This window comes from Apodemus sylvaticus, chromosome 5 (assembly GCF_947179515.1).
Source record: "Apodemus sylvaticus chromosome 5, mApoSyl1.1, whole genome shotgun sequence".
Classification (NCBI taxonomy): domain Eukaryota; kingdom Metazoa; phylum Chordata; class Mammalia; order Rodentia; family Muridae; genus Apodemus; species Apodemus sylvaticus.
The window spans coordinates 83,539,220-83,641,890 of record NC_067476.1 but is presented as its reverse complement, the minus strand read 5'-3'; the positions used below and the strand labels follow the sequence as shown (position 1 = coordinate 83,641,890).

The window sequence follows — 102,671 nt, the reverse complement described above, 5'->3', positions numbered from 1 at the left end:
GCGCGCCCCAAAGCAGCAACAAAAACTCTCTCAGCCTCTGAAATGTGCCGCAGAACTCCGGTCCTTTTGTATCTGGTCGCACGAACACCTCTGGACTCCTGGAGAAGTTTCTTATCATGAGTTTAGCAGTGGGAGACCAAACTCATCTTGGCTAAGCGAAAGGTAGTGCAGAGTTCCCCTGAGTTGCAGCATCCTCCCCTGCTTTTTAGGACCTCGAGCCTGGATTTCCTGAAATTGTTGAAATGGATTTTAGCGCAGGGTCTTCCGCCTCCTCTTGTTGTTCGAGAGGAGGCGTGGGATGGGGCGAAGCGGAGCGGGGGCGTTGGAGAGAAACCACGGCGATGTGCACCGGACAGGAAAAGTGGGAGGAGGAGGGGGAGGAGGAGAGGAGGCGGCCGTAAGTTGAGAGAGGAGGGAAATAGTCACCAGCCTGCCTCTGAGGGCTACGCGGGAGAGAAACCTGGGCAGGACGCGACCCGGCGGAGGGCAGAGCTAGGAGAGGACCTGGGGAGGGCGAGCGAGGTGAGAACCATCCGAATCGCTGGTTTCTCTCCAGCGAGAAAACTTTCCCTGGAACGCCGGAAACTTTTTCCCGAGCGCGCATTCTGAGACGGAGGCGAGCGGCGGGTGTGTGCGGCTCGGCTCGGGTGACTCACGCCGGGGACCCCAAGGGGGTGAGTGGGGAAATCCCTGGAGGGCCTGGAGTCATCATTCTGCAACTTCGCAGGCTCGGAAAATAACTTGCCTGGCGTGATCTGGGGGTGGGAGTGGGGGCACGGGGACAGCGAGAGTGAGGGGAGACTCCGCGTGGTTAAGGAACCTCCGTATCGGATGCTGTAGGCGGGGAGGTAGACTACCAAGAGGTGGGGAAGGGAAGAGGCAGGCCGCCCTGAGTGTGGTGAGTCACGGTGGGCGAAGAAGCGCTCTGAACCTTTTTTGGGGGTTGTGTGTGGGGGAATCCTGCCGAGTGTGGGACTCATAGTGAGCTAGGAGGCAGAAAAGAATGTTTGTCCCAACCTCCCAGGGCCGGAGGGGCAGATCCACAGAGTCTTGGGTGTTAGGGAGGCTACTCAACTGAGAAACCGACCCTCTCAGCCATCCCCTTCTTTCTTAAAGGGAGGCGTGGGAGCCGAGGCAGTAGAGGGAGACCAGTTGGCCGGGTGTGCTGGGCAGGCTCCTATAGCCAGGGGACAGCCGGCGGGAGACCTAGCCCCTGGCGGCGTGAAGCTCCGGGCAGCTCACTGCAACACTGCGCCAAGCGCCCACGGTGTCCCCTTTCCGCTTCGACTTTCGCGCCCGCGGGGCGTTGGGCCAGGATTTCCTCTGCGCGCCTCGTGTTCGCACTGCGCGTTTCTGCGCGCAGGGGGCGCTGTGGGACCCGCTCCTCGCGACCAGACTTAAGGTTCTCAGAGTTCGTGCCCTGGACTGCGACAATGAGCAGGTTTGCTTACGAAGGGTCCTTCAAGAATACATTTTTTGGGGTGCTGGCCTCATTGGCCGTAGGGGTTTCCCCGATTCCTACCCGCGCCTTGCTGGGGATCACATGCCACCGCCGCCTCTTCCTCCGCGGTGCCAGAAGCCCGCGTTTTGCTTGTCAGCAGTAAAGTGGAGAGTATTTATAGACGCCGCTGCAATCCTGCGGTGTGCAAGGTTTCAATTACTGCGCTGCGTCGCGCCCCACAAGACGAGATGCTTACGCGCGGCGGCTCAGCCACACGTCTGCTGCGGAGACCCACACGGAAAAAAAGTCTCCAGGCATCCCTACTTGGGTGGAGTTTTGGAATTCTTGCCCAAGCAACTTCAGATAAGGACCACAGCAGTCCTGGACAATTGCCTTCCATCCCATCAGCTTCCCCCAACCCCCACGCCTCTGCCAGCTTCCAGCATGGCATTGATCAACCTTCAAGACTGCTCTTTTGACCATTCATTAGAACGAATACTTCCCCCCACATACTTCAAAATGTCATCGCTAATTCTGCTAAGATGCTTTGGTGGTAGAAGGTGCTGTGACTGCTAACACGAAACTGCAAGTGAGTTAGGAGGGAAATGATTTTAGCCACATTTTAAAATTAGTCCCTAATGAGATAGATTCCTTATACACCTAAGGAGGCCAAGTGCGTCTGCCAGGTGGAACTGGAGCAGACGAGGCCTCATTCTAGGACTGAGCTCCAGAATGCACCTGTGGAGAGTGGTTTCTGTAGCTCATTGCCTTCTGGAGATGAGAAGCCAGGGTTGACCATGCTACAGACTTGTCTGTTGGCTCCTCCACTCCTTGTTCTAGTGCTTTAACCTCACTTCTAATGTCCGGACCTATAAATGGGTGAAAGAAAGCTGGTCGTACAAATAGGCCAGCTTACAGAAGGTCTCAGGCTAGACTTACAGAAGGTCTAGCCTGAGACTAGCTGTTTGCGTTGAAGCTCATTTCTCTCAGATCTGGAGGGGCATGAGTATGCATTTATTTCAGTGGGTATGCTTTTAGCAGTATCTTTAAAGCAGAAAAACATGCTTCTAAAACAGGGGAAATAGCAAATATCTCTTCTCACTTTATGATGACATTTTGCATTGAGACTGGTACTATTTCCTGACCCTCACCAAAACGTTGGTGGAGCGCTACTTACTGTGTGCCCACTGAATAAGTGAGCACATTGAAGCTCAGACAATGTAAGTAGTCCATTCTAAGTTACATGCACAGGGGATGGAGGTCAGAATAGATTGCAGTAGATTACTACTCTAGGTTTGGAGGTTGGAGATATCCTCTCTTTCTGTTGGATTTCTCAGACGTTCACTAGATAATCATATAGTTGGTTACATTTGTGTGTGTCTGTGTTTACAAATGTCTAGTGTGTGTTATGCCTATGCATATGTGTATTTTGGTGCAGTGTGTGTGTGTGTGTGTGTGTGTGTGTGTGAGTTGAGTCCAGAGGTTGATGTTATTGTCTTCCTCAGTAGATTTTTGTTTTGGAGTCAGGGCCGTTCACTGATTCTGCTAATTGGCTGGCCATCAAGTCCCTGGGATCTGCCTGTGCACACCTGTACCAGTGCTGGGATTCCAGCAAATCTTCATGTCTGGCTTTTGACATGAGACCTGGAAATCCAAACTCAGGTCCTTAAGCTTGTGCGGCAAACACTTTACCAAAGGAGCCATCTCCACAGCCCACATGTTGCGTTGTCATCGTTGTCATCATTGTGGTCATCATCATTGTCGTCATCCTCGTCATTGTTTTTCAAACGTCATAGAGCAGCACAGTTACGGAAAAAGCTCTTTTTGAGGAATACCGTTGCAGTGATTACCTGAAAAGCTCACACTGATGGGCCTTACCTGAGTGTCCCCACTTCAGCTTACTCATTAACTCAGTGTACGTTCAACACTTCATCCACTCATCCAGAGAAGGTGTAACGCAGTCCAACCCCTGTGATCCTTCCACTCTGTACTTATTTCTCTGTCCTGGTGATATGAACGTGTGTTCCTGTGGCCGTGCTTTGATACAGTCTTTTACCAGGAAAAACAAATGCACAATCTTTTCTCACTTGCAGACATTCTCTCCTTAGTCCTTTTTTGCAGAACCAAACCAGCATAGGATTGATCTAGCATGTGAGTTTTTGTGAATGCACACTTAGCATGCCTGTCATGAAGGGCTTGGTCTGTAGAGATACCTGCCTCTTTGCAGACTGTAAACATGTTAGAGGCAATGCTTATAGTTGATGCTCATTTACTAACACTGCAGAGTAAATCAATACCTCTGTGGCTGAAATTTGAAGGGAAGCTATTTTGTGTGTCTTATCTTGGATGCAGGGTGCAAAATCTGGACACGGAGGTTACCTAGTAAGTAGACAGCATTACTTTTATGAGGGAAGATTCAGCATTGGAGTCAGGAGGGGACCCGGGACCCGGTACCCGGGACCTAGAAGACTCAAGACAATGACAAGCCATCGGAGATCCACTTGAGATAATTCACATTTTGGCAGAGTCCCAAGTTCTCAAGATGGTTCTAGTGGTTTACAAGGATGTTCCTGAGTCAGGAGTCAGTGTTCCAGCAGCATGGGGGCCCTACGAAGGGGAAAGGGAAGGTCACAGGACTCACAGGCCTGAAAGGATAGTTCCGTGGGAGGAAAGGAATGTAGAGTGGATATAGAGAATGACTCTATATTGCTTTGGGAAGGCGTGGCCCTCAGTCACACAGCCGGATAAGACTTGGCGAATGTAATGGCTGTTCCTGGTTGTCAACCTGACTATATCTAGAATGAACTACAGTCCAGAATTGGAGGGCTCACCTGTAATCCAGATCATGAGGCTGGAAGACACAAGTTTCTGTCCTGGATCTTGTCATGGAGATCTTGAGGCAAAGTGGCCATGAAAAATTTAGGCCGAGGCAAGGTAGTACAGGCCTTTAGTATCAGGAGACTGAGGCAATGATATCTTTAAATTCAGGGTCAGCCTGGGACAAAGCAAATCCCTGATCCAGGCGTGGTACTACACACCTTTAATCTGGGCCACACCTGCTGGAGGCCCACATAAGGACTTTGGAAGAGGGAAGATTCACTCTTCTTTGCCTGCTTGCACTTACTTGCCAGCACATCTGTTGGAACCTACTTCTACAGAAGATCAGCTGAAACAACTAGGCTCGTGGGACTGAGCAAATACTAGATTCTTAGACTTCCCATTCACAGCAGCCCATGGTTGGGTTAGTTGGACTGTAGACTGTTATGTCATCACAATAAATTCTCTCAATATAGAGAGACATTGCATAATTTCTGTGACGAGAGAGAGAGAGAGAGAGAGAGAGAGAGAGAGAGAGAGAGAGAGAGAGACCCTGACTAATTCGGTGAACATGCTGATGGGGTCTCCGGTGGGGGACAGTGGGGAAGTAAGCCCCCACCTCCTGAGAGTGCCTTCAGTTACTCTGTGCCAGCTTATAGAGCCGAGGGAGTCCTGGAGACCTGTTCCATTTTAATTGGACTTGGCCCTTTGAGGTAACAGTCACTCGTCTCTCTTTAAAATATTCTTTTCTTATGCTTTGCCAGTTTATAGCCTTTGTAGATCAATGCCTGGGTTTCATTTCAGAGAAAGAGAGGGAAAAAGCCCAGAGGTTAGTGATTACCAAATTGGATTAATGTCTGTCTAGCAGTTTAAGGAAATACTGCTTGGTCTCTAATTACCATCAACTAAGAATTTAAACACTCTATTAAATTAAAGCAGGCTTACAAAAAAAAATACAGTATTTTCAGCTGTAACATATTTTACAATTTTAGACACTTTTAAATAGTATATTAAGGGCATAGAGACATTCTCTATATATGTATATTACTCCGCCCAGGTCTTACATTTCCACAGTGGATAATGCATGACATCATTATAAATTGGCTTCATTTACAAGATCAGAAGTTCATGGCCAAGTTCAGCTACATTCTGAAGCTTCTGGAGAGCCCAGCTCACCGAGATAACCTAGAAGGTGTTGGAGAGTGCTGACCTATCCTGATATCTTCCTCTTTTGACCGTGGTCTATGGGAGGACTTGGGAATCACTAGCCTGACTGCTGCCCGGCATAATTATGTATGCAATATTCTCTCTGCGTAATTATGTGTTACATGGAACTGCATATTTACTTACGCTTTTGTCTGTGTTCTCAGACTCCTTCCTTGGCTCTGAGTTGCAGAATCTCACACACATACCAGTCTCAGGTTCAGCAGCACCTCCTATTTCGCCCTTCTCTCCTTACTTTACAGAACTTTTTCCAACCTTGCTGGGACTTTTTGACACTGGCTGAGTTCTTGGCTTTGTGGAGGGAGTTGGGTTGCTTACAAATTAAAGGATTAAGGAAAGAGACTGTGTTGGACGCCTTTATTCAGAGCACTGGGGTATGTGTTAGTTTAAGCAGAGCCTGGAACAATAGCTAAAGGTTTATTTCTGTCTCCTTGCTCTGAACTGGGATGCAATCCTACCTCTGGTTCTAAAATATGTCTGTATTAGCCAGCTCTAAGCTGCCTCAGACCCTGTCACAACCTGCTTATGACCTCAGCCTCGTAACTCCTCAGGGTAAACCCTTTCATATTTGCTGTTGAGTGCTACATAAATCCTTTGGAACTGACTCATCACCCTTTCTCGGATGTCTCAGGGAGACCAGGTAGACTTCTGCAGCCATTTAGAGAACTCTGAAGCATCCGGCCCCGGCCCCTGTCTCCCTGCTCCCCCCATGGAGTCCTGTGACTCTTTTCTTTGTGGTATCTGCAGGCAAAATTGTGGGTGGACTTGGTAATCCTGGTGTTTGAGATGATTTAAAAAAAAAAAAAACCTTCACCTACCAGAAAACCTCCCATGGCATGACCTTTTACACACTGCTGAAGGTCAGTCTCAATGCACAGTTGTTACTGGCATTGGGGAGACCACACAGATTGGGGAACTAAGCTTGGGAATTTGATGGTGGCTCTGCCTTGAGAGAACTCTGACCAGGGACAAGTATTTTCTCAATTGTTCTGGATTTCATCTTTCCTGTCTGCAAACCTGATAAACCAACCTATTACAGAGGGTCATCCAAGATTGCCAAGGATGAGATTCAAAGTACACACAGATCTGATATGTGGTACTATTCCTGGGAAGATGTGGACAAAGGCCTATTCACCCCGCAGAGGGAATCAATGACAGAGTAAGGTAATCAGAGTAAAGTAATGATATCTCCAGAGTCCAGTGTGGTGAACCAGTGAGTTTATTAGGGTTACTTACTGCATGGAAGACTTAAAGACCGCTACATTCCCAAAAGCCTGTTCCAACATAGGAAACCTTGACGTTCTCTTCACGACAGTCAGGCAGCATGACAGGGCGGCTGTCTCTTATTCTTAGCAGTCTTTCTTGGCAATCTAAGATTGCATTTCTCTCAGGCCTAGCTCGGCACCCTACACAGGATTTCTATGCACCATCTCTTTTAGCTGCTGTGAACTGGATACACTTTTCTCTACACATTCAAAACACACTGGTCTCAGACTTTTGCTTCAGATTTCTTTCTTTTTTGCTTCTCTTCTCTCTCTCTCTGGCTTGTATAATTTCTTTCTTTTTCAAAAACACTGAGAGAGTTGATACATGAACTTCCCAGCTTTTCTGGAAAAGGTGTGTGCAGTGGTATACATTGTACCACACAGAATTCCAGAGGCAGGGACAAGGGGAACATGAGTCCAGGGGTCAGCCTAGACCACACATTGAGACCCTGTCTCAAACAAGCATTGAGAAGGGGGATGGGGGTGTTCTTCATTTTGTCACAGTCCTGTATGCCTCTTTAATCTTACCTGCATTCCTGACCTTGACCACTGTGTTTGCCTTTGTGTGTGTGTGTGTTCCTATCTTTTTCATTAAACATGACCAAATATTCTCTTCTTTTATTTTTTTTTCTTATTACTATGCGCACTCCCTACATGAATTGTCTTTATAGCAGCAGAATAGGTGTTGGATGGGATAGTGTTGTTCAGTTCTCATCTACAGAGAAGGCATTATTTTTGCTTTTTGAGCAGGGGTGGCAGCTTTTAATCCCAGCAAGTGGTAGGCAGAGGCAGGTAGATCTCTAAGTTCAAAGCCAGACTGATCTACATACATAGTGAGATTCAAAACAGCTAGGGCTATACAAAGAAACCCTGTTTCAAACAAACAAACAAACAAAGCAACAAAGAAAAGAAACCCTGTCTCAACCAAGTAAAGAACAATGAAAGTGCTTACCAACAAGTTTGTTTTCCCTTTTCAAAGCCTTTCCCATTCCTAGTTCCCACTCTCCAGGGTGTGGATGGAGAACCTGTAGCTTCCAGTTGACCTTCGATGGCTCATTTCTGAATGCAATGTAGCGTTCTGCCTCTGGTTGTTTGACTTGACCATCTTTAGCCATAACCTTGGTGGCCTGCTGCAATGATGGTACTATCTTTAGATGTTTCCTAAGAGACCCTGGGCCCACTGCAGGTAATTTCTTTAGTCTTCTTTAGTGCTCAATGGCTTCCCCCACTGAGGTCTTGGCATACAAAATAACTGCATTGAGACCACTCTGCTTCTTTGCCGAGGCTCTCCCTGACCTATTACCCGTGGAGAAATTTACATTTTCTTCATTCTTTAAGGAAAAGCATTTTATCTCTGAGAGAGGACAGAACTTTTCAAGAACAGCACATTTAACTCGGAGTGTATTTCCCAACACTTCAAAGTGCCTTTGGCTGCCAGGCAGTAGTATTTGACTGCTCCTTCGCCTGTCAGTGTTTTATATATATTATGTGTTAGAAATGTAATTTGCTCCATAATAGTGTGTCTCTGCTACCGTCTGTGTCTAGACTTTCTGGCTTACCATGGGATAGACACTGCAGAATTACTGTGGATGACATTCACAGGTGACCCCCAAACCATGTGCATTCCAAGAAACTTGATGTTTAATGGGTGTCAAGGTGAGCATACAGAAGTGTGGTGCTTCCCAGTTTTACCTAACTTGCACCAATTGGGGGCGGGTGTGTGTGTGTGTGTGTTGTTAATTATATAATGGGTTTCTAGTCCAAGTAGTAATGTCGTATAGGTTAGTTTCACTTGTCGGTAAAACTAAATTACCAACATCCTGTGTCCTGTACACAGTGACCTCCCGTAATCTGAGGTCAACCCTTGAGCTTGTATTCTGTTTGCTCTGATGTAGGAGAATATCCAGATTTAGACTTGATTCTCTGTTTGGTTCTCAATACAGTGCTGAGAAAGTTGCTTATCTTTTTCATTGGGCCCTTTCCATGTTGTTTGTAGGAGCCAGCGTCTGTCTAGCCCATGTGGTCCTGATCTGCAGTGTCCCTGGGGCTGTTAATGCTTAGATGGATCCGTGCTGATGAGCAGTGAAGAGAATTTTCTGGCCCCTCTGAAGTGAGAAGGCTGCTCTTCCTGGGGACTTAGAAAACTCCTTTTCACCTCCTCATTTAAACATTCCCAATAGGTCCTTTCTGGATACCAATGCTGTTGCTTGGTGTCAGGTTACGGTGTAAGACACAGGCAGAGCCTTTCCCTTAAAGGGTTGCTCCGACTCAGAGAGAACAGTAGATACAAGGACTATAGCTTGCCCAGTTAAGTGGTCTGGAGAAGCAGCTCTCCTCCTGTGAGAGCTGCCCAGCTGAGAGAGAAAGCCTTGTGATGCTCACAGGAGGAAGCGGAAGGGTGGTGTTGGCTTCTTGGCAGCCTCCGAAGCCAACTCATGCCTGTGTAAAGCAGAGTGTTTAGGAGCCCAGACTTGGGGTTCCATAGGATCTCTCTGCTTTTGGACCAGTGACTCTAAGTGACTCAGTCTCCATCTAAGCCTAGGAATAATTTAATAATCTACAGTCAATAATCTAATAAAGGTAGCCTTTGGATTTTGGTGGAAATTATTGACAATAATAAATGTAAATTGAGACCTGGTTCATCACAACCAGACTTTAGTGATAGTTAATGTTAACTAACCAATAGTAATGATGATAATGAACCTGCAATAATAGGCATTTTATTTGATGAAACAATTCCACTCTTTTTTTTAAATTGTCCTTCTTTCTTTCTTTCTTTCTTTCTTTCTTTCTTTCTTTCTTTCTTTCTTTCTTTCTTTCTTTCTTTCTTTCTTTCTTTCTTTCTTTCTTCCTTCCTTCCTTCCTTCCTTCCTTCCTTCCTTCCTTCCTTCTTTCTTTCTTTCTTTCTTTCTTTCTTTCTTTCTTTCTTTCTTTCTGTTGTTTGTTCATTTAAGACGTGGTTTCTTTGTATAGCTCTGGCTGTCCTAGAACTCACTCTGTACCAGGCTGGCCTCAATCTCAGAGATCTACCTGCCTCTGCCTCCCAAGTGTGGGATTAAAGGTGTGTGCCACTGCCATTGGACAACAATCCCACTTTTAACAGTAGCTTCTTCCTGACCTGATTTTCATCTGATGGGCCTGGGAGCACCCCTGGAGTGTGGATTTGGTTTTTTGCATCAGCTTGGGGGGGGGGGTTTCGCTTTGCTGTATGTCTCTGAGATGGCTGGAGCCCTGCAGGCTCACCCTGTCTCCTTGCATCTTTGTGTAGAACACAGGATGATTTGTTTCAGTGGAGGAGTAAGACTATGGCGTGATGGTGAGCACAGACAGAGGAATAGAATTAACAGGTGAAACTTTGATGTAGTGGTGGGTCGCAGCCAATCATGGGCTGAGGTTGGTTGAGGGCTATGCAGTGTTGGGGAGGTCAAGCTCTTGTGGGGGATTCTCTCAGAGTACCTGCTCTGACACCTCTGAGTAGGGTCAACAACTAGGTGACCACGCAGCTGGCCAAGCAGAGGAAAATGCTGGCTACTGGGAGGATTGTTTTTCAAACACTTAGTGAACTGATAAAGTCAACAAATGGACCAAGAGAAGAAGCTTGTTTTGATCTGAGAATGCTGGGGACCATGGACTATGACAGGATAAAACAGAAACCTTTATGCTTGATCTCTAAAGGGCCCAGCCAGATATTTTTGAATTAGAAGTTAGAATTTATTTTTTTAAATAACATTTAAGAAAATCTGAGGTTGCTGGGTGGTGGTGGCCCACGCCTTTAATCCCAGCACTTGGGAGGCAGAGGCAGGTGGATTTCTGAATTCTGAGGCCAGCCTGGTCTACAGAGTGAGTTCCAGGACATCCAGAGCTACACAGAGAAACCCTGTCTCAAATAAAATAAAATAAAATAAAATAAATAAAATAAAATATAAAATAAAATAAAATAAAATAAAAATATAAAATAAAATAAAAATAAAAATAAAATATAAAATAAAATATAAAATAAAAAAATAAAATAAAATTAATAAAATAAAATAAAATAATTTAAAAAAGTAAAAGAAAAAGAACAAAAACCAAAAACCAAAACCAACAAACTAAACAAACAAAAAGAAAATAAAGAAAAGAAAATCTGAGGTCTGGGGTCTTGGATCATGAAGGCCCAAGTTCAAATCTTCAGCAGTTATATTAAAAAGCAGGACCTTTGCCTACCAATGTCTTTAACTCAGACATTGTACAAAAGAGACAGGCAGGTCCCAGGTGCTTAGTAGCCAGCCATGCTAGCCAGAAGGGCAAGCTTCCAGCTCAGTGTGAGATTCTGGGTTAAAGGAACAAGGTGGGGAGGACTCGAAGCAGTCATCAGCAGTTTATTTCTTCCTCTGTCCTCTGCTTGCATGTGCATGTGTGTGCATCCACATAGCCATGCTAGTGTAACACACACACACACACACACACACACACACACATGAATCCTGCACCTTCTTTTGGGAAAGGCAGGTAAAATTGGACTAATATACCAGTGTCAAGCTGGTTGGGTTGTGCAGTGACTGCCTTCGTTGACCTGGGTATTTACTAAGACAGTTGGTCACCCCTTCCTCGCTGTCCTGGCCAGAGCCTGCTGAGTCCTGTTGAGTCAGTTTGTAATACATGTTGCAAAAACAAAGCAACAACCGTGTGGGGGTGGGGTAGGAGAAATGACTTCATCTTGCATTTCCCCTTCCATCAGGGTTTACTCCTGGCCCCGGGGTTCCTCCCACAGCAGCCCTGTGTGGACTGCCTGTGAGGAAAGTGGAGTGATCAAGCACATGAACAAATAAATCAACTGTAGTTGTTAGTCCTGCGCCATCTTGATCAAAGCCGAGTTCTGGTCCTGGCCACCTTCGGAGCACTGTCTTTGAACAAATCAGAAGAAAGATGTCCTTTCTTCCTGGTTTGTCTTTTTTTTTTTTTTTTTTCTGGGATGTAGGAGCCACTGTTGATGTCTTTGTTTATTTGAATAATTAATCTGGATTCACATTTCAAATTCAGAAAACACAGAAAGGCATGCACAAAACAGACTTCACTCGAGGGGGAACCCGCATGATCGGTGTCTGGCCCAGGGTTCTAGCCCAGGTTCTAGAGCCCATTTATGCTCTACAGCAAAATATAAAACAGACCTCCCGGCTGTTTTATGGCAATGGCAGAATGATATACACACAGCTCTGTGGTCAGCCTTCTTTCTTTCCAGACCTCCCTGGACAGCATCCATCACTACATAGCATAGGCAGTAGGGTGGGGTACCACAGGGTACCTGAGAACATGGGCCTTTTAAAAAAAGTAACAATTTTGCATGTGTTCACAAGGCTGATTGTGATAAGACCACAAAGGTGGTGAGGAGGAGGATCTTCAGTGGTGATGAGAATTAAGGGGTGAGGGGGAGAAGAGGGCTTTCCTGACGGAAGGACAGATGACAGGTTTGAGCCTGGAGAACAGGGTGGGAGATATTTTATGCAGAGGGCCCAGCATGTGGGAATGCCTGAGCAGGCAATGGATGGTGGTGGCAAAATAACACAGGCCAGAGTTATTTGGCACACAGTGGCCGGAGGCAAGAGTATTAGAGTGTGGTCTAGAGTTAAATCTCAGAACTCTGGAGAATCTTTAAGGTGACATGAATGGTGCGTGCTGTGCACCCTTCTTTGTTGGATTCTTGTCTCATCACACTCATACGTGTGAGACCTTAGATAGATTTGTCTCTGTGTAACCCCACAGCCTTCTCTATGTGTTGGGTATGGTAAATGAACCTGATTCTTGGTCACTGGAGGAACCAGGGCAAGGGCTTTCCCAGGCTTTGGGTTGTTACACAGTGTGAAATAGGTGACACGTTCCAATCTGAGCACACGTGAGTAGAGGTGTCCTAGTTGGCCACCTGTTGCTGTGATAAAGGCCATGACCAAAAGCAACGTAGGAAGGAAAGAAAGGGTTTATTTCATCTTAGAGCTTACAGTCCGTCATGAAGGAAGTCAGGGCAGAAATCTGGAGGCAGGAACTGAAGGGGACCGCAGAGGATTGCTGCCCACTTAAGTCTCACGCCACCGCTATTGCTGTTTTTGTTTGTTTATATACCTAGGGCGATCTGGCTGAGGAAGGGGTGGCGCTACCCACAGTGGGATGGCCCCTTGCAATCAATCATCAATCAAGAAAAGGCTCTACAGATTTTCCTACCAGTCAGTCGGATGGGGGTGATTCCACAGAGGACACTAGCTTATATCAAATCGACAGAATCCTGTCTGCAGGGCACTGCTTCTCCGTCTGTCTTTGAGAGGAGGATGTGGGCGTAGGCATGGCAAGCGCCCTTGTCTGGCAGCCCCCAGTCACTAGCTCAGCCATTCCCACCATCCTCACAAAGGCAGCTCTGCTGCTGTAAGAGGATGGGTCAGCTGAGTAACCATGGCTGTGAATGAGGGGCTGAGTCCTGGTGAGTCCCTGCAGTGCAGGGAGACCCCGGCTCTCGTGTTCAGGATGCAAGGCAGGAGCTGCCGAGCTCCGGGGAGCATGTGGAATGGGCTGCTTCGGTCTTCCTGGGAACTGGATTCTCCTCTCGTTCCGGGAGGTTACATCAGACTGGGTGGCTCTGTCTTTGACTTTGTTATTTACACTCTAAGTGGCTTTTTCCTGGAAGCTTCCAGTCATTACCAGCTACACACTTCTTTATTTTGAGCTGTTGTGTCACGATTCAGCTTCCTTTTTCAGAGGCCAGGCTGGAGCCTTAGTGGATTTCATGTGTACACTCATCTTCTTTTGCCCTTGTAGTGGTGGGCACGGTCCGATATCACTCCCTGCCACCTGGCCCTGCCCTCTCCCTGGGCTTCATGCTCCGTCTCTCCATCCCGATGCTTAGGTCCCGTCCTCACCCCACCCCTATCTCCATTCCATCCCTACCCCTGCTTTCATTCTTCAACCCCAGCTCCACCCTCATCCCCACCCTTGTCTTTGAATCCCTCCCCATCCCCATGCCTAGTTTCTGCTTCTGTGTGCCCTCTACGACCTTTTCCTGTCCCCAAACCCCAGCCCTGCCAGCCGTGGAAACAAAGAGGGACAACAAATTGTCTTCCAAGAATCCCATCATGGGCCTTGGGTGAAGAGCTTGCCAGGGAAACTATGTGGGGCACCCAGAAAGCCAGGGCAGTGATGCCTCTCAGGGGCTCTGTGACCCTCACAGTGCTTTGTGACCCAGCACCTCAGATGTCCAGAGAACTGAAGTGGACCATTCAGCACTTACACCTACCCATTTAAAGCACTGTTAAGTGACAATATAGGTAACTTGGCCCTTCAGAACAGAAACATAGAGAGACACTAGACCTGTGCTCTCTGTGATGGTGATGGTGGTGGTGGTGGTGGTGGTGGTGGTGGTGGTGGTGGTGGTGGTATAGACTGGTGTGTTCCTTTCTAAGTCCCCATGTTGAAATTATAGCCTATGTACCTCCAAATGTGTATAAAGAGGGTGACTAAGTTAAAACAAGGCTGTTTGAGTGGACCATAACCCAATTTATTAGCATCCAATGAAAGAAGCCATTTAGGCACATGGAGTCTCAGGATATGAGAACTTGGAGGGAAGACTCAGAGAGGGGACATTTATCTGCAAGCCAGAGCAAGAGACCCCAGGAGAGACCAAGACCACTAACTCCTAGGTCTTGGAGTTCCAACCTCTAGAGCTGTAAGAAAGTCCATTGGTGTGGTGTGAGCCTACTGGGCTGGGGTGTTTTGTTATATAAGATTGAGCAGGTTAATAGAGAGGTGGTGGCGGAGGTGACACAAATAAACAATGGGCATCGCCTACCAGACACTTCTTGTATATCTTTCTAATCCTAATCCATACCTAATCCTCATACCTGTCCTGAGTCATTTTGCCAAGGGTCCTACTGGATCCTTTGTGTTTCTTAGCCTGAGCTCCTCCCTACCTGGATCATTCCCTGGACAGTTATAAGAACCACGTCATGCACCTCCTAGTCAATCTCTCTGGTCTTCACAACATCTCACCAAAGAAACTCTCCTTGATATTTCTGGTTCATGTTGACACTGTAATTCAGATAGTCCAAGGCTATGCATGAAGTATTAGATTTCTACTGTCTGCTGTAACAAGTTACCACAACCCTTGTGGCTTAAAACAACAGAAATCTATTTACCTATAGCTCTGGAGAGCTAAGGTCCAGAACCAAGTTTGTATTTGGGGCCATATTCCTTTTGGAAGCTCTGGGAGACTGCTGGTTTCTTTCCTCTTCCTGATTCTGAGAGACTTGTGGCATTCCTTGAGGTGTGGCAGTGTCACTGCAGTCTCTGCCTCTGTCTTCCCATCTTCTGCTGTCTGTCTGTCTTCTCAGCTCTTTCTTTCTCTTCCTCACCCCAGTGTTGAGGCTGCATGGACTGCATGTTGAACCCACCAGTCCTAGATAATCACTTGCTCTTAAGAGCTTAACTTCATCATAGCTTCTGCTGGATGAAGAATACTTATGACTTCTGGAGATTAAGACCTAAAAGTAAACCTGTCACGGTGGCACATGCTTGTAACCCCAGCACTTGGGAGGTGGCTCATAAGTTCAAGGTCATCCTCAGCTCTACAGTGTATGTAAAGCCTTCCTGGGTTGTGTGAGATTTTGTTTAGAGGGTATCCTCACCTCAGTCATTCTTTGCGCCTGTCTCTGAGTGACAGGAGGAGCCACAATGACAGCTCCTGTGATCCATAGCCCGGAGTGACATAGTTTTGTGGTGGTTTATCCTCTGGAGCCAGACACATCTTCCCTTAGCCTTTTCCTGTGTGCTATTTCTGAACTGGTGTGTGGGTGGCTGTTAGAGCCACAGAGTGAAGCTGGCTAATAACCATCAGATCCAGCCATCAGAAATGCATCAAGGCTACAAGACCTACAAATGAATTCATCCTTTGCAGTTCCAGAATCCTGGAGTCTTCCTAAATGTCCTTTCATAGTAGAGTGGCTAAATAATTTCCTAAGTGGTTGGTTCAGCTGTTCTAACAGTAAAGCAGATAATGCAAAATGAAATGAGACTACTGTAGTGTCCTAGGAGGAAGAAAAAATTAGTCATCCTTGTTTTAAAAAGTATGGCTATTAAAAGTGAAGTGAGGGCTAGGGAATTGTCTGTCAATAAAGTGCTTGCCTCACAAGCGTAAAGACTTGAGTTTGTTCCTAAGAACTCAAGTAGAAAAGCCAAGTGCGCTGGTGTGTGCTCATAATTCCAGTGTTGGGAAGGCAAAGACAGATAGATCCTGGGGCTTACTGGCCAACCGGTCTCGCTGGAAGAACCAAGTCTGGCCAGCGAAGGGCTGGTCTCGTGGAATGAAAACCGAGGTGGTATGTAAACTGCTGAGAGGAAGCCATCAGCAGCTACGACCCCTGGGAGGCACAATGATGACTCTCTCAGCAAGGCATGACCATGGGTTACCACACCCAGGACATGAATGTTTAGGAGTCACAAACTACTTTCTGCTTGCATTTAAGGTTTACTCCACAGGATCACACACATGTCTAATACTGTAAATCTGGCCAAAAGCCCGTGGTGGGGAAACTGTTAGACCTTGGGTGAACCTCTACCAGTTTTTGCTGAGTAGACAGGAGGAAGGATTTTTTTTTTCACAGTGGATGGATTCATGCAGAGAATGAATGTCTACAGATTGATCATCCACAGCTGGCGCACATTCCTACAGCTGTACACACGCAGCCATGTTCATACAGACACAAAGTTAAATAAACTGAAAAATCATCCCTCAGTTGCATAAACCACATATTAAGTGTTGAATGGCCATGTGGCTCTGGACAACATCATGGGTAGCATCACTATGCATAGTTCTCTCAGCTTTCAGGAACTTGCCTCCGTACTGCAGGCCTTGCAGGGTTGGAAACTCTGAATGTTTTATTTATCATCGTATGGATGCAAATACCCCGTGATCCAGAAGGTGTGAGCGTGGCCTTCCGAGGCAACGCTGTTCACCGCCGGCTGCTGGCGGTTCCCTGTCATACTGATGTGTGTGCTTGTGTGCATACATGCTTTCCAAGTGTGAATTACATAAGAACACTTTGAAATATGTAAGGAAAAAAACCTAAACCATTCACCTAGGCCGCTACATTATGGAGTCAGGCTTAAAAGCAGAGCCTTTCTTGCGCAGCTCTGGATTATGAAAGGCGTCCAGTCCTGGCTCAGGTCTTGTTAAGGTTGAGTCACTCTGCCTCAGTTTCTTCATTAAAAGTGGACCTCGTGCTCTGTCTGCTTCCTATGGTTGGATATGATATGATTATTTGTACATATATGCATTTACTTGTTTATAGAAAAGAGACTCCTCTAGCCCAGGCTGTCCTTGAATTCCCTGTGCTCTACTGAGCCTCCTGTCTCCAGCTCTGGACCGCATGCATTTCAGACAGGCATGACTGCACTGACTTATACAGTGCTAGTGCAGGCTAAGAGGGTACTCTTCTGGCCAAGCTGCATCCCCATCCCAGGGTTGGGTGAGATTTAGAAGCAGGGGATGTATGAATTTGGTCATGCCTCAGTATCTAAAGCTGTTTGTTACCAAAGGCCTGAAGAGACGAGTCCAATTCTGTGACAGTGTCAGGGTCCTGGCTGTGGGCAATGCATTGCAGCAGCTGAGGAACTCCTCTAGCAACCGAGGGAAGCACTGCCGTCCTCCCACTGATCTGTGGGCTGAACAGTCTAGAAAGGGTGCCAAGCAATGTTCTTTCATTGATTTGGTCAGCACCGTGCCTCACTCACCACTTGTCAGGTACTGTTGTGCGTGGGTAAGGGCTCTGGCAGGCCGAGCATGGCAAACATGGCTTCAGCAGGTTTTGCCTTTTACCTCTGTTCCCATTCCCTTTACCGTGCTAAACCATTAGATTATATACCTAAAGCTAACCACCGAGTCCATGCCCTTATCTGGACACTTCCTCCTCCTGAGGCTGACCACCAAGACCCAGCTACCAAAGTATTGAAGTCCAGAAGTCAAAAGCCCCCTTTTGGCTGCCCTAATTAACATGCAGGATCTAAACAAACCGGCTTGTCTTAACACAGGGTTCCCCCTTCCCTTTATAAAATGCCATTTGTCTAGGAGCCAATCTGTCTCCTCTCTATCCAGAGGCAGTCCTTTGTCACTGAAATAGATCTCCTTTGTGCTGAGACCTTGGTCGTGCTGTGTTCCAGGCCATCCTTTCCAGTGAGTGCTTCACTCATCGAAGGATCCGCTGTCGGCGCACCCTTTCCTGGGGAGAGATATCAAGCCTCAGTGGTCAGAACCTTATCTACGTTCAGACAGTGGGTAAGGTGGGCTGTCGGACTGGCTCAGCCTGCATTTCCTTGTGGTTTCCTTTCTCTTTCTCTGTCCCTCCTGTCCCAGTCATGTATGACCATGGAGTTGATTTTGGTAGTTTACTTATTTCAGGGGCATGCAGATTAGATTTTCATATGAAGGCCGGCGGCTGACATTTCAAACTCAGGAGCTTTGATCCTAGGGCCCTGTCTCACTCCTTTCTGTAGGAAAGCGGCATGGGGGTGAAAGGATGGCTGACTTTGTCACATGCTAGTGACTTGTCTATAGCTGTCTGTGTGCCCTCAGGTTGGTTACCTAACTTCTCTATCTTAGATGGTGTTTTGAGAGGGCAGAATAAGTTATCATGGTGACGGCGCCCGGCATCCTATCGGGCAGCTGCCTGTGTGTCCATGGTTAACTCTACCTTGGTCTTGAACAGTGAGCTAAGGCTGGAGTGTTCAGTGGTGAGTGATTCTCGTGGCCTCCCTGGAGCTGCAGAATGTCTCAGGTCTGACACCGGGAAATGGATGTTCTAGTTTGTGCTTGGTCCTATGCCGGAGACTTTGGATAAGTCTTTTCGCTCATTTGCTCCATATTTGTCAGTTCTAAATGGCGGCACTCTCAGTCTGTCCTGTCATTTCTGACCTGTCATTTCTGACCTGTCATTTCTGGGTCAGGACAAGGGCCAGCGCAGTGGCAGGTGTATGCAGGGTGTGCCAGCCAACTTTTCTTCAGGCCCTTGTCAGCAGGTCCCACAGTGTCCTTCTACGCTCTCCATGCGGTTGCTTGACTCTGTGACAAGCAGTGATGGTATGGACCACATACTCTCTTCATCCCATCATCATTTGGGAAGGGAAGAGTTTGGGGGCTGAAAAAAACGAGTCAGATGGAGCTCCTTGCTGTGTGTGATCCTTGACCTTGGGTGTGGGCACTTTAATCACCTGTCCTTTGGGCTAAAAAGAACCCTTGTTTATAAGAGAGCAGGCTGTGCTGCTTTCCCAAGTGACCAGGGCTGCCTTGGGTGTGTGTGGGATGCTCAGATGGCTTGAGATGGGGGACCTTGGAACTGTAGCTGAGGCATGGAGGGGCAGAAGCCTCTTTTATCCTCTGGAATCTCAGTCCCTAAGAGAAGTCAGGCATGCATGGCACCCTGACAATGTGGCTTCTGAAGTTTTCTGCTTCCCTGAGCTAGAGCCCTTGAGTGGGTGGTAGCTTCATTGCCTCCGGTTACGGTCCTCACAAAGTGAGTTAATATCCGGTAATTACACAGTGAGCTGCACTTCACAGGCCTTTCAAAGCTGGGCCCATGGATGCATCCTGTCTAAACAGAGAGACCTTTCCTGACAAGTGAAACCTCCTCCAGCCAGGGTCGTGATTCTGAGCAAAGCATGGTTTTATTTTGCCTTTCCCTCATCATGGGCATGCACAGATCTCTTTCCAGGTTCGGAAACCTCTTTTAACCTTCTCCGGAACATAACAGGCTTCTGCAACACTTATTGGTCAATTCTGGTAACTGTAGATTTGCTCAGCGCACAGGGTTCCCGGGAAGACTAGTTAAGAAAATGACATAGGAATGACTCTCAAGGCTGGAATCTTCCTTTTCTTTCCTCATTCGTCTCTTGTCTGATTTATCTGAGTTATCTTGGCCAGAATTTCAGAAAAACAAAAACAAATGACCAGTCTCTCAGACAAATCCACCAAATCATTTCCAGGGAAAGCGCCTTCGACTGTTTCCTGTTTCTTGCAGTACTTCTGTCTGCTGAGAGGGTTGCAATGGTTGGTCCAAATGTGTGGCGGGCAAGAAGAGCATGGGATGGAGCTAGCTGTCGCTGAGGCCCAGGAGCTCTGCTAAGCATGCCAGCCGATCTCATTTCATCCTGCCCCGGTCCCGTGAGGTTGGTACACTAGGACCAGAGAACATTATACAGTGTGTGTCTGAACTTGGAAGGAGCTGAGTTAATTCTTGAAACCCAGAACCAAAGTTAATTGCCAAGCCATCGGCATCCACCAGAAGCTATAAAGCACCTCGTGATTTGCCACCAAGGAATGAGATTGTGTGTGTGTGTGTGTGCGCGCATGTGTCTGGAACTGGACATTGGACCTGAAGCACTTAAGGCAGGCATACATGCTTACTATATGCTCTCCTACTGAGTTACATCCCCTGCACTCTTTTCACTTAAAACAAAAGTTTATTTATTTAATGTGTGTGTGTGTGTGTGTGTGCACAGTTGTGCACTTGTGGAAGTCAGAGGACTACTTTGGAAGTTGGTTTTTCTTTATCTATCATACGGATTGAACTCTCAGTTGTCATGCTTGGTGGCAGACACCTTGACCTCCTGAGTTATACTGTGGACACTTTTATAATTTTTTACTTCTTCTTTTGAGTTGGGGGTCTACTTAAGTTTTCCAGATTGAGCCGGGTGGTTGTGGTGCACACCTTTAATCCCAGCACTTGGGAGGCAGAGGCAGGCGGATTTCTGAGTTTGAGGCCAGCCTGGTCTACAGAGTGAGTTCCAGGACAGCCAGGGCTACACAGAGAAACCCTGGGGGCGTCGGTTTCCAGATTGACCTTGAACTCCCAGTGATGTGTGTCTTAGGGATGCCTTTGATTTCAGATTTCTCCTGTGTTAGCCTTCTGAGTAGCTGAGATTATCAGTCTGTGCCTAGTCCTTCTCATCAGCCCAATCATTGGACCCAACCTTGCAGAATCAGATTTAGAAATGTGTAGAGCAAAAAGAAGATAATTTGGTAAAAGAGAGCAAAACTTAGCTCAGAAACCAGGGAAAGGGAATACGTAAGCCCTGAAGCCTGGGGCAGGGTCATGGGACAGATAAATGGGACATGTGACAGTCCTGTGGCCTTCATCTTACCACCTCCCAGCACCTCAGTGCTTGGAGCATATAGGCTCCAGAAGTGCTTATTGAATAGTTCTGGAATGCAGTCATCTTTCTCCGTAGAGTATGAGTCCCTGGAAGGCAGGGTCTGGGCCAGAGAGAATTTGAGTTGTTTGACACGTTACTATGTTAATCTTTGTTGAACAGCAATTGTGTCCTGAATGAACACATAGCAGGTAGTAGGAAAGAGATGGTGAAATGCTTCTGGGGAGAGGGAGCTCCTTGACATGGCTGGTGGGACAAAGGGTGGAAGGTCTTTATTGCCATGGAAAAGGAGTGTTTGCCTTCTTTTTGAGGTATTGGCAAAGGCTAGCTCACTGTTAGGGCTTGGTGTGTGGCTCAGCCATAGAGGGCTGGCCCACCATACACTAAGCCCTGGTTTCCATGCCCAACACACACACACACACACACACACACACACACACACACACACACAGACAGGTGGGAGCCTAAGTTGCAATGGAGGCTCTTGCTGTGTCTCTCTTCATTGATTTTTAGGATCCTTTAGCTAGAGTCTAGCCAGCATCCTTCAGTTACATGTTGTCAGTCAGGTTCTCAATAAAGGTTGTCTCTCATTTCAGGTGTTGCCTCAGAGTAGGGTTTTAAGACAACCCAGCAGCAGCGTTGAGAGAAGCCTTTCCTGAGGGTAGCCAGAAGCTTCTGGTCCTCAAGACACAGCTCAGTCTTCACCTGGCCCTATGACCCGCGGCCTTGCTCCCCTCCTGCCCATTGAGTTCCACAAGATGGGCTCCTTCCGCCGACCTCGACCACGGTTTATGAGCTCCCCTGTGCTCAGCGAGCTGCCCCGCTTTCAGGCTGCCCGGCAGGCTCTGCAGCTAAGTTCCAACTCTGCCTGGAACAGGTAAGGGCTTGTGGGACCAACACCACCAGGGAGGGGTTTGGGGGTGATCTGGGGGTGGGCTGAGCATCTGCCACCTCTGAGAGTGTGGTTCATGACATCTGATCGTGGTACTGATGATGAATGGGACAAGTACCCCTGTTTTCATACCGAGAAAGTAGCTCATTGTGAGTTCTCTCAGAGTCAGTTTTACCAGCCTGGGATCACTGGGTTAGAATTTACAGTTAGACCCCTGAACACCCTGTACTGGGTGAGTACCTAAGGGTGTGGAGTCTTTCAAGTGACCGAAGATCACCAGTTTCCCCTTAGGAAGCTTAGGTGTGTTTCTGTGAAGAACTCAATGAGTGGCATATGCCACAGTCTCATTCACCTGAGCCACTGGTGCATGGGGGAGGAGATGTAGCTTTGGAAGCTGTCCAGCCGAGTTTATGAAACAAGGCAGGAGCAGATCAGCAAATCAGCACTGCTATTGGTTTTCAAATCTGTGCTGGCCTCTGGGTAAATGAAAGCATTTCTGAACTTTCTGGGCGCCTTTTCAGTGACTGGCCATTGGGCACACTCAGCAGATGCTGCTCAGGAAGGCTGAATTCTGGGGATCATTGTCCTTTGTAAAATTCCTCAGCACAGACAAGATTATAACAAGCTCTTCTGCTGATGGTTCTGGCTTCAATCCTTCAGAATGTGGAGTTGAGCCCTGACTGTGGCCCTTTAAAAGATGAAACCCTATGCTGGGGTACACCCCTCTCTGGGGTGAAATAAAGGGGCAAAGTGGGATCATGGAAATTTCTATTAGAAAAGCAGTTATGGGTTCCATCTGAGATGGTGGCTTCCCAGTTGTAAGAAGCCAGGCAGGGTCAGCTCCTGAGGGCAATGAATGCTTTTTGGATGCTTGCAGAGCCTAGGGATGGCAGTTAGAGAGCTGATCCATTGCCTCCCTCCGTGTGAGCACGGGGAAGAAGCAGCCCTGGGTGGCCTCCGAGAGGCCTAGAATTACCTTTGAATTCTTTTGCCTCACCCTCCTCAGTACTTTGTACTTATGGGACATGAAGGAGAGGGAGAGAAGATAGCTGTGTGGATGGCCTAGGCTTCCCAGCCCTTCTGTGACCTTCCCTGTGGGCTGTTTGAAAATTTGCTCCCCGGAGTCCGATCGCCTAACTGGGATGTGTTTCTGTCTCTCTGCAGTGTGCAGACGGCCGTGATCAACGTTTTCAAAGGGGGCGGCTTGCAGAGCAACGAGCTGTATGCGCTGAATGAAAGCGTCAGGTATTGGCTGGCGAAGCCACTGCTGTTTTCCCATTCGGGAGCTTAGGGTCCTCACACCTCCCATCCCCACAGCCCTGCTTGGTCCTTGGTGCTCCTGTTTGCTGTTAAATTGCTCTTGTTGATCGTGTGCTCTGAGGCCTTCACCATCTAGACTTCTCATTTGGATACGTTGCCTATGCCCATGTATATAATGTGCTTGCGCTTGGGGGTACAGGTTGATAGACAGGGCTGGTACAAGTTCTATAAACGTTGATTGAGCTTTGTCTAAACATTAAGCATTATATTAGGCAATATGAGCCAGATTACTTGAGACTTATTGCTAGTAATAAAAAGACTTAGTAACAAATTTTAGAGTATCTCCTTGATAGCCAAGTGCTGGATCAGACACATGCGAACCTTGCATTCCTGGGTTGTTGTTGTTTGTTTGTATATTTATTTTGAGACAAGCCTACGATGACCTTGAACTTACTGAGTGACTGAGAATGGTCTTGAATTCCTGATCCTCCTGTCTCCGTCTCTGGAGTGCTGGGATTACAAATGTCAGATCCCATCCTTGGTTTGTAAGATGCTGGGGATGAAGCACAGGGCCTCTTGCATAGTGGGCAAGCATTCTGTCAACTGAGCCACATCCCCAGCTCACTCTCATGAAATGTAGAGTCACATGGGAAGATGCTTATCAGTCAACCAATCACGACATAGCTGATATGATAAACTGTGGTAATGTGACTTGGTTTTGCCAAGAAGTCAAGGGACAGCAGAGGTGATGCTTGTGCTATGATCTGAGGGTCAACAGGGATTTGTTGGGGGAAGGAGGCTTCAGGTGGCAGAATCAGCCAATGCACAGGTTCTATGCTTGCAGTAAGCAAGGAACTGAAAGAAACCTAAATACAGAGGGTGCGGGAGGAGGGGCAGTAATACAGCTGGATTTGTGTCTTGGTGAAATGACAGCCCCAGGCTCAGCTGGGGTTAGGAGGTTGAATTAGCTAGCCTTTTAATTCCTCACTGGGTTTGTTAAATACAGAATATCTAGGCTAAAGACCAGCCTTGCAGTGGGCAGATCAACAAACAAGGCCATTGTTCAGGTCTTGTTTATGTTGAATTAAGGTCTGTGTTAAGGTCAGCTGGGTGTTTAAGAGCTCTGTTTTCATTAAAACCTGTACAGCAGATAAGCAAACAGCTGTGTTACATTTCTCCTATGCACTTGAATTTCACGTCACAATTACATAAATGTGGAAAGAGACAAAAGAGACCATCTAGCCCAAAGCCTCATTTTACAGGGAAGGAAAGTGAGGTCCCAAGAAGGTATGTGTCAGGGACAAAGCCGGGTCAGCAGCCACAAACTAGCAAGAAAGAGCTCCACTCATTCCAAGCACTGAGTTCCTGGCCTTTTCCTGAGGCTCCTCAGCCCCCAGTAGAAGTATAAATAAATAAGTCCCTGTGAATCAGGAATGCCCTAATTGTTTCTCACCTCAGGAGACAGATCCTGGCATTGTACTTCAAAGATCTTAGTGGGCAGCTGGGAAAGGTAGGAGCCAACCCTGATGTCACCAGCCCTGCAGCCCAGGGAAGCAATAAGCCACTGCAGGCCAAGGGGTCCTCTGAACCGGGAGGCTGGCTCGAGCAGGTAGTGATGCTCCTGTAGTTAAGATTTTTTTAAAAACTTCTTAGATTTGTTTCTTTTAAAAATTATTGTAGACTCTCACTGTATAGCCCTAGCTTTCCTGGAACTCTGTAGACCAAGCTGGCATCTAACCCACAGAGAGAGATCTTCCTGCCTCTGCATCTTGAGTACTGGAATTTAAGGCATGAGCCACAATTCCAGCTCTTTGACATTTAAAAACTTCTTTAAATTATCTGTTTTTTTATTGGTGTATCTGACTTTCAAATGTTGGTTTTAAAAAAATGTAAATTTCTCCAAGTTTTGGTGCAGACCAAACAAAACACTCAGGTTCCAAGTCTGACCAAGAAGCCACACTAAAGAAGGGCCATATGGAATGACATTTCTGTTATGACAACATGTTGTGTCCTAGACAACTTAGGGCACCCACTGTGTACGCATATGTCTGTCTCTTCATTGTGTAATTTACAAATAAGAAAACCATGCATGAGAGAAAACCCATGACCTGCCCAGGGTTGCACAACTTTACAGGTGGATCCGGATTTGAACTCATGTCGGAACATCTGCATCTGAAAATCCATACTAGTCTGCTTGGGTTGCTGTAATAAGCACCACAGACAGAGTGGTGCTAACAACAGAAATGTATTTTTTTATGTTCCAGAGCCAAGACGTTCAAGGTGTTGACCAGCTCGGTTTCTGGTGATGGCTAGCTTGGGGTCATCACCTCACTATGGGCTCACATGACCTCTTTTTGTATGTTCAAAGATAGAAAACCAGCTTTCTGGGATCTCTTAGGAGGACACCAATCTACCTAGAGGACTTAAAAAAGCCATCTAGAGCTCAGCATCTCTTGAAGGCCTTATCATACCATCATGCTGAGGGGCAGGGCTTAGACATAGGAATTAGGGGGTGGTGCATACCTCAGTCTGCACCATGTTGTGGTATCTGGGAGAAGTCTTTTATTGGGAGGATAGTTGGACAAATGTTCTTGGTTTTTTCCTGCTTTTTGTCCCTACAGCCCCATGCTCCTTGGTGAGTCCATCACTTACTGTGTTCTGATTGTACACACCCTCTCACCCCAACCCTGAGAAATAGCACCCCTGCAGGTATTCTGTACAGTTTAGGGTTACCACTGAAGATTCTCTGTCTTTAACCTGTTGGTAACTATAGTGGTTGGGGGTTGACACAGCAGCCTAGGTGTGATTTGAGACTAGAGTAAGCTGTAGCTTTTAAAAAGCAGAACTTGGCCTATGTTTGCCTCTGGTAATTTTGCTTTTTGGCTCCTTTTAACCAAGTGGCTGGAGTGGAGGCAGGATTCTCTAACACAGTGGCACAGAGCACATCTGGGAATGTGAAGCGTGTCCCAGGCAGATGTGTGACCTGGTGCCTTAGTTACTGTTCTGTTGCTGTGAACAGACACCATGATCAAGGCAGTACTTATAAAGATTTAATTCAGGTTAGTCCATGAGCATCATGATGGGAAGCAGACAGGCATGGCACGGGAGCAGTAGCCGAGAGCTTTGCATCCCAGTTCACAAGTAACAGGTGGAGAGACACTGGCTGGAGTGGACTTTTGAAACTTCAAAGCCCACCCCCAGTTATATGCCCCCCAACAAGGCCACACCTCCTAATCCTTCCAAATAGTTCCACTAACTGGGGGACCAAGCATTCAAACATACAAACCTATGGAGTTCATTTTCATTCAAAAGACCACACCTGGGCATCCCAAGTTACATGAAGCAAGCAAGCCATCATGCTTCCACATCGGCAAGTATATGTAGACACGCACAGCTGCCCAGTGACCTCAGCACTGAAGTGGATGTGCCGCTCTCCCCACGCTCTCACCATCGCAGCCTTTGATTTTTCTTTTTCTTCTCCTAAGTTCTGTTTGCAGGATAGATCGGTACTTTCACCAAGGTGGAGTGTAGAAAGTGGACAGCACAGGAAGGTTGCAAAGAGGATGTGTTAGGAGGGAAGGGTGAATTGTTTGTCCCCAGGCTCACTCTTCAGTTAATTCTATCAGCTCTACTAGGCTCAATAGAATGCTTCAATATAAGAGAGCCAGACACCAGGGATCCAGAGCCTGGGGAATCCAGACTAGTTATGCCTTATGAGCTTGAGGAAGTTGCTTAATTTTTTTTGCCTAGTTTTCCTTTCATTAAATGTGATAATAGTACCAACCTCACAGTTGTAATCTTGCTGAAGTGTCCTTAGCTCAAAGTCTGATACAAAAGAAATGTTCATTGGGTGTTAGGCTTTCTCTATGCAGTTCTGATGAGTGCTTAGGAATGATGGGGATTAAATGCTGTGAGCGAGCTCACGGACTAAGTGATGGATTGTCCTGGGGACAGAACCAGCATGACAGTCTCTGAGTGATGGATTGTCCTGGAGACAGAACCAGCATGACGATCTCCCTAGTGTTTTGGATATGAAGTAACCTCACTTTGAACTTGAGAGCTGGATGGGTTGCTCAAAGAGTGTGCTTGGAACGGAACTTTGGGTGAGGCTGAGTTCTTACAAGGACAGCCAACTATTTCTTCTTTCTGTGGAGACCAAGTCTAAGAGGAAATGACTCTCTTGGTTCTCCATTCTATTCAGCCGAGCACTAAAAAACTTTTTGATGATCTCTCAAGTCACCAAGTCCTTAATCCTCTCTCTCCTCTGGGTCTCTGATCCCAGCCAGGCTTGGCTCCCTTCCTTTTCCCCCTCTGCCTTCCTGTCTTCCCCGTCCCCCCCCCCATGTGTGTGTGTGTGTGTGTGTGTCTGTCTGTCTGTCTGTATCTGTGTGTACACTTGAGGCATGGGCACAGGTTGAAATCAAGTGTCTTCCTTGGCTGTTTTCCATCTTATTAATTTTATTTATTCCTGGTCTCCTTGGGTACCTCCATGCATGTGGTCTATTACATATAGACACAGAAACACAGATAAACACACACAGACACAGATACATACATGTTAGGATTTTCACCTTGTTTTTATGGGAAGGGACACTGAACCCAGGACATATCTATTTGACTAAGCTGGGTACCAGTGAGTTCTAGGAAACTGCTGATTGCAATGCTGGTGTTAAAGACCCAAGCCATGCTCAGCTCTTTCTTGGGTCTTGGGATCTGAACTCAAGTCCTCATGTGTGTGCAGTGGCACCTTGCTGACAGGCCTCAGGGCTCTCTTTCTAGCAATGTAGTCAGGGTGCACCTGGGATAAACGAATGCTTGAAAGTAGGAGCCAGTGTGCAGGATGGCCAGAAAACAGGCACGCTTGTGTAACTGGATCTTATAATTCAGGCACTGCAAATGTTGGTCTTTTCTTTTAAGACGTGTCATTGAAAACACTGCCTTTACAGAGAGCCTTTGAAGTTGTACAGGGAAGAACATTGCTCCAAGTGTGGCACAGTTCTAAAACATAATATTGGATTTAGAGACAAGTATTTCCAGACCTTAGCAGTAAGTCGATCCAAAACAGAGTGGCCAGTTTCCCTCCAAATGAAAGCCAAGGCACCTGTTTTGTCAATATGAAAACCATAAATCAGAACGTTTTCTATTTGCAACTACCTTAGGAAGCAGAACATGACTTTATATCCCAAAAGGCAAGGAGGTGACAACCTTTCTGAATTGAATTATTCTTGCCAGATTGCCAGTCCTCACTGTTCCCACTGCTGGCTCAACCTGCACACCTTCCTGTCTGAATTCTCTGGAGCTTGGATATGGTGTTTTAATACTCCAGCTTTACCCCTGGCAGGCGTGGCCAAGCCCTGATGTGGGTCGCATTCTTCCTTAGGAAACTATACTCTTTTGTGGTCAGCAAGAGGTGGAACGGTGAGAAAATAAAGATTACCATTTGCTGGTTCTCGTGAGAACCTGTGTTGGGGTGCACAGACAGAGGGGCTATTGGTGCTGTTTCTGGAAGGCTCTGCTTGGTCCTCGACATGTTCCTGGGCAGCCATTAGGACAGGTGGATCTGAACTTGTATTGGAGAAGAGCTGAGCAGGGAGCCATTGTCTCATGTTTTCTGTGGGTGGTGGCAAATGGGCACATCATTGGACTGGGCACATCAATTGATCCCTAAACTGAAATCTGAAGGGTGAGCAGTTGGCAGTCAAGTACACTGGGCAGTGAGGATGTAACTGTCTGTTTCTTTTTTCTTTTTTTTTTTGTTTTTTTTCTTTGTTTGTTTGTTTGTTTTTTGGATACAGGGTTTCTCTGTGTAGTCCTGGCTGTCCTGGAACTCACTCTGTAGACTAGGCTGGCCTCAAACTCAGAAATCCACCTGCCTCTGCCTCCCAAGTGCTGGGATTAAAGGCATGCGCCACCACCGCCGGCTTGTCTGTCTGTTTCTTACCCTATATCCTCAGCTACTAGGGAGGACTTTTTCTCTCCAATAATTAGCATTCAGAGGTAAGGCTTTTGGAAGCTGGAGACGATTTATCCGCAGCTGGCCCGAAGCAGCAGATGTATATCCTCACTCCCCGCCACACCACCTCTGTTCGTGGGGAGGAAAGTATTGCGTAAAGGGAGCCCCGGAGACGTTTAAGGAGGAGAGGCTCGGGTGACTGTTGATCTGTCTGGCCAGTCTGAACTGAGACTTCTCTCTGAGGACTCCAGTGCGCACCTCCCAGAGAGCAATCCACCTTAGAGGTTCCCATCCGTCTGAGCTTGCTGACTGTAGTGGGAATCACCGCTGGGAAAAGCAGGGGGCTGAAAAGACGGGGAGCCCAAGTCCCACCGAAGGGTGGTTAATGGCACCAACGCCAGTGCGAGGCATGATTCCTCGAGGCAGTGACCGTAGCAAGTACCTGTTGAGCAGAATGCGCCTTCTGAGGCTGTGTGTGGGCTCACCCTTGTAGGTGTGTCATGCCCGGAAGGAAGCTGGATGCTGTCTCCCTGTTGTATGCGGGTGAAAGTACAGGTTCGCAGAGGTAGACTAGCTCACTGGGGCCGTCTCTGCAAAAAGTGTTGGGACTTTAAACCCAGCCTGCTATGTTGTCAGAAGACACTAGAGTCCTGTAGTGCTGGCCTCATGCTCAAGGGTATGGCCACACTAACAGATCTTGAAGTTAAGTGTAGTTGATGGGATGATATCTTTAAAAAGAAAACCCTAGTTTGGATGGAAACAAGATTTTCTTCCCTTTCCTCCCCTCCCCTTCCCTCCCCTCGCCCTCCATTTCCCTTCTGTTTTCTTTCTTTTCTTTCCTCCTCTTTCTTTTTGAGATGTGTCTCATTGTGTAGCCCCAGCTAACTTGTTACTCACACTGTAGACTAGGCTGGCCTTAGACTATCAGAGATCCTCCTGGCTCTGCCTCTCAAGTTCTTTATGACTTGATTAATGATAAGTATACCACCAGGCCAGGCCCCTGAGGACTGTCCTTTGAGCTCATCTGGTTCTGCCTGATCTCATACCTTGAGCTGCAGTTGAGAAACTTGAGGACCGGAAGGTCCTTAACAAGAAGTGACAACTGGAGTTCAGTGTGGCTGGCCTGTGTGTTTGTTGGTCCAGATATTGTTAGAAATATACACTCTTTTTCTAAAATTTAAGGTTTCTAGACTGTCTGGAAAGTTCCAGTCTGCCAATGTAAGATCCACAGCCCAGGCTTAGGCCAGTCGTGGGTCTAGAGTCTTGCCTGCTGGTTTTAAAGGAATCCTCAGCCCCTTTTCCCAACAGACATATTCCCTCCCTCCCATCCTTTGTAGACATAGTATACTACCTCCGCTTGAGTTCTCTGTGCAATAGTCTCCTATGGGCAGGGGAAGGCAATGTGAAGGATTCCGACCTGGGAGGCTGTTGGAGCACTGGAGTGTGTGCAAGCCATTCCATGCAGCACGTACCTCAAAATTAGGAACTTAGCTTGTGCCCATTATTGAGTGTCTACCTTTTCCTCAGTGCTCCCACTGATACTCATTGGAGTGCGGAACTGGTAGTGATGTACCCCATCCAGAAACACTGACTCCAGTGCATCCCAGTGGAATAGGCCAAAGGACTTTGAAAGATAAGCTTTTGTATGCTATGACTTAAAGGCTGTTGCCTCCAAACAGGTCTTGTTGTGGTCGCTAGGTGGGATCTTCAGAGGAAGAACAGTCAGATTGGCTGAGTACAGTTATAACATCTGGCTTGAAGCCTGCCTGGAGGGCTTTGCTGTTCCTGGACTTTGAAGCAGTTGAGGCAGGACCCACAAAAGAGCCTAGGGAGAACTTGGGGTAGCCAACTATTTAGCAACTAGTATTGCTCTCTTGACCCATCCTAGCTGAGTGGTGGCACCTACCCAAAGTGGTCTGCGCCTCTCTAATGTTAACCTGGGAAGGCAGTTAAGACAAGCTGACAAACAGAAGGACCTGGCTGTCCTGCTCCTCCGCCCTCAACTCATCACCCCTATATGCAGGAGTGATAGTGGTTGATGAGACAGGTAGCTTCTGACAGTCCCTTCTGACCTGTGCCTGTGCTGGCTGGACCCCGACTTTGGAGCTGCCTGCTTTACTTTTAGGCCAACAAGAACGGAGACTGTTGGAAGCATGATATGAGGAGGAGATCCAGGGTCTAGGTCAGTCATTCTCAACCTTCCTATTATTGAGACCCTTTAATACAGTTCCTCATGTGGTGGCAACCCTTAACCTTATGACCCTTAACCATAAAGTGGTTTTGTTGCTACTTCATAACTTTAATTTTGCTAGTGTTCTGAACTAGAATGCAAATATCTGCTATGCAGGATTATCTGATATGTGATCCTCAAAGGGGTCTCGACCCATGGGGTTGAGAAACACTGGACTATGGTCATCATAGGAAGTCCAGTGAACTGGGACAGCCGCTCAGCTGGTCAGTGGGCAGGTGTCAGGGTGGGACACAGTATTGACCCAGTACCTTGTTCCCTCTTTTTCCCTGTTGTAGCTCCTGCCTTCTCACTGAACTTGATGCTATTTCTGCTTTCACTGGGCTCACATGCCCCACGTAAACATTTCCTTCCCATTGCGTTGGGCTCCCCGACTTCCTTCTAACCCAGCTGCTGGTGGAGGGGCTGTGGGCAGAATTCTGTTGTCAACGGAGCCAGGGGCCTGGGAATGTGAAACTGATCATGTGGGTGTGGCCTGGATCACATGCCCTTTCACACCAGTCTCCAGCCTCAGCAGCCCTTCCCCCTTGTGCTCTCTACCCTTTAACTCTTTGAGGGCTTAACAATGTTCGGGGGCCTAACATTGCTATGCCTTTCATATGTTCCCCAGGGCCTAAATCTGAGGTTAGGCAAGGCCTGTCTGCTGTCCTGGGCAGGAGTCAAGGAGGAGAAGGATGGAGTCCTAGAGCTGTAGGCTTCAGAATCAGCCAGACCTGGTAGAATCCTCATGACCAACGCTTGCCAAGCCTTACCACAAGTCAGATGGTTACAAAAGAAGACCAACTCGACTGCCTCTTGCAGTCATCCTGTCCTGTGGGTGTCTCACTACCTACAGATTCTCTGAGGACTGGGAGTAGGAAGGTCACATGCGTTTGTTGCCTTCTGCTCACTGTCAGTGTCAGGGAATTGGCCATCAGTATTCAGACCCAGGCAGCTGCTTCCAGACTTAATGAGCTGTGGTCTCTAAGGTCATCTTGGTTAGAAGCGGGGCTGTTTCTGCTCCTCTGCAGATACTGCTCAGGCTAAACCACAGAAATACAAATGCTGCACATATCAGGGCCTGACACACGTGAACAGTAAATAGAAAATGAGACACTGACTTAGGTACGGTTTGTGCTTATTCCTTATTATTTTAATTTGTTCCAGCAAGTAATTGCATTTCTGTTGTCAGGGAAGAAATCTGAGGCAAAACTGGGAAAAAATAGAAGGTAGGTTGGCAGAATTCTAGGCTTCTGAGCTACATAGGAACCTGGGTCTAGGTACTAGCAATCCAGAGGTTTAGCCCTTTTGCAACGTGGGGATTGCTGGCTACCATCTCATGAATCCAGCCAGCTTCTGCCTACTTGTCTCTTCGTTCTATGCTTTACCCACGAACTAGATAAAAATGGTAACCCAGATAGTGAGGATAGGAGGAGAATTACCTTTGCTTTGATTTAGACCAGAATCTCTGATGCCTTGATTGTATGTGTAGGATGCTGTGTGTGTGTGTGTGTGTGTGTGTTGTGTATGTTTCTGTATGTGTGTCTGTGGGTATATATGCTTTTGTGTGTATGTTTCTCTGTATGCGAGTGGTGTGTTTTGGTGTGTCCTTTGTGTATGGTGTGTGTATTTGTGTGTGTTCCTGTGTGTGTATGTGTAGTATGGCTTGTATGTATATCATGTGTTTGAGTATATGTGTATCCTGTGTATGAGTGTATGTGTAAATGTCTGTGTGTCTGTGTGTCTCTGTATATATGTCTGTGTGTATATGTATGTGTGTGTGTGTGTGTTTGTGTTTATATGTATGCAGGCACATGCATGCATGTGGACCAGTGGACAACCTTGGATGTCATTCCTTAGGAGCCATCCATCTTGTTTTTTGAGTCTCAGTGACTTGGCCTTACCAGATCTGGCGAGAAAGTCCCAGATTCCTCCCTGTTCCCATTTCCCTAGCTCTGGGGTTACAAGTACATGCCACTTGTTTTTGTTTGTTTGTTTGTTTTGTTTTTTGTGGTTTTTTTGGTCTACTCCTAGTCTTCAGCTCAGATCCCCAGTTTAATTCCTGAGAAATCTCAGCCTTTGAAAGAGAGAGTGGTCAGGGAGGAGAAGGCCTTTGCCTGGGTTCTGTCTCCTCTCCTTCTTGCACCTAGAATGGTATTTAACACATAACATAACACATAACACATAAATTATTATAAATCAAACAATTAATTAGTGGGCTTTCTATTCTCTTTGCCAGTTTCTCTTTTCCATTTCAGCAGGGAAGGGGCTCAGAGTATGCCCATAAGAGGGGCAGCATCTACTAGATTCCACTGGAGATGGCAGTGTTATCTGAGTCAGGGTCAGAGTGTGACTCTGACTGCTCTAAGAAGCTAGACTCCACTACATATCCTCAATAGGTAATTTAAAAACAAGCAATGGTGAAATACAGGAAATAATATATTAATTCAATATAGTGATACTGAAAGGAGAGCAAAAGGGTCTAGTGGTCCATCTTTGTGACCCTGGCATAAGAATTTAGGCTTAAATAAAGACAAGAAGTATGCGTAACTAAGCAGTCCTGGTCAAGAGGTGGTCCTGATCATCATGGCCCCTGTTGTCTCAGATCCAGACTGTACTATAAGGCACTCTGACAAGTTGGCAAATTACATGAAATCTTTTTCTGGAAGACAAGTGTCCCCTCTGACTGGAACCTGGCCTCTGCATTTTCCTCATTTGAACATGGGATTCCTGGGGAAATTCCAGTTTCTTAAGGACTATTGTCTCGGCAGTATGATAGGTTATGGGAGTGATACAAATGTCTCTTTCAAATGTCTTTACTGTCACGACGGCCACAGACCGAGGTAGAAATATGGGAGACCTCCTAACTCTCAGTTCGGCTGCCATGTGAATAAAACTTTTTTTTTAAAGAGCCGTCCTTCCCTAGATAGACAAGGACAAGCAGAATAGACAGTGTACAGGCTGCTGTGGAACCCGACTCCACTGTGGTCTACCCACAGGCTGACCAGCCAGCTCTGCTCCCATCCCTTGGCCCCGCTCCCTTTCCTCACCTCCTTGGAGTCCCCTTGGATCAGTGGTTCTCAGGTTACCCAGCCCAGGGAGGGGTGGAAATGCAGGTTCTCAGAACTTTAGGATTCTGTCACCCCGAAGCCTGCCTGCTTCCTGATATTACACCCTGGCTTGGAACTTATTCCCACAACCCTTTCTTGGGTTTCACACCATCCTCAGTTGTGAGCAGTGGACCGTGCCACCAGACAAAAGAACTGCTAAGTCCAGAACCCCAATAAAACTCATACTTGAGAATGGCAGGAGTTTAAACTAGCTCCTGAGCAGGCTTCTGTCCTGGAGCATGTGACCACAACACTAAGGATGATGACAACTGGTCACACTGCATAGAACTTAAGAGAGTTCTCTGTGCTAATGAAGTGTCTAGATAGGACCCGAGTGTTTAGCCCATGAGCCTCCCTTCCTAGGTATCCCTTCCTGCAAAGAAAATTTAATCTCTGGTCCACCCCGAGTAAGTCCTATACATCCTCACCCGCCGTGAACAAAGCAGTTAGGACAAGCAAGGATTGTCTCCTTCATTAAGAATCGCTGTGTGTGTCTGTGTGTGTGTGTGTGGGGGGCCTTCATCATACAGAACCATGCCTAAGTCTCTTGTAGAAACCCCTCCATATTCCTGCCACTCACTCAGAACTAAGCTGGATTCCCCACCCCTACCCCGCCCTGGGCCCATTGCAGGCCTACAACCCAGTTCACATCCCTTCAAGGTCACCAGTGGCGTCTAGGTATATAGGAGTTTGAGAACCACAGCCTCCATCCCAATCCCCGCTGGGACATGCGTCTCTCACCTAGAGAAACACAGGCTGGAGTCCGTATCTTAGACTGCATTTCACCTCCCCTGAGGGGCTGAGGGGCATGGTGGCCTCCCACAAGCCCTGCACCCCAAACTCAGCCTAGTGCCTCCCCTAGCTGCATATTGGCAGCATTCCAACACTACCAGGGAGAGGCAGAAATGCAGACCCATACACTCAGTAACCTTGGTGGTGGCTTCTGTTAATTGTATTCATACAGTCAAAAATATTAGAGCTGGGGGGAGGATATGACTCAGGGATAAGGTATTGCCACATAAGGGCATAGACATGAGTCTCAGTGTCCATGAAAATGGCAGGACATGGTGGAGTGTATTTGTAATCACAGTACTGGGAAGGCAGAGCCAGGAGGATCCCTGTGTCTGAATGGTCAGTGAGCCACGGGTCCCAGAGAGAGAGAGAGAGAGAGAGAGAGAGAGAGAGACCTTGTCTTAAAAAACGAGATGGATGCTCCCAAGGAACTCTTGAGGTTGGTTGATCTTTGTTTTCCATGTGCACATGAACATACATGAACATATACTTGCATTTACACATGTGTATATATGTGTGTGTATGTGCATGTTATTAAAAAAATATAAGATGGAGAATCTTTATTGTACCCCAAAAGCCTAGCTCCCTTTTCCTCCTTTTCAAAAGCGGATGTTATAACAGTATCTCATTGAGTGGTCTTCTAGAATATCTTTCTGTATGTGTAGGAATATGCACACAAATGTACCGGGTGCCATTGATCTCCCTATCCAAAGATCACAGACTAGATTAGAGCAGGGTAATTAGGTATGTTTCTATGACCCTGAGTCCCTCTCACTTCAGGGCATCCAGTTTGCCAAAGTATCACCTGGCCCTCTTTAATTTCCAGCCACAGCTTCAGGGTCCTCGAATTTCTTCCCTGGGGAAGGAGAGGAGGACACAGAACCTTTTGTTTTTCTGTGTTATTTTGCAAATGTTCCATGTGTCTAGAACTCAGGGTGCCTCAAGAATTCACAGAAGCTGAGATTGCCAACACAAGGCTCACACATGTTCAATCCAGTTAAAATTCCAACATGGATGGGGGAAAGGCACACAAGACTTGCCACTCACCCTTCCCATATCAGAGGAGCTGTGACAGCTAGTGACATTAGAGGAGAGAATTGTTTTTTTTTTCCTTTGGGGTGTGGCCAGTAGTAACCTGGGTTTTCTCTGCTCTGTTAAGACTTTCTGGAAATGCTTAGAGGTGTGTTCCTATGATGAATTGAAATTCCATAAAGTTGATGATGAAGGTTAACAATCACAGACACTGATTCCACGACATGTCGTTTGGTCTCAGTATTATGTTAGTCCCCCAGTGTTGTGTGACATGGTCTATCTGATGGGACTTAGCTCCTCCTCACAAGATTGGCTTCTTCACCCAGGGTCTGGAAACTTGTTAGTGGACACATAGGCTGTCAGGAGACAGAGACTTTCTCCTGTACCAGGTGACCTGGGCAGGCCTTAGACAAAGAGTCCCCCCCGCCCCCCGCCCCGCAAGCTTCAGCTGCAGCGTCTGTAAGACTGGGTACAGAATAAGATTGTTGTAGCCTCCGTGTGGGTCCTAGGAATAGAGCCTGGGTCCTCTGCAAGAGCAGCAAGTGCTCTTAGTGGCTGAGCCACTTCTTCAGTCCCAGCCCAGTAGCTTTTGATACATTTCTGTCTCTCATCAGACTTGTCCACCACTCAGAGAAGCCCCGGGCTGAATTGGTAGAGTGGTGCTTAGGTTGCCAGCCTTTAAGTTGAATCTCAAAGTACTTCATCTATTCACTAATTTTTTTTTTCTGCTGTGGGAAAAGGGAGGTACTTTTCGTATGTTTTCAGCTTTCCACACTTTTCTGGAAATTTCAAACCTGAGGGTTTCTTTTTCTGACCCCAAATTCTTGTTCCTGTTTCATGCACATACAGGCATATTGCTGTAACCGCCTGTTCATTCATCAGTGACATGTGTGAGCATGTTTTGGGGGAAGTTAATAACCAGCAAGATTGTCAGAAATGTGAGCATTTGCTCCTTAATAATCACAGCAGGTGGGAGAGGCGATGAGAACATTGAAGTCAGGGAGATTTTGTTCCCTAGAGAACGCGTTGGATTCCAGGAGCCTGTTTTTCTTGTTTTGTGTTTTTTCTCACCTTGTCTGGATCAAATCCAAGATGGATCAGTAGGGATGGGCCCATTATTTTTCACAGGGGGAAGAAATCTGTATCCATATCCCTATTTATTTACTTATATTTTAGCACTTAGGATGCTTTCCTATTGCCTTCTGAATGTATTTATTAATATCTACATTCCCCCACCCGAGAGTGGGAGACATGAGACCAGAGACCTTGTCTGTCCTTTTCACCCTGGTCTGTGCTGATGCTAGAACAATTTATGGGAACATACTGGGCAGTTCAGTAGATGTGTTGCCTAGGTAACCGGAAACCCAATTCTCCCCACGGTGGTCCCTTTTGTAGTTTGGCCCAGTACATTCAGGATGAGGCGAGACCATCCCAGCATACCCTCAACGTGAATTTCAAGTCTGGGTGTCTCTGATGGACTTAGAGGACAGGAGATAATTGAGTTATAGGAAAGGTGTTCCGTTTGCAGAGAAGGTCTAGGTTTGAACCTTGGCTCTTGGCTAATGATTTCTATATCTATGCAAGTTGTAACCATTATACTGCCCTGCATATACTTGGAATCTTTGGATGAGAGATGTATAAAAAATTTGTTTTAGATTTAAAAATGCTTATAAATGTTATCACTGCAGTAACACGAAGGGGGGGTGGAGGGCTCTACCAGGACCTAGGAAAGCGCACCCCTCCTCCAGCCTAGGTTCCACCCCTGTGCTACTGGGAAACACATTATTGTCAACGATGAGTCCTTTGTCATTATTCTTTGGAATCCATCTTCAGCAGCTATAATTGCATCAATAGCTGCCTGATTCAGTGTCTCTCTCTCCCCCCAGGCGACTGCTGAAGAGTGAACTTGGATCATTCATTACTGACTACTTCCAGGTAAGGTTGGAAGGTCCCAGCACCCATCATACATTGCAGTTCACATACCAACAGGGAGGGGTATCAATACTCATTGAATACCTTCAGTGCCTGCAGTTACATGTGTTAGAGGCCACAGGGAGCCGCTGCGCCCTCTTGGTCCCTGATGTTAGTGGATATCAGTCAGATCCCTTGCAGTCTCAGGCTTTGAGTCTCAGGACTCATTTATATTGTTAAAGAGTATTGCTCCTTTGGGTTCCATCTGCCTGTCCTTATCATATGAGAAATTGTGCCTCAAAAGCTTTAAAATACATCTTTAATTGACTTACAGAAGAACACATAGCACTTCTATGAGACAAAACAAAAAAATGTTTCCAGAGTAAAACAAAAGAGTGGCACATGGCCTGCTTTCTAGAGGCAGTCTGTTCTCCTCCCTGCTTCTTACTCTGTGGATTGTATATTCTGTGTCACACAGTCTCAGGACAGCTGCACTGTCCAGCCCTGGACACAGGCAGGAAAAGGCCGCATCCACTTAATGTTCCTGAAGACACAGCTTTCCATCAGAGGACTGTGACTTCTACCACTGTCCTAAATCCCTCCTGGCCTGTGTGTGGTGTTTAGTTGGGTTATGTGCCCTTTGAACAGATTATTTTTTGTTACTAGGTCTCCTGGTCTGTTATGTTGACAGCAGGATTGGTGTGACAGGCAGATTTCCCTCCTGCCTACTGATTATTGTAGGGTTAAGAAATTCAAAGTCCTAGGGTGTATGTGTGTGTGTGTGTGTGTGTGTGTCTTTGTAAAGGAAAGTTTCTAAGTCATAGACATAAGCTGCTTCGTTACCTCTGAGCAGAGGTGTTTGGGAGCTGGGTGTTGATGTTGAGTAGCCAGCTGTGTGACCCTCCTGTGACATCAGCCCCTGCTTCTCACTCATGTGCGAGGTGGGTCTGAGCAAGCTGCTTCATTTCTGTCCGGCTCACTTGCCTGGTTTGTAAGACGAGGACAAAAATATAGTTTACCACATTGTGCGATTTACATGAACAACAGCGGTGGAGAACTCAATGCTAACTGTAGCATGTAACATAACATAGCACGTGACATGGCAACATAACATGGTGGCCATGATCATGGACCTTGTGGCAGGCAGGCTACCCAGGTCCAGGCCTAGCACAGCCATTTACTGAATGTGTTGCTGGATCAAGTTACCATTTCTCTCTTTAGTTTTCTCTTCTACAAAACCAGGACCTAACCTTTAGGACTTTTAGGTATAGGGTTACTATAGGGACTAAAAACATGTTTATTTACAAAGCCTTACTGGCTAACACAAAATAAGAGAGTAAGAGTTTGTTAAATTTATCCTGGTTTATTATGCTGAGGCTCAACCCCATGCACGAGAATGGGAAAGGCATGTAAAAATACATAGGATCTTGGTGGTAGTTTGTTTTATGTTATTTTGTGTCCAAGTAGAGCAAAATTTTAAAACTGTTTGGAGAGATTTTTGCAGTTAGAAAGTAGAACATCATTTTGTTTATTGACTCAAGTATCAGGAAATGTCAAACTCTTTTTTTAAATTCAAACTTCCTTTTTTTTAAAAAAAAAAGATTTATTTATTTTATGTATATGAGTACACTGTATCTGTCTTCAGACACACCAGAGGAGGGCATCGGATCCCATTACGGATGGTTGTGAGCCACCATGTGGTTGCTGGGATTGAACTCAGGACCTCTGGAAGAGTGCTCAGTGCTCTTAACCTCTGATCCATCTCTCCAGCCCTGAAATGTCAAACTCTCATGTTCACTATTAAAGGATGACAGATGTCAGTCAGTTAAAGGTAAGCTCATGTAAACATGTGTATGTGCACACAGACACACAGACACACACACACACACACACACACACACACACACACACACACACACACAGGTTGGAGAGGGAGGGAATCTGAATCTGGTCAAATCTGGTCAGATCAAGACCCAGTGGAAGCCTCTGCTGCCTGGATGGTAGGTAGCATCTGTTGGGGGGGAGGTGGAGGAAGGAGGGAGACTGAAGACTCAGAATGCAATAGTGAGTCCCGACTGTGAATCATCTTATTGGCCCATCACTCAAAGGTCAGCCTCTACCTCACTCTGCTCCCCTGTGGTCTCTATTGATTGGTTTGAAGGTAAGCTACTGAAAAGGTTTTTTTTTTTCTTCCTAAATCTTGAAGAAAGGAGTCTGCTGGGCTGGGCTGCCTTCTGCCTTGACATTTGAAAGAGATGAGGTCTGTGTGGTTTCAGTCAAGTTTTAAATGCCAGCTGTCTTTCGGCCTTGGGGGCTACCCCTAGGCGGGTAGGAAGGGTGTGTCTGGTTGAGACTTGTACACATGGGAAGCCCTGAGGTTTTGGGAGGTGGCTAATACTGCTTACAGAGATGCCAGATACTTACTTCAAAACTAATAACCACATGCCATTTCCTACCGGGAACCAAACCAGAGAAGCTGCTTGGTGAACACCAAGTCTTTTTCTTGGGGTGTGATGTGGGGAATGATTTTGAGAACTTTGAATGTGGGGTTTTCCTTATTTAGGGTGCTAAACTGGAAAATAGTGTCTTTTAGACACACTACTTTTTTTTAAAATTGGATATTTTCTTTATTACATTTCAAATGTTATCCCCTTCCCGGTTTTAACCCCCCTCCCAGAAACCCCCTACCCCATCCTCCCTCCCTCTGCTTTTATGAGAGTGTTCTTCTACCCACCTCCCACTCCCACCTTCTCGCCCTCAATTCCCCTGTCTATAGAGTCTTCACAGGACTAAAGAGCTCTCCTCCCATTGATGCCTGACAAAGCCATCCTCTGCTACATATGAAGCTGGAGCCATGTGTACTCCTTGGTTGGTGGTTTAGTTCCTGGGAGCTCTGGGGGATCTGGTTGGTTGATATTGTTGTCTAGACACACTTCTAATGTAGACTTTAATTTTTTTAAGTTGTGGGTGTTTGTTTCCAACCCCCCTTCCAGTGTTTTTAAGCATTTCCTTTCCTTCCATTTACTTCTCTCAATGTTTTAGAGAGAGCAGGAAGGTATGTCTACTATACATACCAGAAGTGACATTTAGGGACCTAAACATAGCAATGAATAACATCAGAGATGGGCTTAGAAAATGCTTGCTTTGTCCCTTACAGTCATGCCAGAGAAAGTCTCTGCTGTCTTCTCCTGGACTCAGCAGCCTCCTCATTGAAGGAAGAGGGAACTAACCTTGAACCTGGCATCTTTAGCTGGGGACAGTTGCCTGGCTAAGGTTCTGTGTCTGTATTTTGTTTGCTGTTAGTTAATTTCTGAGTGATTTTTCCACTTGCGGTAAGTGGTGCTGCTACCGGTTCCTTTTAGCACGCAGTGACAACTCTGACAAGCAGCTTAAAGAAAAAAGAAATTGCTCATAAAGGATAACAATGCAGGTGTGTGCCTGGCTGCGGCCCCCCCTATGGCGAAGGTAGTTCAGGAGATATTCAAGTGGGAAGAATGGGGCTGGGTACCGCTGAGGTTTTCAAATCTGCACAAGAAATCTCTACGCAGCAAGGAGTCACAGAAACAGGGGACGCGGCACCACAGTCCGGGGGCAAAGCCTGGAGAGGCCCACACAAAGGACCTGGAGGAAAGCGTGAGAAGCCTCGAGAAACCGAGCACTGGGACAGTCAGGAAAGTCCCTCAACCTCAGTCATTTCAGGAGAATGTAAACAAGCCCTCTGGCCCGGGGCTCCTCAGAGTGAGGTCTACACGGTCTGATCCCCCCCCCCCAACCCCTCACCTGCATTTGAAAGTCAGGTTTGCCCTTTCTTGGGACCCTTCTCTCCCAGCGAGAGCTGCTACTTGCAGAGTCATAAGCAGGGCGCTTCCTGTCTGGATCTCTGCTTTAGCGCGAGTGAGCATTTTTATTTTACAATTTTAAAGAAAAGAGCATCCGCAGTGAAGAATAATGAAAATGACCTGGGGTGAGGGCAGAGGCAGCAGGTAAAAAAAAAAAAATGGAGCGGCTTATCTCTGGTCTGCACACAGAGAAGACAGTCTGTTTGGGCTTCAGGAACATGAATAGATTTCTGAGAGACTGGCCAGAAACATCTCTGACATTTTCAGGATTGACTCCCCCCCCCCCCCGCCTGTTTTGAATTGTGCCTGAAAGGAAAATTGAGGTTTCGGAGTAGAACTCTATCCCAGTGACTGCCTGGATGGATAATTGGTTCTCTGTTGTGCTTGAAAATGGATATTATAAAATGATCTGCATTTTTGGATTCCTTAGAAAGGTATCTCTGTGGTTCAAAGTATGGGGGGAGGGGCAGGGTGTCGAATACCTCTGTTTCTCAGCTCTGCATCTGTGGGTCGCACTGTTTGCTGCAAGTCTTGCCCCAAGCTCAGAAGGTTCCATTTCTTTTGGTGGAACTAGAGATTGCTTCACATAGAAACTAAAGTCAAAGACTGAGTGAGGAGTGTTAGGGAAGGAGGGAGACGTGGACTGAGTAGTTGCCAAGAGGGCATGGATGCCTGGCTGTGCTTGTGTGTGTGTGTGTGTGTGTGTGTGTGGGTGTGTGCTTGTGTGTGTGGGTGTGTGAGTGCGTGCTTGTGTGTGTGCGTGTGTTTGTCTCTGTGTGCACATGCACATACACACGTGCGCATGTGAATGTTGGCGTTCACATGTCTGTGAACACATAGGTATGTTCACAATTTGTCTATCTGATTGCTGCAAGAGCCCCAGGAGAAACAGATCATCATAGTGCTAGGGAATTGTGCTTTTGGCAGCAGCTGAGAGAGGAGAGGAGAGCGACGTGAGGGGGTCCCAGACAGAATGGAGTTTAAAGCTGTAAAACAGTGCAGGAATTTAAGGGAATCTACATCAGTAGCTCACACGGGAGCATTGACTGACAGTGTATGGCAGGGTCTTCAGATCAGGCCCAGAAAAAATAAATATAAATGAGTAAGATAAATAATTATGAAGATGGGACAGGGCAAGGAGAATAGCTCTTGGGACTTTCAAATCCAAACCAGATTGGGGGAGAAAAGGTACAATTTCCATTTTTGATCCATCTCAGAAGACTTCTGTAGTGAGCAGCATTCCCCAGAAGGAAATGGAGATTGTGAGGTGGGCAGTTGGGCAGCTGGGGAATTCCACGCATACTCTGTAGGGTCAACGTGGGGCCAGTGCACAAAGGAGCCTGACAGGGAGGATGGCCAGGATGTTTTTAGATGAGAAGGTCACTAGGATGGACATTTGAATGGTATTCGGGACAAAGGCAAGGTGACGCCTGCATACGGGGAGTGGCTAGAAGTTCCTGGTGGCCACTCTGACCTCTTCTGAGGTGGAGCCAAGTCGGGGTACAGAGACCATCCATCCAGGGATTTCTGAACCTTTCTTGCCCCCAGTCTCCAGAGCGGTTACATGAATTTTGTTCAATTATTTGAGTATTTTCATAATGCTTTTCTTATACTTTATGAAACAAGTGGGAAAATGAATCTTGCAATTGATAACTTCAAACCTTAATAGGTTTTAGATAAAGATGAAAACCAATAGGTATGCTGAGGTAATGGCTCATTAGCTTCATTGGATTTGTGAGGGAGAATGCTTAGGTATAAAACGCTAAAAGTATATCCTCTGAAGGGGCTTTGTCACCCTTCTTAGCTCCATGGAAGCGGGATTTCTTTGTCATGTAGGCCTGTTGTTCTGTGTGAGAATATATTTTAGGAGCCTGCTACGTATGAAATCGAGGGATGTTGTATAGACCAGATCAGGGACTGGTGTGAGCCAGGGTTAGGGAGAAAGCGAAGAAGCAGAGGTACAGCAAACTGTAGTGGGCACTGCCCATGCGGTGGGCGCTGCCCGTGCGGTGGGCACTGCCCAGGTGGTGGGCACTGCCCATGCGGTGGGCGCTGCCCGTGCGGTGGGCGCTGCCCAGGCGGTGGGCACTGCCCATGCGGTGGGCGCTGCCCGTGCGGTGGGCGCTGCCCGTGCGGTGGGCGCTGCTCGTGCGGTGGGCGCTGCCCATGCGGTGGTCCAGTAAGTAGTTGTGGTCAGCAGTCCAGTGGTCATGGGAAGTAAAGGTTGTTGAGAATTTTTAGATAGCTCTGCCCCCTCAGAGAGCTATAATGAAGGCTAAGTAGGTAGCTCAGTTGGCAGAGTACTGGGCAGGCATCCAAGGGGAGGTGTGTTCAATTCCTAATGCCCTAGAAGCCAGGAATGGCGGTGCCTGTAATCTATTTGACATGGAGTTCTTCCTCCTGGGACGCTGGGACTGGCATTATCCCCACCACCACCACCACCACCCCCCCCACCACCACCATCTTTCTTGATTACTTATTTCCCGGGTCCCTCTGCCTGGGTTGGGAGGTACTCTGCTTGACAGGTGACATAATGGTTGGCAAGCTGTACCCCACACACACACCTATCCTCTTCTCTGCTCACCTCAGCACCTTCATCCTGCCCCAGGCTGCCCAGCGTAAGCTGATCTTTTCTCCCAGTCAACTGCGAGCGCCTTGGGAGACTTTCCTCCAGACACCCCTGTCGAGAGGTTTTCCCAAGCTTTGTTTTCCTTTTTACAGCCTACTTCTCTGTGTCTTGGGGGTGGGGATGTCAGCTTTTTCCACTCCCGGATCATTCTGCCACTTCATTAATGTGCTGTTTTGTCCATGGCCAAGTTCACTGATGGTGTGCCAGAAGGATATGTTAAGTAACAGCCGGCCCGTTGCCAAGTCCCTAGTCATTTCCTAAGGAGCTACTATTTAATAAACTGGTGGGGTGTGATTTGAGGCTGGCTGAGGAGGTGGTAGAGAGAGCCATTGGGCTGGGAGGGGTCATGAAAAAAGCAGAGTCTCCAACTCTGTTGCCACCATCATTTCGAAGTGAATGCCCATCAGAACCTTTTGAATCCATGCACTTGGCAGGGATGAGAATTCTTCGAGGTGAGATTCAGGAAGAACAGATACTTAGAAAAATAGTAGGGAATACCCGAGGCAAAACTTACCCCTCTCATTCCCAACCCCCTTTGCTTTCCTCCTTCCCTCCCTCACTTCCTTACTTCCTTTCTCCCCCTTCCTTGGTTTCTGTCTCTCAGAACCTTTGAGCGAGCTTAAGTCTCTTAGATGGCAAATTGACGTCTTCCTAGGTGAAGTGGATGGCAGTGGTGTGATCTTCACAATCTGCAGGCCCCATGCTAAGTGAAAATGTGGCTGTGTTGGAGTGTGGACTTCCATCTCCTTCCCACGGGTCTTCCACTGCTACATACAGACGTCAGGTAACCACTAAGATGTCTCTACACTGTGACATGGAGGTCATAGGGAAGGGAGGCACAAGACCCACCTAATTATTAGCAACTATGTCACAGCACTGCCAGCTGGGGATGGCTGCCACCATGTTTCTGTTTAAGAATTAGTAGACACGTGTCCGGCCCTGACTTACATACCTAGACCTCCACTAACACCATCCATTGCCACCTAAGTGGAGGGTGGCAGTAAAAGGTCAAGGTGTGGGTGTGGCCTGACACCTGGGCATGAAGCGAGTACATTCCTCCTGGGAGGTAGTAGCTCCAGACTCCCTGTGTTTTATGTTACAGTTCTGACCAAACCTTCCTTACAACACAGAGGGGGGGATGGGTGGGAGAGGGGAGTGGAGAGGGAGAGGGAGAGGAGAGGAGAGGAATGCAGAGCATTGTATTCTAACCTCAGGACCCTTCAAATGCTAGACCCTAAGAGATGCAGGAGAGTGGGCGCCTGTATGGCCGCAGACTCTCTGGAGGGAAGATGCTGTCTGGACCTGTGGTATTCTAGGCGAGGGTTGGGGAGAGGAGCAGTCCTGGTAGTTGAGCAAAGAAGACAGCAGTGGTCAAGTTGTGGGGTGGGGGTGTGAATGAGAGGCAGGTCAGGGTAGGGAAGCTGGCTAGGTGCTGGGCTGCCCTGAGAATCCTGGAGGCTTCTGAGGCGCTGAAGGAAGGATTCCTACTGGAATCTGAGCTGCATGCCTGTGGGTTGGAATCTGGGGTAGGAAACTCTACCCTAACCTCAGTCCCTGGAAGATCAAAGCATTTGTGGCAGACTTTTTCGAGGAGTTTTAGCTTCTTGGAAAATGGAGCCCCTTGAATATCAGCAAATGTATGTGTGTGAGCAGACTCTGGTGACCACAGGCTCCAAGTGGGGAGAAGGACTATGCAACCCAAACGGCTCCTTCAGACCCCACGTTTTTTGTTTATTTTGATCTAAGCTACAGAATTTCTGTGCTGTGTATCATGAGAGCCTTAGAAAGAATGTTTTCTGTGTCATTTCCCTTCCTAAGCCAGAAATAACTCCTTTTCCTTGGAAACACATATTTTTCCTTCTAATATCTCCTTGAAGGGAGAAGACCAGGGCCAGGAAGGAGGCTCTGGGCCATCTGTTGGAATCTATTCCTTCTGATTTGGACAAAGGATATTTTTACCAAATGAAGAAAATGGGAACAGATTTAGGGATCCTATGTCACCTCCTCCATCCCCTTAAAAACATTCTGATTCTTATCTTGACTCCTTAAAAATACAAAATAATTCTTGTCACCAAAATAGGCAGCTGATTTTAAGTTCAACAAAGATTTGCAAAAGCACCAACTTTACCCAGAATCCTGCTGGAGTCTAGTACTAAAGTAAGAAGTGGTCCTTGTCCTCAAGGAGCTAAATGCCTAGTGGACCTATTCAGTATTGTGCGTGCATGTGTGTGTGTGTGTGTGTGTGTGTGTTATGTCCAAGTATTCATGGATGTGTGTGTCCTTGAATCCATGTGCATGTGGATGCCAGAGGCAGGACATTGGATGTTCTGTCTCTTGTTCCCCACCTTAATCCTCTGTGGATAAATGTCTCACTAAACCTGGAGCTGGGCTGGTAGATTGCAAACCTCAGGGAGGGCCTCCTTCCCCAAACCCACTTACAGCACTAGGGTTAAGTGTTACCACACTCCTGCTACATGGATGCTGGAGATTTAAACTTAGGCCCTCATGCTTGCCTGGTGAGTATGTGCCTACTGAGATAGGTCCCTAGCTCCAGAAGCAGTTATTAATTCATATCATAACCTGGACTGATTTTTGGCTTTGTTTTCTCAATTTCTTTTGGCACCCCATTTTGCCTCTGTCTCCCTTAGTGTATGTAATTAGGATGATGGGACAAGGTGATATGAACCTTTCCTGGGATATGCACTTTGGAAATGTGATCAAAGACAGCTTGCAGATTTGTTTTTGAAGAAGGCCAGGGTACCAGTGTTGACAACAGACAGGAGTCTTTAGCAGTCCAGAGGTGACCTTTCTGAGAACCTCATCTGGTCCAAAGGAAGTGCTAGGCAGATACTCTAAAGCTGTGGTTTTCAACCTATAGGTGCAGCACCTTTGGGGGTCATCAGCTATCCTGCATATCAGATATTTACATTATGATTCATAACAGAGCAAAGTTACAGTTATGAGGTAGCAATGAAAAAATTGCATGGTTGGGGGACACCACAACATGAGGAACTGTATGTATTAAAGGGTCACAGCATTAGGAAGGTTGCGAATCACTGCTCTAAGGTCACAGTGGGCTTTGTGCTCAGGTGGCGTGACTATTGTCCTTCCCCTCATCTGAGCAATCTTTCTCATCCGTCTTGGCTTCCAGGAGGTCTAGATCAGCTGACATTGGACTGTGTTCCTGATTTCTGACCCGGAGGCAGGATGCAGTTGCTGGGCCAGAGCTGGAGTATGGTTAGGGGTATGTTGTAATTCCCTGAAGAGTCCATAGACGTTTTTTCCCTTCCAACAAAATTGGCATGCTTCAGTATGGTGTTATTCTGACTCTAATTGAGTTCCATCTGCCATCTTGAAATTAAACAGTAAGCAATTAGACTTTAAAATTGGGTCATATCTGAATCCTGGTGTGATTTTAGAATCTGAATCATGTGTGCCTATCACAGAAATGAGCTAGTGCTTTTATTAGCTTTTGGTTCAGAGGTAGGAGAGATGGCTCAGTAGGTAATATGTTTGTTGTGCAAGCATGTAGGCCTCAGATTGGATTCCCAACACCCATGAAAAGACCAGGTCTAGTTGCATGTTGTAACCCCAGTACTGGGAAGGCAGAGGCAGGAGGATGCTGGGGGCTTGTTGGCTAAACACTCTTGTTGAAATAGCCATCTTCAGGTTCAGTGAGAGACCCGGTGTCCGAAGAATAAGTGGAGAAGAGTCTAGTCTGCCATCATGCATTCACAGAGGCAAGGGCACTGCACGCAGGCAGATGCACACAAACACACATGCCCCCAGAAACCCTCGGTATGTCATTAACGTCCTGTTGTCACTGACTTTCTTTACTTCTCACTCCTGGGAAGATGTTAAGCTCTTGCTGCCACTGCTGCCACTGCTTACTAAGGATGTGTGTGGTGACATGTGTCTATAATCATTAGCTTTTGTAAGAACTTAATGATATGCCAGTGGTATCATGATAATGAGAACTGAAATGTTCTCAGCACAAAGAAATGTTAAACATCTGAGATATGCTACTTACTGTGATCTTGTCGATACACATTGCACACATGCATCGAGATGTCACAAATACATAACAGTAACAGTGTCTGTTAACATCTTTAAATGTGGGGCTACAGAGAAGGCACAGCAGTTAAGAGTGCATACTGCTCCTGCAGAAGCCCCAGGTTCAGTTCCCGCCACCCGCCTGGGTTGACACACAGCTGCTTGTAACTCCAGCTCCAGGGGATCCAATGCCTCTGGCCTTTGTGAGAGCTGCACTGTGTGTTCACATTCCCACTCAGGCAGACACAGACACGTGATTGCAAACAGTAAACATAAATGCTCTTAAATTCAAAGTAGTTGATTGAAAACATAATAAAATAGTACAGCTAGTGAAAAATGAAGAAAGCTAGCAAAAGCAAGGAGTGGATGGGAGGCACACTTCCAGTACTTAGGAGCCAGGGGAAGGAAGGTTACAAGTTTGAGACCAGCCTGGGCTACATAGTGAGACATGGTCTCTGAAGTAGGTGAGCAGGACCCGATCTGCCGTGATATCCACTCTCCTCCCGCTCAACAGCACACACTGTTGTCTTGCTGACTACCTTTTGTGTCAGCTTGACACAGGCTAGAGTCATCTCAGAGCTGGGAACTTCAATTGAGAAAATGTCCCCAGAAGATTGAGCTGTAGGCAAGTGATTGATGTGTGAGGGTCCAGTGCATTGTGGGTGGTGCCATCCCTGGGCTGGTGGTCCTGGGTGCCATAAGACAGCAGAGTGAGCAAGCCACGAGGAGCAAGCTAATAAGCAGCACCCTTCCATGGCCTCTGCACCAGCTCCTGCCTCCACATTCCTGCCCAGTTACTGTGTTGATTTCCCACAATGGACTGTAACTCAGGATACACCAAATACACCTTCTCCCTCCTGAGTTGCTTTGGTCATGGTGTTTCATCACAGCAGTAGAAACCATAACTGAGACAGCTGTATTGGGAGCTTTGGGTTTCATAAAGGGCTATGTGAAGAGAACATTGGCCTTTGTACTCCAGCTCCCCCCACAAGGGAGTGCAGGTCTTTGGTAATCTAATGAGAGAGGCCCAAAGAGAAGTACCAGGCCATCAGTGATCTCAGAGATTCTGTAGCTCACATAGGGGTGGTTTTGTGTGTTAGGGACACACACACACACACACACACACACACACACACACACACACACACGGTGGAGCGATGAAAGATTCAAATTCTCTGATAGATGCAGGATACTCAATTCATTGCTGATTGTAACTGGAGAGAACCTTGCCTGACTCTCTACAACTCTCCTATGCACAGCCTGTTGATGGACACATTTTCAAGGGTGCCTAAAAGTTTGCATTTGATCTTTTTCTGTTATATCAAGTATGAGGAACTAAAATTTTTATTTTTAAACTATGAGCGTGTGTGTGTGTGTCAATGAGAGCAGGAAGGAGTTGGACCCTACTGGGGCTAGAGATACAGTCGATTGCAAGCCACCTGATGGGAGTGCTGGAAGACCAGAGTTACTGAGCCACCTTCCCAGCTGCCTGAATTTGTTTGTTTGCTTGGGGATGGAGGTCTTTCTTTGTAGAAACTCACTATGTAGAACAGGCTAGCTTTAAACTTACGTAGATCCACCTGGCTCTGCCTCCAGAGTTCTGGGCTTACACCACCATGTCTGGCTCCAAATTTATTCTTAAAAAGAAAAAAATACCCACCTACCCCCAAAACCTAGCTCTGTTTAGTTTCCCATTTGTGTAGGTTCTCTATGAGGGTTTAAGTCATCAAGAACCTCAAGGTCTTGGGGTTCAACAGTGAATTGGACTGGGTCCCTTCTGTATCTCTTAGTTTGAGAGGTGAGTGTGGTGGTGATTGCATTTGGCCTTTTGGCTTACTACCCTTGGGTTGTGTGGTGTCTCACAGTCTTCCTCTGAAGTTCTTGTTCTTCCAGGACAAAGGGCTTCTTAAACTTAGAAGGCTGACTAGCACAGGGAGCCTGAAAAGTCTGTGTTGCGAGTGGGAATTGGAAGAGTTGGGAAAATGCCCCATAGAATAGCTTGCCTACAGTCCAGTGTTCTGCATCAGAGTCACCCAGCTCTTGTGCTCTTTGTCCTCTCTTGGCAGAACCAGCTTCTTGCAAAAGGACTGTCCTTTGTGGAGGAGAAGATCAAGCTGTGTGAAGGCAAGTACGAGGCGGCACTGGTGCACGGGGCTCTGACTCAGCCTCTGGTGTTTGCAGGGTTGAGCCACATCTGTCCAAAAGCAGCAGACTCCCAGCGAGTGAGTCACTCCTGCCTCTTGCTGCCTTCAGTGGTTTGAACCAGCCACCCCTGTCAGTGCAACACAGACTGCCTTTGCAAAACTGGGCTGGGCTGGGGTGATTTAGTGGAGACCCAGGTAAGTGGTTTCCACGGATGCATCTTGGTGGTGCCCTTTAAAGGGATAGGGGCAATTGCTGTACCACAGATACTTCTGGTCTCTCTAGTCTGTTCTAGGCTATTCTCCATCCACCATTGCAATCTTTCTTGGGATCATACTAGACAGAGGTGCTCCCAGTTTGGGAACAATAGGACAAACAGGCTCTCCTTTGATGCAATGTGATCTGACAGATGAAGAAAATGACTTGGTCTATCTGTGGTTTTAGAATCCAAGTGACTGGATAGAAAGAAACTGACTAGAGACAGGTCAGGAAAGAGTGGACAACCCCTGCGATTCTACTTAGGGTTTCTAGGGACCCAGCTTAGCTTGTTCTCTAGTTTCCTAGTGAATCTTGGCACGTTTCTCCCTCCCAGTCTATCTCTCTCTGTGTCTGTGTCTCTGTGTCTCTCTCTGTGTCTGTGTCTCTGTGTCTCTCTGTCTCTGTCTCTCTGTCTCTTTCTCTGTGTCTCTGTCTCTGTCTCTCTCTGTGTCTCTGTCTCTGTCTCTGTCTCTCTCTCTCTCTCTCTGTTCTTGTATCCCAGGCTGTCTTCAAAGTTACTACGTAGTGGAAGATGACCAAGAACTTCTAATGCATCCTCCTGCCTCCACCTCCCAAGTTCTGGGATTACAGCATACACCACCATGCTTGGTTTATGCTATTAGAGATTAAACCCCAGGGCTTTGTGAATGCTAAGCAAGTACTTTATCAACTAAGTTACATCCTCAGCTCAGAGTCTCATTTTTAAGGAAATGGGGTGAGGGCTTGCAGTGAGTAAAAGGTACCTGTGTCACCATAACTCCGCACACAGTTTGTCTACCTTTTCTTTGTGACAAATACCCTCAGGATAGGCCAGAAGGATGTCTAGACACAGACCTCATAGGGCTGTATCTAGCCATATCCTGGAGTGTATGACTTCAAAAACACATGGTGTCTTCTGACATGTGACAACATACATGAACTTGGAGGGCTACCCAGTGAAAAACATTTCTTCCTATTTCTTGAGAAAGACAACATGCCTAGTAACGTGGCATCTGGAAAGACAATGCCTTTATTTTTACTTGTGTGTGTGTGTGTGTGTGTGTGTGTGTGTGTGTGTGTGTTTGCATGCACGTGAATGCGTGTGTACCACATGCAGGTGCCCAAGAAAGCTAGTAGAGAGAGTCAGATCCCCCTAGAGTGCTGGCATTACAGGCGATAGTGAACAACCTCCTGATATGGGTACTAGGAACTGAACCCAGGAAAATGAGAGACAGATGCTAGAAAGTTCTTGTGCTTTGCTCAAAGTAAATGTCTCTCCAATTCTTTGGAAATAACCAATGGTAGAAATGGCATGTGCACGTGTGCATGAACACATACACACACATACACACACACATACTTTTTCCTCTGGACCACATATGGATGGTGATTTTTGTTTCTCTAAGTCTGCAAATACCCACTAAATCAAGGCTTTAAATTATTTGAAATTGGGGCTGTAGATATGGTTTGTCAAGTAAGAGGGCTTGCTGTTCTTCAGAGGACCTAGGTTCAGTTCCTAGTACCCATATCAGGAGGTTGTTCACTAGCACCTGTAATGCCAGCACTAGGGGATCTGACTCTCACTACTAGCTTTCTTGGGTACCTGCAGGTGGTACACATGCATTCACGTGCATGCAAACACACACAGACAACCACCAGTCACACCTTGCTTCCTGGGTTTTGACTAATAGGGATCATACAGTAATTATTGTTTAGTAATTTTTGTTAAGTGTCTTCTTTCATTGGACATAATGAGCCCTCAGTCCATGTGTGTTATCACATGTCAAAAGACACATGGGTGTTTTGAGGCCAGTTACTCCACTATATAGCTAGATAATGTTTTCTTCATCCACTTACACATCAATGGTGACTTGTTTTGACTAGGAAGTTAGGGGCTCTTTGTATCTGGGAATCAGGTTAGTCCACAGGTATTGGAAGGTAGCCAGCCCTCAGTCAGGGAGGGCCAAAAAGCATTTGTCCCTGGTTATACTGCTCATGTGACAGTCATATATCCTATATGTCAGTTCTGGGAGTTATTGGAGCTTCTAGAAATGTGTAAAGCCAGTTCTATGAAGAAGATACTGAGTAAGATTGAGGCATCCTTGAATCAGGAAGATGGACATGTGGATACGCGTGACCCTCAAGCAAGATGGAAACCCACAGATGGAGATTCAATGGGATGACTGAAGATCATCCAATAGTTCGTGCCTATAAACCCAAAGCATGACCAGGGACCTGGTGACACAGTGCAGGCATTTCCATGAGGCTTCCTAGTCTTAGGTTTGTGGTGTTGGAGCCCTTTCTGCATGCTGATCAGGCTTAGGAGAACATTTAAGAAGTGTCCTCAGAGTTGATGTGATGGCTCAGTGGTTAAGAGCACTGACTGCTCTTCCAAAGGTCCTGAGTTCAAATCCCCGCAACCACATGGTGACTCATCCTTAATGAGATCCGACACCCTCTTCTGGTGTGTCTGAAGTCAGCAACAGTGTACTTACATATAATAATAAATAACTCTTACCAAAAAAAAAAAAGGAAGTGTCCTCGACTTTAAACAGAGTATTCCTACTCTTTGGTTCCATGAACTAGAACTTCAAGAAAGGTTTTGTTCGGTTGAAGGGGCTCTTGTGTCACAAAAACTAAAGTTTGGGAATAGCCGGGATGCCCTTTGCCTTCACTTACCACAGGTGCCCTGGCGCCATGCCGGCCCCCACTCGGGTTTGTTACTGTCTTCAGATGTACGCGACAGCAGCTTCTGGGCAGGAGACACCATACTGTTTTCAGTGTTTTCTACAGTTGCACTGACCTTCCTTCTCAGGATGTTTTTTATAGCATCCTGTGTGCTGCTGACAACCTCTGTGCTGTACCGAAGAGAAGATTTGATGACAGCCATCTAGAACATTCCATTCAAACCCCTTCACCTTTGCAGGGAGCTGATTCTTACAGGCTGTTTCTGGAGATGAAGCTACCTGTTTCAGTTACCTCTTTCTTCCTTTGTTGGACTGTGTCTTCTGCTCTCACAGAAGACTTTCTGGGGCCTTCATTCCTCCCTGATCTTTGCAGCCATCAGTCAGATACAAACTTCTAGAAGGTACCTCTCAGCTCCGGGATGGGAGGACTCCTTTCTACACTCCTGAGGCCTCTGTCTTAGCATGGGAGCAGGCACAGCGCTGCCACACAGGGTTCTCCCTCCTTTCCTTTACCATAGAAAGCTTCAGAGAAGGGCTATCAACAAAGCAGCCAGAACAACTTTTACCCCTCTTTGGGGTTCATTTCAGATTTAGGAAACCAAATGTCCCTACCTCATCCCGTGATTGAATGAGTATTGCTTATTTTGAAAGATGATTCTGTGTGGCTGATCAGTCAGTAATTGGATGCTAGGTCCTTTGTAGGTTCTGGGGAAGCTAAACTGGAAATAGGAACAGATGAATCAAATCATCATATATTAAAATATGACAGTCGTGTGTGAGTGTGTTAGTGGTTGGGGCTGCGTAGCCAAGGTTAGAATTGCTAATGTACGCAGGGTGGGTTTTCGTTAACTGGAGGAAGGTTCCTGTAAGAATCAAGTCTGAACTAAAACTCAGAGAGTTAACAGGCAAGTTAGCCAAAGAGGTGGGAAAGAGAAGTCTGGGCAGAAGAATTTTCATACGCAGAGGCTCTGTGCTGTGAGGAAGTGTGGTGAGTGTGAGGGGCAGAGACCAAGCCTGGGGAGCCACACTCCAAAGCCCAAGGGAGGTCTAGCTGAGGATGAAGACACAGGAGAAGGAGACAGATCTTCTTTCTGTGTCGCCCATCTTGTAGAAGTGTCCATTCTCTAAGGGAAAGCAGAAAGTGTTCCTATTAACTAGAAAGGCTTGCTCTGTAATGCCACCTCTTCGGGTCAGATTGGGCCTCCTGCCCCCAAGAGACCTGGCATCTGCCAAAGTCTACACATTCGACCCTTGTCATGTTTTTTTTTTCTCCATGAAGGCTTTTCCATAGTGGTTTGTTGATGTGTCTGGCTCGGTGCTCTGCACATGGACAAACCTGTCCCAGACTCTTGAGTTCCGGCGGAGGGCAATTCCAGCTGTGTTTGATTAGTGCTTTGTCAGGGAGAGCAGAGGGTGACCCAAGTCTGCATCCACCCTGACCTTCCAGCAGCTGTTAGCCACTAGCTTTGCCCTTGTTCTGTGCTCTCTCCTCAGCCATTGCTTTTATTGGCCATTAAATTAATAGACAGAAGATGCTAAATGAGTCTATCAAGATTCGTTCCATGGAACTAATGGTGTTTCGCCAAACACGGCTCTTGGTGTCTTGTCTTGGCTGACCCAGTTTCTCTGCTCAAGATGAGCAGACAGTAGTCGCCCATCAGCTCTGACATCTAGGTCATGAAGCAGGCTCTCTCCTCTCACATCCCTTCAGTGACATGAGGTGACCTGTGTACTGTAGCCTGGGTGGGTGTCCTTTGGCTTCCTGGTGCCAGGGTGAGCAGGCAGAGTCAGGAGGTGCCTCCCAGCTCCAGGGTAACAGTGGGTGAAAGTGATACTGTAGACCTCTTACCTGACAGCTCAAGCCCAGAATCAGGCCAGAGTATATAACTGCAAACAGTGCATAACAACAGTGCGAGGGGAGCAGGGAATAACATCTGTGCAGACAGAACCGGGTGTCACGGTGCAAACAGAAAAGTGTATAACTGTGCAAACAGAGCAGTGTGTGATTGTGCAAACAGGCCGCTGTATATCCGTGCAAGCCAAGCAGTATATAACTATGCAGACAGATACAGCTGTGTCTAATTGTGCAAACAGATCGGTGTATTGCTGTGCAAACAGTCTTCAGGAGAATCAGATAAAGAATGTGAGGTCAGGGGCCCCGGCTTTGTCTTTCAGCTGTGTATTGTTGGTCTAGTTACTTGGTGTCTCTGAGCCTGTAAGATGGGGTAAGAGGGCCTCCTTGTGGATAATGTTTATCATGTGATCTCCCTTTTCTGAGTTCGAGGGTAGAGAGACCTGTAACACTGTGGCTGTGTTCCCAGCTACAAGTTCCCTAGTATACTAGACTTTACATTTGAGAAGGGGCTGCCCTGTGGCCTGTTCTGTAATGACACGTTCTCTTCTTTCTCCTGTGTGTAGGTGACAATCGGATTGAGGTTCTGGCTGAAGTCTGGGACCACTTCTTCACCGAGACTCTCCCTACCCTGCAGGCGATATTTTATCCGGTTCAGGTCAGTGTCACTGGGACATAACAGGCTGTCTCCTCCGCTGACCTTGGTGATCAGGCCTCTTGCTAAGAGGGGGACAGTCTGGAGGTGGGACACCTTTGTTAGTAAGGGTTCCAGAGATCTTCTGAGGAGTCTGTGTCTATATTTAATCTCTAACTTCAAGTGAAGAAGAGGATCTTATATATAACCAGCTATATATATATATATATATATATATATATATATATATATATATATATATATATATATATATATATATTTGGTTTTTCAAGACAGTGTTTCTCTGTGTAGCCCTGGCTGGCCTGGAACTCAGAAATCTGCCTGCCCCTGCCTCCCAAGTGCTGGGATTAAAGGCATGGGCCACTGCTTCCCGGCTATAACCAGCAATTTGTAGATTCTTGTTACCTTCATGGTTTTGAAATTACAGATGCACATACACACACACACACACACATACACACACACACACACTGAACAAGGTGGGTTTTCTCTTTCCTTCTCAGCCCACCTGTCCTTTCCACTGGCTTTCTCTTTGAAGTACAGTTTCAAAGGACATTATTAGTGCACATTGATCAGAAAGTGCTGGTTCCTCAGGATCGCTTCGAGCCTGTGTCTAGTGCACTTTCACCGGTTCCACCCTCTTATCCTCTACTGCTGCTCCCTCCTTCCTCCCCCTCCTGCTGGTCCCCTTGAGACACATTTTAAGCAAGTTGCTGTTGTCCTGACATCGTGGGAAATGATAATATTCCTTGCTTTCTGATGGACTCTCACCCAGAGAGCTACATGATGTAATCGTGCTGGGTGGGAGGAGCTGGGGCTGGAGAGCGTGGGTATTGTTGGGTATTTTAGCTTTATGCACATCAGTCCCTGCAAAACATGGGATTAGGATTTAGGACTGGCAAGATAGCACAGCAGTTAAGAGTTAGCACCGTTCTTGTAGAGGCTCCGGCTGTGAGTCCCAACACCCACGCTGGCTGGTTCACAGCTGCCTGTAACTCCAGTTCCGGGGGATCCACTGTCCTGTTCCAAACTCCATGGCACCCTACACTCATATGCACAAACTCACACAAAGAAAAAACATATACATACAAAAACAATAATAAGTGTTTTTCTAGGTTGTGAGATTTAGGGCGGAGACTCTTGCCTCCTGCTTGCTGTGGAAGTGTGAGGCTCTGAATTGAAATCTTTGTCTCCGGTTTAGAAGTCAGTATCGCTGCACACCAGCGGCTGGGGGAGGCAGGCAGATCTCTGAGCCTTGCTGGACAGCCAGTCTGGCTTAACTGGTGAGCTATTCCTCTCCAAATTGCTTGCACATACCTGTAGTTTGCTCACATTCCTCTACTCCCCTTGGGGTTAAGGTTTTTCCTGGTCTGCTTTGCTGAAGTGTGAGTGTAATAGGCAGACTGGAAACAGAGACACCAACAATGGTTGGAATTTCCTTAGTCCACAGCGAAGGCCCCAGGAGATTGTTCGCACTTACAGTGTTTCAGAAGGATGGCTTGCAATCCATATTCAACATTTAAAATGTTGCTCAGTGATGTCACTTCCCACGCAGACTTGCTGCTCGCATCTCCTGTATCACAGAGCATAGAGGAGCCTGGCTGCAGTCCCCCCCCCCTGCTCATCGCGCTCAGTCTGAGCCGTGCTGATGGAGACCCTCAGGGTCTGCACCCACAGATACCTTCTCACTTGCAGTTGTCACCCCTTAGCAAGCAACAGGTCCTCAGAAAGACAGACCTGAGGGTAGGGTTCGCTGATGTAACAAATAAAAATACTAGGTGCTAACTTTGAGCTTTATATAAACAACAAATAGTGCATTCTGCTATACATACATGCATATGAAAAAAGAACTGAGCCAGCATCTGTGATAGCATTACTTCTAGGCTCCGCCCCACAGTTACCTGGCAACAGCCAGGTAATGCCTGGCTTACTGTAAAAGGGGCTGTTTGTCCCTTCCTCACTCTTATTCTCTCGGCCTCTTCTCCCTTTCCCCTTCTCCCATCTCTCTCTATAGGTTTCTGGGTGGCTTCCCTCCCCTCTCCTTCCCTCCCCTCTCCTCCTCTCCCCTCTCCTCCCCTCCCCTCCTCTCCCCTCCCCTCCTCTCTCCTCCCCTCCTCTCTCCTCCCTTCCCTTCCCCTCCTCTCCTCTCCCCTCCCCTCCCTTCTCCTCCCTTCCCTTCCCCTCCTCTCCTCTCCCCTCCCCTCCCTTCTCCTCCCCTCCCTTCCCCTCCTCTCCCCTCCCCTCCCTTCCCCTCCTCTCCTCTCCCCTCCCCTCTTTTCTTCTCTCTGCTCCCTCCCCTCCCCTCCTCTTCCTTCCCTTGCCCTCCCCTCCCCTGTCCTGCCCTCCCCTCTCCCTCTCTTTCTCTCTGCCTTTCTGTATCTCTACTCCCTCCTCAACTCCCCTCCCCATTCCCTAAATAAACTCTATTGCACACTGTATCCGTAGTATAGCTGGTACCTCAGGGGAAGGGATGTCTCAGCGTGGACCTGCAGAGGCACCGCTCCCACCTCGCCACATCACACTTCTACCAAACAGATCCTGGTTCTCTCTCTCTCTCTCTCTCTCTCTCTCTCTCTCTCTCTCTCTCTCTCAAACACATCTTGTGTTTGATCTGTTTAACCCAAAGGAAGAGGATCACAGATCAGGGTCATTTGTGCAGCTGCTGCCAGGACATGACGATGGCTATGGCATGTGGAGTGAGTCAGGATGAGCACTGAGGGACTGCCTCAGCCAGGCAGGAACAGTCCTACAGACCTAAGGATGGCTCTATTTTGAGTCTCTTGGGGAGTGGTTAAGATCTGGCCGTACATGGGATTGATGCTCCTTTCACTCCTCTCACTGCCAGCAGCTAAGTGGCCCACCCGCCTGGCCACACTCTTCCCTGTTGACCTTGAAGGGCCTCTGCCTGTGCTGACTCATTTTATTTGCTACAAGAGATTGAGAGGGAGAGGCCTGGATTCAAAGCGTTAGGTAGAATAGTCAAAGGAGGCGAGATCTGGAACAAATGGGCAGAAGGCACGCTCTGTGGGCAGCCTGCACATTGGGTAATGCGGAGGTGGACATTTTTCTGTTTCCAGGACAAACGTTACGAGGAGATAGACTTGCTTTTACTTTTGGATGAGTAGGTGGCCTGTCTCTGGTCCACTGTGAAGTGAAGCCAGAACAGAGTCTGAGGACATCCCAGAGCCCTGGTTCATGGCCATGAGTGGTAGCCAAGCAGTGATTGGCTCATTTCTGTTGGTGTAAACTGCGTACCTCATCTCTCCTGTTGAGTGCTTTTCCTGGCAGCCTTTGTACATGCAAAGCGCCTTAGTGGCTGCTGGGACAACGATATAAGCTCCACAGTATGTGTACCATACACACACGCAAGTATGGGGTGCTGAGGACAGTTTCGATGTAAGTTGCATCTCATGTGCTGGTCTAGGATTGCTTGGGCTCACTTTTCCACGTGGGAGGTACACGGTACTGACGCTATACTGCCCTCTGGTCATGTACTAAGCAGAGTCTCTCTTTCCTGGGCATGTATCGTTTAACCTTAGCCTGGAAGACTCAAAGGCAAAGTTTTTCATCTTTTCCAGGAGAGTCCTGTGACCCTCCTGCCTAGCCCACTCCCGAGTGACTGCAGGTACTTGTGGGAAGAGGTACTGCTGAGAACTTTCTGGAAAGGAGATGGAGTGGGAAGGGGTGGAATAGCAATAGAAAAGCAGGTTGATTTGAGCAGTTGCCTTAATGTTGTGGATCTGTTCCCCGCCTCCCTGGCCTGTCCATACAGGTGGGTTAGGAATAGGTTGTTCTTGGTTGTCTTCCGTGTTTGCCCACTTAAGCAGTCATCGCTATACCCTCCATGCATGAGGAAGTGTGCTCTCAGATACAGACGATGAATCAGTGCATTCTTTTGAGAGGGCAATGTGACAGGATCCATTAAAGTCAGTGTGTGCCCATGAGCACATATATGTAAAGGCTAGAGGCCAATGCCAGGAGCCCTTCCTGACTGCACATTTATTGAGACAAGGTCTTACTGACTTGGCTAGGTTAACTGACCTGGAAGCCCTAGCTCTGCCTATCCAGTGCTGAGATTGCAGACTTCATCTGGTTTGTAAAATGTAGATTCTGTCACACTCAGGCCTTCATGTTGCTTAGCCCTCGCTTTAATGAGTCATCCCTCCATCCCGTTGTAAGGGCAGATGCTGATAGTGTCAGTTTTCTTTTGAAGAGTGGTATCGATCTGGATATACTAGCGAAAGTGTCCAGAGAATCATGGATGAACTTGTTTATTGGAGCATCGTTGTGGTTGAAAGGGGGAGGAGCATTTTAGTTGATGAAATGGCAGTTAGAGTATATTCATATATTGGAATACTGAGTGACCTTATGGGGCAGGGGAGAAGCATGGTGCACTGATATGCAAAGGTGTCCAAGTCACACTAAGCTAAATAAAGATATGGCCTGTGTGTATTTAAAGGTTCTGTGTGCAGTTTTATAGATGTAGAGACTGTCTAGAAAAGTTCAGAAGATGAATATAAGCCTTTGAAGAGTGCTTTCTTATATGGATACCAAGAACACTACAGAAGGTGGCATCTCTTGTTCTAACCGTGTCTTAACTGTGTGAATAGTGGTTGAGAAATATTAATTACTTAATGATTTAAAATTTAAATTTACTTTTATGTAAATTTACTTATTTAATTACTTAAATGATAAATTTTAAGTATAAAATTACTTAAATGATTTAAAATCCAAAACAATCAAGAGCCACCATCCCTCGCTGACAAGTGGAAAGGCCTCCAGTGCCCTGGGAGCTTCTAGGGGCTCCTCAGAAAAAGACCAGTAATACAGATTGGTTCTGCGGTGGCTGGTAGGGCGATTCTGCAATTGCCTTCCTATTCCTTGTTTTCTCCTCTTCCCTCCGGACTGACATTCAGACTAGTTTCAAAAAGTCTGCCTACCCTTTCCTGCCTCCACTTTTTCTGCCTTGTATTATTTAAATCAAACGCTTCTACTACTGATATCACATCAGGGGCATGGACAAAACTCGGGAATGGTTTCTGTCAGCCCCCAGCATCCTGTATGACTAAGTAGCCTCGCCTAAACAAGTAATGAGTCTGGGTCTTGCCCTACCAGTCGTCTAGCTGTCAGGCGTGGGTGATACCAACTTCCCAACTTTTTAGGTGGTGCGAAAATAAAACTGTGCATGAGGGGTGCAGTAAGGAAACCACTGTGATGGCTGCGGGGGAGGGGAGAGAGAGAGAGAGAGAGAGAGAGAGAGAGAGAGAGAGAGAGAGAGAGAGAGAGAGAGAGCATCCGGAAGAATCCAGAGCCAAGAGGGAACAAGGCAAACGACATGGCCAGCACTAGGGAAGCGAGTAGAAAGAGACAGAATCGTGAAAAAGAGAGGAGGAGAGCCTGGGGTGGGGTGGTATTATAAAGGGATCTGGAACAGGCTGGGGGCCAGCAGAAGGGCCAGGAGGCTGGTGTGGTGGCCTTGAGATGTATAACAAGTACTTGTGAATAGGGACTGAGGGAGTCTGGAGGCCAGCCACAGGTACTCATCAAGAGAGAGTCATATGTCCCCTCTGATGGGTCGGAACCCATGTTCCTAAGGAATTCTGGCTTTTATCTGATAGCCAGAGATCCTTCTCTAGTCCAGCCTGAGCTAAGGCATGATGGTTATTTCTGCATGTAAGTACTCTCTGATACCTAACAAAGATCAAGTAACAATACTTTTTTATATATAATTTGTGATCATTTTAATGGTATAAAAAGAAAAATGTAAAACCTTGAGGGATAAAACCTTGAGGGATAGGTCTCAGGTGTGTGCTTTGAGGAGAGCATTGAGGACTGTAGGGGTAAGGAGATTGTTAATATCATGGACAGAGTACAGCCTGGCCAGGCCTCTGAGGAGACTCCAGGCTCCATCTCTACAGATAGACAGCATCATGGAAGTTCTGAAGAGGTGTTGGCTGATGGAGCAGCTGCCCTTGTTGGAGCGAGCAACAGCCTCTGTTTCCTGCTGCTGCTGTTTCCAATGCTGATCTTACCTTGAACACTGCTCAGGAACAGGGATGAGTTATATTTAATCAGGGCAGTGTGAGGCGAGTCTCATCAGCTTTATCGCCCCCCACCCCCTACCTCCCACCCCTCCCCCCTCCCCCACACATGCACATAAATGCAAATAAATCTTCAGAAGGCATAAAAACACCTCTCCTAGTCCCAGGGTTCCAGTAGTTGAGTATGAGGAGGACACACACGAACCACAGCATAATTTGTGGAAATCGTACTCACTAGTTACAGCTGCATGCTTAGGGTCCTGCCTAGCATACAGAGCCTAGAAATGCAAACTCTTATAACTCTCAGCACTTATATCCCCACTTCCTACGCTAACTACTGGAATAGTCACACTCATTCTGCTTACTCCTTCCCACACTTGCCTTACTACTTTTATCATTAATTATTTGTGGTTATGTAAATTCTAATGCCTTCCGTAGCCATGTAAGGTCTGATATTTCCTGACGTGGTGGTATGAGCACTTAAATATTTGACAGATGAAATTGAGGAAGCAGCCTTGAAGCAGGGAGAGGGTAGTGATTGCTCTCTCTTTTCCCACCTTCCTCTCTTTTACTCCTTCCGACGCCAGCCACTATGTATCTTGTATTGTCTTCAGATTATTTAAGCAAGTTGAGCCACACCTTGCCTTAATGCCGGAGGAAACCAGAACCTGGTGTTCTTCTGAGACAGCCCACAGGCCTTGCCCATGCCTGTCCTAGTCCATCCCGAGTGCACTGTGAACAGTTGCCCCGGACTCCTTGAGGCTGGTGGGGATCCAACAGGCACTCACCCCGCCCCCCTCCACCTGTCTTCTTCCACAGGGACAGGAGCTGACCATCCGCCAGATCTCCCTGCTGGGCTTCCGGGACCTGGTCTTGCTGAAGGTGAAGCTGGGTGACTTGCTGCTGTTGGCACAGTCCAAGTTGCCTTCTTCTGTTATACAAATGCTGCTCATTCTGCAGGTGAGCTCTGAGGGGCCCGTCCCCGCCCCCCTCCTTATGCCAGCCATCAGCCAAAGGACCCAGGATCCTGCCGTGATGGGGGTGGGGAGGAGGCACTGCAGAGCAGGGTAGCTGGGCCGTGCATTCTTCTGCTTGTTTGTCCATGTTTCTTGGTTCACCGGTTCGTGTGCCTTTGCTGTGCACCTGTTGGGGTCCTGCTGCTGTATTCAGGGCTAGTACTGGAGTAAGGGAAGAACAACACACCTGGAGCCTGATTTCCTGGGAGCTGTGGCTTTCTCCGTCCCTCCGGTGGCATTTGGGTACCCATATTTCCTCTGCCCTGAACACCGTTGTCTGGGACAGTCAAGACAGATACTAGACTTTTCTCTCCTGCTTGTGCCTTCAGCACTCTGCCCAGAATCTTGAGCACAAAAGTAGCCATTCATTGTGGTGCCAGCTGCTAAGGGTAGACATCCTTCTCCATTCTTCAACTATGCGAAGGAGCCAAGGATTACAAACAGTGACAAAGTATCTGTCATAGTTGAGTCCAGGCAGACCTGGAACTCCTGGATGGGCTTCATGAGAAAGCATGAAGACCGTGTCAGGTCTCCAAGCTCTGGTCACTTCTTGGTCTCTGGATCATTGTTTCTTATTTTTCTCTGATGCTGTCTCTTGTGGCCTTGCCCGGATGCTTTTGGACTTGGTCTTTCTCTGTTTGTGGAATTATTTGGACCAGATTAGATGTGACATGCCATGGTGTTTGTTTCCAGGGAGACACTACCCAGATGGCTCCGTCCTGTCTTCTCATCCCTGTCTTAAATCAGCGACAGGAAGATGAGCTAACACTCCTCAGGCTCTGGTTGTTTGCCAGGTGCAGGCACAAGCACTATAAATGTTCTGTTTTTCTTAAACAATCCAAATAAGCACTTTATGAGGTCAGCGTTGTTGTTATTCCCATGCTCCAGACAAGGAAACAAAAACAGGACGCATATGCAGTGGAGTGGGATTTCTCAGCTGGTCAGAGGTAGTGAGAGTCTTAAGATGCAGAGCCATGAGCACCTGCTCCCTCCTGTAGGTAACGGATCTGTCTGGTTGGCACACGCTGGACTTGGGGATCCCCTTTACCCCATCAACCGTGACCTTGAATGTGGTCAGGTGGAACCAACATGTCCTGGCAAGCTCCTTCATGGATGGGTGTGCAGGTCTCAGGTTCCCCCATCAGGCTCTTAATGACTGATGGGATATCACCAGCTCCAGCTCCCCAACCTACTGTGCTTTTGACTCTCTTGGGGGTATCCTCTGCATATTCCCCTTTCCTGTAGTAAGAAAGGAGGAAGGGTCATCTTAGAGGTAAGGGTGGGTATCATTCTAGAGCTAGGCTTTCTGTAGAAAGGAATAGAAGGATGGGCGTGGCAAAACCTCCATAGCTTAATTCCATCTGAAATGCTGAATTCAGAGCTTAGCTCCCAAATACGGAGTGTGGAGAAGGAGCCCCTGAGGATTCTAGGAGTGGGGTTAGGAAGCTGCGCTCCACTTTCTGTTTCTGTTTTCATTCATAACACCATCCAGTATTACTTACTTCCCCTTTAGCTGTGTCAAAATTCCTGACAAAAACAACTTAAAAGGGGAACTGTATATTTAAGCTTACTGTCATCGCTGCTGAGAAGGCACAGTAGCGGGAAGGTGCGGCAGTGGGCCACACTGGATCTAGTATCTGTATCAGCAAGCAGAGCGAGATGAATGCTGGTGTTTAGCTGGCTTCCTTTTTCTATACAGCCTGAGACCCCAGCCCAGGCAATGGCTCTGTCCATGAGGTGGGTGGGTCTATCCACCTCTATTAACCTAACCTAATCTAATAAGCCCTCACAGAGATGCTGCCCAAGGGGTATTTCCGTTGTGACAGCCAAGGTTAACTCCTATACATCTTTCACATGTAGTCATGACTGCCTTTTGAGGACCCTCCCCCATCTGCAACTGGAGCAGGAGGACCTGTTTCTATAACAATCCCTTTTGAGGTTCTGGGTTTTGTGTGGAACAACCCAACAGTACATGGTGTCACCCCCTTAAAGCCTCTAAAGATATACCAGAACTTGCATCTACTCTGGCCTGTCCATTTCCCTACCATACTGTGTACATTCAGGTCTTTCCAGCTGATCTTAGGGAATCTGCTCAAGTGTGTCCCTGGACCTATAGCACCTCCATTCCTCTATCGGACATTAGAACCTGACCCTAATGCTGACCTGTGCTGTGGCCTTCCTGGTCCCTGCAGGACTGGAGTCTTGGTGCTCATTTTTTCTTGGCTCTAAACACTGTTGTCTAGAGCAGTCAGAGCAAATCTTAAGCTTCTTCCTCATGCTGTGCCCTCAGCACCCTTGGTCATAAGAGTAGGTGTTCGTTGAGCATGGCTTAGAAAGCGATGGCGCTGGTTAGGAAGAACCCAAGGCCCCTGGCCTGAGTCCCCATGATGGCTTTTTCCTTTGGAAGTATGGAATATGGCCCCGAGAAGCTCTGTGGCTGTGATGAAGTTCTGGAAAACTGAGCAGCGAAACAGTCCCCACTGTGGATCTTCTTGGTTTTGCCATGTCAGGGTATTGCACGGTCAGAGAGGTTAGCTAACTCACTCAGGAGTATAAACTGAGCAGGGTGAGCTGGGCCAGTCAGCCATTCCTTATCGTTGGCTCTCTTCACCTCTCAGCCTCCCTTCCTGCCTCCCCCTAGGTGTTGGAAACACCCTTAGAACTTTTAATATGGTCATACTCCAGGCAGGGTACTTGGCATCTTTCCCTTCTTAGCCACCTGAAAATAGGTCCCCTGGAGCCTTTCTCCCTTTGGAGATGCGGAGCTGAGGCACTGAGGAAGGCAGCCATCAATGTAGGTCTTTCCTCCATCAAAATCTGCTTTCTAAGGCCCGAGGGGTAGCAGCTTTGGAGCCTTACTAGGATGTTTAGGAAATCCACTCTGGGACCACTCCTGCTACAAGGAATGGACTGTAAATTAATTGTCCCAACTCTCTACAGGGACATGAGACCTGGGCATGCTGTTCCTAAGATGACCTGACTCTGATACAAGGGAAGAGAGGTTTTCTAAGACTTTAGCTCTCTCTTTCCCATCAGTCTTCCAAACGTTCTTAAGCCAATCCCCCCTTATTGGAAAATACAAGGGCAGTTCCTGCTATACTAGGTAGAGAGTTCCTCTTCTCAAGGGGTCCCACCCAGAGGATAAGGGAGGTCTTAAGTGAGTATGGGGCCCTGCCCAAGAGACAAGGTGTGTGACATTGTCCTTGGCGGGCCTGTTTAGTTCCATAGTCTCCCATCTCCCACTAAACATTCTTAATTTTTCATTGTAGGGCTCAATTTCATGGTTTCATACTGGCCCATGAAAAGTTGTCATTCACAGGCTATGATGTGCTGAGTGGTTTAGCAGTGGGAAGGCTGAGGATGTCCTCAAGGGCCATGTCCCTGGAGAGCCACTCAGTTGCAAGCTGTGTTATCATCCCCCTTGTCCCTTCCCTTTGCCACCTTTTTCCTGTCAAGACTCGTTTGGAGGAGAAGCTAGAGAAGGAGCTGGTGAGAACTATCAAGGGAAGTAATAGTAGAAGAAAAATGTCTCTGGGCCTCGGTGGTTGTCTGCATTGGACCACTCTGCCCTGGGGTCTGGTTCCGGCCTCTTTGCCTTCCTGCTGCCTTGTGTGTCCCACTCAGGTTTGGGCCAGCCTTCCTGAGCCTTCCTGAGTCAAGTGGCTTGCTTCCTTTCCGAGATCCTTTCCAACACTAAGCATTCTGAGGCTGGAGCTGGGACAGAGGGTGTGGAGAATCACCAAGCCTGTTTCCAGCCACAGTCAAGCTCATCCCAATAGTCACTTCCTCCACATCTGTCTCTTCCCTTCCCTTTTTAGTCCCAGACTGCAAACTCTGCTCATACTCTGTCAAACTCTGCATATAACCTGTAGCCTCTTTTCAGGCGTCTTGTTTCCTTAAACCATCCAACACCCAGGCATCTACGTCTCATTTGGTGTAGCCAAAAGAGACCAAGGAAAAGCCTTTTACTTGGGAACCTCATCTCAACAGATTCCTAATCTGCAGGAGTTGAGCCACTTGCTTCACTCCCGAAGACCAGGGCTGGTGGTGAGCTTTTTTTTTTTTTTTTTTTTTTTTTGGTTTTTTGGTTTTTTTCAAGACAGGGTTTCTCTGTGTAGCCCTGACTGTCCTGGAACTCACTCTGTAGACCAAGCTGGCCTCGAACTCAGAAATTCGCCTGCCTCTGCCTCCCAAATGCTGGGATTGCTGGGATTACAGGCATGTGCCACCATTGCCTAGCTGAGCTTTAGCTTTTTAAGGGAAACCATTCAGGATCTATTTTGAGAATCTGAGGAGATAATCTTTCTGGCGAAGCACAGAGGACCCCACCCACCACCCCGAGTCTCCCTTCTTTCGTACTCAGGCCCCTTCCTTATCCCTTTCTGGTCTCTGGATCATTGCTACCCCTCAACAGGAAGGCAAGACCCTTGCAGTGAGAAACCATTCACAAGGAGCCTGCTGCTGTTCTAGACAGCAGATTCTCACCAGCTCCTTTGCAGTTTTGACTGTCATGTCTCCCTTCCTTCCTGCGCAGGCCCTTGTCCCTTTCTGGTCACTTGCCACCTGGCTTTTACCTCAAGTGCAAGTCTGAGGACTCCTACTGTGCTGTTCTGCAGAAACACACCTAGAACCACTTTCTAGGTCTTCTTTCTCCTGTTCTGGACTTCTCTGTGTTTTTTCCTCTGTTTTCTAACCTGGTAACAAGTCGTGGTCACATGGGCTTATAGCCAGACAGCTTGGGTTCCAGTCCAGTGGGGGATTTGTTTGTCTTGTTTGTTTGTTTCTGTCATCTATTAGCTGTGTTACACCAGGCAAGTTTCTTAAGCCTCCTGGTCTTTATGTGTGGCCATCGGAAGGGGGACCTGCCTGACCCTGGTTGTTGGGAGGCCTGTGTGTTTGTTCATATGCAATGCTTTTGTGAAGTGCCTGCTTGCTGTGGATAAGCTCACCATTCTTCTAGGGGTGGGATGACCACTGGGCTTCACCGCCCCTTACCTTCAGAGTGAGAATTGGAACTATGTTACCTACACTGTCCTGGGTGAACCTAGATTTTGTTCTTAAAAGGCCCAGCTTCTGGATTTACTTCTTAAACTGGATTTACTTAGTATGTATGTATGTATGTATGTATGTATGTATGTATGTATGTATTATGTTTGTATGCATGCATTGTTTTTCAAGACAGGGTTTCTTTGGGTAGCCCTGGCTGTTCTGGAACTTGCTCTTTAGACTAAGCTAGCCTTGAACTCAGAGATCCACCTGTCTCTCAGTGTCTGTTTTAATAGACTCTCATCTCCTGTTCAACATTCTTATTGCGTGTGCATTTTGCACAGGGCCAGGAAAACCTGTCATTTGTGTTTTGCTTGGCAACCTGGAGGAGGGGCTAAGGAATGAGGGCTGCTCCCTCTGGATGACCCAGTGTAAACCATGTCCCCATGTCCCATGCCTCCATGTCCCCGTGAGAGCCACCAGCTCCAAATCTTGCATTGATCTTTTCTCCCACCTCCTGCCTCCTCTCCATTCCCTGTTCTCTCTCATTTTCATCTATTGACTTGAGACTTGCCCAGTGCTTCTGGCCTGTGTCCTTCATTCTAACCACAGGGAGGCTGACTGTGGTCACGCGTCCTTGTACACGGAGGAGGGTCATTGACAGGTGTTAACAAATGTCCACTGCTTTGACACTTTTCACTGACCTTTATCTGTCTTGGGTGCTCATTTGTAGAGTGTTCACGAGCCCACAGGCCCAAGTGAGGGCTATTTGCAGCTGGAGGAGCTGGTGAAGCAAGTGGTGTCTCCCTTCCTCGGCATCAGCGGGGACCGCAGCTGCGCAGGTCCCACATACTCACTGGGTAAGAAACACTAAACTCAGAAGACTAGAGACTTGGGGATAATGATACCTAGTATGAGGTACCAAGCACCAATTATCTGCCCAGAGCTTTGTTCTAGTGAAGGCCAGTGTAAATCTTGGTTTGTTAGTTACAGATGTTCCAAAGCCATGTGGCAGCAAGCCTGCCCTTCTAACAATCTTCCTCAGAGACTGGTCCCAACCTCTGTAGTTAGCACCTGTCTCATCCACTCCTTTGACCAATGACTTTGATCTTTCTCAGTAGTTTTTCTGTATCTAATACCAGAAACTATTTTCTTATTACACCTGTTTTAGTTGGGCTTATTACTGTTGCTATATTGAAACACCATTCCTAAAAGCAACTTGGGGAGGAAAGGGTTTATTTCACAGTTTTATATAATAGTTCATTATCAAAAACAGTGAGGGCAAGAACTCAAACAGGACAGGAACTTAAGAGACAGGAACTGATGCAGAGACCATAGATGGGTACTACTGACTGACTTATTCCCCATGGCTTGCTCAATCTGATTTCTTATAGAATCCAGGACCACCAGCACAGGGATGCAACCACATACAATGATCTGGATCCTACCCTTATCCCCATCCACCGCTAATTAAGAAAATGCCATACAGGCTCGCCTACAGCCAGATCTTATGGAAGCATTTTTTTCAATTGAGGTTCCCTCCTCTCAGATGACTTGTGTCAAGTTGACATAAAACTAGCCAGTCCAACACCTGTCACTCAGTTAAGTGGAAACCCACCCATGACATTCCTTCCCTTGACACTAGCAGCCATGTGAAGCCACCATGCCACTTTTGCAACCAGATCTTTCATCTACTGTCCCCACTCTATTTCTGTAAGTACTACCAGGTCTTTCACTGCAAGGGACAGGTTTCCTAGAGTTGGGAATAAATTCTGCCTGGACCTCCTGTTTTGTTGGCTGTAATAGTACTGCAGTACCAGGCAGTGTCTTAGTCTCTATATAAAATCTAGAGATAATTCAGATCTGCTCCTTCTCCCAGTGAGAGCCCAGTCTAGACAGTCTCAGTAGAAACATCCGATGTCATAGTACAATATACTGTAGAATCGTTCCCAACAAAACCATGGCCTTGGTAGAGACCGCCAAAAGTTGTGAAAGACTTTTGATGAAGATTCTTCAGTTATTGCCTAAGATGTAGTAAGATTGTACAAGGCAGCTGCTTGCTTGTTTGTGTCTTCAGCATTTGCACTGGGGCCCTGATGTCCAGCCATGCAGCAGTACAGCAGGTATTCGATCATGCTTGGCAGACCAGTGCAGGCTGGTGTACTCCAAAGCCAGGTCTGTTTGTACTCCAAGAAAGGTACAGAATCAGAAACATCACCCGGATTACACTGGCCTGGCCCTCCTCCTGCTCTGATGGATTTGCAGTTGAGCTTCAAAGCCAAGGGGACAAGGAGCAGTTCCCAGAGAGCATGCTGCCCTTCCTGGGCCTCTATGTGTAGAAGGCTGAGCCTTCTGATGGCTGCTCTCTTGGCCCTGGTCCTGTTTCTCTGGAGATACTAGCTTTACCACAGCAGCCACAGACTGCGGGAGGCTGGCTCCATTCAGCTGACTCCCAGGTCTCACAGGCTCATTCTCTGATCTTTTCCTCACTCCCTTCACATAAATCTGAAAGCTATTGAAGGAAGGCAGTCTCCCGCCCGCTCGCCCTCTGCCTCTTCCCTAAGCTGGATATTGTATTGCCTCAGTCTCCATGGAGCCTACCTTCCTTATTACTGTCTGGGCTCATGTCATTTCAGGGATGGGGACCCAGGGAGATACCTGGATGCCAGCAGGTTAGTGGTGTTATGCCAAGAACTCCAACATAGTCAGGGCCTAATTCCAACATAGGGGAAGATAAAAAAAAACAAACAAACTTTACTTCAACCCCCTAAGCCCTTAGTTGGAACAGATCCCTGTAACAGATTAACGAGAAAACCAAACAAGTGTGTTGAAATATATGGTCTCACATATAGGAGAGACATCCAGGGAACAAGTGGTTTTCAAATAGTTGGCTTTGAATTCCTGTTTATGTAATATCTTTAACAAAGAACCATAATTTTGAAACAGGGTCTCATGTAGCCCGAGCTGGCCTCAACCTTACTATGTAGCCAAGGATGACCTTGAACCTCTGATCTTCCAGCTTGAGCCTGCTTCTTCATTGCCTTCAGTTCACTAATCTTCATGTTTGAATAATTACTTTATTGTTTTGTGTGTATGGGCGTTGTTTTGCTTGTGTGTATTCGCTTGTGTATCTAGTTCCTGGAGAGGGCAGAAAAGGGCTTTGATTCCCCTGGAATGGGAGTCATGGGTGGTTCTGAGCCGCCATGTGCTGCTGTGAACTTAATCTGGGTTCTGGAAGAGCAGACAGTGCTCTTGACCGCTAACTCATCTTTTTAGCTCCCACTTCATGTCCTTAATCCTAGCAGAGGGAGGTGGATCTCTGAGTTCAAGGCCATCTTGCTCTACAGACTGAGTTCCAGGACAACCAGGACTGCACAGAGAAACCCTGGCAGAGTAGATGTGAGAATTCTAAGAGGAGCTATCTCTGTCTCCAACCCAAATAAAAACAATACACGTTTTTGTCAGATAAGGTGAGGCCCGAGACTTTGTATTGAGGACAGTGTAGTTTTTTAATTAATTAATTAATTAATGTGGTGTGTTGGACCACATTTGTGTGTGGACACCTGCATACAAATGTCCATCCATCCATGCACTCAAGTATGGATATCAGAGAACAGAGTACAGGAAGCCATTTTCTCCCTCTCTCATGTGTGTTCTGGGGTTTGAACTCAGGTTGACAGGGTTGGTGACAGGCACCTTTATCTGCTGAGCCATTCTGCCAGCCCAGTCCTTGTTTTTGAAAGGTTGTCTTGAAAGGAATGGAAGGCTGTACATTATTCCCTTTTAAGCAGTTTTTAGATCATTATCCTCTCATTTCATAGACATCTCAGCAGATGTTTTTAGACTCTCTGCCAGGTACCTTGTGTGCTGCTGCAAATGTACCTGTAGCCAAACGAGGTGTACCCCTGACCACAGTCCAGTGAGGGGCAGAATTATTTAAATCTCTGAGGGAGAAGTACAGGGTCCACCTACCCAGGACACTGGGGAAATTTCTCTGGAGGAAGTGGGGTCTGTTTGGGGAAATGTAGGATGGGCAGAGTTAACTGAGTAAACAAAGTGGGTGGTGGGCTACCCAGTCAGGAAGGACTACTTGGGAGGAATTCCAGGGTTGTAGAGAGCTAGAAGATGGACTTCTCAAGGAACTAAGGGAGTTTCAGAGGTAAAGAGTTACCAGAGGCAAGAAACAGTGCTGGCCAGGGCCAATTGTAGGCACCATGCTGGGTGTGCAGTCACTGGGCCCTTTGAGTTAGGATCCCAAAGCTAAGAGCTTCTGCAGCTGCTGTAGACAGTCCATCCCTCATGCCCGAACTGTCAGCATTGAGGATATGAGGTCATTAAGGGCATAGGTGATCCTTAGTCCAAGAGGTGTCCCAGGCCAGACATTTCGTCCCAGGCCTCTACATGTTAAAAGCTGAGGTGACTCTGTGGGGATATAGATTTCTATAGCATTCATAGGCTGGAGCGATGGCTCAGTGGTTGGTTGAGAGCACTGGCTGCTCTTCCAGAGGTTCCAGGTTTGATTCCCAGCAACCACATGGTGGCTCACAACCACCTGTAATGGCTTCCAATGCCCTCTTCTGGTGTGTGTGAAGACAGATCCCGCATATACATAAAATAAGTATTTTTGTGAAAGTAGCAGTCACTCAGTCTGCAACAGAGGGGTATTAAGACAATAATTGAGGAACTAGAGAAATGTCTCAAAGGTACAAACATTGTTCTTTCGGAAGACCGAAGTCCAGTTTCTAGAACCCAATACAAGCCCCTGTGACTCCAGCTCCAGGGAGATTACAGTGCCTCCAACCCTGCGTGTGAGTAGGTGCACATGGGTGCACACACATACCCGCACAGAGACACACATATATACACATAACTTTTTATGAGTGGACAATGGAAAAACTGTTAAGAGTTGCAATAGGGTCCTGAGAGATCCTTTTAGTTGAGGCAGGGCTGTGCTGTGTCTCCCCTGAGACCAGCATGAGATCGCCTGGCCGTCATCTGAAAAGCCACTCAGCCCAGGGCCGTGCTGCACACTCCTGTCCAGGCTTTTGTCCAGATGTGCGTGACCCAGGGAGGGCGGTGCTACCCTTACTCCTCCTGGGGTGCCTGAGAAGGGTCCCAGCTTTGCAGACAAGAAAAGAAGAGACTTGCTGATATGAAATACAAATTGTGATCTAATGAGTGGGAGTAAGGGAGTACTGGGCAGGCCCCTGTCAAGGTGTTGCTCTGGGAAATCACACCAGACCTAGGATAAAGAAAGCTTATTGGGGGAAGGTACCAAGAAAGGGGATAGAGGTGGGGATAGAGAAGGACAGCGAAAGAGAAAGAAAGGCTACCTGGAAACAAGTGGGAACAGAGAGAGGGAGGGAGGAAGGGAAGGAGGGAAAGAGAGAGAGGGAGGAAGGGGTCTGGGGTAGTGAGCAGTTCTCTTATATGTTGCTGCTCCTGGCTTGTCCCTGGCTGAGGCACAGGTAGTAATGGCTGCCAGAGATGATGAAAGCTGTTGCTAGGCAGCTGTTGAGCAGAGCCTAGAGGAATTGTCTGTAAGCCAATACTTGCCCTGTATCCCTGCTGTGCGCCCTGCGTCCTGGACTCCAGAGCTGCTGAAGCAGTGTCTTGCCCCACCTAGACTGGGACCAGGACTGGGAGACTTGCTTTGAAACAGTAAATAAGTGATCCTATCCAAGATCCAAAATAGAGAGTGTGTGTGTGTGTGTGTGTGTGTCTTCACACGTGTGTGCAAGCCCTCCCCTCCAAAGCCTCACTTTTTCTTTTCTTATTACAAGAAGACAATGGAAGTATCAGGTAAGGAGGGTAGCAGTGAAACTATAAGAAAGGCAACAACAGGATGTTTGCGGCGGCGGCGGCGGCGGCAGCGGCGGCGGCGGCGGTAGCAGTGGCTGCTCCAGCTGAAGGGCCATCAGCAGTGGAACCAAGGCGACACAGGGTCCAGTTAGGCCCTGCGCCCACGACCACTGACCTTCGCTGACCAGCCGGGCGGCAAGCAACTGCGGTTCTGCGGAGCCTTTCGCTGCACGGAAGCCACTTCAGAACTCCGCTGCCCGCCAGTCAGGAGAGACTCACCGCCATCTTGATCCCGGGCTCCAGAGATCGGTCAGACTGAGGTACACAAACATAATCCTAGGCCCAACACCGCAGGGGTCTGAGCCAGACTGGCGTTGGCCTGCACCCAGGCCCTGGGCTGTTCGAGTGGCCATCGGGGCGCCAACCCAGCCAGGAGTTTTTTTTTTTTTGCCCCGGCCGGTGCACGCGCCGCCATTTTGCCTACAGGAGCCAGAGTGCTCGGGAGGGCAGAGACTGCTAACAAGCGTAGCCTGAGGCTAACAAAACGGGGGTCTAGGCCCCAAAAGGCACAGGACTGACCCCAAGAACTGGGCGGCTTGGTGGGCCATCTGTGTGTCAACCAGCCCAGGAGGTTATTAGCACAACAGACTCTCCCGGTGCTTTCGCGGAGCGCGGACGCGCACGCCCGCCATCCGGGTCACCTGGCGGACCCAAATAACAGACATAGCCCTAGGGGAACTTTGCTCGGACCTTGGCCTCCCAGGCGTTTGCCTGGACTCAGGGCCCAGGCGACAAGGCTAACCTAGTGTGCGCCAGCCCGGTTGGGGAAATCGGCTGCCCAGCGGAGTGGGCGGAGCACAGGGGAGGTCACAGCAACATTCACCTTCGGAGCTCCCTGGGGGTGCACACGGGTTCCACCTGGTCCACAGACACAATCTGGGGCAAGGCCTCAGGCAGAAGCCCCCAGCTCAACTCTCTCCGCTTCAGATCAGCCTGGGTGGCCGCCACATCTCCAGGTCCCTCAAGAGGCTAGTGGGGGCTTCCGGGCGGCCAGCTGGGAGAAGTCGGTGTGCTCCAATAAATCCTGCGGGCCCCAGCGGGAGCCTTCAGGTGCCTGCTTTGGGATCTGAACAGCCTGGACAACAGCACCCTGTCTATAGGCAGTGCAGAGTGTAAGCTGTGCACCAGAGGCCAACGGGGAAGGGGCAGCTTGCACTGGTGAGTCCAGCACTGACAAGACCAAGTAACACCAGTGAGAGCCAGATGGCAAAAGGCAAACGCAGAAATGTCACTAACAGAAATCAAGGCAATATGGCAACATCTGAACCAAATTCTCCTCTACCAGCAAGTCCTGGATACCCCATCACACCAGTAAAACAAGATTTGGATTTAAAATCACTGGTCATGATGCTGGTACAGGAACACATGAAGGACATTGAGGAGAAAATGGATCAAAAGTTAGAAGCCCTTGCAAGGGAAACACAAAAATCATTGAAAGAAATCCAGGAGAATACAAAAGCCAACAAGGAGGAAATGCAAAAAACACTTAAAGAAATACAGGAGAACTTTGCTCAACAGGCTGAGGTCATGAAAGACGAAACACAAAAATCTCTTAAAGAAATACAGGAGAACTTTGGTCAACAGGCTGAGCTCATGAAAGAGGAAACACAAAAATCTCTTAAAGAATTACAGGAAAACACAAACATGCAAGGGAAGGAGCTAAGCAAAACCATCCAGGATCTAAAATCAGAAGTAGAAACAACTAAGAAAACTCAAAGGGAGACAACTTTGGAGATAGAAAGCCTTGGGAAGAAATCAGGGGACAGAGATGCAAATATCAACAACAGAATACAAGAGATAGAAGAAAGAATCTCAGATGCTGAAGATTCCATAGAAACCATGGACTCAACAGTTAAAGAAAATGCAAAGTGCAAAAAGCTTGTAACCCAAAATATCCAGGAAATCCAGGACACAATGAGAAGACCAAACCTAAGGATTATAGGCATAGATGAGAGTGAAGATTTACAACTTAAAGGGCCAGCAAATATCTTCAATAAAATTATGGAAGAAAACTTCCCTAACCTAAAGAGAGAGATGCCCATGAATATACAAGAAGCCTACAGAACTCCAAACAGACTGGACCAGAACAGAAATACTTCCCGTCACATAATAATCAAAACACCAAATGTTCTAAACAAAGAAAGAATACTAAAGGCAGTAAGAGAAAAAGGCCAAGTAACATATAAAGGAAGACCTATCAGAATCACAGCAGACTTTTCACCTGAGACTATGAAGGCTAGAAGGTCCTGGGCAGATCTCATGCAGACTCTAAGAGAACACAAATGCCAACCAAAACTACTATATCCAGCAAAACTCTCAATCACCATAGATGGAGAAACTAAGATATTTCACGACAAAACCAAGTTCACCCAATATCTATCCACAAACCCAGCCCTAAAAAGGATAATAGGAGGACAACACCAATACAAGGAGGGAAACTCCACCCTGAAAAAAGCAAGATAGTAACCTTTCATCAAACCCAAATAAGTTAAGCAATCAAATTTAAAAAATAACGTCAAAAATGATAGGAAGTAACAATCACTATTCCTTAATATCTCTTAACATCAATGGACTCAATGCCCCAATAAAAAGACACAGACTAACTGACTGGATACGTAAACAGGACCCTACATTTTGCTGCTTACAGGAAACACACCTCAGGGTCAAAGACAAACACTACCTTAGAGTAAAAGGCTGGAAGACAATTTTACAAGCAAATGGTCTCAGGAAACAAGCTGGAGTAGCCATTTTAATATCAGATAAAATTGACTTTCAACCCAAAGTCATCAAAAGAGACTCTGAGGGACACTTCTTGCTGGTCAAAGGAAAAATACAACAAGAAGAACTCTCAATCCTGAACATCTATGCTCCAAATGCAAGGGCACCCTCTTTCATAAAAGAAACTTTATTAAAACTCAAAGCACACATTGCACCTAACACAATAATTGTGGGTGACTTCAACACTGCACTTTCCTCAATGGACCGATCAGGAAAACAGAAACTAAACAAGGACACAATGAAACTAATTGAAGCTTTGGACCAATTAGATTTAACTGATATATATAGAACATTCTATCCTAAAACAAAAGAATATACCTTTTTTTCAGCACCTCATGGTACCTTCTCCAAAATCGACCATATAATTGGTCACAAGACAGACCTCAACAAATATAAAAAGATAGAACTAATCCCATGCCTCCTATCTGATCACTATGGAATAAAAGTGGTCTTCAATAGCAACAGAAACAACAGAAAACCCACAAACACGTGGAGATTGAACAATACTCTACTCAATGACACCTTGGTCAAGGAAGAAATAAAGAAAGAAATTAAAGACTTTTTAGAACACAATGAAAATGAAAACACAACATACCCAAATCTATGGGACACAATGAAAGCAGTGCTAAGAGGAAAACTCATAGCCCTGAGTGCCTCCAAAAAGAAAATGGAGAGAGCATACATTACCAACTTAATGACACACCTGAAAGCCCTAGAACAAAAAGAAGCTATTTCACCCAGGAGGAGTAGAAGGCAGGAAATCATCAAACTCAGGGCCGAAATCAATCAAGTAGAAACAAAGAGAACCATACAAAAAATCAACAAAACCAGGAGCTGGTTCTTTGAGAAAATCAACAAGATAGATAAACCCTTAGCCAGACTGACCAAAGGGCACAGAGAAAGTATCCAAATTAACAAACTTAGAAATGAAAAGGGAGACATAACAACGGAAACTGAGGAAATCCAAAAAATCATCAGATCCTACTACAAGAGCCTGTACTCAACACAACTGGAGAATCTGGAGGAAATGGACAATTTCCTTGACAGATACCAAATACCAAAATTAAATCAGGACCAACTAGACCATCTAAACAGTCCCATAAAGCCTAAAGAAATAGAAGGAGTCATAGAAAGTCTTCCAACCAAAAAAAGCACAGGACCAGATGGTTTCAGTGCAGAATTCTACCAGACCTTCAAAGAAGAGTTAACACCAATACTCTTCAAACTATTCCACAAAATAGAAACAGAAGGAACACTACCCAATTCCTTCTACGAAGCCACAATTACGCTGATACCAAAGCCACACAAAGATCCAACAAAGAAAGAGAACTTCAGACCAATTTCCCTTATGAACATCGATGCAAAAATACTCAACAAAATTCTTGCCAACCGAATCCAAGAACACATCAAAACGATCATCCACCATGATCAAGTAGGCTTTATCCCGGGAATGCAGGGTTGGTTCAATATACGGAAATCCATCAATACAATCCACTACATAAACAAACTCAAAGAACAAAACCACATGGTCATTTCATTGGATGCTGAAAAAGCATTTGACAAAATTCAGCATCCTTTCATGCTTAAAGTCTTGGAGAGAACAGGAATTCAAGGCCCATACCTAAACATAGTAAAAGCAATATACAGCAAACCGGTAGCCAGCATCAAACTAAACGGAGAGAAACTTGAAGCAATCCCACTGAAATCAGGGACCAGACAAGGCTGCCCCCTTTCTCCTTATCTTTTCAATATTGTACTTGAGGTACTAGCTCGGGCAATTCGACAACATAAGGAGGTCAAAGGGATACAAATTGGAAAGGAGGAAGTCAAACTATCATTATTTGCAGACGACATGATCGTCTACCTAAGTGACCCAAAGAACTCCACTAGAGAGCTCCTACAGCTGATAAACAACTTCAGCAAAGTGGCAGGTTACAAAATCAACTCAAGCAAATCAGTGGCCTTCCTATACTCAAAGGATAAGCAGGCTGAGAAAGAAATTAGGGAAATGACCCCCTTCACAATAGCCACAAACAGTATAAAGTATCTTGGGGTGACTCTTACCAAACATGCGAAAGATCTGTATGGCAAGAACTTCAAGACTCTGAAGAAGGAAATGGAAGAAGACCTCAAAAAATGGGAAAACCTCCCATGCTCATGGATCGGTAGAATCAATATAGTTAAAATGGCCATTTTGCCTAAAGCACTATACAGATTCAATGCAATACCCATCAAAATCCCAACTCAATTCTTCACAGAGTTAGAAAGAGCAATTATCAAATTCATCTGGAACAACAAAAAACCCAGGATAGCTAAAACTATTCTCAGCAACAAAAGAAAATCTGGGGGAATCAGTATCCCTGACCTCAAGCAATACTACAGAGCAATAGTGTTAAAAACTGCATGGTATTGGTACAGTGACAGGCAGGAGGATCAATGGAACAGGATTGAAGATCCAGAAATGAACCCACACACCTATGGCCACTTGATCCTCGACAAAGAGGCTGAAAACATCCAATGGAAAAAAGATAGCCTTTTCAACAAATGGTGCTGGTTCAACTGGAGGTCAGCATGCAGAAGAATGCGAATTGATCCATCCTTGTCTCCTTGTACTAAGCTCAAATCCAAATGGATCAAGGACCTCCACATAAAGCCAGACACTCTGAAGCTAATAGAAAAGAAACTGGGGAAGACCCTTGAGGACATCGGTACAGGGAGAAAGTTTCTGAACAGAACACCAATAGCATATGCTCTAAGAGCAAGAATGGGACCTCATAAGGTTACAGAGTTTCTGTAAGGCAAAGGACACCATCAAGAGGACAGATCGGCAACCAACAAATTGGGAAAAGATCTTCACCAATCCTACATCAGATAGAGGGCTAATATCCAATATATATAAAGAACTCAAGAAGTTAGACTCCAGAAAACCGAACAACCCTATTAAAAAATGGGGTACAGAGTTAAACAAAGAATTCTCACCTGAAGAACTTCGGATGGCGGAGAAGCATCTTAAAAAATGCTCCACTTCATTAGTCATTAGGGAAATGCAAATCAAAACAACCCTAAGATTTCATCTTACACCAGTCAGAATGGCTAAGATTAAAAATTCAGGAGACAGCAGGTGTTGGAGAGGGTGCGGAGAAAGAGGAACACTCCTCCACTGCTGGTGGGGTTGCAAATTGGTACAACCACTCTGGAAAGCAGTCTGGCGGTTCCTCCGAAAACTGGGCACCTCACTTCCAGAAGATCCTGCTATACCACTCCTGGGCATATACCCAGAGGATTCCCCACCATGTAATAAGGATACATGCTCTACTATGTTCATAGCAGCCCTATTTATAATTGCCAGATGCTGGAAAGAACCCAGGTATCCCTCAACAGAAGAGTGGATACAAAAAATGTGGTATATCTACACAATGGAGTACTATTCAGCCATTAGAAACAATGAATTCATGAAATTCTTAGGCAAATGGATGGAGCTAGAGAACATCATACTAAGTGAGGTAACCCAGACTCAAAAGGTGAATCATGGTATGCACTCACTAATAAGTGGTTATTAACCTAGAAAACTGGAATACCCAAAACATAATCCACACATCAAATGAGATACAAGAAGAAAGCAGGAGTGGTCCCTGGTTCTGGAAAGACTCAGTGAAACAGTATTTGGCAAAACCAGAACGGGGAACTGGGAAGGGGTGGGAGGGAGGACAGGGGAAGAGAAGGGGGCTTACGGGACTTTCGGGGAGTGGGGGGGGGGGCTAGAAAAGGGGAAATCATTTGAAATGTAAATAAATTATATCAAATAAAAAAAAAAAAAAAAAAGATCCAGAAGAGCCAAGACTACACAAAAAAAAAGAAAGGCAACAACAGACAGACAGACAGACAGACAGTGCGCGCGCGCGCGCGCACACACACACACACACACACAGTGTGGAGGGGCCAGGCCCGAGTGAGTGAGTGAGTGCTAACTTTCTAGTTACCCAAATTCCTGAGCTACTTGGGATTTTCTGAGGCTCTCAGGGCCCTGCCCCCTGCAGCAAACATTCCAAACTGGATTCCTCCCTACAAAGCCTGCCCAGTCCTCCACATCCTCCTTCCTTTGTATCCCTGGGGCCCTCTGCAGAGCCCGCCTGCAGCTGGACACTACCTTCTCTGCATGACAAAGGCCATGTGGGCCTTTGCAGGTTTGGGACTAGAGCTGGAGCCCACGATGCAGGGGCGTTCTGAGAGCCTAGGAGATCAAAGGCTGATTGGAGAGCCAGTCCCCAACAAAGGACTGCTCCACACTGGCTTTGCCTCTCTGGGAGTCTGAAAGAAAGTGCCATTGCTGGCTTCCACAGAAATTAATGCCTGCCTTGGTTGGGGACCTGTGTGGAAGGAATAAAGGCTTTCCAAAAAGAAAGATAAGGAAGGTGAGGTGGCTGACCAGCAGCCTCTCTCTGCAAAAGTGCTGCATTACAAGGAAAGGCCAGACTTTAGGTCTCAGGATTTTCTAGGAAGACAATCTCAGTGAGCCCCTCTGTGGGAGACTCCATTCCACTGGGAACATGGTCCTGCTATCCTTGGCAAAGAAGAAAGGGAGAAGAAAAATGAGACCACAAGTTGGGAGCTGCCTGTCAGGTCAGGTCTCAGCCCTGGGCTCCCAGGCTTCCTAAAGAGCCCTGTGGGATTGACTGATGGAGTCGTCCTTCAGCTAATTTCTCTGAGGCGTAGCTCTGGTGACTGGCAGCTCATCAAGGAAGCACGGTCTGCCAGCAAACTTGACAAACCATGGGGTTCGTGTGATCTTGGCTCTGCCAGCAGCAAGTTGAAGACCAAAACATTCTTCCAGAGAGTGGAAGGCAGTGCTAACTGTAGGCCTCTCTTGCAAGTCCCTGCAGGGTGACAGAAGGTTATGTGGAAAGCGTGGGGCCTCGGTGACTACAAGGGTCAGGGCTCAGCTGTGTAGTCTGGCATTAGCTATCTAGCTTCTTGGAGCTGCCTGAGGCTTGGACCCCAGCTCTGGCCTTCTGCTGGGGGGAGAGTGGGAGGAAAGAAGAGCGCTGAGGGCGGGGCCAAGCAGGCCACGTATTATGGGCCCCTTGGGAGTAGCTTGTCTCCCCCCCCCCCAGCCCCCTCTTCCTCCAGGTATGAAGATTACCTACTAATCTTTCCCTGGACCCAAACACTTGTCAAACTGTGTGATTTGTCTGTCCTCCCCTTAAACTGCAAGCATGGGAGATATTTTGCTTTGTACCCAGACCCTAGAGAGGTCTGTGTGTCTTGAGTCTATAAAACCAGTCGCTGATAGCACAGCCATCTGAAGTGCTCTTTCCTCAAGACCTCTCTCTAGGGGCTACAAATGCTTCAGTCAGTAAAGTGCTTGCCAAGGGTTAGGACTAAAACCTAACCCAGAGTCCATGGTGGTTGGGCTTGGTAGCCAACCTTTAACCCCAGGAATGAGATCCCTGGAGCTTGCTGGCCTGCTAGTTTAGCTGAATTGGTGAGGTTCAGGTTCAGCGTGAAGGCCGGTCTCAAAAGAGTAAGATAGAGAGGTGGTTGAGGGAGCCTCCATGTGCATGTCACACACATGTACACGTATGAGATGTCTGTCTGTCTGTCTGTCTGTCTCTCTCTCTCTCTCTCTCTCTCTCACACACACACACACACAATTTTCTGGATTTCAAGGATACTCTTAGTTCTTCTGCTCTGACATTTTTTTTTTCACACTGATATCAGGGAAACCAAGATCATGTCTTGGGGTTCCTAATCTCATTAATAAAATAATTTTAAGAGGAAATTGAAGGACAGTTTTATTGGAGTTGAAATAAAAAGTTCGACTGGGGGAAAGTCCTTTGATTTAGCAGTGGTGGTGATAGTACACGTCTTTAATCCCAGCATTCTGGAGGCAGCATAAATAAATGGAGCTCTGAGTTCAAGGCTAGCCCAGTCGACAGAGTGAGTTCTAGGACCGTCGGGGCTACACAGAGAAACCCTGGAAAAGACAAAAAACCAAAAACCAAAAACCTCACCAAAACAAAATATTGAAAGCTCTTGTTGGTGGGGTTGTAGGAGGGTGAGGGGTGTGTCTGGCTTGAATTAGGGAAAGGGGTTGGAGGTGAATATGACAAAACACAATGTAAGCATTTCAAAGAAGATAAAAATATTAAAAAGAAAAGAAAAAAACACCAGGGCAGGCAAGGTATAAATCTCAGCAGCTGCCTGGAGGAGAAAAAAATTTGAGTTACTGGAATGGGGGGTACATCATGTGGTAGCAAGCAGCCGCATGACAGGGACAGGAGAGGTAGAGAAAGAGTAAGGAACCCTGCAGTGTCAGGAAAACATCCTTGTGTTTTGGTCAGCATCTAAAAGAAAGTGAATAAAAGATCAAAAACCAAAAAAACCAAAAAACAAACAAACAAACAAAACTCCAGCAAAACAAACAAACAAACCAGGAAAATTACAGCTTTCTTGGAACGGTAGGCAGACCCAGCTGAACTTCAGGCATTGTGTCAGGGGAGGGGCTTCTAGGTAGGAAAATTTAGTATCTCACTAAAGGGATAATAATTCTGCCTATCTCTTTAACATGACTTAAAGGTGACCCTGCTTTCCTGGCCATGGTCCCATGGCCAGAGCATAGATCCTGTCCCATTGAAACACTGGGTCTCCTAGCAGGCCAAAGATGTTCTCCAGAAGTTGACTAGAAGTTTCTCTTGAATGCACCTTTCCTGCTACTCTAAAAGCGGAAGGTCTGCAGTGGGTCCCAGATGTGAGTCTTGGTTTTGTAAGTAATTGTGACTATAGACTTCATATTCATCTTCTGCAGAACAGCAAGAGAGACTGGGTTGGTGAAGCATCTCCTTTGGGGTACAGTACCAGCTGGGCACCCAGCACAGAGCTTCAGTTGGCCTTCAGCCTCTGCCCTCTGCACAGGCCTACAAGTGTAGGCCCAGACCTCTCCTCACCCTGATTAAGTCCATGTTTCTTTTTTAACAGTTAAGTGCATTTTGCATAGTGTAGCTCTAGCAGTGTTTGCTGAAGGCTAAGGCAGGCATGGTTCTACACAAATACGCATGCACGCACGAATGCACGCCCACACACACGTCCACTCTGACTCTGGCTTCAAGTCTCAGCTCTTTTTAGCCACAGCCAAAGTGGCCTTTTGTTAATTCACTGCCTGTAGAACCCTTCAAGCACTTGACCACAGTAAATGATGGATGGTGCCCAGGAAAGCCTCAGAGACGCCTCTCCTGGGCTCCTTCCAGCAAGTCGAGGCCCGTGAAAATCCCTCAGCCAGAGAGACAGTGTGTCTCAGCTACACCAATGGAGTCTGCATTCCCTCAACTTCTCCTGTGTCCTCCCCAGGCCCAGCTCCACCTCGGTTTTCTTCCTGGACTGCCCACCCTGGCTAATCTGTCTGCCCAGTTTTTGTCATATATAAATTCTCAGTCTCTTACCAGTGTTGGTGCATTCTTCCCTAACTAGAGGCTATCCCCAACTCCTGGAGTAAATGTTCACGGCTGAAATGGGACAGCTCTTCTCTCCAGCTCTGTCTGTGCACACACCCCACCTTCCAGATGGCTGCTTTCCTTCAGGTACAGAGACTGGCTTCTAGGATGTGTCATCTCAACATGTTGGGCCCAACTTCTGCTGAGCTCTTGGAGGGCTTCCCTATAGCCAATCCATGGTGCTTCGTTGTAAAAGTAGAATGAGAAAGAACTTGTTCCTAGGTGCATGGTTTGGAGAATGGTCCCTTAGCAGGTCCTTGCTCCTGTGAGGTCTTCCAGTGCTTCGGGTTTAGAAGTATCCATTTTTATGATGTAAGAACATTATAGACGTGTGTTTCTCTGAGGGGACCAGTGTTGTACATAAATTCCTTCTTCTTATTGTCTGTTGCCATTCCATATCTCATTCCCTCTCCAGGCCACCAGCCAGCTTCCTGTTGAGCACCCGAGGGATGCAGGGGTCCTTTTATTCAGAGGGTGCTGGCTCAAGTCACCCCGAGTCCTGTTCCTCCACAGCCCATCCCATAAGCTCTGTAGTTTTAGTAACTGCTGTCCCCAGCCCATCATCATCTCCACTTTCATCACTGCCATTCTCTCCTGACCGTCATCCATTTTCTTTACTCTGATTGGTCTTCCCTCTTTTCCTGTGCCTCTGCACCCTCACTGGCTTTTCTTGCTTGTATCTCTGGCAATAGCTCATGCTCCACCTCCTGGTAGGGCCCTTCACTGAAGCACACCGTATCCTGTCCTCTCCACAGCCTCCCACATGTGCCTCAGATGCTCCTGTCCGGCACCTCATGGCCCTCTGAGCATACACTTACCCGCCTGGATGGACACAGTTCATTGTTCTATACATTGAGTTCCGGCAAGGCTGTGGCCCTAGGGCTTGCCCCCTGGCTTGCTCAGGCTGTCCTCACCATTAGGCATGTCACCCTCCTTCATCCTCTTTAAGACCTTCTGCCATCCTGAAGGCTGATCTCCATCGTACATCCTTGGCTGGTTTCCTGATTGTCACAGATACTTTTTCCTTCCTGTGAATCCCACTGGCTTGTCCTTTCCTCAGGGTTGTCTATAGCGATTTTATATGGACAGCTAGGAGAAGCAAAGTCTGAAGCAATAGAGAACTCATCTGAATCTAAGCCTGACAGCATTCTAGCTGTGTGACCTTGGGTAAATCCCTACTTCTCTGATTCTCAGTTCTCTACTCTTTAAAGTAGACACTAACAATATCAATGTTATGATTTAGATTCAATATTGCTTTTAGCAAGAGTCTAAAAATGTGGGCTAAGCATTTTTAATTTTTTTGTGGTCATGAGATTTGAACCTAGGCCATCATACATGCCTGGTAAATGCTCTACCATTGAGCTAAACCACTGGCCTTCTCTATACTTTTTATTTTGAGACAGAGTCTTACTTGCTCAGACTTCTCTGCAGTCTAGGCACGCCTCTTACTTGAGATCCTCCTGCCTCAGCCTCCTGAGTAGTTGGGAAAACAGCCTGGTACTATGAATCCTCACACATAGGAAGATTCAGCAGTTTCTGGAACACAGAAAGCAGCAGCTGTAGACCCAAGGTTGACACTGGGAGTTTTCTTGAGTGGTCTCTAATTTATTCATGGAAACAGGGTCTCTCAGTTGAACCCAGATCTCACTGATCCAGGATAGCTTGCTCCAGGGATCTCCTATTTCTTCCTTCTGGGTGCTGGAATTACAGGATAGCCACCATACTTACCTGGCATTCACATGGGTTCTAAGGATCTGAACTCTTGGTCCTTATACCAGTGCATCAAGTGCTTTATCCACTAACCAGTCTCCCCAGTCCTTGGATTTTTTGTTTGTTTGTTTGTTTGATTGATTGGTTGGTTGGTTTCTGGTTTGAGTTCCTTTGTTTTGGTTTTTAAAAAGGATCCTTCACTGGCTTAGAATTTGCCAAGTAGGGTAGCCTGGCTGGCCAGCCAGAGCCAATGTTCTGCCTGTCTCTACTTCTCCAGCTCTTGATTTACAAGCCCATGTCACTGCAGTTGGTCTAAGCATGCTTGGTCCTGGGATCAGACTTAGGTCCTTGGTCTTGCAATACAACCACTTTACTGACTGAGAAATCCTCCCCAGCCCTCCTGAGTAGTGTTCTAAAGCCCTGGCTAATGTGTACGTCTTATGAGAAGATGGTTAAAATGGAATTAAAGGCCAATTCAGTGATGCTCAGACAGCACCAGGATATGGGGCGGGGGAGCATCACACGTTCGTTCACTCCATCCAGGAAAGTTTTAGGTGTGCATTCACTATAGGCTTCTGATTGACCTGATACAGGAACTGGTGTAAACGGGTAGAGCTGCATGACATTTTAGATGGCCCTGTTCTCCATTGCATTCAGTAGGGCTCCACCTAAAGCTGTTCTCAGAGGCTGAGCTACACCCTCCCTCTTTCAGGAGAGGCTTCTGGTCACTGTTACCATTCTCCCAATCACAGCTTTTACTGCTTTTTCTCTTGCAGCCAGGAGGCATTCCAGGATCCGGCCCAAGGTGACTGTCTTGAACTATGCCTCCCTGATGACCTCAGTTGGCCGGCCACTGAATGAGATGGTCCTGACCCCTCTAACAGAACAGGAAGGGGAGGCATACCTGGAGAAGTGTGGCAGTGTCCGGCGGCACACTGTGGCCAATGCCCACTCGGACATCCAGCTGCTGGCTATGGCCACCATGATGCACTCAGGGTTGGGAGAGGAGGCTGGCAGTGAGGACAAACACCTGCTCCTGCCACCCAGCTTCCCACCACCACACCGCCAGTGCTCCAGTGAGCCCAGCATCCTCGACAGTCCTGATGAACTGGAAATAGAAGACGTAGCAAGTGGCAGCCAGGAAGACTCAGAGCTGAACTGTGCTTCTCTCAGCTGAGCCGCCACCTCCAGGGACCCATTCTTACTTTGTAGCTAGGATGAGGATGCCCCTTCTCCTCCGTGGATCACCAAGGGGATCTTGCATTGGGCAGTATTGCCGGTTTCCTTTAGGGCACAAGCCAAGTCGTCATGTCCTTGGGAAACACCCGTCGACCTCCCCACTCTGGTGTCTGGGACCAGCTCCTCAGGCTACTTTCCTCCAGACTTCCAGCCTTGCTCGATTCACCTGAGTCCTCACCTCTGGGCCTTCCCCATCCTACAGGACTGGTGATGCTCTTAGTATGTAATGCGCTGGCATTATTGCAGCAGGAGGTTGGACTACTATACACAAGCATCTGAAATGTGCCAGCCTCTGCAGTTCCTGTTATGATATTAAGAGGCAGAAGCCAATGGGTGGAAAGAACAGTAGAGGTTCTGTATAGCATGGAAGTCAACTGCAGCCCATATCATACACGGTCCTGGGAATGTGCCCTCATCACTTTAATAGCAGCGTTACTGGGTGAGGGTTCATTCTTCTGTATGTTCAGATGTCATGTGCTGTCTACACAGGCTTTGGCCTAGGAGAACCTACCAGGCTAGCACAGTTCTGTCTTGCATTGAGCCTCTCAGCATGTCCGACTCAGGCTTCCTCCCAGACTGTGAGAATGAACCTTCTCAGGCACTGGTGCCTTACTCTCGATTCAGTTTCGGGAACCGACCACTGTTCTGTTGTGTATATGAGAGGCTGGCTGGCAACAACTGACCTAGACTGTACCTGGATTTCACTTGAATTTGTAAAATGTGTATTGCTCAAAAAAAAATGTTTGCAAATATTTGCACATGGGATCTTGCACTGTTCATTTCCAGTGGAGTGTGTTTGCGGAGTAAACATAAGTGGACCCTTTCAAAAGGCCATGGAATAGCGCAGAACAAAGGGATCAGTAGTGGGCAGGACTCAGATACCTCGGAGCTCTGGAGGAGCCAGAACTGAGTCTGGAATGGCCTGTGTTGTAAGTGTCTTGGCTTCTAGGGAAGGCTGTGTTGGGTTCAGGAGACTGCCTCTTGAGCAGGGAAGTGTTGTGACTAGACTCTGTCTGCTTTACAGTAGACAGAGAGAGACAGGGATGTGGACATGTTTTATGTAGAGGGATGTTTATTCCCTGAGACTACAGAAGTACCCAGAAGTGTCTGGGATCCCTGTCACATTTGTCTCATGTTGGTATTTGAGGCAGCAGACTTTATTACTATGCCAGGTCCTCATTACTGCTCCCTCCAAGCTGGGGAAAGAGAACTTCTGGTCTACGCTGAGTCCCTGTCTTCCTCTTAACAGTTATTGATTGGTCTTGCTAATAGACGCTCAGAAAAATATAGAAGGTTTCTCCTGACTTTGTTTGTGGTGTGTGCTGGCCTTTTGGGATCTGGTCAGCCTTTTAAATTTTTGTTGATGGGTGTGTGTGGGTAAAAAAAAATTTGTTGATGGAATGTCAATACATAAGGTGCTAACAGAAGAGGCACTTCAAGCTCTTCTAAGCCTTGATGGTGTCTCCCTTCTGGGCAAAGATCTGAACTATGACTGCAGCTGTGCTGCTGATGGGTTCTACTTTAGAAATAGTATTTTTGAAAATGTTTAATTGTGTCTTTCCATTAGATAATGATGAAAGAGATACGTCTGCATGTGTGTACACACTGTGCCCATGCGCTTGCACACACACTTGTTTCGATACACGTGCACACACACACACACACACACATATTCCACATACACACACACACACACACACAAATGTTCAGATTCCTTTGAGAATTTCAAATGAAAAATAATCTTTCTGTATGTGGTATGGTGTCTAAAATCTACAAGGTGGGGGCTGGAGAAGTGGTTTGGTGCTCAAGAACACTTGCTGCTCTTGCAGAAGGCCCAAAAATGTGATTTAGTTCCTAGCACATCAGGCACTACATAGCCACATGCCTATAACTCTAGTCCCAGAGATTCTGATGCTCTCTTATCCTCTGAAGGCATCTGAATGAATGCACAGTGCGCGCACGCATGCATGCATACATACATACACATACACACAATATTATTTTTAAAACTCTATAAGTTATTAACATATGTTAGCCGGCAGAACAGGGCAGTTTATTTAACTTAACTGATGGCTAGGTTCTTGTTAGTACACCAAACACACACTTGAGATTATTTATTGATCGCGGCAAAGTAATTAGTCATGTTTGGGTTTACTGGTTTTCGTTGATAAGATTAACAATGCATGCTTTTTAAATGCCTTTTTCCTTATCTTCGATGTCTCTGTCAAGGACAGACGTTGTCAGTTTAATACACAAGCTCTTGTATTGAAAGTATACAGGCTGTAGAACTTTATTCCTGCTGACTTTACACAGTTTACAAGTTTCTCTTTGGACACACTTGGTATTACGACAGAAATATCCCACATCATACACATCAACATTTCATGGACATTTGTGGGTATTTTAGCCATCAGGCCTATTGCAAGAGTGTCACCGTAGCAGTTTTAACCAAATTTCATTCCCTTGGCACCATGGGGACTCATCTTGCTACTTAGTGCCAAGGGTTTCCCTAAGCTGAAGTCTAGTGACAGAATCATCCCAGCTCTGGGCTCTGCAGAAACTCACAAGCTAAACTCCTTTCTGTTGTCTGTTTTCAAAATAGATAATAAGCATTGCTTATGCCAGCGGGCACTGCTGTGCAGGGTGCTTTGAGAGTGGTTTGGCTGAATCTGAAAGCACAGTGAAGCTGGCCACAGTGCCTTCTGCCCTCCAAACTCCTCACACTGCTTGAGTGCCTCCTGTGCCTTTGTCCCAGGGCCTCCTCTCCAGAGTCAGGCCCTGGGTTTCATTGGCCATCCTTGAACTGGTTAGGCTAGTTCTTTCATGGAAAAGCATCTCATCTGCAGATGAAGATTAGAAAACACTAAAATAGCTCTTCAAGGCTTCCTTTAAAACAGAATCTTAAACTGTCCTAAGCCGGGTGGTGGTAGGGGCATATGCCTTTGATCCCAGCACTTGGGAGGCCAAGGCAAGCAGATCTTTGTGAGTTGAAAGCCAGTCTAGTCTATACAGCAAGTTGCAGGACAGTCAAGGTTACATAGAAACACTGACTCAAAAACCTAAAACCAAACCAAAAGCTGAGAGAGAGAGAGAGAGAGAGAGAGAGAGAGAGAGAGAGAGAGAGAGAGAGAGAGAGAAATAAAAAAAACCCACAGTCTTTCCTCCAGAGGGGATGCTCACTGTACTATATTTACCATGGGTTCCTCACACATTTCTTTCTGATTCTCCTTGACAGAAGACATTGATATTGTTTTACTCTTTGCATAAATTTTTAGCAGGGTAGTGTTCATTTGAGACCTTGGAAGGCTTAATAAAAGTGTTTGGAGAGGTGCCGTCTCAGGTGATTAATTACACTGCAGTGTTGCTGGTACGTGGTCATTGGGCAGTCTGCCTCTGGTGAAGTTAAGAGCAGAGGAACATGGACAGCCTCTGGGAGTTCCCAGACAGTCACACAGCCCTGACACCTTGGTTCTAGCCAGTGAGAACTGTGTCAGGCTTCTGTCTTAGAGAACTATAAGATTAACACAAGCATATTCATTTTTTAGTCACTGGCATACCATGGCATGATAGCATACCACTGTACACATCCATTTGCCTGCCAAGTTACCCATCATGCTTTAGGGGGGGTGCTTTCACTGTACAAGCATTTTACAGGGTGCTAGGAATACAGTGATGGAAAAATAACCAAGGTACTTGCTTCTTTGGAGTGTGGAGTGGTTGGAACCCAAGCCTTAAATCTAGTGTTGTAGCTTCCTGCTCTAGAAGGCATCCTGGCTTGTGAGAAAATGAAGAATCACCAAGCCAGGAGTTTACCAGCTCCTGCTACAAGGTGAGTGATGGTTTCACGGTTCCCAGGGAAACTGAGACCTGGTGGGTTCCAGGGGACTCGGACAAGAGTTGGACAAGGAGAGCAGTGGATTTCAGACACAGAATAACTTGCATGGTTTTTTTTTTTTATTTCTTTCCCTTCCATATTATTTGTTTGAGTGTGGCTTTAAAACTTAATATTTAGTAAATGTGACAATTGTGAATGTAACAAATAATATTATTTGCCATTCGAGTGAATAAGCAAATTCAAAGACCCTCTTTAGGCCTTTACGTTTGGTTGGCAGATTTGATTCTTCTATTTATAAACCTAGTGGATTCTAGCAGTAACTTCCAAGCAGCCTTTGGAAAGTGCTTAGTCCCGTTTATGAGCTCAGCCCAGCGCCTCACGCACGTTTAAGTGAACAGTTTTAACCTACGTCTCTCAAATATGTCTGTTTTTCTAGCAGGAAGCAAAAGCATCCTGTGCAATGGAAGCTGATAAACTGAGCTCATGAGGAAAAGTGGAGGTTGCATTAAATGAGGTTTTCCTACTCTATGTAAACTTGGATATCACCATAAAACATCCCAGGTTTAAGTCAATTCTCAATACATAGTTAAAAGTGGATTTACAAAACTCTCACGAATGGGCTTCGTTTTCTTAAATGTCACTTGTGTCAAAAATATTCACTACATCTAATTCCCTTCCTAACCCAAAATACTAATCCAGGCTAGAGTTCGCTTTTCAAGACAGGGTTTCTCTGTGTAGCCCTGGCTGTCCTGGAACTAGCTCAGTAGACCAGGCTGGCCTTGAATTCACAGATTAAGATGAATCTTTTCCAAGTCTTTTCACACTTAAAGCTAAATCTTCTCAGAGAGCTGGTTGGTTGTACTGTTGACTCGGATTCGTACCTTTTAACAGTTGTGATGTTGGAGCCAGAATTCTGCAAAGCCAGCATTTCTGCTGTCAGTTGGACCCCTATAGATGCTGGAGGGTGGGATGGGCGAATCCTGTCTTTGTCAGTATAACCCAGCAGGGACAGTTGACTCCAGCAGCAGCAGTGAGTTCCTGTTAGCTGTTTGCCTCATAGCGAGGGTGGTGGTTGATGCCTGCAGTTGCCACTTGTGTGAGCCCATCGCATTCTCTTTACTGCTTTAGTTTCTCAAAACCTGATAATGGCGTACATTAAACTCTGGGCTAAAGTAACAGGTATAGGTCAGAGAGATGGCACAGCAGTTAAGAGTTCTCCATTCTCTTTGGGGGGGGGGGGTCCCAGAAGCCATGTCAGGGAGCCTCAGCTAACTCTTAACTCAAGCTCCAGGGAGATCTCATACCTTCTTCTGTGAGCACCCACACATATGGTAGAGACAGAGAGAGAGAGAGAGAGAGAGAGAGAGAGAGAGAGAGAGAGAGAGAGAGAGCAGTAACACAACAGATGTAGCTTCTAAGACCCACTTGGGTGTGGACAAATGAGACACTCACTCTGCCTAAGGACCTGGACATAATCTGAAGTAATCTTGGTGACCGTTCTTCAGCATTCTTGAATTACAGGTGACATTCTTGAAGCACAGGTGACTTCCATCTGCTCCTAAGAAACAACAGGTCCCATTTATGTCTTCTTAATAATTGGCTTCATAGTTTAGAAATATTCTTGTCGGCCTTGTTCTGCGGAGTGTAACTCTTCAGAATGCCTTTCTCACAAGTCACTCATTAGGAAGTATTTTAATTTGTTTGACTTCTCTGGGCTCAGTCTACTGACCTTTGAAAAGAATTCTAAAGCAATGTAAATACCTTCAGTTGATCTGTATTCTGATTAGACCACAAATTCTTAAATTCTTTCATATTCTCAAGACCATATCACTCTTAGCAAATGCCTAAAATTTGGTCAGATACCACTTAGATATCTCAGATAGTTCTGTTGCTGCCCATAATGTTATTTCCTTCCCTGGAGACTGATGTAGGATCCAGTCTACTTGTCTGCCTCCCCCACCCCCACCCCCCACCCCCGCCCCCGAAAAAAAAGCTCCCTATCTACTTGAGCAGTCTTGCAATGAGCTCAATAAATAAAACAGCATAAGCCGTTGGGTCTTTGCATGAGGAAAGGCTCCTATCACCTCATTAGCTCATTAATTTCTTTGCCAAATAATGAAAAAATAAGTAATATATATTTAGCAAATGTTTGAAGAAACCAGCACAAGTGAGATCAGGGAGGATCTGGCCACTTCGTGAAAGCAAATGTGAGATGAACTCAGCCTGGTTCCCCACCACCCCCAAGAAACTTACGGGGTGACAGCAGGGAGCATCAGGCTCTGGGCTGGGGAAAAGCTGCAGCAAAAATGATAGAGATAGATGACAAAAATCCACCCACAAGGTCTCCCTTGAATGGTAGGTCAATTCCTAGGGCATGTTATAGTTCATGTGCCAAATGTCTCCCAAAGGCTAAATGTTGACTTGCCCAAAGATCTGTTCAGAGCCAGGGAACCACTAGTAGGTGAGATCTAGCAGGAGGAAGCTGGATCACTATCGGTTATGCTCTTGAATGGGAAATTAGACGCCAGCCTCTTTGATCTTTCTTTTTCTTTCCAAGTTACCATTAAGTGAGAAACTTTGTTCCCGGTCAAGTACCTACACCGGTCAAGTACAGTACACACCACAGAATCCAAAATGATAAGGGTAAGTACCAAGTCCTGAAGTATTAAACTTGCTCTTTCATCTTGGGTATTTTATCATAGCACTGGGAAGATAGCAGCATACCCCAAAGTGTCAGATCTTGCTGAAGGGAAAACAGCTACCACAGTTAGCAGATGAACTCATTCCAGTTCCTACAAACTACTGAGGAGGTGCAGGCCCTTTCAAGATTGGGGGGTCTTTGGCACACATTATTAGCACTGGGTTGAATATCACTCTAAGATAAGGATCATGATCAAAACAAGATTCTGGAATTAAACTCAGCTACATTAATTTTACAGTAAATATAAATGGACTAAACAAGTTGATGAAGAAACAAAAATGGTCAGAGGAGAGTTAAATAGCATGTTATCTGTAGAGATATACAATTTATTGTTTGTTTACTTATTTTGGGACAGAGTTTTACTATGCAGCTTTGGCTGTCCTGGAGCTCACTATATAGTCCATGTTGACATCAGACTTACAAAGATACACCTGACTTTGCCTCCTGAGTGCTGGAACTAAAAGTGTATACCACCGTGTCCAGCAAGAGACACACTTTAATACTCATAAACAGACTGATAGCAAATTGATGGAAAACTTTATAGCATGGAAATAGTAACACTTATGAAAAACTTGTTGCCAATTAGAAGAATGCAAATTTCATAATGATAATTCAAAAGGAAGATATGAATCATAATACAGGAAATTAGCATTTATTAGTCATCAGCTATAGGTCAAGAACCATTGTAAGTATTTTGCATTAGTTGTTTAGTATAGATCCTCTGAGTAATTTTATGAAGTAAATTTTAGTATCTCAGATGAAGCAGTTAAAGCCCCAATTCCTGACATTCCATAGCTAGACAAATGTACAGACAAGGCACGATTAAAATCAGGCTTTGTCTGAGTTTCTGAGCTTATAGTCATAGTATCGAGACAATATGCTACTCCTGTAAAGACATGTAGGCCAACGGAACAGATCCAAGAGATGAGAAATCTTTATATTTATCGTGAATTGTTTCTTCTTGGTGTATTGTTTTTACAAATGTGCAAGGCAGCCTTGTGGTGTCTTGGGAGGCAAAGGCAGGCAGAGGCCAGCTTAATCTATAGGAATTCCAGGACAGCCAGGGCTACACAGAGAAACCCTGTCTTCAAGAAACCAAACACAAACAAACAAACAAAAAAACCAAACAAACACAAAAACCAACCAAACTAACCAAATAAAACAACAAAAAATTCCAAACCAAACAACAACAAAACCCAAACCACCACAACCAACAATGTTGACTTCATTAAAATAATTAAAAAGAAACTCTACAGTTCAAAAATCACCACCCACAGAGTAAAAAGAAATACTTGCAAAATATGTATCTGTCAAGGACTTGCCACAGTCTTACAAAGAATTCTTAGAAAGTAGACCATGAATTCAATGGGCCCAAAGCAGATGTGAATAAATAAACGTTCATCCAAGAAGACATGAATGGCCAACAAGCATGCGTGAAATGAAGATCGGCTTTACTGGGTATGGGTGAACCGTGAATTTTAAACCTCAAGACAGCTCTTCATGGTTACCAGACCAGCTGGCTACAGAAAATAAGAGACAGTAGCAAGTGTTGGCAAGGGTGTGAGTGAGCAAATGGGAACCCTTGTCCACCTTTGGCCAAAGTGTAAAATGGTACAATTACTTTGTTTTGTTTGGCAGTTTCTCAGAAGTTTAAGAGTTATTATATGACTTGGCGATTTGATTTCTATGTTTCTCCTTAAGAGAAATGAAGAAGCACACACACACACACACACACACACAATCACAGGCTCCTCACATGTGTATGTTCAAGCAGTTATGAAACAGTTGGTACACCTGCTATGCAGCCAGGCTGACTTGGGGCTCACTGTGGATCAAGCCTGGCTCACACAGGACTTTTCTTCCTCCTCCTCTGGAGTCAGACGCCATCATGTCTGACTCCATTTGAGTCAGTTTTAATCCTATAGCTGTGTGGCATTAGGCAAATGTCATGACTCTCCGGACACCCACCTCCAGAACACATCAGAGCTTTGGTGTTCTCCTATCTGGATCTCCCTACCCATGCCGCACCGACTCCAGTTGCCCCTCCACTTAGCGGATAGAAATCTTCTTCTGGGAGTGATTCTATATAATTCCTGTAAGTAGGATCCTGCAGCTCTCAGTTCTCATCCTTTTGTGACTGGCTCTTTTTACTTAGCATGCCTTTAAGATACCTCCATACTATAGATTTTTTTTAAAATTCTTTATCTTTAAAGCTGAAGAATATTCCATTGCATGCATAATGTTCTATGCATCCAGTGTGGGAGTTTGGACTTTTTTGCTTCTAACCCCTTTTGTACTTGTGAATGATACTGTTGTGATTGTTGGCATACACACTTGGACATTGGAGAAATATATGAATATAAAACATACTTCAATAAAATTATTTTAGCCCAATGATTTGTTTAGAAATTTTATTTTATTATTTTTTTCAAATTTTAAAGAGTCACTAAATGAGATGCTATTACAAAGATAAATGAATGAATGATAAGTTTGTCCTATGGAATGAGTTTATTAACTCACTTTACAGTTAGTTCAGGAAGTTGGGAGCATAGGTCAGTCAGTGGTCGGGGACAAGCCTGGCATGCATGAAAATCTGCACCAAAATACAACTTTTTAAGATAATTTAATGACAAGACAAAGATGAAACCTTGTTTTTTTTTTTAAAAGATTTATTTATTTGTCATATTTAAGTACACTGTAGCTGTTTTCAAACATTCCAGAAGAGGGTGTCAGATCTTGTTACAGATGGTTGTGAGCCACCATGTGGTTCCTGGGATTTGAACTCAGGACCTTAGGAAGAGCAGTCAGTGCTCTTAACCACTGAGCCATCTCTCCAGCTCCGAAGCCTTGTTTTTAAAGAGAGGAAAACAGCTTCAGAAAAAGAATCAAAGGACTTGCTGGAAATCGCACTTTGCAAAAGATGTCCCTACGTGTTGATCTCATTTGAAATAAGAAGGAACTGAAATACAGAAGCTGCTAAACCACAGTATGGATTCCAGGCAGGTATTCCATTTCTAAACTCCTCACTCCAGAACCAAAAGGTCACGGAACAGCGTGAGGGGCTGGGGGTGCTTCATCTGTATGCTTGGTGGTACAAGCTTGCAGTCTGAGCCCTGGGCAGGCTGAGACAGGAGGATGCCTGGAGCTCCCTGGTCTGCCAGCCTAGTCCACTTGATGCATTCCAGGCTGGTAAGAGACCCTGTCCCAAACCAAGGTGGATGGCGCCCGAGGACTGAGCTCTGAGGATGCTTTCTGGTTCCTTACTCATGCATCTGCACAGACATCGCCCCTACCCCTGAAACACAGAGCGAGAATATAGAGTTGGGACATCTAGCCTTTCTCACTCATATTTCCTGATGACCATAGTTTAACTCCCCAGGTGGAAACTGTGTCACAGAAAGCAGGAGATGGTTTTGATGTTTAAGCAAAATATTTGGATTTTTAAATGAAGAGCAAAGAGTAGGATGTGAAAACTTACTGAGCTTTTATGATAAACTTCTAAGAAACGCTGTTAAGACTGAATAGTTTTGAAGGAAAAGATGAGAAGTTGTTTAGTTAAATTGTAGGAAGGAGCGACTGCTGTATTCCCATAAATCCAAGGAGGTCAGACATAAACTGAATCTCCCTTGGTAACTCCTCTGTCTCAAGTCATTGGTTCTTGTTTTTGAATATAACTGCTCCAACCTGAATTCTCAACCAGAGGTGTGGAGTCCATTTTACCCGATTACACACAAACACACACACAGACACACACACACACACACACACACACACACACACGACCAGGCAGGGCTTAGCATATAACTTTAATTCCAGCACTCAGGAGGCAGAGGCAAGTGGATCTCTGAGTCTGAGGCCAGTCTGATCAACATAGTGAATTCCAGAGCAACAAGGGCTACACAGAGAAACCCTATCTCTAACAACAAAACAAAAACCCCAACAAAATGAACAAACAAACAAACAAACAAGCAAACTCACAAACAGAATAATTAAAACTAAAAATTAGGGGCTGGAGTGATGGCTCAGCAGTTTAGACCACTGACTGCTCTTCTGAAGGTTCTGAGTTCAAATCCCAGCAACCACATGGTAGCTCACAACAAGATCACCCTCTTCTGGAATGTCTGAAGACAGCTACATTGTACTTACACATAATAAATAAATAAATAAATAAATAAATAAATAAATAAACAAATCTTTAAAACAAATCCTAAAAATAAGGCTAAATTCAAATAACTCTTCTTCCAATATTTAACAGACCTTCCCAAGAATTGTTAGATTTTCTAGGATTTCATGTGTTGGATTCTCTAGAGCCTGGACACCGGTGGAGTTGTATGTTTAGTTTGGGTCAAATTCCATAGTATTCCCCTCCCCCACAGCTCCCAGGGACATCACCGTTTTCTTCTGTAACCAGGTAATCTCCCTTTGGAATTCTCATTTGTTTGCAGCCTGTGTCTCCTGCTGGGTTCTGCAAGCCTCTCTACCCAAGCGCTCACGGAATCAGCTTCGCCTTATGGTTCATTCACAAATTAATGAACGGAGCCCAGCCTTTGACACGCTGCAGTTTCTACACTGGAATGAGAATCCTGCTTTTAACAACCCCATTTGATGCTGATGTGCATGCCCTCGCCCCTCCTCCCGTCGCTAGTGATTACCTACTGTGGCTGCAGATGCCCGTGAGTGGCCTTAGAGTGAAGATTCCTTTGCCCACCCCTGTGGAGTCTAATGCAGCACAGGTTTGCTACAGGTTTGGCCATAGGTGGCCTCACTAGTGGAGTCGACTTCTTCTTCACACTCCTCTTTCTTCTCCTCTCCCCTCTCACCGCCTCTATCCTCCTCTTTCTTCTCTTTTCTCTTAAGTGTTGGTGACAGAATCCAGAGCGCTGCACATGCTAGGCTAGCACTTAATCACTAAGCTATACTTCAAACCTTAACACGCAGCACCTTAATGAATGCTATACCTTCAAACCTTAACACACAGAACCTTAATGAACAAGCACGGTGGGTGGGGGTGAGAGGGGTCCTTTGCTCAAACACCTTGAGGAAGCCACAGTGAACTGGATGGGCAAAGATGCTAGTGCCACATTGGTTCTTGTACAGAGAGGACAGAGATAACTGCAGCTAAACACGGGGACCTTGGGATGGACTAAAGTCACACAGCCCATTTTCCTAAACAACAACTTGTACAAAGCAGTTGATCTTAAGTGTGACCCCCACCATTGGGGGTAACCATGAATCTGTATGTATAGGTTGAGTCAAGTGAAACGGCCAAAATTTAACTCTTAACCTACTTTCAGAAATGTCAAGGTTGGAGAGATGGCTCAGCAGTTAAGAGCACTGATTGTTCTTTCTGAGGTCTTGAGTTCAAATCCCAGCAACCACAGGGTGGCTCTCAACCATCAGTAATATGATAGGATGCCCTCTTCTGCTGTGTCTGAAGATAGCTACAGTGTACTTTCATATAATAAATAAATATATCTTTGTATTAAAAAAAAAGAAATGTCAGTGTATGGTATGATCTAAATAACTCCCCAAATATTTCTAACGTGAAGCTATCTGGCAATCAATTGGTGGATACAATTGGATAAGGCTCTCCAACGCTTGGAGAAAATGCCTCATAGCTTTCACTGAGTTTAAAGCAAAAATTAAGGACTTGCTTCCCAGAAAAATGAGTCAAATACAACTTCTTAGGTACAATCTTAGGAAAATGTATGGAGCATTTAAAGATACAGACCCCCTGGTTAATCCTAGTTCACTCGCTTTGCTTTTTTGAAAGGCTCTACTCTTCAGTAGAGTTCTGCTGCCACCTACTGCTACATTGTTGTCTTTCTCTCTTTTTTTAAAAAGAGTAATCCGTTTTTATTTTATTTTTATGGGTATATTGCTTGCAGCTATATCTGTGAACCTCATGTATGCATCGCCCACGGAGACTGGAAGAGGGCCTCAGATCCCTTGGAATCGGAGCTACAGGTGTTTGTTAGTGGTCGTGTGGGTCCTAGGAATTGCAGGTGGGTCCTCTGGAAGAGCAGCCGTCCTTCAGCACCTTCTATGCTGTTTGTACATTGGGTCTGCTCTGTCGTCTTGTCAGGCAGTCTTCTAGTCTGGAATTTTGTAGGCGCTAACTGACAGAGGAGTATGATGATAGGCTGAAAGGGAACCTCAAGCCTTTCTTTTTTCAGTTCTGGGAATTGAATCTCGGGCTTCAAGCCTGTTAGAAAAATACCCTAGCCCTCATTTAAAACATATCGTAAAATATGTTTATTGTGTATGAGTGCAGGCATGTGTGAAGGTCGGAGAACCAACTTGCAGAAACCAGTTCTCTCCCTCCACCACGTCTTGGGGTGTCAGGCTTACCATCTCACTGGCAGGCTTTGAACCCGTGCCTACCCCCTGAGTAGCTGGGACTGCCGGCTTGTACGACTAGGCCCAGATTTATTCACTTACGACCCACACATTTACTTGAGCTTTAGGCATAGGGCATGGGGAGAATTGCCTCACTGAACTTAGTATCGTTCGGTCTAGAACATAATAGCTTCAGGTTTCTGCAGTCCTGAGGAGACTTACGGAACAAGACCGTGTGTAGATAGCTCAATGCAAAGCAAAGTCCTACCCGTCTGTCTTTCCTCTCTGCGCTCCGGAGGACGCTACCTTTGGTCTGTTTACAGATCCATGCCAGTACTTGTGTGTGTCTGCCATTTGCATTCTCCCTTGGACTACTTGTAACATCTGTTGGTTCCCTCATTAAGATTTTGTAAAATGTTTTTACTGCATGCGATCTTAGCTAAAAGACAAGAAGCAGCCAGATTTCCTAAGATTAGTGCATGCTCATCTGGTGTTAATATGAGCATTTTGTTATTATTTTTCAGGATTTGGAAATCTACCTTACAGTGTGGTTTTATTATTTAGCTTTTGGGGTGTGAAGTCTATGATCAGACCTAGTTTTATATTAAATGTAAAATTCTCTACTTTGACTACTACAGTTTGATCTGAAAATGCCCCCTAAAGGACATGTGCTTCAGCCTTAGCAGTATTTGGAGACAATGGAAATTTTAAGAGGTAGGGACTTTCTGGGCAGTAATGTGGCACATCTTTAACCCTAGCATGCGGGAGGCAGAGGCCTGTGAGTTCGAGACCAGCCTAGTCTATAGAGTGAGTTCCAGAACAGCCAGGACTGTTGGAGAAAGTTAGCATTAGAGATATGCACATGGAGGGGACTCTGAGGCCCAGCTTGCTTCTTTGCTTGTCTCGAGCATGTCAGGAAGCCAGGCCTGGGGCTGTAGCTCCAGCATTGTGGGGGATGAGACCAAGAAGCATGGATCCCCAGAGCTCACTGGCCAGTCTAGCCAAATCTGTGAGCTTCAGATTCAGTAAAAGACCCTGCCTCAAAGACTAAAGGGAAAGATCATGGAGGAAGTCACACTTCTAGCCTCAGCCTGCATATATGCTGCAGATGTAACCCCAACATGGTCATCTATACATGTGTGTCCTCAACATGCACATATGGGCTTGCATACACATGAACAGATACATGCAAACAAAAAAATTAAATAAAAATATGGAAACAGCCGTTCATAGAATACACAGCTTACCTAAAAATAGGAGTGGAATGCTAAATTTTTTTTCAAAGGTTATTCTATGATTAATAGTGTTTGGAATTTAAAATTAAGGGGGCATCTTTTAAAGCATTTAGATATCTTACCAGCTTTCATATTGTACTCAGGGATGCTATGTTTGTTGTAGATAGAAAGGCTTCTAACAAAATTTTTAATAGCCCTATAACAGAAGCAGCTTAATTTTAAAAACAAACAACAACCTCGTAATCAAGAGATGGCTCAGTTAAAAGCACCAGCTGCTTTTCTAGAAGATACACGTTTGATTCCCAGCACCAAGACAAGAGCTCACAACCATCTGTAGCCTAGTCCCAGGGGAGCCAATGCACTCTTCTGGCCTCCCAGGGTACCTGGCACACACTAAATACACAGTCATAGATGCAGGTAAACACTCACACATAGAAGCAAAACATTATGGGGGGTTTGCTAAGGGGAGGGCAGAGTGAGCCCACAGGTTTGGAAAATGGGGAGAATGGAGACCCTGCCAGTTTTGTTAGAAATAAATTCATGTGGACACCTGTTTTTCACTGGGCATACAGCGGCTATAGAAAACTGGGCTAGTATGTCAGATTGAAGCTTCAGACCTTGCCAAAATCAGGAACTACAGTGAGTCCTCATTTATTGTTTCCTAAGGGTCAAGGGATTCACGATTTTTTAAAATTATTATTTCAAATAGAAACTAGCACCTGGTACTTGTTTTCTTCTCATTATAGCAAGGTCCAGCACTCCAGAGTAACACTAAAGCACATTAATCTAGTTATCAGAACCATTGACACGTCACATTTCAATGAAGTATTCATTTGTAAAGATACTGTGCATTATACAAGCTGATAGGAGAGGAAGGGAGGGGAGGAGGAGATATGTCAGTCTGTCTCAATATTCAAGGAGCTCAAGGCATGTCGCCTATATTTATACAGCTAAGACACAAGTGAAAGTCAGAACTCCAGGTGCACAATTGTAACCTGGGTTTGGAAAGATGTCATACATATTTATTAGCTGGAGTGCAGAGAGCACAGCAGCTTCAGACCTTCCCTCCAGTCAGACCTTCCCTCCAGTCGATTCCGCCATCTGTGGCACTGGCTCAGGGAGCTGCTGGGGCCAGGCAGGGCGTGCTTTGCATAGCAGCCATCACGTGGCAGGTGTGGTTGGGTGTGGGGCACTGAATCTGACAACTGTTTCAATCTGTCTCTAAACAAACCTGTTCAATTGAAACCTAAGATCCTTCCCACTGGGC

The 102,671-nt window shown here is 46.4% G+C and overlaps 1 protein-coding gene across 6 annotated transcripts; it reads left to right on the top strand.

Moving 5' to 3' along the window:
* Window positions 1–390: 390 nt before the first annotated feature.
* On the top strand, window positions 391–90,397 carry Prr5l (proline rich 5 like). 6 transcript variants are annotated; one of them, XM_052183079.1, is made up of 11 exons: window positions 397–522; window positions 17,920–18,034; window positions 19,773–19,920; window positions 21,501–21,781; window positions 22,961–23,041; window positions 38,057–38,105; window positions 50,669–50,726; window positions 56,087–56,178; window positions 63,036–63,176; window positions 68,952–69,078; window positions 86,832–90,397. In XM_052183079.1, the coding sequence occupies exons 4-11, from the start codon at window positions 21,618–21,620 to the stop codon at window positions 87,230–87,232; spliced, it is 1,113 nt and encodes a 370-aa protein (XP_052039039.1). In that variant the 5' UTR covers window positions 397–522; window positions 17,920–18,034; window positions 19,773–19,920; window positions 21,501–21,617; the 3' UTR covers window positions 87,233–90,397. The 6 variants fall into 6 exon arrangements, with proteins under 6 accessions (XP_052039041.1, XP_052039039.1, XP_052039037.1 ...); XM_052183077.1 differs by having other exon boundaries at window positions 397–674; XM_052183081.1 differs by lacking the exons at window positions 17,920–18,034; window positions 19,773–19,920 and adding an exon at window positions 84,323–84,432 and having other exon boundaries at window positions 391–674; window positions 86,832–86,947.
* Window positions 90,398–102,671: the final 12,274 nt, after the last annotated feature.

Coding starts and splice junctions, on each gene's coding strand:
- Prr5l (XM_052183078.1), top strand. CDS start 21,618: ATGACCCGCGGCCTTGCTCCCCTCCTGCCCATTGAGTTCCACAAGATG. Junction 21,782..22,960: donor TCCAACTCTGCCTGGAACAG/GTAAGGGCTTGT, acceptor GTCTCTCTGCAG/TGTGCAGACGGCCGTGATCA. Junction 38,106..50,668: donor TCATTACTGACTACTTCCAG/GTAAGGTTGGAA, acceptor CTCTCTTGGCAG/AACCAGCTTCTTGCAAAAGG.